Source organism: Lonchura striata, chromosome 6 (genome assembly GCF_050655825.1).
Source record: "Lonchura striata isolate lonStrDom1 chromosome 6, ASM5065582v1, whole genome shotgun sequence".
In the NCBI taxonomy this organism is placed as follows: domain Eukaryota; kingdom Metazoa; phylum Chordata; class Aves; order Passeriformes; family Estrildidae; genus Lonchura; species Lonchura striata.
In genome coordinates, this window is record NC_140708.1 from 21,028,127 (window position 1) to 21,150,022 (window position 121,896).

The following is a 121,896-nucleotide window of genomic DNA, read 5'->3' on the forward strand; positions in this document are numbered from 1 at the left end:
AGAGGAATAATCAGCATGTTGTGCATGCTGAGAGCATTTGCTTTATATTTTTATGTGAAGTATGAATCTGTATAATGTTCTGCAGTGCAGCAGTGCTCCTTCTGCTTGACAGTTTTAACAAAGCAGGAAAAAAAATGATGTAAGCATTTAATACTGGGACCCAGCAAAGGCACTGTAAACTGCTGCTCACTCTGCCTTTACTCTCTGTTTTTGTGAGTTCTTCTATACTGCTTTAATATTGTACCTTGGTGTGTTGTTAGTCTATCAAGAACCTGAGAGTTACAGTCTGTCTTGGTACATGATAATGGTGGTATAGATTAAACACAAAATACAGTGAACTAATGCTTTAATCTAGAACTATTATTTTAATACCAAATAACTGTCCTGAGCAAAGAAGGAGGGAATAAATGCTTTTATGGTACTAACAAATACGTTGTCTGGCCCCAGCTGTTTTCACAAGGGGTAGGAATTGTCTGCCCACCTCTGTGGAAGTTTTCACTAGCCAGTGTTATCAAAAGGTCTGTTATGTGCATATATTGTGGAAACTGATTTCTGCCCTGGATGTCATCTCTCCCCTTGAGCACTACTGGGAGAGAGCAGTGCATTGCAGTATTTGCCTTTGGGATTCTTAGCACATCAACAGAAAGACCTGTTTCTCCACCCAAATGCTGTCCATCTGTTTGATCACAGTTTGTTGCTACTCTGTGTGTTGCTGCCTTTGCTTAATCTTGGGTGTGTTTCCTTTGAAATCAAAAGTACTATTGGAGCCGGACTTCTTCTGTTTCCCTGTTTTCCTGCAAAATCTATTTCTTGTGTGGTTGTTACTCTGTATGGACATTATGTGTATTTCCACAATCATATCAGAAATCATTGTTTTATGAGAGAGTTTAATGAAACAGAGGGGTTTGTGGTGCTGTAATGTGAACAGCATATGATTTGGGAGTTGATTGCTACTGACTTCTGTTTTAGCAAAGAAAGGGGTGTGAAGATTGACAGGAGAACTCACAGTTATAACAAGGTAGCAGTTACAGATGAGGAAGAATTTTTGTTTGGCAGTGAAAATCTGCAAGGTCAGGAAAAGAATGGCAGCAGGATTTTAGGATTTAAACAGTTATCAATCATAAAGCCATATGCTGTTAAATACTGCTGACTACTTCTGAAATCTTTTAGGGCTCTTAAGTCATTGTTGGACTGAAATTCACGAGCCAGAGTACAAATCCCTTGTGTTTCTGGATCAGTGGTGTTATCAGTGGAAGAGAGGTGAGATCGTTTGTTAATGAAGTGCCATAAGAAAATGGGCCTTGAAAAATTTTGGCAATAGCTGATGGCTGTAAAATACAGAATTTTGCCATCACAGTGTTCGTATCTGGAGACTGAATCAAGTACTAAATTAATCTTGAAGCTCTACTTTGGAAAGCCAAGGTAAAGATTTGAAAAACTGGTAGCAAGAGGCTGGCTGAGGTCTTGCTTGACTCAAACCAGAATCTTCCATTTCACCAGAGGGTTGGCAGCTGCCTATTTGTCATGTTTTCCTGTGTTACACAGGATTGATTAGGGATATTTAACTGCTTTTGAGCAATTGCATAACATTTGAAGCTGCTGTGTTTTTCCCATTTATCCTAATTCCATAAGTTCTATGTAGAGTGGGATGAAAAGCTGGTTTCCCCCTACCCTTCTTCCTTGAAAAATGTCAGCACCAGCCTGGGGTAAGGTAGTGTTTTTTAAATATAGGCTTGGGAGAATAAATGTATTTCATATAGAAAGTAATAGAAAACTTGAGGATAAGCACTTTGGAAATCCAGGTGAGTTAAAATGTAGGCTTTTATTATCATGTACAGTGGTCTTACAGTTGAACAACTGTGAAGGGTAGATCTGAAGAGAGTGCAGATGGTTTTGAAAGGGTTTGAATTTACTTAGGACTGGACAGATTTTCTTAATTTTATATATATTCCTTGTCTCTCCAACTATCAGAGAAAAGTTGCTGTTTCAACAGGCTTGCATAACATTCCAGGCTGCTGTTTCCAAAAGATTTTGGAAGTAGGACCAGTGGGCTTGTCTGCCTCCATTCCCTGTAACCACCACAGCAAATTCATGTGCTGAAAGTACCATGATGCCTGAGATCAGTGGTTATTAATATAATGTTTTTTCTGTCAGTAGAACCATTATCTGGGGAGCAAAATGTGTTTTGGCAATAAGCCCCACAGAAGGTAAATAATGTGGCATTTGCATCTTTAGGTCTGAACTCCACTCTCTCATTGTTTGTCTTTGAACAGAAGTCCTATATTACTCAATTATTTTATACTGTACTTTTATCAATTGCAATCTTTAAGAAGGTATGCTTTACTTAGAGACTTCTAGATCATCTTACAGGTTAAGTAATTGTTGATTGAAAAGGCTGTAATGCTTGCTTTAGGTAGTGAAGAGTTGTATTTGGCGTTTAAATTTATTTTGAATTGTAATTTGCCTTTGAATAATTGTAATGTTCTACTGGAGTTCCTTACTAGATGAGTTTTATTAGCTTTTCTCATTATTTGAGAAATATTCTGAGTCTTCTTAACTGTTTTATGAATAGAAATCTGGACATAGCTACCTTACTGTCTCTATAGCTGTATAGCATAAGTGACATACTTTTCCATTATTCTGAACAAAAGTCTCTGTCATTGTCAGCACAGAACACAGGTGTTTATCAACTGATGTCCTTATTCCAGAAACGGCTGCAGAAAAGACTGCTAAGACTGTAACCCTGGAGGAGACACTTCTGCATTTCAAAGCCAATGGCTTTCTGCTGGGTTTAGGTATTTTTTGTGGTGTTTTGGTTTTTTTTTTTTTTTCTTAACTGTGAAAGATGTTCTTGAAATAGATTTGGCTGACTGTCAGGCTTAAAATCAAATGATTCAGATTAGGTAAGTGTTTGCAAGATTTCATTGCACTGCTTTAAGGGGCAGTCCATCAGAGTTTTATAAAACCTACAAGCAGTTTGGATGAGGAAGCTGGAGAATGTTTTGCTATAAAGAGTATTTTCATGTGGTATAAAGCTAAACTTGACCCCAGCAGCTTACAGAATCTCACTTTGGAGTGTTTCTGCAGAATGTGGTCTCTCCATACCTCTTGTTTGTCTGAGTAGTTAACAAGAATGTTGAGTGGGTTGGTTTTCATGTTTCATGGTTTATTCATTGTTGATTTGAAAATTTGGTATGAAAACATATTCTTTCTTCATAAAATTGTTCAGGTGTTTCCCTCCTATGACTGTAGAAGCATTATCTGTAGAAATGGCAGTATTGCCACATTGGGGAAATGCATTCCTAAAAGGTAATTGACCCACTAGTATTTTGACTACAGTTTCTTCTGTTGGTTGATAGGCTGTATAAATACGGCAATAGTGACCAAAAATAATGTATGTTATGCTAGTTTTGCTTGCTGTTCTGTCTAGTCTTTTCTGGTTTTGTTTGCATTATCTTGAGGTGATCTCTCCTAAATGGCCTCACTGTGTCTTCTGGAGAAACCTGAAGTGTTTGATCAGGCTTGCTATATCTGTACCCACTGAAAAAGTACATCCATGGATTTGGGGAAGCATGTTTTTAGTCTTCACTCCAAAATCATTTTGATGATCTTTATCAGCCGCTTTTAGCCAGACATTTGGATAATTTGCTTCTGGTAGATGGAAGGATTTCTTTAGTGTCTGAAAGAGTATCATAACGTTAGCAAACTTTATTTTCCAGAAAGGCTCTGGGAAATTAACCTAATATCTCTGGTACTCAAAGCTTTGTCTTTACAATACTGCAGGGACTGAGAATTGTGCACTAGCACATGGAAAACAAGGAAGACCAGTATGAGTCTGTTGTGGGCATCAATGACACTGTGAGGTGCTGTCAGTTCCCAGTTCCTGGTTCCACCCAGTAGGCACAAGTAGCACAGAGCCAGGTGATCATGTTGTTCATTTAAGAGGAAGACTGACAGGAGCAAGCTTGACAGCAGAAGTAATACAGACTCTTCCCTGCCCCTTTTTCCCAGCAGAGCCATCAAGGCTGAGAAATGCATGCATAACGCAGGGATTTTTTTTGCCTCTGTTGTCCCATTTGTACTGTGAAAAATTCTTGGCAACAGAGATGAATGTAAATTTACCTTTTTGTAGTTGCACTTTATTGTCTAGGTGAGCAAATAAATCTGTCTCGTATTTCTGGCTAGCTAAGAATCTCAAAAAGAAGAGACATCCTCAAGAGGAGGAAATCATCTTTTGCTTCTGTCAGGTCACTGCCCTCTTCATTCTTTCTTCATCCAGCCTCATGGTTATTTGGTGTTGGGAAGTTTTTCCACCTCTCTATTTTATTTCATTACCTTCCAGATTGAATTTAAACTGACTTGCAAAGCTGACTATCTTTTGGGATGTCTAAACTAAATGAAGACTGTAATATTGATATGTCTGCAATTAAATATAATTTAATCCATGCAGAAATTCAGAAATACTTTCATTGTTGCAGGTACATGTAGAAAGTGTGTTCTCAAGCCTCTATTTTTACAACTTCCCATCTAGCTGAGAACAGCCATGGGATTATTCTTGTGTCTCTTCACTGAAAGAATCAAACTCAGGAGCCATCTGGGTGAAAGCTTTCAACAAAATCCATTGTATCGGACAAGTCTGTCTTCTTTTTGTTATTGAAAGATCTTAATTTCAAAGCTGTTTCTCACCTCTTTAGGTTTCAGAGGTGTTGCAGCATGTGAAGGCATGATTTGCCCTCAACACCGTTAACCTACTCCCTACCATAAGAATAGGTGGTAGGATACTGGGGGAGAAGAGTCTCTTCTCTAAATCAGACACATTTTCACATTGGAGCATTTATTTTGTTTTGTGTTTTGAAAGTTTTTTTAGAAATATAAGGAATAAACACTAAATTCCAGACCTCTGCTTTTATTTAATAGTGTGATAAATACCTAATTGGTGGTTTCAGCCACACCTAGTGCTATATGGAAGCATCTTTGTTCCTAAATAGGATTGTTCTAATTCATCTACATACTTGGACTGGGGGTTCAAGCAATAGCCTAAAATGTGTGGCTACATGAGACTGCAGTGGGAGAGGGGTATTACTCTCCACACATTCCTCCTCCTCACCCCCAAAAATGAACAATGATAGTGGGACCTTGCCAGAGAATAAAGGGCCACTTGAGATGTTACATTTCTGTGTAATTGATTTAGCAAGGGGATGTGGGGATAAACAGGGTCTCAAAATCTTCTGTGGTGCATCTTGTAGAGTGTTGTGTTCTGCTGTCAAAGGACAGACTCTGGTTTCTTCAGGCCAGAATTATGTGCTGAACCATGGCCAGCTTTGCTCTGGTGTTGTGTTGCTGCCGTGATGCCCCATGCCTCTCTCATCTGTTGAGCCTGTCTCTGTGGCTGGGAGCCCCCCTACCTTCCCAAAGGAAGCTGCTACAAAGCAGCAGGAAGATCCAGAATGTTGGGTTTGCTTTTTTTATTGTATGTTCTTTATCTGTTTTTAATCTTTTATTTGCTCCTTATTAAAACATTTGTATAATGTTTATTTGATATGAGTTGTTGTATTTCACTGGCAAGTTTTTTAGAGGTTGGCACAGTGCAAAGCTGTGATCTGGAGTCTGGTTTAATTCTAACTGGCTGGTTACCAGCTGAAGTGTTTTTTGCTTTTCTTAGCTTTGCAAAGGCCATGTAGCCAAAAGAGCAAACTGAATGTGCTCCTGTGAATAGTCATGGTGGTAAGAAGTCAGTTCTGCTATGCCTGAGCAGAAGCAGTGCAGGTACTAAGATTACATGATTACGGTAAGGATTCAGGCCAGTTTGAAGTAGTCTTGCTGCAATGGCAGGTGAACTGCAAAGCCTCTAGTCCTGAATTTTGTTCCAAGACGATAAAAATAAACTAAAAAAAATTTATTCTCTTTGTCATATCTGGTGTAGCTTTGCTCAAAAACAGTTCAAAAGTTAGTTTTACTGCCCATTTTGAGAGCAGACTCTTGTTTTGAACTTGAAGTCCACTGAATAGGTGTAGCTCTCTGATGTGTGTTTTGGGCATGTTTTGGATTGTATTTTTCTTTGTTTGTAGGTGTTTTGGAAAGAAGACCAAGTGTTTGGCTCAGTGGTTTTTGTGGGGCAGCACAGAGCCTGCCTGTCTTGGTTCATTACACTCAGCACTGCTCTGTCTGTGACACACAGGCTTAGCCACTGCACCACTGCAAGTGATATTGCTTTACAGAGATCCCTAAATTGATCCCTGAATAGCTCACACAGTATGGTTGGCTCATGGTTCATTAAGGGGTTGAGCAAAGAAAGAGGGCTGAGGCTGAAATTGGTTTGAAATGACTCCTGTATAAGTTCAGCACTCAGGAATGTTGTGTGACGGGCACAGGGATGGTCTGTGCCTGCAGGCTTGCAAGCAAGTCTGAAATTTTGCATGGCACACTGGCAACCAGGAGGACTACTCATCTGTGAGAAGATATTTGCCTGCCTTACAGCAATGTTGAGACTTCATTAATATTTGTAGAATGAGTTTAACAGAAGAACAAACAAATAATTACTAGAAGGGCATGTGTTAGGCTGCATTAACACATTTGGAGGTATTTAGGAAGTTCTCTGTTTTTTGACAGGAGATGAAGAATTGATAATTGTGTGGAAGATGAAGAACATGCCTTCACAGATACCCAGGTTATCTTTGTAGGGTATTATACTCTCAGTTAATTTTTGATGAGGTACAAACCCTACATATGTCTGTTTTGTAGTGACTTCATGCTGCAGTTAATACTTTAATACATTTGGATTAATCTTATTCATACTAGCCCTAGTTGGTAATTTCAATTTTTATTATGCATATCAAAAGTGGTATAATTCTAGATGTCATTGGCAATATCCCTGGAAAATACTATGCAGGTTTCTGTAAATATAGGTGGACTACACTTGAGAGAACTTTTTAAAAAAGTGTTGTCATGAATCTTGTAGTTCCTGTTTCTAGGAATTTCTATTTTTTTTTTCCCCACGTTCTTGTAGATGAACTTGCGGTGGGAAGAGTGCTTTCTGTTGAATAATTGTTCTGGCTTCTTGAGAAGTTTCTGTGCCTTTTATAAGACATCACATATCCCATGTACCTAGATTAAGTAGTATTTTAGAGGTACACACAATTTCTGATGAAGGAAATTTGGAGACTTTTTTTTCTAGAGAGTGCAGTGGGTTGCCAAGTCAGGGATGAGCCTTGCACCTTCCATATTCAGTGCAAAATCCCAATTCTAGGGTGGAGAATATGCTAGCATGTATTCATAGAACCACAAATCCTTGTGTAGCTGAATGAATAAGATATTATTAAAAAAAAACACTACAAGATTGTAAAGGATATGTTTGACTACTGCCATGGGGTTTACTTGAATGTTGTGGTTTATTTTTTAAATCTAGTTTCCTTCTTAACCTTGCCAACATACTCCAAGCTTCCTTGCTCTTACATGCTTTTCTCAGAATCCTCTGTTCTTTTCTATATTATTTTTTTTGGGTGGAGGAGCGTTTATATTTTTTGCTTTGTCTCTGAATAGTCAGTGTATTGTGGGAGGTGAGGTAACACTGGTCTTGGCAGAACACCACAAAACCGAGAGTAATTAAATGACGCAAGCCTTTGATTATTTTTCTCTCTCAAGCTTTCTGGCACGGCTGGGCATTCTGATTGCAAAAGGAGGATCGGGAGAAGAAACTTCTAAAGATCGCATGCAGAATTAGCAGAACTGTGCCGGAGACGCCTTGCTCTTTAAAGCTTCTCGCTTGCAAGTTCTGGAGTTACTTCTTTTTCCCCTGTGAGGCTGATGTCTCTTGCATCACCCAAGATATATGTAACTGAAAGGGAGCTGCCAAGGTTGTGTTTTGGTTTCTTTGCACCCTTGCTAATTGGATTTTTCCCATGTTCTTCAGGAGGATTATAGAAGAATTACAGAAGCTGTGTTTTTGGGGATGTGGAAAGAAGTTGTTTTTCTCGTCTTGAGTCCGGGACCTCCTTGATTTGCCATTTATTCTCTGAAGTTACTGCCTGTATGGAAAAGGGAGAAGCAGCTTAACGTGAACTTGCACAACCATGGATTCCTTCCCTTTGCAAATGTTCTATGTGGGTGCTTTTAAAGAAGGTTTTTGCATGCATAAGCAGCAAATGAAGAATAGCATCCCAGGCTGGATTTAAAAGAAACAAACTCCTTGAGTCCTGGAAAAAGGATAAATACTGTTTAAAGTATAGTTTAAGGAAGAGTGGGTGTTGTTCTAGTTCTAGAGGTTTTGAAAGGAAGCATCTGATCAAGTAAAATATTCTGCCCGTCTAAACCTGTGTTTTCTACAGCTGAAACTGGAAGATGTCTTGGAAAAGAAACTACTTTTCTGTGGGTCGGGGCAATATACAGGGCATGTTTACTCCACGAAATACCACCTCGATAGCACCCAGTAAAGGTCTCAGCAATGAACCAGGGCAGAACAGTTGCTTCCTGAATAGTGCGCTGCAGGTAAGAGCACAGAATAAAGAATGTTTCTGGTTTTGCCCTCTGTCTGTTGCAGTATTTTCCTAGGCATTGTGCAACAAATATAGCCAAACTTGGGTACATAACTGTTGGTGGGCCTAGACAGAATAAAACTGCATTTGGAAAAGCAGATTGAGTTATTGAACAGCTTTTTAATTTTCAGGTTTTCCTAATGAATTCAATAGCATTTACACAGTCATCATTTACTTGGATGTCTTGTTTGTGTAAGCTTGTAGAATGTCAATCAAAGCTAAAAATACACCTAGAAAATGTATTTGAAAATAATAGGATATTGCATAGCTTGCAGAATGCATACTCCTTAAAAGTAAACTTAACTTTTTTGTTGAACCAGTCAAAGTTTGATAATAACTATACAAGAGCCATTTTATATAGTTCAGTTTTCTTTCTGGCTGCTGCTTTGTAGCTTATTTAAACGACTGAGTGTTTACCTTTTGATTTAGAAGAAAAACCTTTTCTGGTGCCAAATTCAGTGGGGTGGCATGGCTGCTATAGAGGTGTTGTAACCATTTAGATGATTTGAGCATCTGATGGTTGAGATTCAGTCATTTTGGCAGCAGGGCTTAAAACCCCTTCACGTCAAGTTTCCATCCCTTCATATGACTTGTCTGTGCAGAACAGACTGTATCACTATGGGTTTAACTTCTGCTTGGTTTCTTTTCCATGGGCCCAATCAGGTTCTCAACTAACTTCAGGCTTCCATATAACCCTAGTGCAGATAATATATATATTTGTATACCTATGACCCTCAATAGGCTTAATATGTTAGGAATGACAGGGCAGAGAGAAGTTTCCAGTGATAATCTGTATCAATTACCTTTATTAAGCTGTAAGGTGTAATGACTGGCTGCTTCCTAATATTGAGTTAGTGAACCTAGGACTGGACTAAGTAGATCCTAATACCAGCTGCATATCATACATGAAGATAAAAGCATATGACCTTGTCTTTAATCTGCTACAGAAACTCTTTTCTTCTAAAGCTGAAGAGAGATAGGATACTGAGAATACTTACAATCAGAGCTGAATTTAAAAAAAAAAAAGGCAAGATGATAATAATTTCATAAAATACCTACTCCTGGGGTTTATCCTAATTTTTTAGCACTTAGTCTGAAATGCCCTTGAATGTTTGTTGCTTCTCACTCTTACGATTTTCTGTAAACATTCAAGCTAAACTCTAAAGACAATTATATAAAAAAGTTGGACTCATTTCTAAACATAATTTTTTGTCCTTTTGTAAAGTCTGCAGTAGTTCATCAGGAATGTTTGTGTGTAATCAGATGTTTTCTAGACTTACGTTTCCTCCTAGGCCCTTAAGTACAGGGATGCTTCGAGTATAACCAAAGCCATGGCAATTATGAATTTTTGGGAAACTTACAGATTATATTTAAAAATGTGTTTACTGAATATTGCATATTACTGTGGTTTGACTAACAGATTGTTCCAGTTAAAAACACTTATTGAAATGAGCATAAATTTTGCCAGGTTGCTAAATTTTTTCTAGCCAGTTGCTCGAAGCAAATTCATCAGAAATAAGAAGTTTGGTTCCTCTGTTTGTGCTAGTGAAGCATTTAGCTAGTCACGTGTCAGCCTGGACCTTGCTGCTCTGTCCGGAACCTGGTAGGACGTGATTTAGGTCAGGGCTTCTTTCAGTGCAAACTTTGGCCTTCAGGAAGGCTGCTGATTGAGGTTTGCAGGAAAGTCCAGTTACTGTTAGTTTGAGCTGAAATAGCCAGTTTTGACCACATTTATACATAAAGCACTCACTGTAGATCACCTCAGAGATGGATATTGTTGCTAATTTACAGATACAAATTTGAATAATTTCCCAAGAGTGCACAGGTTTAGTTGTAAAACTGAAGAATAAAAAAACATGGTGCTGTTAGAGCAGATGTCACCTCTCACTGTTGCTAGCAGAACATGTAAAAGCCTGCTTGCTTTTCTGTGGTATGACCCTACCTAGGTACACACCTGGTATTACCACCTTACCTGTCCTGAGAGAAAGCTGTAGCTGCCCTAACAGGCTAGGGTCAGTAATCATGGCCTGTCAGGACACTTAGTAATGATAAAATTGGGCATAACGGATTTTAGTATTCTACTGTTTTCTCTTTCACAAACTCGTTTATGTATGTACTGTTAATTCTCTATTTCTTCATCATTTGGGCTTTCTGCTTAAGTAAGTTCTGTGGGATTGGAAGAAGGGAAAAATTTCATCCCCATCAGTCCATGCAGTGTCCTTGGCAGCTCTGCTCAGCTTCATGGTGCAGTTGCCCAGCAGCCGACCCTGGTGCCAGCACAGCAGAGCAGTCAGAGCAGGTGCTGTGTAAGCAAGCACTGCCACATGGATGAAGAAAGGAGTTTTCTAATATAAAAGCACATGGCTAGAAATTTAGAGGAAGATCATACTGTAAATTAGCATATGATGGTTACAGCTAAACAATAAAGTTGAAAATGTCAACTTGCAGTCAGATAAAAGGCATCCCTTTCATTAATGACATTGGTATACTACTTTGTTTATTCAGCATATGCAGTTTAATCAAAAGCTTATTCAATATTTTATTTTATATATTCATAAAATTGGCTGTGCCCACTTTTCTGTTTCAGGTTCTGTGGCACCTGGACATTTTTCGCCGCAGTTTCCGGCAGATCACAACACACAAATGTATGGGTGATTCTTGCATCTTCTGTGCTCTTAAGGTAAAAGTTAGAATACATTGAAAACCATCCTTTAAAAATTTGAACAGAAATATTTATGAATATTTATAATCAAACTTGCACCTGAAAATGTGTGAGAACAAGGTAAACGTGATAGCTAGTGGTCCAAGATCCAGTTTCTAAAATGTGTTCAAATGTGTTGGTAAAGTTTCAGTTACAAGGACTCTTCTTAATGGTGTGCAGGTCATTGTGAGTCTCCATTGGTTCAGGCAATAACATACAAGTTTCCTTTATTTTTTCCAATTTATCATTTGGTATACAAATATAATACCATGCACAGTCAGTGTGCTCATCAACATTTACCTTTCCCTTCAGAGCTACTTTAAATATCAGGATGGGGAGGGCCATTTGGCTAAGCCTTTCTGTTCAAAACTGTTGATTATGTAAGACTAAAAGGCTATTTTCTACTGTAAATATTGATGTCTGCATTAAATGGCTCAGCTCTTTGTAGTCTCTGTCTTAAAAAACATCAATTCTGTTTGTAGCTGCAGATTCAATGACTGACTGTCATAGAGGCTGCCTGGACAGTAAGATCTAGATGCTAGCTCTGATTTTGACTATTGCTATGTACTTGAGTCAATTGTGCAATTGTGTGTCTCTGTTTGTCGCTATCAATTAATTTGTTGCATTCTGGGGTTTGTTTGGTTTTTTTTTTTTTTTGTGACCTTCTTTCTAAATTTTGCTAGCTCAAATGCCTGGCTTTTTGTGGGAGAAATGTACATGATGCAAACATGATGAAAATATCTAGCTTTAATCTTCCTAAACAGTGATTTTCTCTTCTGAAATTGAGACTTAAATGTCTTCTTTGATCACAAGTGTGTTGTAAAATCCAACTAAATATATAAGATAGAGGGAGAATTTGTCGTGAATTCTGTGTACAATGATGAAAATGACAGAAAACATGTCTTATGAAAATGGTAAAATAGAGAGTGCAGGTTTATGTTAGGATCATCTGAGTTCCTAGACAATATTTATGGTATAGCAGCTGTCTTGCTGCTGTTAAGTAATGTCACAGGTGCTCTGGTAGAGACTGGCTTAAAATGAATTATCTAGTGAGCTTTTGGGCTGTTGTTGAGGAGTTTTCCCTGGCAAATGAACAGCAAAGGGGAGACTATTAAGGCATGAAGTAAGAGAATGTATCGTTTTTTGAAGGGAAATTTGTCTCAAGACATACCTATTGAAATGATGAAACAGGATGATATTTACAGCAGTATCATTAGAAGAGGATGTAACAGTGGGTTAGGAGCAAGGTAATGCGTCCAAGGTGAGATACAACTTTCAGACACAGAAAAGATGGAAAATTAGGTATATTCCCTTCCTTAAAGGGGAATGATAAGCTTTAGTCATGATCTGGTTTGAGTTCATTAAGTTCAGTGGGATAATTTAAGGGTATTGTTTGGATCATGCCCTCAAATAATGTCAAGTGATTGTTGATATTCTTTGTTAGCCAAGATGAGAAAAGGATATAGGAATTTACCATGAATGTAAGCTTTTGCCATTCTGGGGTTTAACTGAAAAGCATGATCAAGGAACTACCAGGAGATCAGATAAGTTTTGCCATGAATGAAAGTAGACACTCAACTCTGCATTAGAGTCCAGGTTTTAGTATGAAAAATAATAGTTAAAAGCCTTTCTGTATAAAATACTGAAAAAGAGCGGGAGGGTTGTGAAAGAATATTACAGGAAAAAGGAGAGGATGAACCTTTGTGGTACTAGTCTTGAAAGATGAACTGCAAACAAAGATGCATGTGGATTAGCAGTACCAGTATGAGAGGGAAAGCAATGCAGGAAGACTGGAAGATGACAGGATCTCTGGAATATATGTATTAAAAGCAGCAATGAGTGTTTAGTTTTATTGGTAAAATCCTTGTTTTTGATGTCTTGAAGTGTGTAGTGTGCTATTATAAACTTGGAAATGACAGGTGGTGTGGCAGAATTCACAAATTCTATGCATGCAGCCATATGTTTATTTTTTAAATCAAGCAGCTTTGGAAAAATTGACTGCTGTCTCTTTTCACTCTCAGATACCTGCAAAAATTTTGTGTATATGTGTTTTTGGTTTTGTTTGTTTTTTTTTTTACCTGAAGTTCTTAGCAATAATGTTTCTAGCTGGCAGTTGTTACAACCCTTAATTTCCAATAAAACAGTAATATTGCAGCAAATCCTCTACTTCTTTTGCACATTTTGGGAAACGTGTGTCTGGTTGTGTGCAGAATTCCTAGAGCTCACAAAAACTAAAGAACACATAAATAATTAGTTACCTAGACAAGTATTTATGAATGTGGGCAGTAACCAAAACTTGAAAAAGTAAGTAGATTCCAACTCAATTCAAAAAGTTAGCATCTACTCTATGTGCAGTCTGTTCTTCATGGGAGATTGCTGTGTGTCCTACCAAAGCCTGTCCAGAAACACTCTCTCTGGGTAATATTGTGCCAAGCTTTCTCTTCAGTTATCTTTTGTAAAATGTTCATTGTGTACATAAGTATTTGAAAGTTCCCCCCTCCCCCCTTTTATGTTGTTATCAAGTCAAATACTATTACAAAGGTGAGTTATAAGGGCTGTCACTTGACTTTTAAGTGAAATCATGGTGCAAACCTCCCCTCAATCCTCAAAAAAACCTCTGGGCACCAGAAACATATGCCATCTTGCTTAATTGCAGCTGAAAAGGTAGGGGTATTCACAAGGGACAGCTCCAAACTATGGAGATAGTCACATTCATCCTCATATTCTCCTTAAGCAGGCAGTAGAAGTGGGGAAAAGGCTGTTCAAGGTGTTTACTTGTTCTCTGCTGCCCTCTGGATCAGTGTTTTTAAATTGCTCTATTTTCTTCCTCCTGTAAAAGTCTGTCTGGTACATGTTACGTGTATACTTCTATAAGACAAGTGGGATTATGTGCTTAATGTGCACCAAACACTGCATCGCCAAGAGCATGTTTTGTGTCCTAGGGCAGCAGAGCCATCCCCTCCCTTCTGTGCTCATTTCTCCCCCTGCCCCAGCTCTCCTTTCTGCTCTGGAAGCCTTTAACTATTGTCCTGCCAGAGTAATGCTGGATTAGCCTCCAGATCTTTGACATCCTCTTTTTCTTGAATCTTGCCTTAGGCTTTGCTAAGATGAGGGAGAAGAAGTGGCTGGATCCAGTGGGAACACCAGAATTTGGAGCTCTATACCATGCGAAAATCTCCTATTAGGGTCTGGGGAGAGGTAATTAGCCTTGCATGCTGTCAGGTGGATCTGCCCAAAACACTTGTCCAGAACAAGCAAGGTGGAGGCAGGACATGTTTACCCTTCTTCAGAGCATGCTGGCATGTTCAGATTCCAGCCTGGCCTGGGAAAGGGACACTACTTGTGGGGAGGAGCCTATGTCGTGTTCCCCCACTTCACTTCAGGGTCCTTTCACAGCATATCTGACACCATCTGTGTTGTACAGAGATGGTTCATGCTCTTCTCCTGCTCTGAAAAGTTGTTCTGAGGGTGACATCCTCTCCTTTTGACTCTAGAAGAAGACAGTCTTCTCTAAGCTAAATTTAGCCATGGAATAACACTGAAGAAATTGTATTTTTTTCCATACCTTCTTGGCTTCCTGCAACTGTTTCTAGGGATTTGGATGTCATGCACAGTATGTACTGTAAATGCTCAGTTAGCTCTTTAAATATGACTTGTAATTTCAAATATGGGATCACAGGACAATGATGTCATACCTGATCACACCACATTTTATTTTTGTACCACATTGAAGACTTCCATTTCAAAAATTCTTGAAGTAATTTTAAAATTTGATATGCTACCTGTGTTAATGTAGCTAGAAAATGAACCTTGAAATCACTCCAGATATGCATTCCTTGGTTATTTGGAAGTTACCTTACATCAACAGCTATAAAAAGGGAGAGTTGCAGACTCTGTGCTGGAACCCCAAACACTGCTCCTTAAAATGTGGCATGATTTAAATATTTTTTTCAATATACAAGCTGTCCTTACCACTATGTGGTTTGCCTGCCATAACATTGGAACAGCTTTTTGATGTATTATTTATGCTGAAGTCTACTATGATTTGGTTTATTTTCTTTTTTTTTTCAGCATGACTTTGCTTTGGTGTTTATCACAGCTGGAAGAGGGTAGGAAGAGGGAAATCCGTCCACTGTACTGAGCATGCCACAGAGAGTTTGTTCTCCTTCCAGGGATTGTGCTGGGAGCTCCATAGTGCCAGGATACAGGACAGAGTGTTTTTTGTAGGTCACAAAGAAAAATGTTCTATTGATTGATACATTCGAATAGGGCTGGTCTTTTCTGTTGTTTTGTCATGTGCAACAAAAGCAGGAAGAATGTGAATTTTCTGTGTAGAAATTATGTTGTTGTGTAAGATGAAAATGGAGTATCATAGGGTTTTACAGCTTTTTACACTTTTTTAAAGTGGAATGACTGCAGTTTGTTCTCATAAGCCACTTGCTTGAAATTGAGTGATTTATTATGAAATGTTCATCATGTGGTTGAGACCATAATATGTTGATTGAAAAGATGACATCCTCTTGTTTTATGCTTTTTTTCTAGTGACAGTAGTATTTCAGGTAAAACAGTAGTCAGAATACATTAAATAATTACTTTTATTGTTGGAACGTTTTTCATCAGTTGGCACTCGCAGTTAACTGCCTGCCAAATAAACTAGCAGCAAGTACAGTTTCCTGAGTTAATAAACTGGTAATTGAAGCTTCCAAATAACAATTGGCTGTTTTGATCTTGATCAAGCAGTTAATGAATTGTTACCTAGTAGATGTGCACATTCTATGATTTTAATTTCTTTTCCTGCCACCTTCCTAAACAACACTTGTGGAAAGTATTATTTTTACTTGATTTTGGTAGTAGCCAGGAGTGCCTGACTTGATAGTCTGTACAGGGGACCTGATCTTAATAGTCAGGGTACAGTGTGAGTACAAATGGAAGATACATAAGAAGAAAGGAATAAATGGAAATCTGGGTTGATTGTTACCAGACTTGGAGGTTTGAAAAGAGATCAAAAGACACAAAACCAAATAGACCTAGAATTTTTTTCAACCTTGAAGAAAAATAAACATGAGGAAATGTGGGGAAAAATGTGAGCTAGTGGAAATACTGTGGGTGGAGGCTGATGTGTTTGGATAGGAGAAAAGTGATTTTTAGCAGCTATTTGGAACAGGTTATTGTACTGAGTAGAAGTCTTCACTGGGAGAGTGTGATGATCTGAACAAGAGATTAGGTACTACAAGCAAGAAAAAAGGTGCACTGAACAGGGTAAGAAGGGCATGCTATTGAAATGGAGAGAAAGCCTAAAAAAATCATGCAGACAAAAATCCTATCACCAAAACCCAGAAACAGTTGAAAGGGTAGGGAATACTAAGGTGAGGGGAACATGTTTTGTCCTTTGAAATACCATAGCACTAGGGCTGCAGTGATATCTCTATACAGAAGAAGCTTCTGTGTAATTCTGGAAGGGTTACTTCCCAGAAAGCTGCCAAGGACACAGCTCAAAATTACAGTACATAAACACTGTTCTGCTTCAGTAGCTGTTCCCTATTGTCTTCGCCCATCAATTTATTCTGATGTCAGCCTACTTTTGCATGCTTGATTAAAAAGTCACATGCATGTATCAAGGTTGGTTTGTTTCATCAGTATGGTTAGTTAAACACTGCAGATGTTGGTTTACCCCACATAAATGGAATACTTCTTTCCTAGGGAGCAGGTTGATTCCAAACACTATTAAAGATAATTGGGAGTAGATCTTGTAAACTATAGGAGGGAGTTCACAGTTATTGAAACTTTAAAATCTTTAAAAGAACTCAAGAATGCATGTCAATCTCATGGATTACCTAAAAGACTACTTGCTATCTTAAATCTCTAAACCAGGTGAAAAAAACTTGGTTGATGATCATGCATGTGAATTTTAGTGTTTGAAATACCTTAAAAGTATCTTGAAGAGTTGCGTGATAAATGTACCTTGTCTCAAAACTTAGGTTGTTTTTCTTTATTTGATCCTTGATCAATATACATCTAGAAAGTTCATACTGATCCCCATTCCCACACTTCCCAAAATAGAGGACATTATTTTGGAAGGCCGCTGACTGCAAGGCTTTGTTCTGATCTGTGTCAGAGGCCCTGCTGTGTAGTAGTAGAAAGGATATGAAGCTTTCAGTTAAAAAACAATGAAAAAGCCTTCTGAATAGTAAAAAATGAAGTGAGGCCCTACAATTTATAGTATGAGATGGTTAAGGAAGTTCCAGGTTTGGACCCATCTGAGAGGAAGCTGGTGAAAGGTAACAGTGTAGTTCGGAGTGGATCTTAGTATTTGGGGAAGGATTATATGCAACTAGATGGACTTAGAGAATTTATTGGTCTTGAAGAACACACTTCCTAATTTTATTCTCTGCTAGCCCTTCCAGACTTATGAAGAACCGTAGGGAAGGGGATGTGAAGGGAGATGGGCATCTTTTCTATATAGACCTCTCATAGGAATACAGTATAACCAGAATACAGACTTCCTATCTGAAAAATCCCTTGCTCACACTGTTCTGTCTTAGCTTGTAGACTGACCAACCTGCCAAGAACCATGTCCTCAGTGTAGAAATCAAAGAACTGCAATTAATACAGTATTAGTAATTCTTAGGTTTTATGTTAAGCTAATTATTTTTTTGTTCTGTCTTCTTGATTTTAGTTACTGAAAACAGGTAAAATAGAAGAAACTTTGCATTTTCATGGGGCTTTTAACAGTGTCCATTCTTACTGTTGCCACTGTTAGGGTCACACTCACTTGTGTTGGAATGTAGCTGTTGAAAGAGATCATCAGTGCAGTAAGTATGCTGATAGATTTCCACCATTTTCAGTTTCAGAAGAAGTTGGAGTTTTTGGAGGAGATTGAAGTTTGAATGTTTCATATGTGAAGTTCTCATGTTCCATAGTCCCTTGGAAGAAAGGTGCTGTGAGAGCTCCTGGGGCAGAATCAGGAGTGCTTTCCTGATTCTGAAAGCTGGCTTTCATACCTGTCTAGGGGACCAATGTTTGAATAGTTAACAGTATTGCTCACAGGCAAGACCTTAAATTAAGGAGGGAGATCTGACTTTGATAATGTGATGAAATTGCAGGAAATGCCACACCTGTCTGTCTAAGGTTGAGACACAGATAGACTTGTTCTGAAGGGGAGCAAAGAACCTATCTTGAAAAAGAAAAGGGAATCAACCCTAACAACCCATCCAAAACCCCAACCCAACCCCAGTGACTGAAACCTAAGAAAAACCAAAAAAACAAACTCCCTTGTGTTCAAAGTGCTTTTGACTCCATTTGAGGTGCTTTTGGGACTTCCTACAAGCACTGGGTTCCAACATGCTGTAAACTGCACTGTGCAATGCCATAATAAGATTTGATTTTTATTAGATTAAAATGAACAGTTACTCACTGGTTTTAAGATTTTGTTCCTCTTTTGTAATCTAAATAAGACCATATACCAGTGTGCTATGTCATTACAAATTTGAGGAAGCATTCTTCCATGTAATATTGGGATCTGTTACATCCTGATTTTTGCATTCTTTGCAGAATTGACATTGCTTAATTATTTTTTTGTTCCATGGTAAGAATACTTTTTCTTTAAAGATGGAAGTTTAAAAGAAGAGTTTCAGTTTCCTTGTTTGCTTTTCCTTTTACCTAGTTTAGAGCCTGCATTGTTTCTCACCCCCATGAGTGCAAAGCCATTTCAGGGCTCTCATTGAAGCAAACCAGGTCCTGCCCATCAGCTCATGGCAGTGAGGTCATGGACCAGTTGCTAACAAGTCTCAGATTTATGAAGTGAGATTGAATAAATAGAATAAATACATTGCTGAAGCACAGCTGTGAATATTTTGGAGTGCTCTTAAATTATTTCGTGTAAAATGTGAAGCAGGGTGGAGAAATGTTTCACTGCCTTTTTTTTAAGGATCACTGAAATGACAGAATTCACTAATGAAACATGAAAGTTGCTCAGTTATCAGAGTGACATAAATGGCAATCAAGTTTAAGTGCAGAGACTTTGTTCTTTCTCTTCAATGTATGTATATATAAAAGATAACTGAGGAGGGTATTGTCTTCAAGATGAAGTATGATACTGCCTCATGGCTGTCTCTTCATTACTCTTTTCTCATTATTCTGTGGTACTCTGATAAAGGCAGTAGCAGAAGAGCTGAGGGCTTCAGCACAATGGGCTGTTTTCCATCAGTGAGCACCTTGAGCACCACCAAAATAAAAGTTGCAGTGAAGAGAGATAGGCATATTATATCTGTTTTAGATTGTCAACACTAGAAATTGTACCATTCCTGTGGGCAGAAATGGCAGGAGCATGGAGGTTGGTTTGCTGTCTGTGCAGTGACAGTGCCTGTGCTTGGCACGTTTTCCAGCTTCCTCAAAACAGACAAGATTGTACTATTTGGCAAACCTCCCAGCTTACCTTTACTGATAAGAAACAAGTATAAATAGTTAAAGGAGAGAAAGATTTAGATTATTTCCAATTAATATGTGTGTTGGGGAGAAGGAATTAATTAAAGGAAGAAGTGCTACGTGAATTGTCAATCACTGACAATTGGTATATTTGAAAGAAAATCAAACAGACAAACCAGTTTGATTTTTTTCCTCATCTTACTAAGTTTAGAAGGCAGAAAAGAAGACTAGTGGTCCCTTTTTCCTCTCTTGCAGTATGAATTGAGCTTTTCCACAGTCTTTAGAAAAATTATGAGGACAGGTTTATAGATAAGGACAGGCAGAATTTTGAGATTGACACTGATCGAGATGGTTGGTTGTCACATGAAATGACATAGAAAGTAGAGCACAGTGGTGATGGAGAGTTGTATTGAAATAAGGACTCGAATTTTTTTACTTAGACTGAGAATCTTGCATACAGAATTATGTTCCTGTTTTTGTAGGAGGGCACAGCAAAAGTTAACTCTTCAGATGATGTTTTGGATATTTCATACAAATGTGCACAGAAGCACACAGAATAAATGGGGATGCTTAATCAGTTGGGAATTTTTACAGAACTTCTGTGCATATAACCCACACTTCAGACAATAATGTGTCTTTTTAGAACTCCTAATCCTTGCAAATGGTTGTTACCCAGGTGACGTGTGAGTTACAGTTAGGAAAATACAGGTTTATGGCAGCAAGTGAGCGGCTGGCTGTACATAGGAACTGCCTTTCCTGTTCATATTGTGCCTTTTCCCTCCTGCATGCTGATACAAAAAATCATCTAATTCTCACCCACTTGGGCTTTTGAGAGGTAAATTTCTTAAAGTGCGTAAGTATCAAGTTGTGGCTGTTTAAGGGCTAGATATGTTTGGAAAGAGTTGCTTAAAAGAGGGAACAAGGTGGCATGGGTAAGCTGGAAGCAAGAAAGTTAAACAGAGCGGGAGAGATGGAAATAAAAAGCACAATGTTTTCGAGTTCATTGCTTCAGGAATCAGATTTGGAGAAAGACAAATAGATCCAGGGGGGGATTGACACTGAGGAAAATTTCATCCTAAATTCCTAACCCTCCCTTGTATATGTGAAAGGAAGAAATACACAAAGGTGCGTATGATTTCAAAGGAGGAACTTTTAGGATTTCTTCTTGTAGTCTGTATACTGTACAAATATCTGTGTGTTGCAGGATCCAAACAAGTTAAATGTTTGCTGTTTGTTTTCAGATAAATTGATTCATGTTTTGAAATAACAGTAACTTAACTATCTTGTTTTTTTACTAGAGTATATTCAATCAGTTTCAATGTAGCAGTGAGAAGGTACTGCCTTCTGATGCCCTGCGCACTGCTCTTGCAAAGACATTTCAAGATGAGCAACGCTTCCAGCTGGGCATTATGGATGATGCTGCTGAATGTTTTGTGAGTATAACTGAAAGATGTTTGATAGGCAGAGATGTGGCTCACCACTACCAAACTTCCCTGATTTTTTTTTGCCCTTAATTTTTTCCCCCTTCATTTCTCTTTTCCCTAAATTGCAACATACTTTGCATGTCTGGTCTGGAAGAGTGCACTGAGAGTTCCCTAGACGAATGATTTGGAAATGGTAATAGCATTGGTAACCGTTCTTACAGTTTCTTTCGCATGTGTCCTGCTTGCCTGCTACAGTGTGCTTTAGATGTGAACTATGAAAAAAAATTGCACTAAAAGAATGATCTAGGATTCTAGTTTTAAGACTCTCCTCAAAAGAGTGAAGGACATTTTGTTTGCCAATTTTTATGAAATTGCATTTCCACAGGAAAAATTTTCAAGGGAACTTGTTAGAGCTGTTTTGCTAAATAATTAATCTTGACCTGTATATTGCAGGCCTATAAACTACCAGGCAGCTGGTAGTGTTAATGAGAAGTGTTCTGCTGGAAGAGTTGTCAAAAGATTTCTAGCACCCGCAGATTAATGTTGGCAACAGTGAGAGGAGAGAAAGTTGTGGGACAAAGATTTCCGGGAACTTTAAAACAGATGTAGTTGTATGAATTAGTATCTAAGAAATGTTCAGTCCTTTTGTTTCATACAGAATTTAGTCTGCCTCTTCATTTATTAGTTCTCCCCATTTTGATAGAATGTAGATGATGTGGCATATTTCGAAGCTCTCATGGAATGTAAAAGTTGATTTATTTTGTGTTGATGAGAAGTTAGTGTCAATCCAGTGATTTTAAAAACTGCATAGGTACTCGGTTACATTTGTTTATATCCATGGATGCTTGAGAACTAGACAGAAAAATCAACAGCATATTCTTCAGCAGTGCTAGTAAATAAAATAAATGGTTACCTGATCCAACATTTCAAATTAGAAGTGGAGGGTGTTTCCTTTTTCCGAGAAATACCAACTTCTTTGTTTTTGAAGCAGCTTTCACAAATTTGCAGGAGCCTTCTGTCTGTGACATTATTGCATCTGAGATGCTTTTGTGATTTATATAACTCTGGTTTGCAGTTGAAATTATCTAATGCATTTTTTCCCTTTTTTTCTTTTGGCTAGGAAAACCTGTTAATGCGAATTCACTTCCACATTGCAGATGAGACAAAGGAAGATATTTGCACTGCACCACATTGCGTTTCCCACCAGAAGTTTGCAATGACTTTATTTGAACAGGTGAGGTAATAATATGTGCTTAATGCCAAGGGCCAGTTCTCAAGTTTTATGTTTTCATGCCTAAAATATGCATTGTCACAGTAAAGAAATGTGCAGGCAGAAGTGTTGCAGTGGAAATACCTGTTTAATCTAATCAATGTGTTACATTCTCTTCAGTGTGTTTGTACCAGTTGTGGTGCCACCTCTGACCCGTTACCTTTCATCCAGATGGTACATTATATTTCCACAACCTCACTCTGGTGAGTTGAATTTTTCCACAGGTAACCTCCCCATTTTTTCCTGTTTTTTCTCCCCCCATACTGGTATTGCAGTTGGATATTTATGATCTTTATTGATTAAATGTCTAGAATATGATTTGTCAAAGTTGGCAGAGCTTTGATAACTGTGATAAAGAACGTGAGGATTTAGTGAAGCAGAAGATAGTAGTTTAGGCATGGATCAGTGTGTCTGCTTGTTTATGATTCTGAATCTTGACAACTGTAGTAGCAAGGACTTATGTACATTTTGAAAGACTTTAATGTGTGAGCAGGTGATTTAAGAAGACAGATAAGAAAAAACAATTACTTTCAAAAAGATCTTTGGACATCTACTCCATCCTTCTGTTTAAAGCAGGGCTAAATTCAAAGCTAAATCAGGCTGCTTGGGGTTGTGTGTAGCTGAGTTTTGAAAGTGCTTAAAGGACAGAAATTCCATGAATTCTCTGGACTGCCTGTTCTAGTTCTGAATTGGAACGTTTTTTCCTCCCTCATGGTGACCAGGACAGTTCTCCAGTAACTAGGGGAAGATGCAGAAAGGGAAGTTCTCACTAGAAGTCAAACATGGTTTGCCCTTGGTTAATCTGTGCTGACTGCTCTGACTCACCTTATCCTTCACATGCGTGGGGTTGATTTCCAAGGGGATTGATTTAGTCTGTCATGGCCCCAGGTGGTAGAGTGAGACTGACCAGCCTGTAGTTGCTCAAATCCTCTTTTCTTGGACGAATATATAGCTCTTGTCTAATCTGGTTACAGGGAAACTTCCCTGGTCACTGTGACCTTTCATTAAAGGTGGTGCACAGAGCATGAGCGCTAAGTCTGTAGCAGATTATTTAAACTAGTGCTGGAGAAGTCTTCTTTAAAGTTAAGAGCTTTTTAAGTATGATTGAGGCAGGAATCTGTTATTTGTTTCTGTCTTGAAATCTTTATTGTAATTAGAACTTTTCTTTGTTTTATGTCTGTCATGTGAAATATCTAGCTACAGTGATGTCTGTAGTTACAGAAAAACTGCTAGTTGCTCTTCACATGCAGATCTTTTAAAAGGTACCACTTTACCTTTGTAGCAAGAGTACTGTAAAGCATCCACCTCGTGGCTCCTGCCTGCTGTTCCATCAAGCTGCAGATTTTCACTAGGTTCCAGCAGACACTGTGTATAAGATTATAATTTATTAGAAAAAGGGCAAGATAGTTACATAAATGGTATTCAGTATTGTTTAGGAAAGATCACAATAGATCTTAAGTCATGCATTATTTTAGAAATACTAATACATACTAATATATTTATTAATCTCTGAAACCATTTTAAGCTTGAACATGCTTTGAGCACTAGTTCTCTTGTGTACATATCTTTCAGTTTGGACAGTGAAATAAATTGAGTACCGTGCTATTTTTTGGATGTAATTTTATTCAGAATTTGTCTTCCTGTGCTACTTTACTATAGTTGTGCATATTGAAAGTGGCACATTTTAGTGCAAGTATTTAATTTTGAAGCCAAGTATTTATCAAAATGTTTAAATTTTCTTTTAAGATACATTATTTAGAGTAAACAATCTATTTCTATTTTCAGTTCTACTTGTTTTCTTTAGGCAGTATTTTTATGGAAGATGTAGTAATTCACAATTAATTATGTGATTTTTTTCCTGTACTACATTATTAAATATAAAAACTATTCTGCATTTTGTTTCTTATTAAAAAAAAATAGGTGAAACATATACTAGATGAGCATGGGTTTGTGGTTTTATTTTATTACTAAAATTCTCTTTTCCGTATTTTGTCTATACTGAAGCAATCAAGCTATTTGTATGCTGGAGCGGCGGGAGAAACCAACTCCAGATATGTTTGGAGAGCTCCTGCAGAATGCCAGCACCATGGGGGACCTGCGGAACTGTCCAGTGAGTAGCCTTGGTTCTCTCGGGGTGTGAATTCAGTATCTCACAGGTACTCAGTCAAGGAAGGGAAGACTTAGTGGTAATGGGTGCTGCTTTGACTAACCACAGGTATTAAAAACAGGAATAGATGCTTACCTTTTATGTGTATTGTAAGTGATAGATTTCTAAAATAAAAGTTCAGTGTCTTGTTCTGCCTTTTAATAAATATGCAAAAAGAGTTATCAATCTTTTTTTACATATTGATTATTAGGTCAGGAAACAGCTGCAGAGTTGCTGCTTCATGTAATGCTACTGTTAGGTGCATTAGCTTTAACAGGAGGGCTTGTGTACCTGGTCCCTGGGGCCAGTGTAAATATTACATTTTATACCTGGCTCCCCTCCCAGTTTATAACTCTAAAACCTTCAGTAAAAGTCTCCATTGAAATACCTACTTTTTAATATTGGCAAATAGTGGCTTGCTTATTTAAGTAAAAAAAATTAAGATATTTTATTGTTGTGTAAAAAGTGCATATGAGTCCAGCTATTTAATAACAAAAGAATGTGAAATTTAATAGAAACACATTCTTGGTCAGGGCAAACTGCTATTTGACTGTGAAATAATCAGTTGGATAAAATGGCATACCAGCATTTGCTGTCCCTTTCTTTTTATACTCAAAAAAAAAAAAATTTCTATTGAGGTTTAGCAAAGTGTGGCCTCAAAGTTATGCTAAGGAAGCTTTTTATCAGGAACATTCAGCATGTTCCTGCTGTCATGCTGAAACAAAGAAGACAATTTGAGAGTAAGATGGGTTGGGAGGTAATAAACAGAATTGCTTGTACTTTAAATGACCCTTTCAATGTACATGTGAAAAGAGTCATCTTAATATTAAAACCTCATATCTGCATTTAAACATCAGAGTCCTCTACAGTTTTTCTTTGTTTTTAATTTTCATTTTTGTCTCTCAATGATGTTTGGGACCGAAATTCTGATTAAATTTTCTAGATTGCTGTGGGTAAGAGGTGCTTTGTGATCTCTTCCCTGGTTTTAGTGTCAGAAATTGTTATATCCACTTGTGAAACTGGACTCTGTAGACAAGAGAAACAATTCTCAGTATGAAAATGTTTTTCTCCTACCATTTTGTAGGTGTACCTTTGTGATGTGCCTTAGGGGAAAGATGAATGTTGCAAACAGACTTTGTCATAATTTTTGTCGTGTTTGTCCCCATCTCCCCACACTCCATTGCATCAACAGCACCCTCCCCTGCAAAGTGCACTAGTACTTATTTAAAAAGTAAAAAATGGGAAGAAAAATTGAATCAGGAAATAAGAATTGTAGAACTCCTTTGAGTTACTAAAACAACTCTTCCTCTCCTCATCTTTCAGTTGCTGTTCTCACATTTATACAAATACTGACCTAACTGTACTGTCTAAGATGAGATGTTTGAGGTACCATGTAGAAACACTCAAATCTAACAGCAAAGCAGGACTACCTTTGCTTCTTCAGCAAAGCAGAAAATTTTTCCTGACACTGTCATATAAGGCATTGGTCTCTGTATATTCAATTTTTAATCTGAGATTCTGATCAAAAGTGACCTTTCAGTCCAATTTCTAAGAATGTTACTGGGATCTTTCATGTATGTTTGCTTATCTTTTTTTAAATAAGCTTGGTTTTGTGCTCTATGTTTTAAACATTGTCAATAGCAGGAAGAAGAATTTGCAGTGTTCACTTCAAAGCTTGAGAATGCAGGGTAGTCTTGCCAGCACCTCTCATCTATAACATGAGAAGCTCCTATCTTGGCACTGAGCATATCTGCTGTGTCTCACCACCTCCTCTTTGGAAACTAATTCTGAGACTTATACTTGTTAGTGCCTTGCCCTAACATTATAATAAGAGAAGAATTATTTTCAGTGTCTTGTTTTATTTATATGCTCAGAGTAACTGTGGGGAAAAGATCCGTATTCGTCGTGTGCTGATGAACTCACCACAGATCATCACCATTGGCTTGGTTTGGGACTCTGACCACTCTGATCTGGCTGAGGATGTGATTCACAGTCTGGGAACTTGCCTTAAACTGGGAGATGTGAGTTTTGGTTTTTTTTTTGGCACTACTTACAAAGACTGTCTTTTTCATGGTAGTCTATCTACAGTAGCAAATGGAGAAAAATATAAAGTCTCCACCTTCACCTTTTTGGTATACATAAAAAGAGGAATAGAGAGCAGAGCCAAGGATCTGACCTGTCTCTGAAAGCCTTAGAAAAACCTTTGAACTGTATATTCTTGGGTTTCTGATATATCTGAAACTCTAAAAATACTTTCAAATGAAAGGAAATTCTGGATCAGTGTTGTGCTATTTCTATGAAAATACATATGTCCTCTTTCATTTTAAAGAACAGATGTTTATTTCTATTTCTTTTGAAGACGAAATGTAGTTCAGTGGTCTTTGGGGTAGGTTTGTTTTTTTTACCTTTAGCTTCTCTTTTTGGTGAAATGTGTGGTCTTAACACTGAAGAGTTATTTGTGACTGAACAGTCTCTTAAGAGGTGGTGACTGGCACTGTGTGATTGAATGACAGACTGAATTAAATAGGATTCCCTGGGGGATTCACTTATTCTGCACTAACTGATGCTTTAGAGCTGAATTATCAGTATACCAAACTGTAGCTGTGTCTTGTAGCATTGAGATACTACATAAAATAGTTTTTATATATATATGTATGTACACACATCAAGTTAAAAAAAAAAAAAAGCATTGTCCAGTGCACAGTGTACCAGAATGAGTGTGAGCTGATGGAAACGTGGTTATGAAATAGTGTGACCTTTGTGTAGTAAAGCAGTAATGCACTAAAACATGAGACCTGTGCGATTTAAATTAACAAAATTCAATTAAATAGAAAAGATTTTTTTGTGTGCTGAATTCTTTTGATCTACTGATGTCTTCAGTTGATCTTTTATGTGTTAGCATCATAAACGGGTCTATGCTAAATTCTTGATAGCCCTTGCTAAAGTCAGAATAAATGCTATCTGTTTACTGTCCAAACCGCTTTGTTTCTGCAAAAAGGAATGAATGTTTTAAACAGTATTTGATATAATCAGCAAGCATGACACAATACAAATTTCCAAAATAATTTCATTCAAACATTCAAATTATGTAACAGATATTTTATCATTGTTGTAAATGTCTTCTTTCAAGTATACACATAGTCCTAGTCCTACTCAGTTTATGAGTATCTGGTGAGTTGGTCAGAATCCATTTTTAGTCTGTATCTCTGGGTTTGCTTAAACATTGCATGATTGCTTATTCCCTCATTTTCTCTTACCTTTTGAAATAAAAACCTGACACGTCTCTATAATACTTCAAGGTCTTTGAACATAAAGCAGTATGTAAAATTCTGAGCACTTTATTAATTTCTCCTTCCGTTTTTCTTACCTCCCTTCTTGAAGCTCTTCTTCAGAGTAACTGATGACAGAGCAAAACACTCAGAGCTGTATTTGGTGGGAATGATCTGTTACTATGGAAAACACTATTCAACCTTCTTCTTCCAAACTAAAATCCGCAAGTGGATGTACTTTGATGATGCTCATGTCAAAGAGGTGAGAAAAAAATGTTTAGGAAAACACTCTTTTGGAAATTTGTTAGCTGCTTATGTATAAATCCATTCTGTTTCCTTCAGATTTTGAGAGGGTTTTTTGATAGTTTTCCACTCAGGATCCACAAATTTGCTACTCCTTTTTTCTCAACAAAGTGAAATGTTTTTTAAAAAAGCATACCAGGAGTCTCAGAAGCTCTATTCTTAGTTCTGTTGGCTCCCAGTCTTGTTTTTATGCTGTTGTTTGAAAAGGTACAGTTGCTTGTGCATACAGGTAACACCCATCTCTTTCCCTTGCTGACAAGCAGTATGGCTATTTAGTGCCTGTTGTTGATCTCTGCTTGAGTGTCTACCTGCCAATCTTCCCTAGTGCTTGCTGGCAGCAACAAAGTTTCTGCTCTTCTGTTAGTGCTTTTTTTTTAGCCTTTTCACCAAGCATGAGGTCCTTGACATTAAAGACTCCAGTGCTGAGATCTTGGCAGGACATTATAACCCATTAGATTGTTTGGCATTATTTCATACCACTCTCCTTTTTTCCTTCTATTCATGGAATCACAAAGGTGAGAGAGGAAATTTTCTCCTGTAGTCATGCCAAACACAGTCTCAATGGGTAAAAAACTCTGAATGCATACATGCAGTCATACTTCATAGCAGAAAAATTGGCACGGTTAGGTACTGCAGGGCTTTAGTAAAATAATCATGTATGGAGCAAATTTATTGGAGTAAATGTTCAGTCTGTCAGGTGAGACATGTATTAGTTCATGGGGAAGATTTATGGGATTGTATTACTGTGTGAATTAATTGCCTTGCCTATCAGTGCTTGCAGAGGTTCTGTCACAGCAGAAAGGTTCACACACTTGAAGTATTTTGCTTTGACTTGAATTTACTGTCCCGGTATCTTTTATTGTTCATTTTGTTTGTTAAAAATTCTTCTGCTTTTTGGTTGATGCAGTGTTAGAACATTCCAGAGGATGAAATGTTTTTTATGGAAAAAACATATGAAAGGGAATGATTATTTCTGTAGTTGTATTTTTAGCAGGAATTGTAATCAATTTAGCCATAGGATGATGAATATCTGGTTTTTAATTTGGTTTACTCAGGGGCTTTCTTGCTGGGTCCAGGTCAATTCTGGCTATAGAAAGAGTTAAAGTATGTCAGTGGAAAATCAAACTCTGAAAGAATTGTGATGGGGGGAAAAGAGAACTTATTATAGAAAATTATGACAGAAAACCTTACCTTTTTTTTTTCCTTTTCTTTTTTTTTTTTTCTGGTTGTCAATTCAGATTGGTCCAAAATGGAAAGATGTTGTGACAAAGTGCATTAAGGGTCACTATCAACCTTTGCTGCTGCTCTATGCAGATCCAAGGGGAACTCCAGTGTCAACTCAAGACTTGCCCCCTCAGGTGGATTTACAGCAATATAGCAGGACTTGCTATGACAGTGAGGACTCGGGTAAGCAATGTGGGCTCTGTGCCGTGTACCTTCATGCTGAAACACAGCATGTGAAATGTTTTCCTTCTTTGGAGTGTATTATTGTCAGCAGGGGTCCTTGGTGCTTGTTAAAGCTGATCAAAAATTTTGAAGATTTCCAATGTTTTATTTGTGAACTTCTCTTGGTCTAAGACTGTTGATTGTTTGGATAGCAGTCTTTTCCAAAAAGTTTAGAGAAAGAAATTGCAGGATGGGGGAAGTGACAGACCTGATGTAATGTGTATGTATAGACGAACACTAACTTATGACTTCAATAACTGCAATTTTTGACTTCAAAAGATCTAAAATGTCCTTAAATAGGACATTTACTGCAGGACTCATTCTCACAAGAAATGCAAAGAGCCCTCAAGGTCAGTGTTTGCAGATAAACATAAGAACTACTTCCTTCATTATTATATTTTTTCTTTAATTTCTCTACTGAGAAATGAGTATGAAACTAATATCCTGTGTATTAAGTAACGTATACATTACATGTGTAAAATTACCAGGAGTCTTCAAATTGTTCAGATTTTTTACTTTTATTTTCTGAAAGTGGAGGTAGGAGATTGCCCTTTCTACCTCTTCTAAACAGTTCAAGTATTACTTTACTGAAACTGAATCGTGATGCTTCATACTTTTCAGTAGGGGATCAATGCTGGCTTCGTGAGAAGGAGCAGGGTACTTTGCTTTAGGTAAAAGTATTTTCAGTACAGACTTTATACCAGATAGCTTTTGATTTATAATAGATGAAATCTGTTAATTATTATAACATGATGTTCTTGTTACCCTTATTAATATTTTGTACTTCAGTACTTTTTTACTTTCCCCAAAGCAGTGTTCCATATTGTAGTTGCACTCAGTGTTGAAAATGAACAATAATTTCAGTATGGTACCAATGTGTACTTTTCAGTCCAATGGATGTAGTTTAATTTTGCATATTAAAAAGATTTGATAAGCTTGGATTTACAAAAGAGGAAGAAAGAAACAGGTTTTTAGAAGGAATAACACTGTCTCCATGCCCCCAAAGGAGCAGACTTTTCCCGTAATCTCTGGTGTTCTTGAATCCGAGTTGGTATCTTTGATATTCTATTTTTCTGATAATTTCTATACAGTTGCCTTGCTCTCTTTTCTTAGAGTCTTTCTTGACTTTTATAATAGCTGAAAAAGATTGAAACTTGACATTGCTTCCTTGACATTTCTTTCTTCTCCAGGGAGAGAACCTTCCATTTCTAGTGATACCCGGACAGACTCCTCAACAGACAGCTATGCTTATAAACAGGCACACCATGAGTCTGTGGTCAGTCACTTCTCCTCTGACTCCCAGGGGACAGTCATCTACAATGTGGAGAATGATGCCACTTCACAAAGCAGCAGGGACACAGGTAGCAGACACCATTGCATCTATGTGTGATCATTGTCACTAGATAAGATGACTGCAGTGGATTCCACTTGAAAATATCTCTATATATACACACAACCTTTAATAGAAGAGCAGACAGTGTTTAACATCCAGAGTTTTTGATTTGTAAACAACAGTTGGCATTCACAGAAAAAACCCCCATGATTTAAAAGTCTTGTTGGCTTCTGTAGACCTGTGTCTAGCCAGACAAGCATTTATAGATTTGTTTTTCTGTTATCCACAATACTGCCTTCTCTGTTATATAAGTCTGTGAGTTGGAGTCTGCATGGCCCTGTTGTAGGGTTTGGTAAGTTACTTCATTTCAGGAGTTGCAGCTGTCTAAAAAAGGTGCTTTCATCACCAGAGTCCTTCATACTTGGGAACTAAGGATTTTGTGTGAGTGAGTGCTGGTAGTATTTACTGCACCAGTAAGGAACATAAGATAATTTTCTGCCTGTGCCATGGAAGCAAGTTAAGCTGTAATATCCAGTGCGAAGATAGTCTGTATTTATTTATTTATTTATTTGTTCCTTTGGGCAGCTGAACAGTCTGCCTTAACACTCCTTAGTTGAAAAGAGGTTAACTGGAAGTCTAAAGACTTGATCTCCTCAATTATTCATGGCTAGTGTCCACAGTCAGATTGTTTCTGCATGCAGTAACTTCTAACATCACTTCTAAAAAAGTAGTGCATAAGTTAAGGTCAGACTTCTGTAGCATCAGAAATAGGATCTGCTATTTCTGTTTGAAAAGTTTCTTTATTGTGCTGTAAATGGATTTTCTAAGAAGATCTAAGAGTAGAAGCAGCAGTTGTTAGGTTCCACCAGGACAAAGCTGTCAGACTACTTTGTCCTTTTTTTTTTTTTAAATTCTTCCTCTTTTGTATCATAGTGGGTTCCTTTGTAGCAATCTGTGGTACATCAAAATCTGAAAAAACCGTTTCAAGTTAATTTTATTTAATATTCTTTCATTCTTCATCAGAGGTCTGAGTAACTAATACACAGGCTAAGATAGCTTAACAATCTTCCCAGTGTTTTAGCAAATACTTAATGCTGTAGGGACCAGTTATAGTCTTAGGGTGTGAGAAAGAAAAGAAAGTTGGAGCAGAAATTAAGTGATGTGGAAACTAAATGTATATTTATCTTCGGAGTACAAAGAAGACAAAATTGAAAAAGATGGTGGTACACTTTTTAAATAGTTTGCAAAAGTGTCACAGAGTTTATTGGACTAGGTTCCTGCCTACAAAACTTGCCATGCAGAAGTTGGCAGAAAAGGAGAGTAAGGGGGATGGTCACAAACATGTGAGCATGAACTTCAGCATGTAACCTTTTGTTCTGTCATTTTTAGTGACTTTGTCCTCTTCTTTTTCTTTCTTCTCCTATTGATTCTATCCTGTGTTATTCCCCTTCAGCTTAGCCCATTTCTCCACCTAAATTCAGTTGTCCTTATCTTCCCCAATTCAGCCTTAGTGATACTCAGTCTGTCTCCTTAGCTAACCACTTGTCTGGGCATTTCCCCTCTTTTTTTACCTACCCGCTACCTTTCCAAAAAAAGTCAGTCTGCCAACTAATACAACTGCTCTGTCATCAAATGGCGATCCGTGGGGCTATAAAGAAGCCATCCACACTGAGCTGTCAACTGAATCATTCTGGGCAAGAGCAGGATTCTTCATTTAATGGCCATTTACCCAGTACTCCAGCCCAGAAAGTTATGGACCCTATCCCACGTCATCCTCCAGGGAAGCTCCACCATTGGGTTGTATGACCTCAGGCTCTTGGGGCAGAAGAGTGGCTGCATAAGCCCTCTCTTGCTCCTACCCACCAGTGCTGCTGAGAAAAATGTGCGTATTCTGGCTGCCCTATTTGTGCAACTGAGATTTCAGGGGGAGGGAGTAGAGGTTGTTCTGTCTTAACCCATTTGATTTCATTTCCTTCTCTGACATGCTCTTAGACACACACAACTCCTACAAAACCAAACTTTTCCTTTGAGTATTGCTGTTTGTTTGCCATCCCAAGTCTAGGAGATGAGGTATTGAAGAGATACCTACATCAAGAGACAACTTTTAAGCATCGTTAGGCACTCAAAAGGCCTGGATTGTTATTTTAGTGAATTTTTAAAAGTGAGTCTTAAGTGCCAGATAATATTCTTGGGATTTTAATTCCTATATTCATGCATTATGTTGGATTTAGTCTTTATTTCAGAGTGTCCAAATAAAGACAACAAAGCCTGTGTCCTACGGACTTCTGATTCTTTACATCTCCTCCATGACTATTGTCCCACTGATGACAGTGGGACAATATTTGCAGTCTTTGAAAGGAGAAGAAAATATTAATTCAAAGCTAGCAGCCCTCCTTCTAAAGGATTGAGCTGGGCATTATTCAATGCAAACCCTCAGCTAGTGCTGATAGCACTAAATACTGTCAGATAGTTTCTCTCATGGTAGTTAAGGATGCTAACCAAACAATCTTTATCAGGTTGGAATGTTTAACTAGAGAAGTTATGTATGCTGAAGTGAAATGTCACTCTTTTCTGTCTTGAGGGGAACCACTGCAAGGATAAGACTGTTCTTGGAGTTCCTGAAAGATATGTGGCAGTTGATGCTGTGAAGGGGGAAAAAATCCACCAAAGCACAGACTTATGTTCAGTTATCAAAATGCTACACATCTTTTATCTTCATTGCCAGCATTTCTCTTTTGCTTCCTTAATTTCTTTTCTTTTATGTAGTCTGCTTGTTTCTAAAAAATTTGGCCACAAAATCACTCTTTCCTATGCAAATGAAAAGTGAACCTTATATAGCTTGCTTTTTATTGTTTGGATTCCTTCCTACTCATTTATTGTAATATCTTTGTAGCAATTGTAGTTGCAGTGAATTGGTTTTTTAACTATTGCAGGTAAAATTTTATACGTAGAATCTGCTTTTAATGTTGTTGATTTTGATACTAATCTCTAGAGCAAGGAGAAGGCTATGCAGTTTTGGGGGCTGTTAGACCACTATTTGCTGTTAGGAATTTTCATTTCCTATCATCCTATGTGGGGTAAAAGTTTGTGATATGAAGGCTAGAAAAAAGTCTTTGTAGCTTATCATAAATTCCCTTCTTATCCTGCATCTCTGCTTGGGACTACTCACGTGAGTAAAGCCATACGTGTGTTTGTGCTTGCAGGTTTAGGACTGTGACTGTGTGAGAACCATAGAATTGAGCAAAGGCAATACAGAAAATTTGAGATGTCAAATAGTCTTAATTCCCGTTTCATGTGAGGAAATGGGGAGTAAATTTGGTTGAAGAGAAAATACTGGCAGTCAGACACATAAGCTGTAGAAGGGAATGTTGTGTGTCAGCTGATCCATGTTCACAGTTTGTGAGTGTGCTCTTAGCTTGTGGCAGATGTGAATTAGCTGGCTTGGCCATTGAGGGCCAAGTGAGGCTACTTCACAGTAGACTAGGCTAACTCAGGTTACTTAGTGTTTGCTACAGGCAAAGAGATGAATAGTTAGTGCAGAGCAGCTGATGATGTGCAGTATTTTATTATTAAGTGGTAACTCATTCATGTGTTTGAGTCTTTATTCAGCAGAGTAATGTCTGGCAAGCTGTCCTCAGGAGTTTCGTGTTCATAATCATTAAAACTGACAGCAAGAAAGTGGTGTCCTTAGACTGTTAAAAGACAAAGGAGAGTCAACCTTCTCCTTGGCACTTGGATAAGCTGTCATTAACTGGAGTCGTTGGAGGGGCTGTATTATTCTCTTATGACCTTAAGAATGGAACATCTTCTCCAAGACAAAACCAAAAACTTATCTAAACTTGCCAGTTAGTGTTGGAGTGTCTGTAGTTCCTAAGGAGCAAGAGTCCTGCTGCTCTTAGCATAGTGAACACTTGATCTGAAGGGTCTTGTCATCTCTGCTGTGTTCTTCCTCCTTCCAGGCCACCTGACTGACAGTGAGTGCAATCAGAGGCATGTTTCAAAGAAGGGCTCGCTGGCAGACCGCAAGAGGAGTTCTAGCCGGTCTAGGCGGAAAGGAGATGAGGCTCAGTCATCAGGATACCACAGTGAAGGCAAGAGATGTTACTTTATTTTAAATATTGGTATCTTCCTAAATGTTTTAATGTTCTCAGTGTGTATGTGCATTTCCCTCATTGTTCTGTTTTTGTCTTTATTTAATCCTCTCTTTGCTTTTTGATGTTTAGTTCTGTTTTGGTTGGATGTTTGTTTAGGGAGTGTAGGATTTTATATTATAATTTTGTTGTTTTGGATTGCACTTCTCAATGTCTGCATGAAGATGCTGCAAGTAGGGCTGCTAGTTTAATTTAAGTTATTTTTGTGGCTTTTGCTGTCTCTACAAACTGCAGGGGAAACCTTGAAGGAGAAACAAGCCCCCAGAACTGCCCCCAAACCATCCAGCAGCACCAGCAGGCTGAGGGAATTTAAAGAGACAGTGAGCAATATGATCCACAGCAGACCACAGCAGATTTCCCAGCCCATCCAGAATCCCCCTTGTGGAGGGAATAGTGTGGATCAGGCAGAAACACGACCCTCAAAAAGCCTGTCTGCACATGCCCGAGACTGGGAAGTGGAGAGTACCAGTAGCGAGTCTAAATCCAGTTCATCTAGCAGGTACCGGCCAACGTGGAGACCCAAAAGAGAGTCTCTGAATATAGACAGCATCTTCAATAAAGACAAGAGGAAACATTGTGGCTACACTCAGCTTAGCCCTTTCTCTGAAGAAGCAGGTAAGAGTTTGAAAAGATTTACTTCAGAATGTGTGGGAAGTGAAATTTTGAACATGGAATTGAGGTCAGTGGTGAGTCATGCCTGTGGAGACTATATTCTGTGTGGGTATTTGTATGGCGTGTGTGGTAATTCTGTTTGGTTTCTGTGTCCTATGTTTCCTGTCTAAGGAAAAATTAAGGGAAACAATACCATCTATCCTGCTTAAATGGTCACAAGCTATAGTACTAAGTGTCTGAAGTTCGTCTTTTGGAGTGAGCTTCTGTATTGCTCTGGTTTTTCCTCTGGCTCATCACGGTATTTTTACTTGATGGCTCAGAGTACGGTGCAGAATGTACCTTGTGTATCAGTCAGAGTTCTTGTTGTGAAGATAAGAGCCTGGAAGCCAGTGTTGATTTATCTGTGCAGCTTGTAGATGGGGACTTTGCTGGTTTTGACAATTGAAAATAATTGGGAAGCATAAAGGAGTATGTGAAGGGGAAGAGAAAACACCTCCAGAGAAGGAAGAGACGCAAACAAGAATTAAGTGGAAAGACCATGAAATGTATAAGGGAGTATTTAAAAAAAAATAAGTTTTCCTGTCCTCTGTATAAACCACAACAAATCATAAATAGCAAAATAAGGAGTGTGAAAAATGAGAGCATCTGAAAGAGATATGACAGAGTATTGGAAATGCAATTGGATATACTGTAAAATTATCTTGTGCAAATAAAAACTATTATGGGGAAAAAAGGATTTTCATTGCAGACCTAATTGTTATCTCAGGGGGGATATGGTAAGTTATACTAAAGGGGAGAGATTCAAAGATAAATTTGTAAACAGGTTATTAAAATTGCTAGGAAAGCTATAAAAGTATTTCATTTTTCTTAATTTATATTGCAGGTTTTGCACAAAACTAAGGATAGTGCTTCTGGTGTAAACATAGTTGAGAAGCTAACATATATGGATATTTTGCTGGTATTGAAGCTTAGGTTTTCTACCAAGCTGTATTATTTATCTTGACAGGTAAAGAACTTGCTGAGAATGAGGAAAAGGAACACGCTGTTCACACAACAAGGTCAAGCCAGTCAAATGTCAGATACAAGCGTGGTGTGCTGGGCCGGGGCACCCAGCACCATGTGGTGGATCAACATCCTCATCTAATACAGAGGATGGAGTCTGGCTACGAAAGCAGCGAGCGCAACAGCAACAGCCCAGTTAGTCTGGACATGCCCTTGTCTGAAAGCTCAAGCACCCACAGGTAGATTTCACCAAAATTCATGCTTGGAATGATTAAAGTCTTGATTTCTTTTTTGTAGTGAAATAATGGTGTGGAACATTTTGCAAAACAGTGGTCCTAGTTTTAAATACATCTTTATTGGGTGGGACAGGGGAGAAATACTAGGGAAATGGGAGCCTATTCTTCTCAGCATATTGATAACTTACTGCTGGTGAGCAGAGAAAAAGAGGCTTGAATGTTTGGGAAATATGGTCTAAAGTGATGCATATGAAATAATTGTGCCCTTTGTCTGTGATTTAAAAGCTTGTACTTTAAGTAGCATAGTCCTTTTTGTTTCTATTAAACCATTGATTCATAGACACCTTGTAGAAAATGAGAAATCAGTAGCCTTGTATAGAAATCTTTGTTTTCAGACATACTTGAAATATTTGCATGTAAAAATAAATAGACAGCACAATGTGTCTCTTTCCTTGACTTAGAAAGCTTCAGGTAACCACAAACTGGCACAGTTTATGGCCAATATATAATGTGTAACAATCTGTTCTGAATAACTCCTGGACCACAGTTTTAATTGCATCACCTTATGGAGGAGAATAGAATTACTGTCCTCCTTTTTAACTTTCTCTTCCTGTGTTTCTCCCAAGATTTTATTATTTTCTTCTTAGACTTCTTTTAAAATTACATTAAAATGGAAGTACATGTTTGTGTGGGTACAAAAAAGGTAGATACTATTTCTCCTGGAGAAATTAGTCAAATGGTAAACTATAATTTCTCTCTTCTTGGAGGGATGTTCATATGAAGAGAGCAGGTGGATTTGTTCCTGCTTGGCGTAACATTCCAAAGTCTCACAGTAGTAGCATCTTGGAAGTGGAGTCGGCTTCATCAATTGGGAGCTGGACAAACAGTCCACACACCATGGGAAATGGTAAGATACACTTTGTAGGGGTGGTTATGTACGGTAAAATGTATCAAGTTGTTCTTTACTTTCTGGATGTTTATGTTCACAGAGCAAATATAAGGGAAAAACAACATCTAAGAACATGACAGTTTTACAATAAATAATTATAAGATTTACCAAAGGGGATTGCAAAAGCCTTTGTTGAAATATTCCTTTGATCATGTTGCTCTGGCATGTCTTTCATGTATTCACTTAAATGATAAAATAAAGCTATTTTTCTTATTCTTTCTTATAACTCAATATTCTGCCATCAGTCAAAGAAACCTTCTCAAGCATAGCTCATAACTTAGTAGAGTCCTGAAAACCAGCTTGTAATTCTATACGAAATTCAAAACTCTTAGAACTGCGAATGTACTGTTACAAGCTGTTTGGGCTGAGGCTAAGCTTTTCTGCTTATATATCATTCTGAGCAAATACTTTATTCCAGAGAGGGAAGGGAAAGGCAGCAGGGGAGACACTTTCTGAATACCAGTAATAGTTGTACTGATAATGAGAACTGATGAATTTCTGTTGTGTAGAATATTGAGGTGCTTTATTTTCCTCCGATTTTCATCCACTTCATGCAGTCAGGTGAAAAACAACTCAATGGAATCCATTTAACTTCTATGAGCTAGTGATCTGGCTAATTTGACATAGCTTTATTTAAAAGTTATAAACACAGCAAGAAGCCTCAAGATTTCATCATCAGCTTAGGGTTATTTCTTCCAATGATTCTTTCTGTTGTATATGCTGTTTTCATGAGTCAGTGAATCCATGGGCTGTGCCGCAGGGGAGCTTGAAACACTAGTATATTTTTATAAGTAAAACTTAACAAAACAAAATTTATGTTTTACAGTTCTGTGGTCTCTTAGACTGTTATTACCTAATGTTAATTTTATTCTCCTTGTCTTTTAAGGGATACTTTAAGAGATAGAGATATCAAAGATGTTTGTTTGTTTTGAAGGTGGAGACATCTTTGTTCCTCTAAAGAGTGAGCTGGATGAATTGCAGGAAGAGGTGGCAAGGAGAGCACATGAGCAAGAACTACGCAGAAAAAAAGAAAAGGAAATGGAGGCCGCAATGGGCTTTAATCCCCGTCCCAGCAGGTTCATGGATCTAGATGAACTGCAGAATCAGGGTAACCTTTGAATACAGCACATTTTGCAAGATGGTGGTGCTGAAGTTTTTTTAACCTTTGAATGTAATTTCCTGACTTAATGTGTGTGTGTCTCTCATCACATCCACCCCCCATTACAGTTTTGTACCTTCAGGAGGTGAAATACTATCCATTTCAAACCTATAGAAAGTTAAAAAGCTGTTCGGTATTTTGATCAAATTTCTTCTTAAATGAAAAAGCAAAGTAATGTAGAGATATTCTGAATATATCTGCATTTTTCCATTTTTTCAGTGATATACACTGTTGATAGTATTGATACCTTGATTTAGCTGTAAGCCTTTAACCAGCATCTTGGAATGAGCAAGACTGCTGTTTTTCCCTTTCAGACACCTCAGCTCCACTTGCAGCAGAAGTAGTTAATATAAACTATCGTTCTGTTTCTGCTTGATTTTAGTACCTTTGCAGCCCTTAGCAGTTATGTTTGTTCCTGCCCTTTTACTTTGCAGTCTTTCTCCCTGCCTGGCTGTGCACCAACAGTACAGGTGTTGGGACAAGTACTCTGGCTGGATCTAAGCTGAACTGGATTTAGGTTGCCTATCTTTTTCTAAGGAAAAAGAATTTTAAAATAATTAAAAACCAAAACCTAAGTTTGATTGACTTTTCCATGACACCCCATCTTTCTGGCAGGAGATGGCAGCAAAACAGTTTTAATTGGAAGGATGCAACTGGAGCAGAGGGAACATGACATGATTCACACGTAATACTTTGTATTAGCCCTGAATATCAGCCAGTAAAAGGATTCAGGAGAAAGGTGGGATAAAGTGCACTGATCCAGTCAAGAGTGAGCCTTGAAACCTGCTGGAACAGTTAACTGGGGAGTGTTGGAGGGTGAGCATAGCCAGTGAACACCTGGGCTTTGTCCAACAAAAGTATGTATGATCAGGGCAGTCCTGCTGTGGTATCCTGTGTTGCCAGGCTTCCTGGCATCTCCTCGCTACATCCTCCAACCTGCTGTAGAAAAGAGTTGAGGTTGTTGGTTTGCTGCTCGAGGAGAGGAAGGAGAGGTGCAAGCCCACAGCAGTGCCAGTTTTGGCCACAATCCCAACTGTGGTTTGCAACATACAGCCATGCCAACTGCTCAGCAGGCAGAATGATGCTGTGCCAGTGGCAGCTGAACAATATGATCTCCATGAGCATGTCTGACTGGGAATGTTTCTCTAATTTTTGCTGACCATCAGTAATCCTTTACAGTCCTACTGTGGCCTGCTGGTTACCAGGTGAAAAATTCTGATGTACCAGAGTAGATGGATATATTTTTCTATTAATATAGTGTTTACTTTTGTAGTATGAATGCCAGTGATTTTAAAATTGGAAAGTAAACCTCTATTGCTGAGCATGTTGTCTTGCCTGCTTCTCCTGCATGAAAGAAAACAGCGTGTTCTCTAGTATTTTACCCTTCTTTTTGATCTATTCTATTAGTTGATGGAAGCAAGGATTGCTTAGAAAGAAAGTAAACTAGGCTAATGCTTAATCAAAAAAGAATTTGGTAGAATGCTTGAGGAGTTCAGATGCATTGACCTGAGATCTAGGGATGGCTTTGTTTATTTTTTTTAAGTTTTTCCCCCTCCCAATCAGAGATGTAATAGCTTAACAGACTGCTGGACTGCCTGGAGGACTTGCTTGTATGCAGAACTCCAGAACACTTCTGACTCATTTTCCCCTCAAGTAAACTGCTAAATTCATGCAAATAAAGCTAACTTTAGAATTCGGTCCTTGATTACAAGCCTCAGATGCCTTGATTTTGAAACTGATGGTTCTGCTTGATTAACTTACTGCTCTAACAACTCTCATTCTCTCTCCAATACTAGCTTTTAATGCAGGTTCTTTGGGATTTATGGTAAAAGAGTTTGTATTTACATCTGTGCACAGCAGTGCTAGGGAGCAGGTCAGACCACAGCATGTGTTATGCAGATTGAGAGAATGTAATTTACTGTTGGCTGATAAAGGTACTCACCCTCTCTGCCACGATGACACACATGTTCCATTAAAAAAGACCTACCCCTGAACAAAGTAAAAGTCAAGTTTTATTTTCTTTTTTCCCTGCCTCATTTGAATGTTTACATTTTAGTGCATAATTTGCATAATGCCTAATAGGTGACACAAAATAGTTTGAGCATTTCTTCTTCTCAGAAATTGATGTTATGATACCAGGATGCAGTTTCTTTTTGTGTCCAGAATGATTTCTCCTTCTCTTCTCCAACACTGTTTCGTAAATCATTGCAAAAGAAATTCTTGATAGTTGTCCCTTTCTTCTCAGCTTCCACCACCTTGTTCTTCAGGTTGCAAGACTGTTGGGTTTTTATATTCTGACTTACAGCAGTTAAGTGTATGCACTAGACTTGTTTATAGAAGTATTTCATGTAGGCATTTATGTTCACACTCAACTCCGAGTTTCATTCCCCAGACGTGTTAGTTGTTTCAGTTTGTTTCCATTTTAATGAAGAAGAGACAAATGGATTTTGTCAAGAAACTTAACGTACAATGAAAAAAACCTAATCTGCTATATTTCTTTTACTGATACATTTTATTTGGTTCTAAATTTAGTTTTAATTCCTTCTTGACTGAAGTAATTTGAACTGACTCTGTTCTATGTCTGTACCATCTTTTATGCTGACTTAAAACACTGAAAATAGTAGAATAAGCCAGTACAACTTTTTCAACTAAAGAAAACTTGAGGGAAAAAAATCCACTTCAGGTAGTTTTACTGTGTGGATGTCAAGCATATCAGGGTGCTCAAGATGTACTTCTGCTTAGGGAAGTTTAGGTGGTGCAGTCTGGGATATGCACAGCCTCTGCAAGAATCCGTGTGTGGAAGGATTTGGTGATCACAAATGGGATGAGGGTAAGTGAGGGTTCTGCAATAATGAAACCAAAATGAAGGGTGCTGCCCATTTACAGGGAGGAGTGATGGCTTTGAGAAGTCGATGCAGGAGGCAGACTCAATCTTTGAAGAGTCGCTGAATCAGGAGCAGAAGGGGGATTGTGCTGCAGCTTTGGCTCTCTGTAACGAAGCTATATGTAAGTAACCTTAACCGCCTGAGCTACTGCGCTTTGACTGTTTACTAATACAGAATAGAGTCTGAAATGCCACATCACAGTAAGTGGTCAGGTTGTGATATGGGGTCCAGCTGCTCTTTAGGAATATGCAGCTAGACAGAATTTTTCATTCTTATAAACATTCCCATTTGGGAGTTTTAGTCCTATTCCTCTTCATCTCTGTTTTTTCATGTTTGCATTCATTTTGTTGTTCTCTCCAGTGCTAAGGTAATAATAGCACTGGGGTGCTGATGTGCCCTTTTTGCTGCTGTTACGTTTCTGCAAGCACCTGATAGGTGGTTCCCCTTGCCACTCAATTTTTCTACATCATCAGGCCAAATTGCAAAGGCCATTAAGCTCCCCTGTTTTTCATGGAGGGTATAGCATAGGAAGAAAATGGTAGCCCACTTTAGAGTCTTTTGGATTAGCAGAAGTGAACTATGCTGTACATTAACTTTCATGAAGAAAAAAGCATTAGGACATTGAAGTGCTTAAATGCATTGTGACCTTTGAGAATGTGTGCTATGTGATTTCATTTTATTTTTGGTGTTTTTCCATTATGACTGGCTGGCTGTCTCACCCCATGCTCCCCTCTGTCTGTGTAGAATGGCTGCAGACAGGGTGAGTAGCTCCTGTGCTGTTTTCATTTAGAAATTGGCTTTTATGGACTGCAGAATAAAGGGTGCGGCATACAGCTGTAGTTACAGCTCTATTAGCTTTCTTTCCAGCAAGGAATCTCAAATCCCAGCTGGGTATTCCTGCACACAAAGGGAGTCCCAGGTATGGAGAATGCAGGAGAAGAGTACATGACAGAATGAAGCATCATTGTAGTAGGGCTGGAAAGAGCCTGTATGAAGGGATGAGAATTGGGCTAAAGAAAGGATATTATTTTTATTTTATTTTGGTTTAGTTTCAGTTAATATGTTTGTACTCCTGGCTTAGCTGAATGTGCATTAATGGAAACAGTAGCATCCTTGTGAATTCTTTTGTGGCAGTATTTGCATGGTCCATGTTTTTTGTTCCTGCTGCATCTTTTTTCCTTTTTTTTTTTTCTTTTTCAATTTTATTCCTTTTTTCTGTTTGTTTTCTGCTATGTTTTCTTTTGCATTTTAGCTAAACTAAGACTTGCCATGCATGATGCCAGCGCTAGCACTCACAGCAGAGCCCTAGTCGATAAGAAGCTGCAAATCAGTATCCGAAAAGCCCGGAGCCTCCAGGATCGCATGCAGCACCAACAGCCACCGCAGCCGCTGCCTCCGCCAGCCTGCCACCCACCCCAGGGCGGCACCATGGCCCAGTCTACAAGGTAGTGCGAGTACCTCGCCTAGGCACGGACCTGGGCTGCGTCTGTGAGCAGCGCGGTCTGGAAAGAAGTAGCAAACTATGTATATTCCCCAGAGAGTCCAAGTCCTACTGTGTTACACCTGTTTTTTTCTTCTCTAGGTTAAATCTATTACAAAACAGTCAACTACCCCATTTTCCCCCTCCCCACCACCCTTTCTCCCAGTCTTTATAGAATAGTCCAATGTGCATGTGTTCAGAATGTGATCTGTGACACAGAATTGTAGCAGTCAGTGCCTGGCAGTATTGATGTCTCATGCACCAAAAGAAAAAATACAATAGACAATAATCTGGCTAAAAAAAGTGGGGATAAATTAGGATGAAATGTGACTGTTTATAATCAGGAGCAGTTTCAGGACTCAGTCAGTAAAAGACTGTACTACAGTCAAAATTTTGATATAGTTGCTTTTTTTCTGGGAACATCAGCCAGTGTGTTTAGTGCTTTGTACTTTGAAAACTGTCGAGTACACTGATCTTTTCTTTCTAGTCCACTTCTCTTGGTGGTGCACTGGTACAACTCTTGAATCCAGATCCTGATCCTGTCACCTTGACTACTCCATCATTCTTCATTTTCTTTCTGTGCTTCCTAGCATCCTGTAGCCTGGCTTACCAGCCCTCCTCAGTGTCTCTTCATGATCCTTTCTTCCATTCTGACTTTAACTACAGCATAATTAACTCTCTGCTATAACTGATCCTTTCTTCCTACTGTCTTTAGCATGCACCTTAATCCTTCTTTCTTCCCATGCCATTCCCTCCTAGCACTAGACCGTCCCTATCCAATTTCTAGGCTATTTCTTGAACTGTTACTTTTTTTTCCCCCCTCTCCCCTTTTTTACATGTTGTATTACCAGAAGCTTAGATAAAATCTTGGATGAGAATATTTTTTCTGTTCCTTTCTGTAAAATGCCGGCTACAGCTATATACAAACCCAGATAATTTGCACACCTGCCAGGCTGTAGTTCATAACACTCTTTTATTCTCCTGCAGTACCTGAATTACATGTAATGAAAGCTGATCTTGTTGTCAATCAGGGGTCCATTATATTCTCTCTTACAGGAGAAATGCAGAGCTCAAAATTAGGCATTTTGGCAGATTCTAAGAGAATGAAAGGCACTTTCTTAACTAGTTTTGCTAATGCTAAATGCACTCATGGCTGCTCCATGAAAAGAGCGGGTTTTTTTGCAAAATGTTTTATCCACCTGAATGTTAATATTTCAGCCAAGGAAAAAGAAACCCTGTTCATAGTCAGAGTTCTGCACTCCAGCTTTGATTTAAATAACATTGTAGACAGTACAAAGTTTGCTCTGTTACTACACACATCAACTAGGACTTCATGATAACTTACATTCCATGCATCTCAAGGAGGAAACAAAGCAGTAATTTTATAGTTGCCTTAAGTTTACTGCTGAAGCTGATGTAGCCTGCCATTTTCTCATAGGACTTAGTAGTGTTTGTTCTGTCTGTATATTAAAATGCTAACTAAATGCAGAAAATTGCCAGGGACTTGTATGACTCAAGAATATAACTGTCTTGCATTGATACTTAATGAACATTATATTCTAGAAGTATGCTTAAGATACAAATTATTGCAGAGTAATAGTTACGTATTTAGCTTGAGCTTTATTTAATGTTTTGGATAAATATCTCAAAAAATGAGACTATAAAAATGATATGAGAAAAAGTTCAACCTGTTCTTCCATTTGTCAGATCATTCTTCATTAAGTTCCCCTGCAGAGAGGGGATCTTACGGAAATATTGTCAGCTCATGTTCAGATCACAAACATGCCCAAAGTATTTTAAAATATGTTTAAGATGTTACTGTTGGAAACAGTTATTTTATATAAATGCTATTCTTACTCTTCTTAGTTGTTCCTTCTCACATACTCAATGTACTGGTTGAAATGCCTCTGGTGCTGTACAAGAATACTTCATATAGAGCCTAATTGTAGCAAAGTACTCTTAAAAATATGAAATTCATTCAGTTAGATTGTTAGAGTAGGAAAACAAAGTTAGAAGCAAAGGACTAACACAAATGTGTCTAGTGAATTAATGCAAAGTCTTCATCAGAGTACAGTGAGCAATGTATGTTGAGCTGTATGTCAGGTAGTGCAAGGTCTGTACCCTAGGAATAAACATAAGCAATGACTACTGCTAATCAATTACTCTTCTGTGTGTTTTAGTGAACAGACTGGCCCGCTCCAAGTACTGCTGAGCCAGGAGGTACCACTGGAACCCAACAAAGAAGTGGAATTTGGGTCCAGTTCTTTCTTCCACCCACCTGCTTCCTGCCATGAATTGCACTCATCATTATATCCAGAGTCTTCCTCCTTGCCCCCTTCTGAAAGCAATCCATCCAACAGGACCTCTCCAAACTTCCAGTCTGCTTCTGCTGATTTTCATGATCAAGTTCCCTCTTTTCCCTATAGGCAAGGGTTGGCAGAGAGGTCTGCAAGAACTGAGAATGAAGCCCACAAGAGTGGGGAATTTGCTGACACAACAGCCACAGGGCTAAAAGACTATAGGGATTGCTGCAGTAGCAGCAAGTTAGAAGAGGTTCATAACATAGTGCCTGTTCTCACACCTCAGTACCAATCCAAGGCTAACACAGTAAACTCTGGGTCTTTGCCTACGCTGTTTCCCTGTCCACATCCACCACAAGCAGCATCTCCTGAAAAGGACAGCCAGCACAGTCCTTGTTCCAAACTTGCAAGCTCTCCAGTGCGGCCCAGCATTGATCTTTTAGGGGCCTACCATGCAGTGGCCCCTGCAACTTCATCCCCTACACAGCAGTGCTCCTCGGATCCTTTGCAGAAACATAAGTCCTACAGAACAAACAGCCAGGAGATTTTATTTCCCTCACAGGGTGAATATGGCACAGCAGATGGTTGTAAAGCTGAGGCTTTTAGTACAAAGGGACACGTTCGCTCCTTGGCAGAGCAGTTTCAGAAAATGCATACAGTCTCCCAGAGAAAAGGTACTCATGAAAAAGACTGGATTACTGCAGTGTGTCAGGATGAGAAGTCTCCAAAGTTAACAAAAAAATCTTTCATCAACCATTCATCTTCTGGTTACAGACAGCTAATCCATCAAAACCAAGAAAACAAAAACCAGTCTTCTGAAAAATTACACTCAACTATGGATATTAGGGATGGGGTAGTTTCTTTGAGGGGTTTTAGCGCCCAACATGTTGCTTCTATGAATTTTTGTTCTCACAGTGAAGAACTGTGTAGAAGAGGTGGACAGAACATAGCAGACTCTGTACCCTACGTGGAAAGGCACTGTCATGATGGAGGAATGAAAGAGGTGGATGATGGAGCTGCTAGTAGCATGGTTGCCTCTATGCCTGTGGACCGTTGGGTGAATAATGTTACTAGGTATTACAGTTCTCAGAAGGCTAATAAGAATACTGAATGGCTTCCTGTACCTGGGAGGAGTCCACTCCTTTCTAATCAGAGAGCAGTTGGAGATGACTTGAGCAGGATCCCAGTACACCTGCATCCACAGTGGAATCAAGACACAGAACAGGAGCTCTCAGAACTGGAATCCCTCTATCAGACTAGTCTGCAGGCATCTCAGGCCACTAGGCCTTTCTTGGGAAGACAGGACAGTGCTAGGTATCCATTTGACCAATCAGGTAAGAATGATGCAGTTGTTTTTCTTGGTTGACTTGCCTATGTACTGCAGTGTAGGTGAAGATGCATTTTCTAGTCGATTTAATTAAACGGGTATTAATTTGTGCAAAGATGCAGAAAAATTCAGGTTGTAGACTCTGGAAACTTTCCAGCTAACTGGAGAAAGCAATGTGATAGCACTGCCTGGGGTGGCTGCAGAGTAGCTGTTGATCATGACAAACATCTGTTAAGAGTAACATAGAAAAAATAGATCCTGCTTTCAAGTAGAGAGCTAGCTGCTCATGTCAGGCTAAGGAATTTTGTTGTTTGAAAGTCCTGCATCCCCCCTGGAATTTATTAAAACTGTTTCTATACCTTATGTTAATATTCTCCACATTGGTGAATTTTAATTGATTGTGTTGTAATTGAGAATTTGGTCTGTATTCGGTTGAGGGAAATAACTTCTAAAAGTTTATCAAAATCTGAGAGTTGAACCTGTGTTTTGCTAGGGGCTGTCTGCTTTAAGTTCTGGAAGGTTACTTGTGAAAGCAGCACTGAGGGTACATGAGGATCCATGACACCTTGTGGAGTAGTTGGTGCTGAAAGAAAATGAACAGATTCCATCAGTGAGAATATCCAGCTGTTGCTGGAGACATTCAGTTAGAGTCTGATGACAGCAGTCAGGTTCCATTTAAGCTGATCTAATCTGCCTGAGATAGGGCAACCTTGTTTCTCTATGCCACAAGGGAAGCAAATTTCTTTGTAATCTGTGTCACAGTATTAAAGCTGTGAATTTTCTGGTTAAATACAAGGCACCCTGAAATGGAATGGGTACCAAAGTGACACAGATCTAGCTGTACACATATGATGTATATTGCAGTGCATACGCAGGGCAGGTTTTCCCCTGCCCTGCAGCCATGGCGATGGAGCCCCCATCATTCCTGACAATGTCAGACCTGGCTGTGACCAGAGTGAGTACTGCAGTAAAGTCTAGAGCAGGTTTTTTTTTTAACACCTTGAGTTTTCTCTGGAACTCTTGTGTCTTGCAGTCCACTCACAGACCGGTTAAGACATCAAAATGTGGCCATTTATCTTTTGTTGTCCTTTTGGTTTACTTTCAGACTTAGGCAGGATCTGACTTCACAACTTTGCAGATACTGTCTTGCATGGGCTTGAATCAAAAGTTCTTGTATATTCCTACTTAACTGACTGATTTTGGAAGCTCTTTCTGGAAATCTACCAGCATAAAGCCCAGTTGCTTTAGTGGTAGCTGGAGTTGCAGAGTTCTGTCATCAAATGACCCATTTCTTATGCTGACTTTTTCTTGCCTATTTTCCCACCACATATATGATATGAGATAGGGTTATTCTTCTAAAGTGAAGTATGTATTTGAGATCTTCTGGTTTGCTGTAACTTTCAGTTAGCTTTTCCTAAGTTCTGCAAATTCTGTATAAAACTGAAAAGTTTGAACGAGTGCATCTACTGTGATGAACTGGATGAAAATCACCTGATTGTTTTCAACCTAATCCTAGGTCTAGGACTGCTCTTTCTTTCTCTTAACTTGGATTACATATTCATTTTCAAATGCTGTTGAAACTTTGACCCCTATCCACTGGTTTTGTCAGACCTTTGCATTCAGAATCATGGTGAAATGCCTCTGTTTCATGAGAAGGGCTTTACAGCATAGTTAAAGCCAAGCCAAATGCAACCACCTCAATGCAGAAAATGTGGCATTATCAGCATATCACCTTTCTTCCTTTTTAGAGGAACTAACTCCCTGTGACTGGTTTAAATTAGGCCACTGATCTGTCTATTCCATGAGAAATTTTAGGATTGTAACTGGTTGATGGGGATTGCACTTAAGTGGATTGTAGCAATCCTAATTAAAAATAACACTTTCAACTAATTAACCAGTACAGCAAGTGGCTGAGAAACTGTAGCATTGAATGGGAAGGAGCAGGTAAATGTGTGGGGAGGGAACCTGGGGCTGACTTTTTTATCCCAAATAACTTTGGGTAACTTCCTTCTGGAAGCTTATTTTTTGTCTTTTTGGGCCCTCTAAACAATCTCACCTCTGTATCAGGCAAGTGTTGGTGTGCAGTTAAATAATTTAAATTTTAAGTAGTTCAATTAACTGCTCCCCTGAAGCCTGCAGAAGGGCCAGGGAAGTAGGCATAGTATCCTGATAGGTTGTCTCCCCTTGAAATGTTGGGTGTTAGCTGATGTATTCATGTTCCAAGGATCTGTGACTTCTTGTTCTGTGTGTATAGTCCCTCTGTCTTTGCTGGAGTCAGACCTAAGGTAGTCAGAAATGTGCCATAACATGCAGTCAGGTGTTGAATTTAATCAGTGTTTTCTTTCCCAGTCTCTGTGAACCTGAGTGTGAAGAAGCTGCCTGCTACAGCTGGCATGGGTCTGTCGAAAACCCCAACAGCGGAGATCGAGCGCAGTCTGTGTGGATCCACTGTCTCTTCTGCCTCCAAGGTGACATTTTGGTACTTAAGATGTACTAGAGGGGGAAGGGCTTGCCCTGTGCAAGAAAGAAATTACAGTGGGATAAGTTAAGTTGGATATGAAAAAGGTACTGTGGTTATTGATATTAATCTTTGAATTTTAAATGCAGTCTAGCTCATTATTAACTAGCTAAAATATGAGTGATTCATGCTGCATGCAATCAAATGATCTAAATTCTGGCATGGAGGAACACACTCCTGAAAAGATTAAGATCTAGTCTCTTTCAGCTTAGTGACATGGATTCCCTTGCATCACAACATGATAACTGCTTCTTAATTTTACCACTTGCAAGGGCTCAGGCTCTTTTATTTTTAAAGTGGGTGATAATGTGGTATTTGCTACAGTTAGTGGTTAGTCACCTCAGAGTGGGAGAAGATTCTCATTTTTTTTCTGGGAAGAAACTGTTTAAATAACCAGCAGTTACATATAACTGCCTGTATAGGAAGACATGGAAGTATTTTCAAGGGGAAATGAAATTTCATGTAATATCTCTGTTAAAGGGAGCTCAGATTTTATTCTTCTGTAGAACAAAAGAGAGGAAAGATAGAATAAACATTTCCCTTGCTAGCATAAAGTTAACAAGCTTCCAGCATTCATCAAATACTCCTAGGTTTTTTTTTTTTTAAGATGAGAAGACTGTAGTATTTTATCATAAGATGACTGTCAGCTGCAGCCATGATTGTCTCTCCAGGGGCAGTGATGGCTGTAGCAGCAGTCAGTCCTTTAGGTAGATTCATCCCACTAAAGACATTTCATGCTGACTTTAGATACTTATAAAAGAACCTATCTCATTTAGACAAATCAATCTGTGTATATTTACTAAGGGAAGAAATACTATAAGGAATAATTCTTTTAATCAGCAGATCCAAACAGACCCATTTATCTTAAGTTTTCAAAGTAGTACCTGAATGAAGGATTTCAGAAAAGGTCATTAAATATCATTGAAGTATGCTCCATTATATTTCTATTCATCCATTGCCTGTAATTACTGTATAAAATTGATGTTATGAAAACCTTGTCTGAAATGTGTGATATTGTCTGCAGGTCACATATACCAGAGAACATAGCAGGGAGCCAGAAGAGGAGGAAATATACAGTGCAGAGAATTTCCGTCGCATTGCTCGCAGTCTCAGTGGGACAGTTATGTCAAACAGAGAAGAGACCTTGGTCTCTTCTCACAGTTTTGTAAGTAGAATGATGTGCAGCTTTCCAAAGAACTATCATTTGTGTGTAGGGTTGCTGTTTCTCTGTCTTCATTTATTGGTTAACAAACAAGACAGAAGACAACTAAATAATAAGCCATGTTAAAAGCCTGTCTTTTCTGTTCTGTATTTGGAAGAAGAATGAACTTTTATATAAGTAGCAAAGCTGTCTTCTTCAGGTATCATTGCAGAGTGCTGGCTGCTGCAGCTGATTGACATGTCATTACTTGCCAGTATGCAGAAACAACTACTATAAACATTTTTTTCAGTTGACTTAAAGTATTTTCAGGAAAGCTTCTCATACACCTATAATTTTAAAAAACCTACCAGTATCAAAAGGAAAGTTTCTGCTCTCTTGTGAGTTTATTAAGCAAATAGCATTTTTAGAGAGTAAAAGTAAACATTAGAGGGGAGACAATTCAAGATTCGGTGTAGGCAGTTACATACAGAAAATGACTAAAAGTAAGGGGATTGATCTTTCCTTTGTCCTCTTTGTTAAGCAGTCTTAGATGCAATTTAAAAGTGTCAGAAAAATAGTAATAGTGTTTAGCAATATAGCTAGATAAAATGTCAGCTTTTGGCTTGGACTGAATTTTTTGCAAACTCTACACAAGCTTTTATTTGAAACCAACTCTGTAACAGTTATAGAAGAGTCTCAGTTGCAAAATCAGTTAGACAGGTTGGTCCAATTGTACCTCTGTGCTGTGTAACATAAACTAAGTATATGTCAACTTTGATGAGTTTACTCCTCAGCACGTTTTAGTTAAGGGCTCTCATATACCTGGAAATGCTGGCAGAAACCATTACAAACCTCTAGCTGTCCAAGACCTGCTCTTTCTGCTAAGGTTTCTATCCCCACAACACAAGCAGCCACTAGGATATTTGTTTGTTCCAAGTATGGCACTGCACTCAGGTCTGTGATGGTTTGTTGTTGTGCCATTCAGCCATCCCTGCTTTTGGGGGTAGGTATCTCCTAATAGAGGCAAATGGTACAGCACAGGTAAATCTGTTCAGAGTTTGTTATCGGAGCTTTCAGTGAAGCCTGGTAGAAAATAGAAAGGAAGCATCAGCAATACTCTTATTTCATGGCTTGTGTAGCATACCATTTACAATTCTGACTGGCCTGAAATTCTTTTGTGTATTCAGTTTGTCAGCCAAATCCCCAAGAGTGGTTTGTTTTTGTTCTGGCTTTTTTTTTTTTTTTTTTTTTTTGTTGTTGTTGTTGTTGTTGCAATTCCAGTCTAATGATCCTATATAGCCCATTACTTCAGTAAGAGCCTCACTGGATTGATGCAATTTTTGTCTGTCTTTTTCACATAGAGATGCATGTTTTTGTTCCAGTGACTCATCCCTTTCTTCCTTGGATCAGCACCACCTTTGCTTGTTTCAACCCAACTCTGTGTTTACTCATCATTTTATGTTCTGTTCTTCTCCTTTCTCATTTTACAAAAGGAAGCACCAAATATGAGGAAAATGCCAGTGGACACCAGCCACCGTTCTTCCAGCTCCACTTCCCTTCCTTTCCCCCATGATCCTCCTGTATTTCCCTTTGATCCCCAGCACAACCCAAACCAGGTGCAGCACCCACCCCATGATGTACTGATGCCCAGCATGGTGGGCAAGGCACGTAAACTGTCAGGTAATAATCACAGGACTTTTCATCCTTCTTCATGATCAGAAATATTGCTGAAATACAGCTCCTCAGTTCTTGTCTTTCATAATGGATTTTCACTATCTGCCTGAATCCCTCCAGAAATCTAGAAGGACAAATCATGTTTCTTCTTCTCTGTCCTTCAGTATTTTTCTATGGTTCTGTGCTAAATGTGCATAACCGAGGCCAATAACCTTTATGGAAACATTATGATGCCTTTATACAAAGTCATATCAATATTTTTATGAGTTATTTTCTTTAATGTTAAAGTAGTAGTAAGACCCACCACCTTGTTGTCATGTATAAGAGTAATTCCACAAGTTACTCATTGCCACAAATCACACATGTAGATGCAGTAGAAATTACTACTTCCTGCATGAGAATTATTTTCCTGTGACAGCATCAAAACCAGTTTGATCTGCCAGCCTTGGAATGCTTTGTTGGGCTCCTCTATGATGAAACAAAGGGCTAGTAAAGAAATATGTGACAGCAGCTGCAGTAGGATAAGGAGAGGAAATGCAGTGAGGAAAATGAATGCTGGAAAAGGTACAGCTAGCTTTTATTCAGAATTGCATGTCAGCCAGTAACTGGATATTCTAGTGATTTCATTGTTCTGTCACCTGCTGGCCACAGCTGATAGTTCAGAGAGGATGAAACAAAAATTACAACTAAGCAAACCTTTTTTAAAAAAATTTTATTTCAGGAGATCAGAAGAACATCATCCAGAAACTTCTGGTTGTGCCTGACAGGGGTGAAGCTTTCCAAGGTGAAGACTACCCAGGTGTGGCACTGAGCTGTGGGAGTCTCCCTTGTGTACCCAAAGGCACCCTTTCCCAGGGGCAAAAGCCTCTTCTTAATTTGCATTTAGGAGGTGGAGCATCAAGTGTCTCTGGCCGTTTGAACACAAGTTATCCTGCCGCACAAACAGCCACCTTACCAGATAAGCGAACAATGCTCTGGGGGAAACATGCTGGCCAGCCAGGCAAGAGTTTACAGGAAGGCTTCCACCAGCAGCCTTCACAGCGTCACATGCATGAATCTCATGCCATCAGTTGCAGACTACCAGCCAGCACAGACTACAGCACTTTAAGAATACCACTTGAGCCTTCTTGGGATCCCGGTGCTTCTCAAGGTTGCCCTGTGCCCCCCTCTTGTGTGAAGGCCCCGGGTCCAAGGAGAGTAGATATGCCTCCAGAAGAAGACTGGCGAGAGAACAGCTACACCCCTCAGCCTGGCAGGAGGCGAATGCTGCCAGTGCATGTGATGGATGGGACTTTTTCTTCTGCTTCTGAGGCACACAGAAATATGCTGGCTCGAGCAGCAGCAGCTACTGGCACCGTGCAAAATAATGGCTGGTGAGATCCCGTTCACTCTATGTGCCCCAGTACACCACTCTGTGGACTATGGTTGTTGCCAGAGTGTGGATTGCATGGAGACAGGAAACTCTTCCAATCAGTATCTGTGCCAGTTTTGTCTTAAAATGTAGCTATACAGGATGTGAAAACTAATTGCACTGTATTTCATTTCTGACACTACTGAACTGCTGTCTGGATGGGGAATCATAACTATTCTAGTCCTGGCCTCTCCTAGCAAACAAGTGCTGTAGGAATGGTAATTTGCTTACAGGTGAGTTCAGAAGTGTGCACATGTTTTGAAGGAAGATGGCAATTAACAAAAGGACATTTTTAAGAACTCTTTTTCATGAAATGTAGCTTTGGTAAATTCTTCACAAAAAGAAACCAATCCTTTTATTTTCTTCTCCTTCCTCTCTCCTGTTCCTTCCTAGGAAAAAAAAAACTGACCCACCTTCCAGGTTCCAGTAAATCTGCACTTGGCAGGTGGTAGTAAAGCAAGCACGATTTTCAATGTTCTGAGATCTCATATAGAGATCACAGCCGTAGTTGCTGCAGAGGAAGTGACAGGGAGACATTGTTCACAGCAAACCCCAATTTTCTCCACTTCTTTAAAGCAAACTAATGATGCTTCAAACAGAAAGACTGTTAATGCTGCACGCTTAACTACACCAATGTAAACACAGAATAAGTTTAACTATTTTAGTGTCAAGCATACTTGCTTTTGTAAGTATTTTTCAAATAAATCTATGAAAATAGTTCTATTTACCCGTCTGTGTTTGAGCTTTCTTTTCTGTTTAGCTTTATTCTTCAGTTGGCTGGAAACTTCTGATTCATTTTCTTACACATGAACAAACATAAGTTGTTTATTCTAGTTAATTAACAAAGTTTATGTAATAAGGACTTAGATTGGAGGACATGCCTGATTTTGAGTCAGGACTTGATGTGTTTCATACTACTCAGTACTTAAATTTCTCCTCATAATGGACAATAATTAAGCGTCCTTCAGAAAGTATTTTGAGAGTGACTACTTGTTTTAAGGAAAACTACAACATCTATGCAAGATGGTAGTGTATACAGATATACAGAAAAATCATTAGAAATTATTGGTGTGGAGAGAAGTGTTATTTTAATCACGCTTGCACTTGTGCTCCTGCAGATGCTTTCAGGTGTGGTGGTCACAAGGTGTTCGGAAGCAAGGGGGGATTTTCTGTTCCATGCTTGTCCTGGTGCATGGTTCTGTTGGGAGCAGGGCTGGAGCTGTGTGCCAGTGCTGGTGGAAGGGCTGCTCTGCCCTGCCCTATTGCTGCCCTGTGAGTGATAGGGCTCCTGCTCCATGACCCAAGGGGCTTTGCTCTCACTTCATGCTTGGCTTGATGGAATCCCATCAGTTGTTGCTGTTTAGCCTGAGATTAAGCCTCATTCGTTTCAGTCATTGTAATGTGTCAGTTTCTTGTTTCTAAATAATCACTATTGCTTCTATTATTGTTGTAGTCTCCTGTACCTACATTTTACATTTGGGATTATGTTGTACACTTCTTTGTGTACAAAAAAAGCACTCTTGTCTTCCCACTCCTCTATTCCAAAAATACCCTCATTACTTTTGGCTTTTTAACATAATGGTTTTGCAGACTTCACAGTATGTCTCTCGATCTGAAAAAGCAGGTGTCTGCTAAGGAGGGCAGGAGCCGCTCTTGAAATGGAAAATGTAAATGCCATCCCTCCAAATTATTATAATTTTGAAATTAAAGACTCTCACGCAAAGATATAGGAGTAGGAATGTCAGTTCATTATTAGAAAAAATAAAATAAAAATGCAGTAATACAAAACAACACTGACAGAGTCAGAATATGACCTGACACCCTGTGGGTCAGGCTATTGGTAGCAGTTCCATTAAATGGTGGATGCAGTCCTCCTGCAGTGGCAGCTATGGTTCTGTTGGAGCAGGGATCCTGTAGAAGGGTGTTTTCCTCTGAAGGTCCAGTGGTGGTGTAGATGGGCCTAGTCTTCCTCTGGGAATCCAGTGGAAAAGAAAGCTGCTCTTCTGGGAATCCAGTGGAAAAAGGCTGCCTGTGGTGTTCTAAATCTCAGATTATATCCAGGTAGGAATGCTTGACTCCTCCCCCTGGGTGGAGAATCTCCCAATGGGATGATGTTATTTTATCAGTCATGCAGTGACACTCAATGACCCATTAACAGAAGATATTTCCTGGAGGGTGGATTGGTTGTGGAAGAGATGAAGAAAACTGTTTTTAACAGGTGGCCCAATTAACAGAACTGCCCCACCTTTAACAGATAGCAATAGAATACACTAGAATACACACCCCTAGCTACATCTTGCATTTGCAGATTAAGACAATATGAAACTTCAGTAGTACTAATTTTCTAAATATGAACAAATGGAATTTATATTTTACTGTAAACAACTGTTTGATTCAGGTTTCCCAACAGATACAGAATTGTTAGTCTCTCATGGCATAGCAACGTCTGTTTTTAGTTTTTTGATACCTTCAGCAGTTGGTGAAAGCTGCAGTAGCCCCAGGTGGAAATGAGGACTTGGTAAGTATTTGACACTTTGCTTGACTACAACTGTAAAAAATTCAGTCTGGATAATCTAAGAAAACAAGCTGCCAAAGTAAAGTACAAAGTCGTCACTTAAAAGAATTAATATAAAGTGAAACTTCTGCAACTGAAGACAACGTGCATACTTAGGTTTCTTATGTCCTTGTGTCCAGGAATGAATGGAAGTATACTTACATAAAGCTCTGCAGAATAATTCTGAATTTATGCAATTTATTAAAAGAATAAGTAACCAAGTGGGTTTTTTCAAGGGAGCTGTTGTGTTTATTCCATTACAGTTCTATCTACCAGGTTTCAAAACTCTTTGTAAATGTCCTTTGTATATCAGTTGCTTTGTATGAAGTTAACCAGAGGCCTAAAAAGGAAAAACTGGGTCCATACCAAGCAGTATATTAGTACATCTGAAGGGAGACAAACTGAAGTACATTCAGCAATATATTTAACATGGGAAGAAACGTGAGACTGGAAAAATACTCTTACTTCAGCTTCTGCTTGTGCCTGCAAATTTTAGTAAGGTCAGTAAGATAAGATTTACTTTGTAATTCGACTAACTTGTCTTTTCAGTGATATTCATACCATACAAAAATCAATTTTGTAGTAATTTAATAGCTTGTTAAAGTTCACTGTTGCCTATAGGAAGGGTGAGGAGGGAGTTCCCACAGGAATTCAGCAGCTGTATAGAACTCCTAAGAGTTAACAGTTTGTAAGCTTTGATGCAATATAACCTTTTTTTTGTCCCTGGCTGAAGAGTATGTTATTGGATGGAATTAAATGAAATGAATGCCATACATCCTTAAATTCACCTTTTTAAAATAAGTGAATGTCAGTTCTCCTAAATATTTCTATGATCACTCATTGTCTTTGTAATATGCATTTACACCTTGTGTAGGGAGCAAAAGAAGGCAATAATAAAATGGAAAGTCCTAGCAGTAGCGAAATTATGTAAGTATGATCCTTCTGTGTTTGGAAAAGGAACTACCTAGCACAGTTCCTTCTCTCAAAGGCAACTGAGTTTGTACCTGCTGTTTGTGGAAATCATACTTAGACCTGCTGAGCAGCACGTGCTGAAATGGAGCACGCAGCACTTGGGAGTTAACCAGAATGTGCTCTGCTTTAGAGAAGGAAGTGCCTGGTTCTTTGTAACAAAGGCTACTGCACCCAAAATAAGATGGGGGAATTTGAGAAGAGGGAAGGAACTGTCCTACTGATAATTTCCCCTGACCATTAACATTGCTGGAATGGACTTACCAGTGATGGTTGGGTAGGACATAGAAAGCACAGACAAGATTCCAGAATATTGGAATTCATTAAGGATTTGGATCTAATGTTATGTAGGGAGAGGGGCAGGGCAGAGGTGTAGGGAGAAGGAGGAAAGAAAAAGAAACGGTGGATTGGAATAGGAAGGAACAGATGGATAGGTGAAAAAGGCAGAATGAAAGGAAATGTGTGCATATCTTCGCTCACATGTGTCTCTTTTTAAGGAACACTCAGTAATCAGTCTAAATTTTCCTTCCTTCTTTCAGTGGATAGATTGCTGTACAGAGATGGTCCTCAGCAGCAATGGGGTGCTGAAGCTTTTGAGAAGGGAAGATTGATGGAGAGAGTAGGCAATGTTCTTTGTAGCAGTCTTTGGTTATGTTCCTGCTGTGGTAAATGAAACTGTGCAGAAGCACTTATGTACTGCTGTTATACTTATAAAGAGACATTGGACAAGCGGTGTAGGTTAAGTCAGTGTTTCTGCAAGCTTGGACAAAGATAAAAACGTACTTGGAGTTTACAAACACCTCACTGAAGTTAGATGTGTTCTGGAGTCTCCTACCACTGTGCTGTCTCTTGTTGTGCGCTGTGGCTGGTAAAAAGCAAAAGAATATTTTCATCTATCTGTGCTTGCTGCCTCTAGCATTTTATCAGTGCCTAGTCCAGAATCTTTTAAGTCTAGTTACGTATCTGGGCTTTTTAAAGGCTAATTCTTCACCATTACTACCACTGATGGAATTACCTTTAAAGTTTCAGAAAATGTTTTAGAAAAAGCATGATCAGTTATTTTTTAATTCTCTTGCTATCTGCATCATTCTTCTAGTTAATTGAATAATTTTTTTTTTCCTTTAAAACCAAAGCAATGTAACTTGGAAAGGTTTTTAAGATTGCTTTTTCATTGATGGAAAAATGCTAAGACTAGCTATAGAGTCACTTGAGAGCACTGGTGTTTTCACTAGCATGTTTGTGGAAGCAGATACAAATGGAAGAGTTCTGCTGAAGAAACACAAACTTCCTCATTGGCATCAATAGAATTGTTTTAATATTACTTCTTGAGTGAGTAAACACTGAATGTACTCATGCATAAAAAGGTCAAGTGTATGTTTGTAAACTAATTTACATTCGATTTGTTGAAAGAGGATTATCATAAGTTTTGGCTGGCCCAGTCCCAGATGATTCAGCAGTTAATCATAGACTTGAGAAGTTTTATGTGTGTGTATATAACTAATCAAAATAATTTAAAATAGGAACACATGAGAAAAGTGAATACAGTAAGCTGTACTTCAGTAATAACTATTAAATGTTGCTAAATTTTAACTTCTTCCCCACTCAGGCAAAATTATTTTGATGGCAGTCTAGGGTTAGCTGTCCTTCCAGGGTTTTACTCAAAATTTATACCAGTTAATTATTATATGACTGTCAATTGAGGGAGCTCCAAGCATAGAACTTTTGCTGCTTGCAAAAAAAGAAACAAAACTGTTCCAGATCGTTTTAAATTACTGAAAGCACCTTAAAGTGTGAGCATGTTAACAGACCGTATATCTGTGAAGGTTCAGACTGACTTTTGTTTAAGATCTAAAATACGCCAATCAAATGGAAGTTAATCTTATATTACTATTAACTCAGCTACAACTTTTCAGAAATCAGGTATGTATTTAAAAGTACATTTAAGAAGAAATAAGCAGTTGTTCATGGCACTAGGTATTAATTGTTCCTAATAGGATGAAATAATGCATACATTCCCTTTTTTTTGAAATTCAATTTGTTTCTCCAGATAGACTAAAAAAATCTCACTTGACATTAAACAATCATTTCAATGTTGTAGACTGGTTCTGGATAACTGCCCTTAGAGGCGTAAAACAAGTTATTTAATGTAGCAGATGAATCAAGCCAGGTTTTTGACACCATACGCATCTGAAGAGAGAGAAGAAGGTATGTGTGTGGGAGTCTTGACTGATCAGTAAGCTACTGATTTGAAGACAAGGTTGTAATTCATGGGAAAAGCTCTGTTGTACAGATGAGAAAATAAAATTATTCCTCATGGAATGACATCTCATGGTGGGTTGGGGGGAAATCCACATCTCCAGTGGTTTCAGCTGATGAATTTATGGGAACAAAATACATAGTAGAAGAGCTTTTAAATGTTTATGTGGATTATTTAGATATATCCTTGAGATGTCCTTTTCTGCATTCATTTCTTGTGACCTCAGGGTTGCCCAGTTGTGAAGGTCATTTTTGTTAAACCCTTTCTTCAACCCTATCCAATCCTCATATAACAGTTAATTCTTATTAGTACTTAATGGTGTTTGGTCTCAAAGATGCAGAGAGGTAAGCTGAAAGCATACTTGCACTTTCACCTCTTAGTCGCAATGATCAGATGCATTTGTGAGAAGAGTGCGTGAACTCTTCAGCAACTGAGTTGTCATATCTGCTTTTTGTGTTTTTTTGCCCCAACACTTTCCTTTAAAATTGATTAATGGGATTTCTCTGATCTGTAGGACATCATGTTCATGGATCAACAAAGTTAAAAAAAATAGTAAAACCTATCTCACACTCTTTGCTATCATAGTTCCTGTTACAGGGCAGTAGTAAGTTTGGGGGGTTTTTGCAAGATCCTATACACAGATCTGCTTACCTTGAGTACTTTGTCAGTTAAGTCTCTTGCTTGTGGAGGCACTGAGGAAATGAGAGAACACAAAGGAGGGCAGCAAAAAGCAGAGTGAACTCAATTTCTAGAGTGAGTAGAGGTGACTATTAATAGTCTATTAATATCATTAAGGTAGTAAGATAAATGAAGAGAGGGAATTGGTTGGTCTCAGATGGTAGGAGAAAGAGCAATTGCTTAAGGCTAAGGAAGGGAAAGTTTGAACTAGATAATAAGGGCAGGATAAGGAATGCTTTAAGCAGAGAAAGTGATGTTTTGAGGAACCTAAGGAAGGGTTTGAGGTACCATCACTCTAGAGGTGTGAAATTTAAATCAGATACGTGCCTGGTAGGGTTTGGTATGTGAAAGTTACCTAAAATTCAATTCTGGAGTTGGGTTGCTTTAGCCTGTTTTTTACAGTTCTGGTATGATGCAAGTAATGCTTGTGGCCTTGACTAGCTTTTTTAATACTGTAAAATACACTGTAATAGTGAAGTAGCTTGTCATTTTATACCAGCATTATCTAATATATATATATATATATATATATATATATATATATATATATATATACTATCTAATAATTTGGTTTTGTTTTTTCTCTTTCTTTCGAAGTCAGCTTCTCAGTGCTGGATGACATTAGGAGTTGGAGTATTGCAGTGATAATTACTTTGTAATGCTGGAGAAAATGGCTTAAGACAATGCTTTCAGCCTTTCTGAAAAATGCCTCTCTGTTACAGATAGTAAGATTTGTTATAAAATAGCTGACTTGGGCCAGCAGGGAAACCTTGTGCCCTCTTAAAAGAAAACTTTCAATATTGAAATTCAGTGCAGCAGTATGTCAAGATATATTTAAAATAATAAGTGCCTTGTTTTGAGGCAGTCTTGCAGTTCATACCAACCTCAGTATCGTTTCTGGCGTTTAAGAAAGGACAGCTTCAAACAGTCACTAGTGAGAGTCAATGAAATGGAACTTCTTAAAAGTTTTTTCTTCATCTTACTCTCTTGCTCATATCACGTCTTCCTGTCTCAGACCTGGTTTATCTTTGCAAGATTTGTTCTGTGCATCTTTCTCTTGGGATCTGGAATATATCTCTCTCTCCTGTGAATCAATTTCCTTCTTAGTTTTCAAAAAGTTCTTGTTGGGTAATTAGATGATTCTGGGACATTGTGCCAGTTTTTAAGGTATGTCGCTGTTAGAGGCAGAAGATGCTGTTCTGATATCTGCCCTGCTGCATGCGATGGCTACAAAACTTCACATAATATTTTTTATGTCTGACTTCTTTCTGCTTAAAATTCAATAAACAGCACTTGTCTGGGGCAATGATTAAAATGTAGGTGCTACTATACTTTGCAGTTCTCCATCAGGGGAGGTGTCAGAAAAGTCAAGGTTTTAAGATTGCACCTTTTTGTTTAAACAGCTCTTGCATGCTGCTTCAGTGGGTACTGCTTTGAGATGGAGCAGAAGGAAATCAGGTATCATCTGCATCCCAAATGGTCCCGTTCCCCATGGTACGGAAGAAGATGGGTTGGTTTGGCTGTTATGTGTTTCTCCTGCTGAACTGTTTTTTTCACTATGAAAGCAGTTCTTCAGAAAGCAGTCCAGTGCTAGCAGCTTGGTAATGGTTTGGAATTTCTCAGATTCTTATTCTCTTTTCTCCCTTCTCTTTCCTCATACCTATCCCTTTCCTTCCCATTCCATTCCTTGGAACGGAATGGCCACTTGGTGGCAAAGCTGAACAGGAAGTAAAACATGACTGCTTTTCAGATTTATCTGGCACTTGTGAGAAACTACCAGGATTATAAAGGCATATTGCCTTCTTCCTGGAAGGTTGTATTTCTGTTTGTAATTGTGTTCCTAAGTTCCTACAAAAATATTGCTACTTGTGGTGCTGCTGGAAGATGTTTGATTCCCTGAACACAGGTGTATCAAATCAATCATGTTTGCCTTTGCCATGAGGTAAATTGGGACCATCTGAATGTCCCTTCCAGAGTCAGTAGCAGATTTAGAGACCACATGGAAAAACTTCAATAAAGGGCTTAGGGAGAGAGGCAACTACATATTTCTGCCTAATTAAGATTTTTATATTGTCCTAATGAGAATCACACATGCTCAGCATTTTAATGAGGTAATATAGAATATGTCAGGAAAACAACAATAAAATGCCAAGGTAACTGTGCTAGCCTGTTTCTGTTTCTAGCTGTTTTTATCAATGAAAATGGTAAGATAATTATTTTAATGTTTTTAGGATGTGTGATTTGTAGGGAGAGATAATACCTTTTTTCATATCAACCTGATGTATTGGGGGAGAAAACCCAGCAAGATTTCATCTGTATGAGCCTTTTCTTAGGTAATGCCTGGATATAACTGGAAGTGTTTCGGCCTGCAGGGCACTAGATATGCTGACTAGAGGCTGATAATGTCCCCTTCTGGCACAGCATCATAAGAAAAAAATACTATGCTGTGCTTTTTCCTCAATGAGCATTCTGACTGCATCAGCCCCTTTCATTTCATGCCCCAGGGAATATGGCTGCATGCTCCTGGGAGGAGAGAACAAGTCAAGTAAGTAAGGCATCTCTTGCAACTGCACTTCAGGTGAGGTGAAAAGGAGATTGTTGACAACACTCAGCAAGGTCCCTGGCTCCTTGTGTGTTTGGAAATGAATGGACAAATTAATTTTTTTATAGTATGGGACTCTGCTGCTTAATGCTGTCAGAATTTCAAACTGCATTTATTACTGGACTCTTCTTGGTTTTAAATACAAGACTGAATTCAATCTCTCTGCTTCTTGTTTCAGCAGATCTACTTTAAGCTAATGTTAAAATCAGAAGGAGTGACATTTACTTACTGCCCTTCCTGTCCTGTGCTCTCCCTGCGTACACTGAATTGATACACATCCTTGCTATTGAAGGAAATGAGCTTTTGTCCTATTTAAAAAACAGGTCCTTTAAATTGATTGTACAATGGCAGACATTTGCAGAACATGTGGTATAAAGTAGTAATTCCTGCTGCTGGAAAGCTTAGCAGTTAAAGCCAAAATACTCATCCAGGATTTTTTTTCCATGGTACTCTAATGTATCCCAGCTCTCTTTTTGCATGCATGCACACGTTTTACTGGTGGGCATGGAGTTACTAGAATTCTGTTTTTCCAAAACTTTGGAGTCTTGCAAGTGTCCTAATAAATACCCCAAGGGTTTATAATTCTTATTCCCTTAAAATTTTCATTTTCTTCCTAGAATGTTTTTATGTAATGTTTCATTCAAAGTTTCGTGCCTGTACTGTCTTGACTGTAAAATAAAAAAAGTAAGTTAACCCAAGCACTCGTGTAACGTGTCAGTTTCTATGTCTTTTTGCTTCAGCCAAAGGGCTTTTCAAGCTCAGCATGGCAGATCCTCATCCTCATCCTTTTCCCTTGGACCTGAATGTGGCAAGAACCAAGACCTCGCTGGAAACCAGTACTTCTGAATGGCTTTTCTTTCTTGAATTCCTGGTTTATTGTGTGGGATAGATTGCACAGCTCGGTTTAAATAATGCATATGAGCTTCGCTGTCGGTTTGTACAGAACATAAGGGCTGCGACGGAAGGGAGACTGCCCCCGTCAGCCTGCGCAGCTTTGCGCCGCCGTACCCAGGGCCATCCGTGCTCTTCGGCCCCTCTTGTTCAGCTCCCGGGAGCAGGCAGAGACGTTTGGCTGAATTATTTGTCACTGGGAGTTTGCCCTAAGCTGTGCCCCGTGTCTCACTGAGGGAGAACTCATTCCTCCCGCCTCTCCTGCCAGGTGCGGCTCTGGGCCCCTTTCTGCCGTTCTGGCGCCCGCTAAGGGCACGGGAGCGGCCCCTCGCTCTGCGCTGGTTCCCGGTGGGAAGTGAGGGCTTCGCCAGCCCCAGCCCCGCTCCGCGGGGTGTGCCGGCCCGGGGCGGCCCCGCGGAGCTCTCCATGGTGGCCGCCGGCCCCGGCCCGCGCGGGGTCGCTGGGGGCCGGGCCATCCGCCGCACCTCCCCCTCAGCCCCGGCCCGGCGCCCGCCCGTCCCGGAGCGGGGGCGTTCCGGCCGCCCCGCCCGCCTCCCCCTGCTGTCCGGGGCGAGCCGGGAGGCGTCGGGCCGCTCTGCCCGCCCCGCCCCGCGCCGCCGCCCCGGCTCGGGCGGGAGACTCGCCGCGGTCCCGGTCGGGGCCGGGAGCTCCGCGCGCTCCCGCGGTGCCCGGCGGGCGGCGGCGCGGTGCATGCCGGGCCCGGGGCGGACCGTCCCCGCGCTGCGCCAGGAGCCGCGAGCCGCGCCCGCCGCCATGTTCCGCCGGGCCGCCGCCGCCCGGCGCCTGTAGCCGCCCCCGCCCGCCCCGCCGCGCCCCACCAGCCGCCGGCGGAGGGGCGGACGAAGGCGCTGCCGCGCCCAGCAGCCGCCGCCGGAGCTCGGCAGCGCCCAGCGATGTCCGCCAAGGAGGGGAGCAAGGTGCTGCTGCTGACGCCCCACGCCACCAGCGAACGCGCCGTCAAGGGTGAGCGTCGCGCTGTCCCGCAGGGGAACATGGCCGCGCGGCGGGGCCGCGACCCCCACCCGAGTGCCGGGGCCCGCCGGGGCGCCGAGACGCGGCCTGGCCGATCGGTGCCCCCCGCGCGCGGGCCGGGCTGCCCCACCCGCAGGTGGGGACGGGAGGGCAGCCCGGCACCCTGCGGAGGCGTGGGATGCCCGCACGGGCGTGGGAGTACCCGGGGCCGGCACCGCCGGATCGAGCCGGGCGCGGGCGGGCCCGCCAGGGCGGCGGGGCTGCGGTGGAAGCGCTGGCCGGGCCTGCGGGCCTGGCGCGTCCCGCCCGGACGCGCTGCCCGGAGCGTGTGCGGGGCTGCCCGGGGGCACCGCCGCGCCCCGGCCCCGCGCCCCGGCTCTGTGCGGGGGGAGCCCTGTAAATGCAGAGCCTGACAGCGCCGGGGAAAGGGGATGGGAGGGTGCTGCCGCCCGCTCGATTGGCTGCTGTTCTCAGGTTCCAGTTCTGATGGAGAAAATTCACCTTGATCTATTTCTTTGTGGCCTTCTTCGGTAATCTCGTGGGGAGCCGCGGAAAGTCAAACGTTTTACTTCTTAGTCGAAAAAGTAAAGCATTTTATATTAGATATATCCATCTAAATCTAGGATGGTCTAGCGACCAAAATGGTATCAAATAGTTCTTTTCTCTGAAGCCTGTGAAGTGTGTCATTTTAGTTTTTGTGAGGAGAATAATCCTTTGTAGCCAGAGCATCCTGAAATACGTATGTTAGACCTAAATTCATAGTTAAGGGTAGAGCATAGGTAGTGCTAGAGAATTCCTAGGTTGTGTTTACTCAGGTTACACATAATTTTATTTTGAACCCAGTGGTTTTCATATTACACTGTATTTGGTGGTGTCAGTGTGGACAATTGTTATGGCAGGTCTGGTTGGAAATCACAGGTGTATACAAGCAGTTTGCTTTTAAGATTGACATTCCTAGGAACTGACTGAATTGGAAGGGGTGCAAATCTGGTTGTTTAACTTTTTATGTTACAGGGGGCCTTGAGAAATGAAAAGGATGCATTTGTCCTCAGCAGTTGTTAATTAAAGTCTTGGAATCCCATTGGCTGTTTTGGACATCGTTGTGTTTTCTAGTTAACTGGAAAGCTTTACTTCAAATAAATTGTTACTCATTTTGAATTGCTTAACCTGTTGATTTGTTTGAACAAATTGCAAGATTAAAAGTAGAGAATGTTAAAACCAGTCTATTGGAAACTCCTTAGTGCTACTTCAACGTGTGGTTTTTAGACCTGCTGAATTTTTGTACCTTTGCTGCAAATAGTGGTAAGAAGTTAAGTTCTCCAAACAATGCAAAAGAATTAATAGTAAGCAATCAGATGCTTTAGAATGCAGTGGAAAGCCTGCTGATTTCCAAGCACTTCATAATTCAGCTTGTTAAATGTGACCTATGCATCTCATTGTTTAAAGTTGTCGTTAAGACTTGCTTCATTCTAAGCAGAATTATAGCCTGAGTTTGCAGTATTTCTTTGAACCTGGGTGTTAGGATGTAGAACTATTGTATAGATAATTTGTATAGGCAATGGGTGTACCTATTTGTATGGGTAATATTGTATAGGTAATCAGTCTTTGATGGCTTCATCTGACATAATTACTGCCAGTTCATATAGCAGCATTTTCCTGTACCTTCTGTAGACCTGTCCTATCCACCCCATCATGCTGAATCACTGGCTTCTGGAGAAAGCCTGGCCAGTTGTGCCAAGCTGTCTGTGTTATTGATACGAAGGACAGGGTGGTTTGGTTTCTCCTCCCCCATTAGATGCAGTGCAGTTGGAAATACTTTTTTTAGACGGTGACCCCAGAAGTGCAAGATTGCAGGTTATGTCAGTCCTAAGTGGGAGTATCTGTGCAATTTGTTGAAACTGTGCTAAGATATGACAACTGTGTCACATCCCTCTTCACAAACAGATGCATTGCCTCTTGCATACCAAGAAACATTCACCATCCTCTCTCTTATTATACAATGAATAGATCTTTTATAATGTCTCAGAAAAGCCACAGAGAAAATGTAGCAATATTGTCTGGTGGATCTGTGTATTGGTCATTATTTCAGCTTTCATGCTTTCTATATACAGTGTAGTTTGGGGAGAAAATTTGAATTCAGGACCTAAAGCTTGCTGTTATTTGCATTGTTCATCTTGATTTTATTTAAGTTTTATTTCCTTACTCTGTATCACTGGAAGAGGGGGATGAAGAACAGAATCCATTGAATTTCAGAGGCTGTGAGAAATTGAATTCTTTACCACTATACTGTATGTTGGCAGAAATTGGCAAGAGATGCTCACCCAAGAAGAAATTGTTGAATTACTGTATTATCAGTAACTATTTTTTTCTAATAAGGTAGGATAATGATTAAGATGTGTTGCCCTTCATATTTTGACTTGCATATTTAGCAATTGATGGGAAGTGCAGATATGTAGAGAGGTATCTGAAGGGCCATCAGATGTATTATGTCATGGCAGATAGATATATATAAAATAAATATAAAAATAGATTTAAATACGCAATCTAGCTGTGCTGTCTAACATATCTTTCCAATTAATGAGTGTTCTCATCAAAGGTCATTGATTGCTTTTGAAGTGTATAAAAAGCTGAAACTTTATTTTGCCTGGCTTAGTTAAATTGCCTAAGTAATTTGTACTTACAGAATTTCCTATAAATTAATGGTTAGCTATGGAACTGAAAAGCTGTCTAAAGTCAGCTTTTGGCATTTGGTTCCCAAAGGGGGTCTTGAGATGAGGCTTTTGTTACTGCTTTTTTCTTTTGCTTTTGCCTTTTTTTCTTTCCCCCAAAGAGATGAGAAAATGTACCTGTTCTGATTCACTGTTTTCTAAGGCACCCTGTCCATCTTTGAAGGATACTTAGTGTTTTACTGTCTTGTGGAACAAATCAGACTGTCTTTGTTATGTTCTGTCAAAATCTTTTTTCTGTAAATTGTTCTTGATACTTAAATGCTGTATCTGATTCTTTGGGTTTGCCCTTTTTTTGGATGACAACTGACTGACTTCAGTCGGTTCACCTCACCTTTCAGCGCCTGTGACTTTCAAACTTTATCTTTTGTCCCGAAACAACTGTTTCACTGCTTTGTAGTAAGGTACTTTTCCCTGGTAGGGATGAAGTGCTTGGAAGCTCACACTGATAGGGTGGTCCTGAGCTTGACAGGGATGAGCCTTCATTGCCTCCTTTTGAGAGCCAAGCAGCAGGGTTTCCCTGGCTCACCTGTGGGTAGTTACACCCCGGAGCTGTACTGGAAGTTCCCATCCTCCAGCATGACACTGTGTGCACTGTGGGTGTTGCTAGGCTTGGGACGCAATCCACGGGACCTTGTCATGCTGACCTAATGCTAAATTTGGAGATAATGTCTATTCTTCTGGAAATTGAAAGATTTCAGTATTCCTTTGTTTTGGATAAAAGTCATGGTACAGTCTGATTGGCAGACAATAATTTTAGATATTAAATGGAAGCTTATTGAAACAACTCTTTAGTGAAACCCAAGGAAATGTAACTTATATCCATGAGCAAGCAGGCTCTGAAATAAAGGCTCTAATATCTAATTTTGAACAATTATGCCTATGTAAGGAGAAAAAGAAATCATTGCAGTATTCAAATTTATAATTCAGAGTTTGGCTTTTAAAAAAGGTAAAAGGTTAAAAGTTGACAGGCAGCATGAAGCCTGTTTTAAAATTTTGTAGGGTACTTATGCTGCTGGCCAGAAATTATTTTAAGATGATCCAAAAAAGCAGCAGTGTGAAGAGGGTATTCAAGGATCATATTAAAAATAAAATTAAAATCACAGGTTTGTTTTGGGGGAGATACAATGGAATGGAATTGAATTTTGACAAGTAAGTGTTTGGTCTTTTTTTTTGTTTCAGGGGTTGTTTAGAGTGGATGAATCTTGAAATAACAGCAACAAAACCGAAGAAAACCCACCCAAAAATGGAAGCCTGTTTCAATTTCAGTAGGGCAAATTGGCAGTTGAGGGCTGGGAAGGTAAAGCCAGAGCACAAAAATCTGACAACTGCTCACATGTGTGTTTATTGTTTAAGGAACTAAGGATTCTTTCACACGTGAGTCAGTTCTTATTGCTGAATGGATTAAAGAATTCTCTCATTGAAATGTAAGTGGCTTCAAAATGTATCAATGAAAGAAATGTTGCCAAAAAGTATCCCAAGATCAGAAGGTATTTGTCTGGTGGTTCTGAAGGAATTCCTTGGGGGTTTTGAATACAAAATTGTGGGTTTATTTTCCATAGCCTGTGCCATAACTCATCTTCTGAGTCTGAGAGATGGAGCATGGCAACATTTTTTAAAAAAAATCTGGACTTAACTGGATAACTGTAGATCAATAAGTTTAATTTAAACAGATTCATAGTGCTTGTAAGAAAGAGTGGCCTAGCTATATCCCTGGGAAATACAGTGTGAAAGAGGAGATGGTACAGGTTTCATAGATGAAAATCAAGAGAAATAGAGTATTTTGAAGAAGCCAGTGAGCTTCTTGATTCAGGCAAATCTATCCTTTATGTTTCTTCACTGAAGTCTTTCAAGTAAGCAGAAGAGGAAGTATTCTCTTTAGGATCAAAGTTAGTTAGGAGAGAAAGGATGTTAATAGGTGATAAACTCCCATGGTGGAGGGAGGTTAACACCTGTCATGTATGCTCTTTATATGTCTTGACAAGTTCTTTAGAAAACAGAGTGAATGGCAAATACTAACACTTATTTGAGACAGCAAACTTCCAGAGATGCTCCAGTAAGCTCTTGTTAGGCTGAGTGCCTCATAAAGAAGTTGTAGGAGATGGTATTAAGAGAAAGAGCAGACTGTACAAAGGACAGAACAATTCTCTCTTAAACGTAGAAGGCAGTCAGCTTGGGAAGGAAATATTAGGATCTATATGGATAACATTCTGAAAGTGTTAATGCAGTGGCAGTCAACTGGTCTGATAAGAATTCAGGGAGTATTAGATGACCACTTTAGAAAAAAGAGATTGCACCATCATGCCATTATATGTATGTTCTGTGATATGTGCATCTTGAACAACAGCATCTGATTTTGTTCCATCTTCCTGATTTTTTACTTCATCTAAACATATGTTCAGAGGCGGAGAGTGGCTTTTGGGCGAGGTGGAATTACAAAGATGACAAGTCTCTGACTTGGAAAAGGAGTGGTTGAATAGGGGATAGAGTTAGATATTTCTTACCTTATGAATGGTGTTTAATGGGAGAGTTGAATAGGAAGCTATTGTGATTTTTGTCTCCCTGTGAAAAGGAGTAATGCTGCACCAAACAAAATAGAAAAGGTGGAATACCTTTTCATGTAACATGTGCGGAATTAGTAGCAATAAGATGCAGTGGAGGCAAAAACTATGGAAGTGTCTATTTGGAATCTGGACAAAATAGTGGAAAACAGTTGTCATAAACATGGTGATCTGGAGGAAACTCTAGAGAAAATCCATAAACCACCCTGTTTCAAAAACAGAGTGGAAAGGGAAAGATCTATGCAGCTGTCATTGCCAGAAGTGCATTTAATCACTAAGTAATCTTTTAGCATAACACAATGTAGCTATTTTATCTTTAAATATTTTTCAAACAAATAATTATCTTTTTCCTGTGAGGAACTTCCAAAAACTTCAACCAAGTTAACTGCAAAACTACGCAGTATAAAAGATGAATGAACGCACCATGGCATACAAAATATATCCACAGTTTCATTTGAGATTTAAAATTCTATAAAACTTTTGAGACTGCAAGTACATGATAAGTGAGGATGAGATAAATAGTACCTTCAGTGCTGTTGTAGGGTTTCAAGGTTTGCAGGGCCATTTTTTCTTGCTTTTCGGATGCTGATTAATGTAGCAGGAACATTGCATTCCGAGAAACTTTGGGATAGTTTTGGTAATTTGCAAGAAATTGACTTTGCTGGATCTGTGCTTTCTTGCTTGAGGTGAATAGGGTAACTTGTGGGTTTTGTCAGCTTTTGACTGTAGCTTTCTGATTCCAGTAGATGCGGCTGTGTACTTGTGCTTATCTAGTATTTTCAAAGTTGCTGGTCCACAGACCATCTGTGATGCCTTTATGCTATTTCTTTTCAAATCTGTTCTGCCAGTGCAGAAGAATAACTGGGTATATTCTGTCCTCATAGCAGTTATGGATGCCGCATCTTCTCCTTCTGTAGAGATGTAGAGATGCTGGCAGAGGTGTGAAAACTCCAGGCTCAAACTGAAGGATGTAAATAGGTGTTAGGCTTTGTGATTCTTTTGAGTGACAATACATAGACAGCAATGCATTTATAAAACCAAAAGACCACAAAATGTGACTAAATGACAGAAAAACCACAGACCATGTTGCTATCATGGCAGTAAATCTGCTGAGAAAATGAAGGATGCTGGCCTTTCTTTTCACAGAACACCATACTCATGCTAGGTGATACACTTGGTGGAGACAAGCATTATATATACTGTTTCATGTATACCTATCACCAAAGCAATAAATACTTTGCAAACAGAATGTCTGTGTTTAGTAACCTTAGTAATGTGAGGTGAGACAGATTTTATCTATGAAATCAAAAACATTATTGAAACAGAAAATGCAGTCTGGGATATTGAGCAGGTTTTTAACACCCAAAATTAAATTAATGCAACATTCCATGGGCTCCTGATAAGAGAGGAAAAATAGCTAATTTTCTTCACTGTGGGAGAAAAAGAATTATTTAAGTTTTACAGTCATAGGAACAGAAACAATTTTGCTTGTGAAAGTACAGTACCTTCTGTGCTTGATCCCTGATGCTTTTTCTTACATTAGTCTAGGGGCTTTGATCTCATCTTGCTTTATGAGGCTGTTCCAACAGGGTGTCTCTTGATACAAGCCAGATTTAACTGAGGTTGTTACAATGGGCATACGTATCAGTGTGGTTTAAATTTATGGTATCTACATGTAAAACTTTATTAGCAGCTACTGTTGTATTTAGTTACTAGGCAGTGTGAGATCTGTTTTGGGTCTGGAAGTGGTGTGTTTGTGTTAGTTGCCATATTGCACCTTTCAGCAGGGATTATTATACAAGTGCTACACTAATGGTGTTTTTCTCCTTCGAACTTTGTGCTTTGTCATGGGAATTCATCCCTTCGGATTGCTGCTAACCTTTGAATCTCCACAGCATGCTTTATTGTAAGGTATCAGTGTACCCAGTACATTGATACCTTACAATAAAGGCTAGTAGAAAGTCAGTGTAGAAATAAGTTTTGAGGTTTTGCTTTCTGTATCTCATACTAGTACTGCAGTATAAAGGAGAGGTGATTTTTTTTCTTGGTTAATGCATTTTCAATTAAAAATAAAAAAACATCAAAATATTTTCATTAACAAGTCCCAAAAGCTATTCACTGTTTTTTTTTCTCAGCGCTAATGGTTACATTTTTTGATCAATATATTAAAATGGTATCATTTGTATGTATTTTTAAAATGAAATTGATTAATTGTGACTAGTAAGCAATAGTTTGTTTTAGAAAATCTTGTCTGTGGTTGTAAATCATGGTGTGTTACACTTGGTATTAACATCTATACTGTTACTAATAAGATATTGCAGTGTGTATTAGAGATTCATCTCTAGATACTTTTCTATTGTTTAGCTTGGCTGGGAATGGAAGAAGAGAATCCTTTAATGCCCAACACCATGTTATTTCCTTAGGGTAATTCCTCTTAATTACCATTCTGTTACAGTCCCGAGAGCACAGGTTGTGCACAAAGACATTGAAACGTGGATTATATTTGTGTCTTGGAACACATCATGCTGCAATTCTTTTTCCTTCAGCTATAACATTCTGTGACTACTTCATCAAAGCTTTAATTAAACCCATTAGTTTGCAGAAATTGTCTGCATTTTTCAAAAATCCTCATCCTTAACCTATTAAAAGCAGTTGTAATATTTTTCAAAGGTATGCACAGTTTTTCTAAAAAGTGTTACTTTTTGTTTACTGGTGATGCAGATCATGGCTAAAATCTTTAACCATATTTTATTCTGCCTTCTCTGAAAATTATTCTTAAGAAATCTTTCTCGAGCAATGGGAAAATACATGTTATTTTGTGAAAAGGATTTTGTTAAACTCTGAGGAACTAGTTTTTAAGACTTCATTTTTTCATGAGGCAAATACAACTTCAGAGATCCTTAATTACTTCTCATACCACAGTTGTGGGTTTTGGGCATTATGGATAACAAACTCACGGATACAGAGTTTTAAATCTGAGTCTTTATAAGTATATTAATTCAAATAATTTGAGACAGATCTTGATACTGGAGTAAAAACAGCTGGGTTTTTAGCCTCCCAGAGAGTATAATTTTATAGACAAACCCAAAGCTTTATTTTGTTAGTAGATATAAGAACTTTATTAAGAGAAGAAAATTTCATTTGCCACAGACTTAAAACCCCTGAAATATCTGAACTGGCGTAAGGAAGAGGTCTTCTTGAATTCTGCAGCCACTGGTAGTTGTAGTAAGTTAGTAATGATTTGCACTTAAGAGAATGAAGAACGGGTGTTCACCTCAACAGAACATTCTCTACCACACACACCCTGCATCTACCAAAAAAAGCTTCCAAAAAGAACAAAACAGTCATCTTTCACCTAAGTAGATCTGAATAATAGTAGGATTAATGGAGCACAGTTCCTACAAAACTGTGTCTTGGAGGTGACTGACTTAGTTTCTAGGAAGGTGTGTGAGATCTCTAATGCTTTTGAAGGAATTAAAGCAGGAGAAATCTTTTTAGTTGTCTGGTCTCTCCCAAAGAGATGAGCTCAACTTTGAATTGTTGAAGGCAGTTGTGGGCCCACAAATAATGTATTAAAAAAAGTGGGGCAAGACAAAGCCTAAAACTAATTCATGGATAGATTGATATAAACTTCCAAACAATGTAAAAAATAACATTAAGATAATCTGAAGGTTGGAAAGGTAAGCTCAGAAATGCAGTGAATATTAGAATGGATGCTTTTCTGGTCATAATTAAGTGCTTCTAAAAATTAGATAAATTTATTTTGTCAGAATAATTAATTTCTATTCTCTGAGCCAGATTTATGTTTCTAAACAATTGTGCATGGAACAGAAGTGATGGTTTTTTGATATCTTAAATAAGTTTATTTACATTTGGACTACATGGAATTTTAGCATTTCTGAGAAAAACTTGAATTGCTGATAGAGGAGGCTGAAGGAAAGGCATAAAATTTTCTTTTAATTAATCAAACACTTTATGTCAACAGGAAAGCGGTGAATTCGTTCTACAATATGTAGGAGTACACTTTGCAGCTTTTTCCTACCTAGAAACTTTTTTAAGAGGAATAGTAGACATGTCTCTAGTTTAATTTCTAGGAAAAAATTAATTTCAGTGAATATACGTATGATTTGTTCATCAGGTGCTTTATTTTTACTACTCCATAAAACAGAAGGGTAGCAATGTGTTACTAGTAATCTAGAATCGACTTAAATGAAGTCAGGGAATGTTTCAGTATCTAAGCATTGATTTTTGGAATGTAAAGTTCAACCTCAGAGAGTATGAAAATAAATATTAATACTTTATCTACAAGTGTATTCATGGTACTCGTTCTTATCTTTGAATAGATTGTGCTCCTCCTATTTTTCTTTTTTAACATACAGAATTTAAATGGTGAGAAACAGAATGGTTTTGCTTCTGTTGTAGTTCATTCTTTCAACAGTGGTATGCTTGAGGAGAGAACAGGGTCAGATTAATTTTATTTCCTGTGACATCCTGAGTGCCATGGCATTTCTTAGTGGCAGTTTTGAAGTGTCTTTTTCCATGGCTCACGCCCGTATTTCACTTGTGCAGTAATTGAACTGATACAGATTGCCAAATGTGCTGTCTGGGCACTTGCTGAGCCTGCTTTGGTCGCCAGCCACTGCTTACTGACTCCTTTCATTCCTAGTCTTTTGAACAGTATGGGATCCTTTTCTTGCTAGCTTTACATTTGTTTTGGTGGTTCTTTTAATTTGGTTGTGGTTTTTTGGTGGGTGTTTTCCCCCCAAGACTTTGATGATGGGATAAATTTTAATTTTGAAAGTCTAAATGGCTATTAAATGGATAATCCTGCATCACCAGTACTTCATGCGTCGTTCAGGGAATGGTGGTATAATGGAGAGAGATTATTTCCCTTTGCAATGTCAGTTTTGACTTTTCCAGATGTTATACATATTACTATGCCTTCTAACTCTGTTTTATTGTTTCTACAACCTTGCATAGTATAGATGTTTATTTTTTTTAGTATATATACAGCACTATTCTGTCCAGGTTTTAATGATGTTGTAAAATTCCTTGGTGAAAAGACAAGTTTGCTACTTGGGATAGCAGCTATTCCATGATAGTCCCCCATTCCTAGATGGACTCAATTTTTCAAATTGAGTGTCATGACTATTTTTCTTCTATTTAAATTTTAGCTGTCCCTTTTCCACCAACACATCGCTTGACATCTGAAGAAGTGTTTGACACAGATGGAAGACCTAGGGTTGACATTTTGAAGAACCACTTGATAAAGGAAGGTCGAGTGGATGAAGAAATTGCACTTAGAATCATCAATGAGGGTGCTGCAATATTACGGAGGGAAAAAACTATGATAGAAGTTGAAGCTCCAATCACAGGTAATATTTCTAGGTCATTTCATCCATAATTAAATTTGAAAAGGACAGATTTTTTCAGTAGTAAAATTTGTCTTCAAATTGCTTAACCAGAATTTCTCTGTTAGTTCTACTGAATTATCCCTCACAACTGCATTTATTTAACAAATGCAGGCATTAAACCTATTGGAAAAGCTAGTAGGATTGGTGTTAAAATTGGTACAAAAGAAGGAAGTAGTTAAATATTGTTGAAATACTAATTTCTACTTCCTTCAATATTATAAGTAAGAATAAAGGCATCTTCCTGAACTCAGGATAATTCTGAAATCTAAAGATGTAAAGAGAAGCTCATTATTGTAGTTTGAAACAGATACTGTGAACTGGGATTCATAGTGAAAAATACACCTTTATACTGTTCTGTGAGACTGGTGACTGCACATGCAACCATGTTCTTATGAGAGCAGTAGTACTGATAAAGGTTGTTTTAGTATCTTTGACACTAGGGCCAGAGCCACTGGGATACAAAACTGACTTTTAGGGTTTTCTTGAGTACTTTCATAGTTGAAACAGTTCTGTTTCTGTTTGATCTGGTGAAAGGTGGAATTGGTGTCCTTTAATACTTATATTTATAAACAGCCTAGACTCCTAGAAAGTAGCTATGTTGCATGTCTGTTATTCATGATAATGAAAGTAGATTTGCTTTTTATGTTTAAATGACATTTTCTTTAATCTGAATGTATTTTCTTCTAAATGTACTTATATAAAATTACTGTCTGAAAGCTTTTTTTAGGGCATCAGCTTGTTATTTTTTAGTATTGGGTAAATGAAAATTTTACATCAATACATCATTATTATTGTTGACATTTTTAAAAACATGAATGATTGAAATGGTGGAAACTACTAAGTGGCTGACTGAACTCAGAGTCCTTTGGAGTTCCAGATAAACTCAGAATTAAAGTTTGGTTAGCATTTTTATATTTTTGTATATACAGGTAATTGGTATATTGGCAATTTAAAAAGGAGGGAAGTTCTTTCAGTGCTTGAATAGAAATCTTAAGGGAAAAGACATAAAAGAGTGCACATTCTATTTAGTCACATACTTTATAGGTTGTGATGACGAATGCTCTAAGGGAATAACAACCTTTAAAATGTGGTGTGCCATATCCAGTATTTCTTTCCAAAATTAGGACAACTTTTTTTCCCCAAAGATTTTACTGATAAACTCTAAGAAGTCAGGAGATGCTGTTTGTCAGTTGACCAGTGACATTTTGCATCAATGAAAGGCATAGTCTCTCAAATTCCTGTTAATTGTTACCAGTGACACCTTATGCAGAAGGGAGAAGGCAGCTACTGACTTCCATTGAACTAAGAACTCCTGTGGGAAAGAGGAGATAAGAGCAATTGACTCTTCAAGCATTTTTTAATTACTTTTTTAAAGCTGTGAGATGACCTGGTTTTGCTGTATGCTCCCTAAAGACTTCCCATCTACTGCTGTCTTTGGCACTTCTGCCTTTGGTAGCTGACCACTGGTCTTGTCCCTTCTCATATTCTAAAAACACAGGAAAAATCCACTGTTGAAATACTGAACATGATTTTTTGAAGGAGAAAAGTAACTGAGCAAGAAGAAGATAGGATTTTATTAAAAAGTATGTTAGTCTGACTCAGAAATAAAAGTACACTCCCTGCTTTTTTTGATTTCACATGGACTCAGCAAATTGTTGTGAAGCGGCAGGCATTTTCAAGTACACATACCAAGGAAAATTTGCAAAGATGCCTAAGGAGTTGGGGAGGACATTAAAGCTTGAGCTTTCAAGACGTCAATGCTCAGTGCATTGTGTTGGAAAAATACCCCCCAGTCTCCTGGACTCAGAGCTATATCATCAGTATTGTCACAGGTAGTGAAGACAGCATCTTAATGAAAAGCAGAGGGGGAACCTTCAAAAATTTCTGTTATTCCTGCTTTATACCTGTCTTTCTTCTTAATTAGAAGTACTTTGTGGCTGTTAGCTATAACTTGGTAACTTTTCCATTAGATTTTTTTAAAATTAATTTGAACAAAATTTTTGCTTGCAGTGTGTGGTGATATTCATGGCCAGTTCTTTGATCTAATGAAGCTGTTTGAAGTGGGAGGATCACCTGCTAACACAAGATACCTCTTCCTCGGTGACTATGTAGACAGAGGTTATTTTAGTATAGAGGTAACTGAATATATTAATCTGTTTTGTCCTAATTTTTTTATAAGCACACTTTCACTTAGGTTTTCAAATGAAGTTTTAGGTCTGCTTTAACATTTGAATGCATTCTTCCTTGCTGTGCCTTCTCCTGTGATAAAGGCCTGTTTACAGAAGGATGTTGACCAGTTGATTGGACTGTCCTGCTGAAATCACCATACTTACTCGTTTTTTCTCCTCTTTCTTTAGCTGGTTTTCTAAAAGTTGAATTCTGTTACATTATTATACATACTGCTGCTTGTCTGGTAATATGTTTGTATGTTTGTGGAGAACAGGTGAGTCATGACTGCAAAGTCTTTCAATTATTCATAATATTATTATCTGTTTAATATTATTATCTCTTTATTTTTATAGAAGAAGCTAATTATATTTAGCTAATCAATTGTTTTTTAATAATTATTAATATTTTTCCTTACAAAAATTCTTAGCGCAAATACAGATATTCCCTAAGGATGACATGTGTTTCTACCATTAATTTTTCAGTTACTTTGAATTCAAATAATTTTTTTTATTTTCAGCATGTTTCTTAAGTGTGCCACATGTCAAAGATATTCACTTATTCACATAGATTAGTTTCAGAGCATAGTTTTTAAGTTAAGTGTTCTTCTGTAACCAGCCTGGGAAGTGCCTCAGCTTGGGATCTCTTCATAGATACTAAATCTAATGGAATAGCATGCCATTTGAAATAGTATCTTGTAAGTCACAGTGTATTCCTTCGTTTCTGTATTAAAATGTTGCAGTTCTGATAATGTGTGGGTATGTGCTCTGAAAGGCACCCACAATGCATTTTGAGGCTGCTAGAGATGGCAGACAGGAGATGCAGCAAGAGACGTTGCCTCAAAGTCATCTTTAAAGAAAAATTTCAGTAGACGTTCTCTGTTTATTAAGTTGATCTTTGCCTGTTCTTGATGATTACAAATAATATAATTGTCCTTGAAAAAGGCATTTACAAATCAGCTCTATATGTTAATGTATCAAAACCTGATATGAAAGCTTTTCAATCACTGCACTTAAAAAAACTTCTGAACAAAGATTAGTTTTCCATGTTTTAACTAAGAAGATAAAAATTCAGTAATTAGTTTAACTGAACATCACAATAAAAGTCTTTGTGTTCCTCAATATTTGCAGTGTATTTTTAGAGTGTCCATTTGTTTTCTTTCTTCCTTTTTCATGTACTCTGCTATTCTATGGAAAATAACTTTGAGTAATGGTAGCTTCAGGGTACTGGTATTGATTAAGAACAATGATAATAACAGCTTGCAGGTGACTTCAGTGAAGTCCAAAACTCGTGGGGTTTTGAGGTTTCTGTGCTCAGTAAAAAACACAAGAATTAGATTGGAAATTTATGAAATATGTTTTGGGCATTCAAGACTGCTGGGTGGTAACAGACTCTAAACTGAAATAATTGTGCATGTTCTTAGCTCTTATCTTTTTGAGGGTTTGCTGCTGATGTTGCAGTAAATAATGATAGATGGAAAATTACCGTAATTCTTTGACTTTGCTGCTTTTACACTGAAAAAGCAATCAGCTTCCCCAGTGTTTGAGGAAAGGATGATTTACTCTGTCCATTTGTAGTTTAAAAATTATATCCAAATGATGTATCTAACCTTAAGGGAAATTATTTTGTCAGGATTTTTTTTTCCAGTCTCTCTTAATAAATGTCTGCTTTTCTTCTTTGCCAGTGTTTAGAATAATATATTATACCAGATTTTAGGCAGAAACACGTACAATGTTTGTCTAGATTAAAGTGTCCTACAGTTTAATTCTGCTGAGTTTATTTTATTATTGAATATCCAGCAAATGTATTTTTTTTTCAGCATTCTATGTGGCTGTTATTAGGAAAAGTAATAAGCAATTTGCATAACTCATGTCCAGAACTGGATTTGGGGAAGTAGTGCTATTTTAAAATGGCACATTAAGCAGTATCTGCCTTTTGAAACTGTTAACATTCTTTTTCAGTATTTCTCAGTAATAATAAGGTTCATATACACTAGTATATTTTACTGCTTATCCTGTTTTCTCAACAGTGTGTGCTGTACTTGTGGGTCCTGAAAATTCTTTACCCAAGCACATTATTTCTTTTGAGGGGCAACCATGAATGCAGACACCTAACAGAGTATTTTACCTTTAAGCAAGAATGTAAGTACTGTCTAAGAATATAAAATTAGCTACTTCCACCCTGCTGATCTATAGTCTGTCGTAGTGCTTTAGAGATGTTTGTCTCTTAGTTTAATTAAGGCTTTGCAAACATCTGGAGGCCCCACTGACTTCTGCAGAATTGCTTGCCTTGGAGTGGCCTTGGAGTGAAAGCAGAGAGCTGGCTTCAAATATAAATGATGACATAAATTTTGATATAACAGTCTTGATTTTAAAGTCCTGGAGGGGTAGATAATTTTGCTGCAGTCAGGAGTGCAGAGTAATATGCTGAGCAGTCTTATGAAGCTAGCAAAAACTCCCTACAGTGGGATAATTTTTTCATTTCGAGGATTGATTTCAGCTGTACTAGTAGGATAACTCTTTAGTGATACCTCTCCATTTGAAGGCTTGTATAAGTATAGATCCTGTGATAAATGGATAATTTGGTCTGGTGAAACCCTCTTTGATGTAGGTAAAAATTATATAATCTATAATCAGTTCTTAGCTTTTCACTGTAAATGAGAATTCACAAATTTCTTAGTAGTATTTTACACTGAAGGATGCTGTATAATTGTATAAAAATATTAAATAATTCAGTGATTTTTTTTTAAACAAAAGTAGCTTCTTCACACTTGAGATAACAGAAGTGAAAACAGTTTATAGTTCTGGAAGAAAATAGGTCTTAGAAACATGTTTGCTGTTAAGGTGTTTGGAAATGCTCATTTAAACCCTCATTTAAAATACTCTTTGTTTTGGGGTTTTTTAAGCATTCATTTTGATAGATATTCTTATAACCATGATCCACCAGAATGCTTCATCCATAAATTATGGATTTTTTAATGATTTCTTTTTTTTTTTCCTGCAGGTAAAATAAAGTATTCTGAAAGAGTCTATGATGCTTGTATGGAAGCTTTTGATTGTCTCCCTCTTGCTGCTCTCTTGAATCAACAGTTTCTTTGTGTTCATGGTGGACTTTCACCAGAAATTAATACACTAGATGACATTAGGAGAGTGAGTATTTTGTGTATTTGAAAATAAGTGGAAATAGAGATATTTATATGATGCCATACAAAGTCATCTTTATGAATTTGTCAGTATATTTTCTGTTCTTGTCTCTTGTTGAAGTGTAAATCAGGAGCTGAAATGTAGGCTAAGCAGTATCATAATTAAAATCTCATGGATTATCTAGTGCATTTTCCATTAGTAGACTTCATTTGGACAGCTGGGACTGTTACAAAACACATAGAAGAAACCTCAAAATCCCCACATAGTTTTTTGAGACAGGTAGTACATGTGAAGAGTTTCATATCTAATCAAAATAATACATTGTATTTCTTTTTAGATAAGAGCTAATGATCTCATGGCTTCCAGGAGAAAACCTGTTGAAATTAATTGTAGTCTTAAAATTGTTTGCTGTATCTAATGTCACGTTTCAGATATTCTCAAATTTCTTTGAAATTTTTTTACTGTCTTAAATATGTGGATTTTAGCTTTGACAAAGTTAGATATTGCAGTATTTAATAGAAATTCAGATTGCTATCTAAATTAAAAATTTGGTAGGCATTTGAGTAACAGTTGAGGAGTACATCTCACTGTGGTGAATGTGCGGAGTATATTAATGAGAAGAATTTAAAAGATTTTTTAAAATTGCACAATAGAAACACTAAATCATAGTATGCAATTTAAAGGGCAGAAGATTGTGATGACATGAGGTATCTTTTTCTAATAACATGATTTCTACTTTCATGGATAGCTTGTCAGGTGGAGATTATATCAGATGGGAATTTTCAATCAAAATGGAATTTTCCATTGCCTTAATTTTTGCATACTGCTTTTGGACTTCTTTAGGTTAACTTAGCTGGCATCTTGACTGCTGCACTTGGAAATCAAAACCATTCCTGTTATGATTAGGAACAGCTAAAATATAGATGATTTCAGCTTAAAATACATGTAGGTGGTTCTAAGAAAGCTTTGGGATTATAGGTAAGGGTGGAAGAAAAAATGTGGTTTATCCACATACGGAAGGAAGTATACAGGGGCCTGTTTGTAAAAAGATCTAAATGTTAGAGAGAAAGTAAAAGTATGCACCTAAATTGCTTTTGTAGTATGTAAAAATATATATTGTAGCCTATTTTGTCTTTTTGTCTTGATTAATTACATTTCTTATTTTCTTAGCATTTTCTCCTTTATTTGTGCTTTATTTTTCTTTTTTACCTCTCCCTTTCCTCAAAATTATAGGCTGTCCAGTTGAATCTAATTTTTTAATTTACTGTATTTATTTGTTAGTGATCTTTTGTAATGGTTGGACCATTTCACCTCAAATGTCAGTTTATTTCACTTACAGATATTACACTGCCAAGCAGAGTGATGTGAGAGGAGAAGAAAATGGTAGAAAGAGAGGAAGTGTATTTACAAGATCAGTGGTGAAAGTGGGAAAATGTACTGGGGCACATTGCATTGTCAAAGCAAATACTAATGTGTACAGAAATCCAAATGCATTCTGCAGAGGAAGGGAAGTAAGAAAGCAAAGAGACTAAAAAGTACCATCCTCACAAAGCCTTAACACTTCTTACTATATAGATGAAAAGAAGCATGGTCAAGGCTTTTTGGAAAGTAATCTAAAGAAAACATTCTGAAAAAACACTTTGGAAATCCACTGTCATAACAGGATTGTGATTAATTTTTCTGTTAGTCTCAGTCTTGCAGCTGATCAGGTTTCAAAGTGTCAAGTAGATTTAACTAAAAGGTAGCTCTCTTGTCTTGGCTTGTGCTTTCAGATGTGCTTCTGTAATGTTCTAGGCTACATTAGGCTGAAATGTTTATATGCATATATGAAAATCTGCATTGTATTTAGTTTTGATGAAAAACACATTTATAAATGTAAGGCAGTATTAATAGAACTGATCCTTGGGCCTTCATTGTTTTTAAATAATCATCTGGTAACTTGAAAAAGGCACTAGTCATGGATTTGCAGTGGCTTCAATAGCTGCATTAGAGCTTGGCATGTACTGATATTTTAAATGTATTTAAATTATATGGGTGATGTGAAATACTCATTTTATATCTAGGAAAAATCATATACTTGGGGGTACAAGTCTGGTGTGTGAAGTTACTTCTGTAAGCAATCAAGACAACTGTGTAAATATTGCAGACTTTCTGGTTTATTAGCAGAAGATCTTACTAAGGAGAGGTCTTAGCTGCAAGGGCATAATTGTCTGGCATGAAAGGGAAATCACAGCTCTATAAATAGTGCAGGAATCACCTAAGAAAAGAAGAAAAATTTTATGCAGGGTGCAGTTTCTTCTGGATGAAGTCTTTCATCAATATTGATATGAAGGAAGGCGATTCAACTACACAATTTAAATTACTATTTTTGCCATCATAAATTTACTTCCAGAAGAGGACTGCTATCACACTAGGCATGACAATGAATCCTACTTGGAAACGTTGTTCTAGGTACTTCATATTTCTGCCAAAATGGAACTTTGCCAAACTTGCAGTAATCTGATTTTTATTTTCTGGATATCCATCCCATGAATACTTTGATTGTCTTGGTAAAGAGTGTCTCTTTCAGACACGTCCATCAGCTTAGAGATGATGTTTAATTGATTTCATTTACACTGCCAATACTTCTACTGGAACAAAATGCCAGGAATTGTCATTTTTAAACCTAGCATTTTAGAAAGACGGAAATATCCAGGTAAGATTATGGGGACTTTAAAAAAGAAAGAGAATTTTTTTTTCTTTCCCCCATTTACAGCAGATGCTCAGTCTTTTGTTTAGCTTTTGGTGATACCAAGACTTGGTAAAATTGCCTTGAAATATATGGCAGCACAAGTGGGAATCTATCTTCGTGATACCTTGCTTCCCTTCTGTGGCCTGCTGCAATTTTCTTTTGTTCAGTAATATGTAAGATGACTGCCACTTTTCACTGGCTTTCACATTGTTCTTTAGGCTTTATTAGGTGATAGTTCTCAAGAAAATTAGGACAGATTAATTAAACTAGTGTCTGGGTGTGAAACTTCTGTGAAGGTCCTTTGCCTCAAAAGTAAAACTGTTTTAATTTGCTGTACCTTAATCTGCCTCTCAGGTTTTGGTGCTTCTGAATTGGAACATCCATGTGGAGGTATAATGCATGTCACTTTAGTTGTCCTGACTGCATAGTACCTAGAAAATAATTTAGATTTAAATGTCTTACAGTATATTAAAAAACATACTGCCTAGTTCTATTTCAACACCAGGTATATTAATTCTTATTCTTGAAAATTGTCTTTCTTGGTTACTTTAATCATATTTAGAAAAATGTTAAGCCGGTTTGTATTGAGTTTCTGTTTTGCTACAGTCAAAGCACATTCAGAAATAGTTAAATCAGTAAACAGGTGTTTTGAATTTACTCATGTCCTTTAACTTACTTGCTGTGCCAATAGTAGAGAAGCCCTTAAATTGATTACTCTGATTTGATATATGTAGTCTGGGTTGAGTAGCTTGAAGTGACGTTTCCTTAAAATTTGAGATATCCTGAGAACTTTGCTAGTTAGTAGACTGTCTAGTGAAGAAGTAACTGATTTGGTGTCTATGTAAGTATATATAGTATATGTTTAAGTGTATGTAAGTGTATTTATTTTTTACAAACTGACCTTACTTCAGGAAATAGCTGCATTATTGTTTCAATGCTATAAGAAATTAGTTTGGGAGAGAGATGTGTTAATTGCAGGCAGCCAGAACTTTTATTTATAATGCCTCTATCGATTTGGCCAAAGTCATAAGGAAAATCCCTGAAGACTAAAGAAAAATTCTTAGAAATGTTTTCTAGACTTTCAGCCTTCTGTATTGCAGGAAACATCAATCAGCAAACAGTTGAAACTTCCTTGTGTGAATGCCTCTGTTAGCTTCTGGACCCATATTTATTGCTGGAGGTTTAGAAACTTGATGGTTTAATCTACAGAAATTCAGGTACTTGCAGAAGTTGATGGACTGACTTCTTCAATCTGGAAGAAATACTCCATACCAGGTTTATCATCCAGTGTGGGAAATGTTAAACCACAGGATTTTAATATTGAATAAATTCCAACAACAACTTCAGTTAATACCTGCCTTACCATTATCTGGCAGGAATTTGTAAAGATCTGGACCTCTCCACTTATGTTACAGGTGGCAGCCTCGGGAGCTCTGATTTTCCAGGGCATGAGAGAGCTTGGCACTACTGCTGGTTCCATATTTGAATGGATTCCTATGGACCGTTAGACTCAAATTCACCAGGTGCTCACCAAACCTCCCTTCGAGCCTGTCATGAAGAGTTAAGTGTTCTCTAGTACCATCAAAGTCATCTTCTTTGGTATGGGAAGTGAAGTGAGATAAATGCACTGTCCATCAAAGAACTGTTCCTACATTTCTTGGATAAAATCATCTTGTGAACAAACTCCAGCTACATAAAGACCAAATAAACTTTACATTGAGCCTGGGATATCTACTTTCATTTCTGGGACATGAGAGATTGATTGCCTGTAACTTAATTAAGCAGGGCTTTTTCCTTTTATGTTAACAAATTCACTTTGCTTCTTAACTTCTGCCCTTTTTGACTGTGGTTACTAGGAAAGTTGCAGGCTGGTAAAATAGGTGTTTCGAGTGAAAATCGGTAAAGAAGCAGCAAGAGAGAAACTGAGAGAAAATCTGCCAAAATTCTTATGGCCCATTACATCAGGGATAGAGCTGAAAAATAAAGCTTGTGTGAAAAACCTTAGCTGGGCCAGTCACATCTTCATTACATTATTAAATGATCCATTGTGGAGATGGGTGTTTCAGGGTGGTTTTTTTTTCTTTTGTTGGTTTGGATTTTTAGGGTTGTTTCATAATATATATTTAGTCTCTTCTAGTTGGTGCTAATTATTCATGCTTTTCATAATTCCTGTTTTCTGTACTGTTTCTCTTTTCTAATTTCTGGTAGTATCTCCAGATTGGTAGATGTGGCATGTGCATGAAAAAGGACCATTTTGTTCCTTGTCTGTATCTTGACCTTGTAGTACACATATCCATCAGTCTGGAAGTTATCTCCCTTCTTTTTACAACTAATAAATCTTATTGCTCTTAACAGGTTTGGTTCTTTTTGGCATGCCTGTGCCTTATTTCATGAGGAGGAGAGGAAAAACTATACAGAAACTACTTCTCTGATATGGTTGGGATTTATTCTAAAAATGCTTTGTATTGATGGATATGTAGGTTAACAAATGTGTAAAATGTAATAATTTAATATTTAAAGAGTATTTGTGCTGTTGCCTTTTTTTTTTCCAAAACAGTTAGATAGATTCAAAGAGCCTCCAGCATTTGGACCAATGTGCGACTTATTGTGGTCAGATCCTTCAGAAGATTTTGGAAATGAAAATTCACCAGAGCATTTCAGTCATAACACAGTCAGAGGATGCTCCTACTTTTATAGGTGAGAGTATGCTGTGATCTAGTTGGGTGTTTTAGTACTGACTCTTCCTGAATATTTTAAGAGGATACCTTTTACTCATAATTGTTTTCATTTCACAGCTATCCAGCAGTTTGTGAATTTTTGCAAAATAATAATTTGTTGTCAATCATTAGAGCACATGAAGCACAAGATGCAGGGTGAGTACTTTGTATCTTTCAAGGAAATAGTCACAATGAAAAATAAAAATTAATTGCTTATTTGCTGTAAGATGTAATATAATTTGTTTGGTTTTACAGTTATAGAATGTACAGGAAAAGTCAAACTACAGGGTTCCCATCTTTAATAACAATTTTTTCAGCACCTAATTACCTGGATGTCTACAATAATAAAGGTAAGAACTTGTTATTAGCAATTATATGTTATAATAAAATGAAATGGTCTAACTAGATAATCTAATATCAACTGCTTTTTGCCAATTAAGAAACTAAAGGACAAAGAAAATGTATTAATCAAGAAGAGCCATAAATGACAACATCCTGTAAGAGGAGTACCTTGAAGCATAAGTGTGGTCAGAGGTTTCCTTTGTGAAAGTTGTTGCTATTTAGTACTTAGGATTAAATCTACTGGTGTTATCCAGTCAGGCAAGGTTTCCCTGTGGTTTGCATTGTGGATTGTGGCATCTGAGCATCTTAATTGTGATTATAATTCCCATAATGGCCACATATGGGAAATCAAGGAATAGCAAGTAGATATCAAAATACTGATCACCATTGGAAATACTAAGATGGAAGTATAGAACAAGGAATCCATTTTTGTTCATCCTTTGCTAAAATAGAGTTGAACAGGAGAAGCATGTTTAATAGTGTGGAGAAAGATTTACAAGTCAGAAGAGCAGAGAAGAGCTTAGCTGTGAATTAGTATTACTCATTGATGAGAATAAAGTTCAACAACAGAATTTAAAAATAAAGCCTGCTGAAATTCAAATATGATATTAAAGTAAGGCATTTCAAGTATGTGATGAATGAATGATCTCCAAATGTTCAGTCGTGTTCCTTTGAAACCAACACCTTTTTTCTATTATATACATTGCATTTTCTTCCACCCACCTATAAAGAACCACCCCCAGCCCTTACCACTTCTGTAGGGTTCATAACTGTACACAGGAAAAGATGAACTGTTGTTACTTTCACTGATTGCAGAGTAAAGGGGAAGTAAAAATATCTTCAACTGGCTTTTTAAGTTTTTTCGCTATCTCTATGGATACTGTGTTCATAGAACCCTTTTTCACATGAGCTATTTCCAGTCTGATGAAAGTGTAAGTATAGAAAAATGTGGTCAACTGCTTGTTTAGCTTTAGAATGCTTCTGGTTTTTTGTCTTTTTTCTTCATGCTTTCTCTTTTCCCATATTTTCAAGATGTCTGTGGTTTTACTCAAGGCTTATAGCATGAGAAGACACATAGGAAGAATAAAATCTGAATTTGCATATAGTGAATATACTGCTGTTCTGAGTTAGTTTCATTAAAGTTACAGAGATGATACCTTTTCAGGATTTTTAAAAATCTTTGTTGACTGTAGACCTAAAATAGGATAGTACAGACCTGTATTGACATTTAACAGTACCTTAAAAAAATTAAACATGCACAGTAAAAATCCAAAGAGCTCCATTAGTTTCTTGTCTGTAAATACTGTGAAAGAAAGCTAATGGAATACCTTTGGGATTATTTAGTCTAAAGTATAAATAAACCTTAGCCAAGCCTGTGACTTTACATTTGTAGTACTCAAAAGTTTTAAACATTCTTTTCAAAATGTCTGAATTTCATTTTAGCTGCTGTATTAAAATATGAAAACAATGTGATGAATATTCGTCAGTTCAATTGTTCTCCTCATCCTTACTGGCTACCAAATTTTATGGATGTTTTCACATGGTCTTTGCCTTTTGTTGGAGAAAAAGGTTAGTAGATGTTATGCATCAACTAATATCTATTTCTCCTAGATTAATGTTGAGACAATTTTTGTTTTTTGAAATATATTTGCTAATGACAGGTGAATTGCATTTTTTTGTGTTGTTTTCTTAAGTTTAAGTCAAGGTAGTTAGAACTGCATCTAATATAGCTAAGATGTTAACAGAAATTATAATTTCCATTGAGGGTGTACGTCTCCATTGTTAAGTAGTATCTTTGAACTGCATTTGAAGTTAGTATTTACATTGTTCTTACTCTACAGAATGCTAAGTTATATGCATTATTAATCCTGTGTAATTATAGGTATAAATTTATATTGAGATGTTCATGTAAAATTTCGTTCACTTTCCTATATGGATATAACAGATTGACCTTCACTGAAGATAAGTTTTTCAGTTATACTTTTTCTTGTAAAAAAGATAATTTAGCACAGATCCTCCTTTTTTTCCTTTTCTCTCTAGAGATGATAACTCTGAATCTAGGACACTGGGGCCCCAAGTAGTCCTCAGTTGACAAGCAACGAGGTTAGAGGCTATTTGGGTCTGTTTAAAATTCTTCTATGACAGAAACTGCTCTTTTCATAAAAAGAGATCTGGAGAGCTCTTTAGGTTTCTTTGAAATTTTCTTTTTAATTTAGTTTAAATTTAATTCAAATAAAATAAATTTAAATAAATGTTAGGTTTCCTGCAGTTATGTATTTAAGGACATAAAAACCTAGGCGTCTAGATTTGCTGATGTTGTTTTTAGTGAGCAGTTAAATGCAAATAGTTTGGACACTTCTTACTGTGGTTAATTCACTCAATAATTTATTTTATGTTTAAATGAAGGGACCTGACATTTGAAAGAAGATTTGGTTTATATCTCTTTTGCCTGATTATGCAGTAGATAATGTTTTCAACAGCAAAGAGTTGATACTGTGTATTTTGCTTTTGTTGTGTTGCTGGTAATGACATTATTTAACAGTGTTTGAGTGTTCATTGTCCTGCTCAGTCCTTCAGACTTCTGGAGTCATGGCCCTTGTAGGTAGCCTTGCCTTTTGACAAATGCATGTTTCCACTTTTGATGAAGGATTTAATGTCAGTATTGTCTGGTCTGTGTTGACCAGATCAAAATCATAATTGCAGCTTTTTACAGTAGAGAGTAACTCTTTCCCAAGAATGAAGAATACAACCATAGAAGATAACACTGGGGTTGTATGAATTAATAATTAATAAATGCAGGCAGCAATTTACAGGGGTTTTAACCAACTGCCTTTTGGATAGGTTTTCTGAATACTCCATGTAGAGGAGGGTTTGAATATTTTAAGAAAGAGTCTGAAAAGCATCAGAAAGATTGAGTGGCAGAATAAGAATATACCTGGAGAAGAAAAATACACAAACTCTTCTCAAAAAGCCTGTATCCACTTGTTGATATATTCAAGGGGAGTTTGAAAAGACAAACAAGATATTTATATAAATATGTTATATATATTTATATATAACATTTTTCTATTCTAGTATCTTTCTGCTTGAGTACTTCTGCTACATGCCTGCAGTTGTCAGGAATAGAATAACTTCTTCAATTCAAGCCTGAATTTGAGCAATCAAAATTTTTCATATTTAGGTGAAGTTTGCATAAAAACTTGTTCAAATACTTGACTTTTAATGTAAAACTACTAATTTACAGGAAAAGTCTTCTTATATAAAAGAACTCCTTGTAAGAGGAATGTTCATGTTGTTTGATTGTTTAGTGTTTAGTATAATGTATAGCTGCTTATTTTTCTGAGCTTTTTAAATTCTGTTACAGCTCACATCAAGAATTATTTTGAAATGAGGTTACTGAGTGATGGCTGTGGTGTGAGAAGTTCATTCACTAGAGTTGCTGGTGACTAGCTGTATCTTGTGTACATGGAAATATTTTAAATTCTACACAGAATGAATTAAGATTTATTTTTTCCTATACAGTAACAGAAATGTTGGTGAATGTTTTGAGCATTTGCTCTGATGATGAGCTGATGACAGAGGGAGAAGATCAATTTGACGGTAGGGTTTACTTTAAGATTCGCAAATCTTCCTAATGGTAATAACTTGTACAAAATATTTAACTTAGACTGGTGTAATATTGCCTGGCATTTGAACAAAATTGCCTTAAAATTTTTCTGTAGAAAACAAAGCTTTTGGTGGGGCAGAGAAGGGAATTGCATTTGTACCTGTGATCAAGAAGCAGTAATAGTAACTTTTGCAAATCCTTATATGTGATTTTTATTTAAAACAAACTTTTGGTGGTAAATTCTCCAAATGTCTTGGCACTTATAATTTGAAACATACTAACTTACTTTACTACTATTTAGAATAAATGTATTATAATACACTGAGTTTCTTAATTATTGCCCTTCAATAACAGTTGATGTAGGAGAACATCAGATACAATATTTTTATGGCAAAGTACTATAAATAAAGTCTGAAATGCTAGTTTAAGTCTGCATTTGAGTTTAAAGGACAACTTGTGTATGTACATTGTATTACGAGTATTCATGTAATGAATTACCACATCTTTTTGTCTTTTAAACTGTGATACAGTAGATTGTTAAGAGAGGTTTGTAGCATGATGATTAGGAAGCAACATTAACATGAAGACCTAGCATATCACACTTAGTTCTGTTGGGCTTTTTACAGAAGTGCTTAATGTCACATCTAAACATTTTTCAGACTTGCTTCATTTCATGCATTAACAGAATTGATATGGTGAATTGTTGTTGATGGGGGAGGAGGAAGAAAACATTCAGCAGCCTTTGAGGAACATGAAAAGATCATTTATAAAGACATTAGAGACACAACCCCTTTCTTAGCATTACTGTGTTCAAATTTGCTAGCAGAATAGTGTTGTGCTAAGCAGCTCTGTGTTTTCTTTTGGAGTGCATTGGTTCTGAGCCACTTCAGCTTTGCTGCTATTTAGATGATTGCCAAAAATGTGAAAATGTGGAAGAAATCTCAAAAGTGATCCTGCCAACAGTCAATTCCTGTTTTTTATGCAAGTAAATCTACTGAATTGAACATAAAGCAGTTTGCACCAAGCAGGGTGTAATGGTATTCTGAGGCATTAGGATTTATGTTTGCCAGAGTAGTTGCAGTTGTCAGTTGATTGTATATGCCCTGTCTGTAGTTTCTTAATTTTAATTATTTTAATATTCTGTCTCCTTTAACTGTTTCTTTGCTTGATGCATCTCTTATGCCACCTAGGTACTGCCTATGCTTTATCTTTCTATGTGGTTGGATTTTTTTTTTAACTGTTGACTTTCAAGCATTCACTTGTTATTCGTCAAATTTTAAATATTCTCAACAATTCCACTTCTTGTTTGATTTTCAAGTATTGCAATTTTCTGTTTTATTTTTTTCATATTTCCTCTCCATTCCTTCTTTATTATCACTACCAGGTTATATATCTTTTTTTTTTGTCTCACTCACCTTTTTCTCCATCGTTCACTTCCTTTTTTTCTGGACTCTCCATCTGAAGACCGACTCATATATGGCAATAAAAAAGGTACAGACCAGACAGAGTAGGAATGTTTTGAAATACGACTTCACAGAACCTGATAGTATAAAGTATTAATGAGAAAATATCTTTCTATTGAGAGTTATTATGTAGTATTTTATGATTATTAACCATTTTAATAGGAATTTTAAAAAGACTTGTGTATTTTGTTATGAGAAGTCATACTTCAAGACATCTGTCTTTCTGTGCATGAATTTTTTTCCTCCTTTTTTCATTCTTTTTTTTTTTTTTAGAATTTCATTATTTTATCTACTTCTAAAGTTTCATCTTTGGTCCTGCATGTGTAGGGAGCTTTCAGTTGTTTGTCTTGCTCTTTAATACTTTCCTCATGAGCCGTTTTCTTTAAGATTGTGCATGGAATGTGTTTATAAAATGTTCCAAAATATGGTTTGTGTAGTATATTTCATCTTCTTAACTGAGATGTCAAAAAATGTACTTTTTGATTCTTTGTGAATTTTGAAGATGGCTGGATGCAAAATGTAAAAAGAAGCCTAGTTACCAACTTAAATTCATGGTCTGTCACTTGTTTTTCAGAAATCACAGGATAGATAGTTTTGTACAGAGATATGCTTCTGGCTACTACTTGCCTAATAATATTTTTTCTCTCTGTATTAATTTGTTGGTCCCAGAGAATATTTCTAATACTTTGGAATGCGTTAGATTTTAGACATGTTTCCAAAAGTTATATCTGGGACATAACATGTCAGAATATCAGAATTTGTTTCTTATGCAGGCATTGGGAATGGGAAATGGGGAAGTTCTTTGTTGTATCTCCTATAATTTAGGATGTAATCAAGACATTCTTTTACAAGCAAATGCCATTATCCAGCCAGAATTCAATGGCCACATTAGTGCAGTGCTGCAGCCTGGAGTAATGCCTTTGGCTTTTTGCCTTGGCTGTGTTGCTTCTGGAGGGCCAGGGCAATGAGAAATCATCTTAAAGAAAAATCCCAACAAACAAACAAAACCCCCTCAAACAAACCAAACACCCTAAAGCAACCTTTCTCATTTTAAAGCACAGGGACTAGCACTACCTGAAGTCTTTCCAGTTGGCACATTACAGCTTGGTATCAGTGAAGCCTGCAAATTGGTGTAGGTAGAAGGAAAATTGAGGAACTTAAAGAGAAATATTTGATGTTCCCCTTAGCTTTGAGCTTTTCAAATTCTAAAAGAGTCTCCTTCTCATTCCAGATTCTCAAGTGGTTATTCAGTAGTGTTCAAAGAGAGAAAGCAAAAATGTCTAGAACTTTCAAAATTAAAAGTTAAGATTTCAAGGAAATTATTTTCAGTAAAATATGAATGTTTCATACTATCCTGTTCCAAGTTTTTCCTGGGCTCTTTTGTCACTTTTTTAGTTTGATGTCTGTTAAAACTGTAAGTTTGTCTAGAAAAACCCCTTTACTCAGCAGTTTGTGGCTTTTTTGCTTTGTTTATATGGACTGGCAGGTATTTGTCATATCCCAGGGTTGTCTCCTGTCCCTGTTTTTAATTTGTCATTACACCTTTTCTGTCTTATGTGGTTTTGTTGTTGTTTGCCCTTTCATGCTTTATCTTATGTATTTTATTTGGTTTGGTGTTCAGGGTGGAAAGTCTACCCACTCTTGTGCCACAAAAGGGCTGTGTCCTTGCAGCTGTGGTCTGAGAAGTGTGACTGCTGTGCCTGAGTGTCTGTATCCTCACAGGGAAGCCCATGCTAGTGAGCAGGGATAGAAAACAGCTTCTTCCACAGCTCCCTTTTTGAATGCAAGTCAGCGAATTTTGGACATGTGGTTCTTCCTCTGCCCACTTCTGTGGTCCTCTCTTCTACATTCTTGCAATTTAGTTGGCAACTTCTTGTTGTGTACCTTTCTTCCAAAACTGAACAACGCTGTACATGGAGCTCTAGAATACCCAACAGACCTGTCTGAGCTTGTTCACTCTTGGTCCCCTGTGGTTCAATTCACAGTTTGAGTTACTATTACCTTGTTGTGATTAATGTGCTCCTTCTCCAGTGGCTGAGGAGAAGTAAGGACTTTGGTTTTGATATCTCCTCATCTGCCTCTACTGTTTCAATAAAATTGAAGAGTTGGCAAAGGGAAAGTAAGATGAGGGGAAGGATGACTTTTATGCATTGAAACAAACCAGAGAAAGGAGAAAGGTGTTTCCATTATCATGTCAGGGCAGGCAATGGCGGCTCTCCTTCCTAATCACAAGCCTCCTTTCAAAGTTTTCTCTTCACTTTTGTCTGTCACAAGTGGTATCATTCTGCCCTGTGGTATGTGTAGTATTTACTCCAGATCTTTGGTATTTGTAATTTCTGCAAATGATGCAAACCTAAGATGATTTGGAACACAGACTTAAGTGGTAAGAAAGGTACCACTGCAATTTTTTGCTTGTTTATTTTATGAGAAGTTTTCATGGAGTTGTGTTTTGGGTAGCTGACATAAAAACAAGGAAACCACTGTTTTATCTTGAACAGCTGTGTAACAATTAGAAAATCCTTATTTTTTGTGGCTTTAGTATCTTTGGTTTCTTTATTGGATTACTTGCTTACATGTTGATATACACACATATACACGTTCTTAGTACATATCAGTACTAAGAATTTAAAGTGTAAACTTTAGGCAAAGGAGTTAATATAGTTACTGCACTGTAGTGGTGGTAGTTCAGATACTTACTAGGTTTAGAAAATCACTGTGAACAATCTAAACTTCTTTTTGTGTGCATTTTATGGACACAGAGGTGATGGTGGTTTTGTTGGCATTCTGAAGCTATAATTTGATAACATTGTGCCCTTAAGTGTTTGGGTACTGACCTCCTATGAAGTGTACTGAACTTAAACAGTTGTGTTGAATTTGATGCACTTTAAAACAATGACCTTCTAAATAATCATGAACTTGAGACTCTTTATTCTTCTATTGAAAGTAGGTACAGCTGCTGCACGGAAGGAAATAATCAGAAACAAAATTCGTGCAATTGGCAAGATGGCAAGAGTCTTCTCTGTTCTCAGGTACTTACATGATTTCTGCATTCCTTAACCCCTCTTACATATGGAAGGTAAACATCTCTGTTTCAGGATAATGAATGCCAAAGATTTTTCAGGGAGATCACTGTGCATCAGAATCTTGTTTGGCACATTGGAGCACACAGTTGATGGAATTTTTGGTTAAAGAATATTTTTTAGTTATTTTTGAGACATGTTTCAAGAAAGTAGAGAACATGATCTTCAGTGTACATGTTATTTGTCCAGCTGTTAACTAAGGGTCTTGGAAAGGCAATACCAGATAGAAAGACTGAATTCATGGGTGTAATGAATGAGGTCAGAACTGACTCTGAAAATTTCTGACATACCAGGAACTTGAGGAGTAGAGTGGTTTTGTTTCCAGTTTTGGTTTGATTATTTTCACCTATTTAAAAAATACTCCATCTTTTTTAAATGTAGGGATTTCATCACCCTATTTACCCAAAATACCTGTTTTTCCACAGAACATAATTGCTCAAATAGGGGTAATTTTTTAAAGGTCTTATTTCCCAAGGTAGAGACATTTTAAAGAGAATTGGGGATTGTTTTATGGTTGTGAGATACATTCTGTACCTCATGAAGCATTCAGTGCTCATTTCAAAGTTCATGAACCTGTATGTGAATAACTGCTCAGAATTTGGTTCAAAAGCAGCCACATTTATAACTCCTAGGTGGAGGGAACACTGGTATGGAATACAGTTCTTTTCAGCTTTTAAATTGTTGGAATTTGAATTTACATTCAGTCTTGATATGCCTAAAACACAACAAAACCAGGCTTTCCCTTTCCCCATCCATTATTTTACTTCAATGCAAGTTCTTATGTGGAGATATTTAGGGTTTTGTTACTCTTTTTCTCATACAGGGAGGAGAGTGAAAGTGTGCTGACACTCAAGGGTTTGACTCCCACTGGAATGTTACCTAGTGGAGTGTTGGCTGGAGGACGACAGACCCTGCAAAGTGGTAATGATGTTATGCAACTTGCTGTGCCTCAGATGGACTGGGGCACATCTCACTCTTTTGCTAACACCACACATAATGCATGCAGGGAATTTCTTATGCTTTTCAGTTCTTGTCTTAGCGGCTGATACAAGCATAGTGTTATGTGTTATTCAGGCAATGTGAAATGGATACTTAACCAGGGTATAAAACTAAAAGCCACCTAGTTCAGCAGTGTCAAGCTATGGTTTTCAGACTCTGAGCTTCCTTAGTTTACAATTTTTCAGGTGGGGTGTCTTTACATATCTTGTATTGAAGCATTTAATTATTACAGATACAAAAATGGCAGTGTAATTTTGCATCATTACTTGTGTGCTCTCCATTAAAATAGTTTTATTATAGCTGTGTTAGTATTTTCATTGACAATGACAAATACTTGTTGATATTAATATTAACAAACAGCTACAGACTGCATAGTTCCATATTACACTCCATTGACAGATTGGAATGTGCTATGTTTTGTACCCTGGTAATTAATGCCAAAGTTTGTTCTCTATGTTGTTTGTCAAATGTTCTATGTATAATTGACCTCCCTGAATTGTCCTTGTAACATGCTGTTTCCTTCCTCTGCAGATGTAGCTGCTTTCTTAGATCTGTCTGTCTCTCTCTAGGTATAGATGTATGTCTGTATAAGTGTTAAAATTAAACCACTATCCCAGACACTTGTCTGTCTTTTGATGTAGAAGCAATGTTGTAGCACCTTTTTTTTGAGGTTTGCTGCATTTGCTGCTGCACACTGTCTGTGCTTTTTCAACAACAATGTACTTGAAAAATATTCAATCATTTGTTATAAAATCAGTTGAGAATAAAGGGGTTGAATTTAAAACTTGTAAATAAATCAAAATAAAAGGGTGTTATTAAGTGTGCATATATTTTTTTTTGCATGAAAATAAAAGAACTCTATACAAAATATACCTGTAATCTGGCTCATTGAATATTTTGTAAAAGGTTTTTATTCTTTTTTTAGTTTGTTGAATCATTGGATCATATTTTTCACAAGGCCCATAATGATTAACTAGGATTAGGGAGGATGCTATGAGCTTGTACCAAGTGTATTAAAAAAATGAAGTCCATGTTTTCTGTTCACAGTAGTGAATAACTAAGAAACACCAGTCTGAAACTGGACTTCATATCAGCAGCACTCTTAACATATTCAAAGACTTTTTATTGGCTACCTTCAGGCTTTACTAAGAAGTATAAAACTTTAGTATGGAAACACTGAATTTTATAACTATTGAAAGATTGTGATAAGCGAATACCGCTTTTTACACAATCTATTTTCCAAGAGTGGCTGCTTTTTAAATTTAAATATTCAGACTGTTTATTTGAATTCCTTATATTTTCTATGTAGTTTTTTTGAAAGCCTTTCACTACATTTTCTACTAAATTATCAAAGCTGATTTTTAATAGCTTTGAAACACAAATGTCACATTTTAAATAATTTTTCAGTGGGCATATAATGTCTACAAGTAAGTTTATATGTCCAGTGTATGTATGTAATTGTTTTGTGAATGTCTATAACAAGAAATGGTGTATGTTTCCTAATCCATTTGACTATTCCAAAAGCATATGTTCTAGCTTTAATTTTCATTGTTTAAGAAGATATTTTATTATACTAAAAAATGAGTCTGCATTCCTCTCACTCATTTAACAAATTTTTATCCATGTTGCATTACAAATACCAGAGAGGATCAAACTGACTAGAAAATTTTTTTTACATAAAGCATCTGACTTTCTACCATTACTGAAAATGTGGGACATTTGGAAAGTATGCAAAATCCATTCTGGATTTTTGTGGGTGTGGGTTTTCTCTTGACTAGAACTTTTGATGGCCAATATTCCCTGATGCGCTACATTAATATTCCTCATTTGTTTTAGTCATGTTGATTACTCAAAATAAATAATGCCAACTTAGTTCTTAAACTGAAGTAACTTCTTTTTACTGAAAAGCATGTTACTTTTTCAGTCTTAAAAGAGTAGTTTTCAAATTACAGTTAATGCTTAATTGCAAAGGTAGCAGTAAACCAAAAATGAAATAAATCTTCATTAACTGACCATTTCTAAACCTCTGTAGTATCAGAGAATTTATATTTTTGACAAAAATATGGTCACTGATAGTATAGTATATATTTCTTGCTACAAATATTTAATTTAAAGTATTTTGTACTTTGTTGATCAGTATATTATCAATAATTTAAACTAGTCTAGGCTTGCAAAAATAAAAGAACATAATATTAATTTAAGTAATTTTTTATTCTGTTCTTTTGTTGGCTTTAAAAATATACAGAATTGACCAGTATGCCCTAGGTTTTCCTGGTGTCAGGCTTACAAATGCTCATTGTTCAATGGCACATTGGTTGCTGTTAAATTGATAAGCAGCTTTGAAAGTTCTAACAAATTGGAGTGTGTTATATTTACATTTCCCTAGAGAGCGGGGCTGAAATTTTTTAGTCAGGGCAAATAGATAAACACATACATGCAATTTTTGCATATATACCTATTATAGTTCTTAATGTCAGTAAGATTTTCTTTAGTGGGTCTTGGCAAACACCACTGTTCTGTCAGGACTTTGTTGAGCCCAGCTGCTGTGTTTGTGAGCTGCTGGCCCTTCTCCTCCTGCTTGGGGCAGCAGTGCCCGGTGGCTTTGCCCGGTGGCTTTGCCCGGTGGCTTTGCCCGGTGGCTTTGTCCAGTGGCTTTGCCCGGTGGCTTTGCCCGGTGGCTTTGTCCAGTGGCTTTGCCCAGTGACTTTGCCCGGTGGCTTTGCCCGGTGGCTTTGTCCGGTGGCTTTGTCCAGTGGCTTTGCCCAGTGACTTTGCCCGGTGGCTTTGCCCGGTGACTTTGCCCGGTGGCTTTGTCCAGTGGCTTTGTCCGGTGGCTTTGTCCAGTGGCTTTGCCCAGTGACTTTGCCCGGTGGCTTTGCCCGGTGGCTTTGTCCGGTGGCTTTGTCCGGTGGCTTTGTCCGGTGACTTTGCCCGGTGGCTTTGCCCAGTGACTTTGCCCAGTGGCTTTGTCCAGTGGCTTTGCCCGGTGGCTTTGCCCGGTGACTTTGCCCGGTGGCTTTGCCCGGTGGCTTTGCCCGGTGACTTTGCCCGGTGACTTTGCCCGGTGGCTTTGTCCGGTGAGTTTGCCCGGTGAGTTTGCCCGGTGAGTTTGCCCGGTGACTTTGCCCGGTGGCTTTGCCCGGTGGCTTTGCCCGGTGAGTTTGCCCGGTGGCTTTGCCATCCTGCCAGGCAGCACCAGGACAGATCCTCACTGCAGCATAGACCAGCCCAGGGGGGAATGGCAAATGCAGACTGCAGTGAAGGGCTTCAACAAAGACACCTCAGTTCAAAATCATAATTCTGGAAGAAAATGCAAGCCTACATCCTATGGGAGACATCAATGTATGATTTCTTTTTTCATTAATATATGGATGTATTTTTTTTAAATGAATCATAGCTTACTTTTTGATAGCTTTAATGTGTTAGGATAAAAACAGACTTTGGGAAATCATGGCCTTTGTATATATCTAATTTTCTTTAATGTTCATTTATTTTTTATTACTTTTTGTTGCTTACATTATAGTAGCTGAAATAATAAAGATAACATTAAATACTGTTATTTAAAATAACATTTCCTAGTGACTAATTTTGTGAATTGAATTCAATAAAATTAGCTTCCAAACTGAGCTAACATTGCTAAAAACTGTCAAAACACATAGAGCTTTATTCAGCAACATACTAAACAGAAATTTAACAATTGTTAGTACTTCCATGGATATCAGTTGAACTACTGCCCCTGCTATTAGTCAGAAAGCAGTTAGGATGGTTTTCTGTGTTTATATTGCAAATTGGTAAGGATTTCCTATCACATCCATCCATTAAGTAAAACAAGAGGAGAGCTGAAATTAAGGATAGAAATGCCATTGAAACCTGTTGCTTAAAATCAGCTTTCAATTGAAAATTTTCAGGGCAAAGACTTCAGAATTACCTGTTAATACGATCCAGTATTAATTTGAGGTTTATCAAAGTCTACAAAGAATAAAGTTTTAATTTAGTTAAACCTGCACAGGAGAATCCAACAAAATGATTTTCCAAATTGAATCTCTACAGGTTTTTTAAGTGCTTGTATTTTCCAGTCAGTTTGTTCTTTTATGTCAAGTTGAAAATTATCTTTTTCCTAACTGTGATAAATATTCCAAGGTCTTTTTGGAATAGTAGTAGTATAAATAGCGTGAACTAGGAGTAAATTTTGATATTTATATTTATGACCAAGCTACATAATTTGCAGACATAAATCAGTATTCGTGATCTTTTCAGGAAAAGATTGAAAACAAAGACTCCACAGGTAACAGACAATGGTGAAAAGAGGTGTTTTTTTTACATAGTTTTATATTTGTATGGCAAATTGATTATAGTTTGCAAGTATGTATTTGGTGACTTTCTAAAACAATTCTTAAAGTAGTTTTTTTTTTAGAAATAGAGAAAGTTTCTTTCCCTTAAGGTAAAAATAAATTAGCATCCATTCAAGTGGCTTTTTGATTTAATTCTGGAATTGCCCTTGTCTCTGTAGATTTAAGTGCACAACTGTTTTAACATTTTTTCATTTTTTGTTCCATGGAAATTGCAGTATATGAAATTCAAAATGCTGCATTTTCCTTAAGTATTTAATATTATTTTATGAAATAAAATAGTATTTATTGGATACTTACATAATGCAAGTATCCAATTTTTTCAGACTATCTCAGTGAAAATTAGAATCTTATGCAACAGTGAGCTTAAAACGTAGTGTAGGCAATTCATATATAACATAGTGTAGGCACAGTGTAGGTGATTGGTTTTGTTGGATAGGAAATGAGAAGTAATAAATCTCTTTAAAGAATTCTATTCTCATCTAATGCCCTATTTTCTTATAGAGTTATTTTCCCCAGTGCTCGCTTGAATAATCTGCCATGAGTTTTGTTGTTAACAGTATGTATGAAGCACTACACAAGTAGATTTACCACTATGTAAGCTACTTTTTGTCAATAATTCTGAAATTATGGTATTAGAGGCATAGCAAATAGTGGAGGAGGTAAAAAGTTGTTACCATTATTGACTTAGCTGCAGTTCAGGTTGTAAAAGCTTATGTTAAAGCTTTGCAATCTAGAGCTAAAATTATCAGGAAATAACTTGCACATAAGAAATCAAAGCAGTTGTCATAGTTAGTTAGAAAAATAGTTAGTGAGCTAGATGTTCTTTGTATTCACATTAATTCACCCACTAAGACTCTGTTTGTTGTTGATTCAACTAAACAATTTACAAGACTTTGCAAATATGCAGATTTAACTAACTTTCTGATCTGTCTTCTTTGGCTTAAATTTCACAATTCAGTTCTCAGAGATACCCATTTTAGCTTAAAATATTGTGAGAAATTTAAGTATTAATTAAACTTAAGGGAGTTAAAGATAAAGAGAAAGGTAATTTTTTATTATTAGTAGAATGCTGGTAGTGTTATTTTTATAGTGTCCTTCCTGGTAATTTAATGAAGCTCACTAATGCATTTTTGTCTTCAGCAATAGTCTCAAATATATTTTTAGTATTTTTTTAAACCATACCACAACTTTAACATCAGTTGAAGTTTTCTGTTGCTGTCTTAAAAAACAAAACCAAAAAAAAACCAAAAAAACCAACAACAACAAAAATCACAACCAAAAGTTACAGAAATGTATAGTTAATAACATCTGTTCATTAGTGTTACTTAGACAGACTTTTAGTTGACAAACTCTGTTAATTAAAATTCAGGAAAAGTTTAACTTAGACTTAAAAACAGTCCCCCAAAAACTTAATTGTCATTTTAACTAATTGTTATCTAATCTGGCGTAGCATACTATATTAAATTGATCATTGCCTTTTCTGCTATGCGATATTACACTCTTCATCTTTCTCATTCATTTTGCATGCATCTGCTCACTTCTGTACAGCCACTGTAGAGGCAATTGAGGCTGAAAAAGGTATGATCAGAGTCTTTGCCCTTGGCAGAGATCTGTGGTGTCTGGGAGGGAATTCAAAAGTACTCTGTGTGGGCGTGTTTTATTTTCAACTTGCACAAGCAGAGATGAATCAACTGCATTGATTCATCTATTTTACATGTAACATTCATTTCTGGCTTTAGAATGATGGTTATCTTTAATATTTTAGGGAAGTTCTTGGGGTTTTTTGGTCTCCTTTTGTTTTTTCTTTTTTTTACAGAATATGCTGTAGGTTTTTGTATAATAGCATGTTGTGATATGTGATGTTGTCTTGAAGTTCTTATAAATAGAAGTGTTTAGTGGTTTTTTTCTGCATTCAACTGAAGGTTTTGTTTGATTGCGGGGAGGGGACATTATATGTGGAAGGAGGGTTTTTCATGCATGCCTTTTCTCATAAAATATATTTAATGGCTTTCAACACTTTTTTTAACTTTCTGTGATATCTGGTAGTGCAAGACATATAGCTTTTTTTCTATAGATTTTGAATATAATTTACTGTTCAAAATTATTTCTAGTATTTATGAGACATTTTAAATTAAATGGATTGTTACTGCTTCTGTGCTAAATAAGTTGTACATATGCCCTCTATTAGTGGTATTGAGCAAAATACCATCAAATTATTTGGTTCAGAGTATTCAACTACAGATTGTTTCTTTTCAGAGAGACTTTAGTTTCTTCTTGCTCAGAATTCAATTAAGTGAATGACAAACAGCACAGCCATTGAGAGAGTTACCTTTGGGGTTTTTCAGATTTAGTTGCAAAGCACCATTTAATGACTGTATTCTTTGTTTTTTTAATTAAGGAAGTCAGATCTCCAAATATATAAACAAGTGCCATATTCTGTTCTCACACACACCTGCAAGAGGTCCTGTTGTTGTGAGTGGAAAGCTGTACTTAGATCTCCAAAGAATTATTTCATCCCAAAGGCTTCAGTCTTATTATGTGGTCAGCCATTTGCAGGTGTAAATTCAACTACAGACCTCATTCATCAAAATAATCAGTAACAAAATAATATCTATTTTCTATACTTACTTTAAATACATCTGTATTTAAATGATACCATTGTTGAACCGCAGTGCAAATTTGGTGATTGTGGTTGTGTCCATTTCCATCATCCACATGATTAGCACAGTGTGAACCACATCCTGCAGTTTTGTACCTGCATGAAAACTGCAGGATCAGCCCATTGGTGTGTGTGCAGGATGTAAATCTGCCACTACTTTTGTAACCCTCTGCTGCTTTGCCTCCACTGCACTTGCTGTGCTGCTTAGATCTTGCTGACATTGCCCTGAAGAGAAGGGGGATGTTAAGATTAGCCCAATAAGCTGAGCAGCAAAAGCACAGTAGTGATAGCTGACCCCACCAGGGACACACAGAAGCAATCAAGTGGGTTTAAACCCCTTGATTCCTGCTTGCAGAATATTTGCCATACTTTGTTCTTTTTGTAACAAACTGAAATAATGATTGCTGTGGACATTTCAGGAAAGCAAGTTAGAGAATCTTTTAGCAATACAGTTGCAAGGCCATAAGTTTCTTTGGCTGATTTTTAATATTTTTTAAACATCATTTGTTAGAAAAAATATATGCTTTCAACTTATTTTTCCATTACTGACATATCAAATTTGCATTTTGTTAAGCAATACGAGGATTCTCTCCGCAACATAAAATCTGCAGTTTTGAAGAAGCAAAAGGTTTGGATAGGATCAATGAGAGAATGCCACCAAGAAAAGATACTCTTCAGCAAGATGGTATTAATACTGTAAACACAGCAAATGCCAATGGAAACAATGGAACTGGCAACAACAATGCACAGTGACCACATCAGCTTCTGGTTTACTCACTCATGTCCTGTCTGAGAATTCCTAGATTACTGCTTTTTCATGTGACAACAAATGAACTAGAGGGATCACTTGAAGTGACTACTTAACACAAGGTAGAAAACCATCTGACTTGATCCCACTGAAGAGAGACCATCATGCTTTTGAGACAACAGCCCCTCTCTTACACGGTGACCTCCTGGGAGCCTGTGCCTCACCCTTTCACACAAACATCCATCACTGGCTGCTGCAGCTTCGGAAGAGATCAGGGGAAAGGATCGGACTGTTCTCACTAAAGCACACCTAGACTAGCATCTTATGCTTATGTTGTCAACACTTTTAAGTTTACAAATGGGATTTTTCTTTCAGTAGAGGTAGTTTGTTTGTTTGTTCATTTGTTTGTTTAAATCAGACTTTCAAATACAACCCTAAGAGCTAACTATTTATTAATGGACATTGGTTTCATGATATGTCTTTAAAATTATAGATTAGAATGGTCTTAAAATATCTGAGGCTGCAAAAACTGTATTTTAAATAACAGAAAAAATGCCAAAACATTTCAGTTGGCCATTGTGTAAAATGCTGACCTCAGGTTTACTCCTTTAGATGTTGCTAATTCTATATTGTATTCACTGTATTTTTTAGTTACAGCTTATCAGAAGATTTCTATGTAGGAATGTTTATTACTTGAACACAGATTTAAAAAAAAAATATTTAATTTAGAAGCTTTTTTGCTCAGCTTTTTCAAGACTTTTCCCCACCTTGAATTTAAAATATATATATATACTAATTTTAAAAGTATGAAAAATATAAATGTCAATTTTAAGGTACTTTTAATTGAACTTTGTACATTGTTTAAGTAAATTTTGATTCATATCAAGTGTGTAAAACTTGGCATTGTATTTTGTGTATGCATGTTTTCATTTTGCAAATATTTAATATATAGACCTATGATGTACATCTATAGGTTACCTAGATGTTATAGGTACTTTTAGTTTATTGTGAGTATTACAGTTGCATAAATAGCTAACAATCACTGGGCTGAATAGCTGCAAGCTTTTTTATTATTTTTAAATCTGTAAAGGAAACTGAACCTGTATTGGACATACTTTTTGTTTAAGCAAAGCAGCGCGTGAGCAATTGCTATGTTCAACTGCTAAGGCATTAGTGAAAGTGTAAACTTGAGACTGCATGTATTTTGGTATCTACAGGACTGCTTGGTTAAAATAAAAATTGAAGCCCTGTGCTAATTTGTTCACAAATAATGAACTGTACTGATTGCCAGTGTACTTTGTTATATATTTTGACATTTGCTACATGTCCTTCTCATCCCCTGGAACACAACTTGAAACTTATGTCACTAGAGTTCATCTCTTTTTTTTTTTTTTCTTTGCCATAAACTACAATCTGTACGTACCCCTAAGTTGGAAATTTTATGCATGTTCCAAACTATTCAAGTATTTTATAAACAGTAGCACACAATAAATTTTGTGCATGGGCTGCGGCTCCTATTACTGTGTATTGGTTTTATTTGCCATACAATACATAGGTCTAATCTGACCTTGCAAATTGTTTAGAAATAGTCTTCCATATTTAAACCATTAAAAAAATATCATAAAAGGTCAGATTTAGCTTGCAGAGAACTAGGTGAATGTAAACACGCACTGTGTAATTTAAATTTTATTCATGCTGCTATTTTTTGCTTTTGAGTTATCTCTCAGGAATATTTTGTGTGTGGTAAACCAGACATCCATTTTTGGTATGTACAGGCTTGTCATAGCACGGTTAGTGGACTCTAGAAAAGATTCTTAGGCATAGCTGTGTTTCATATGTTGGTTTGAACTAAACATTTGTCTAGTGTTTTGGGGCTGCTTTTTGGGCAAAGGGAGAAAATTGTTTTGGCCCTCTGTACAGATACATAAGTAAGCCTTTTTTAAACTAAGGACAGGATGCTGAAAAGGATGATAATAAGATGAGAATTAAGACACACTGTCAGTAAGGGGAGTTTTAATATTAAATTTTACTTTATTGCAGATGCATTCTAATTGGAAATTCTTCTCAGAGTTTGAGTCCAGAAGATCAAGTTAAAAACGGTAAGTTTTTTGGCTATTTTATGAAGCACTCCTATCCCTGTGAGCTGTACAGTCTGCATATGGTGTCATAGTAGAGCAGAACAAAAACCTGTTATAAAGTACAGCTGAAATTTTATGATGAACATGGTGATGATGCCTTTCTCCTTGTAAGTGCTAGTGGAAAATGTCACAACCTCACAAGAAAGTATTTGTCCTGATTTGATACTCAGATCTTGGTTGTGATTAGGATTTCAAGTAGCTGGAATTGTGTATATAAAGAAAATACAGATACAATCCTTGTGTAGAAAGACCTCACTGTAACTGGGGAGAACTGGTTCTGATACTTGCACGGCAGTAAGTACCCAGCAGCAATGATGTTCACTTCCTTAAGGATCCCCTTGCAGTATCTGTTTTACTGCTGTAAGGATTCCCCTGCAGTATCCATTGTCTGCAGTAGTTTTTGCCAGATACAAAGGCAGATCTGCAGTAAAGGAAAATACACTGAGTAGTTGTTGGCCTGATTTCTCATGTTGTGTTTCTCCTTTCACCTTTTAGGCAAGTAGTCAGGTAACAGAGTTGTGTCTGGGGGTGTTCCTGTTTGTAAAGTAGGCACTCATTTTCTGTGTTTCTGTAAGGTGGAGTCTGGAGTCATCTCTAATTCTTATATTGTTTGGGAGAAGAAATTGTTTCCTTAATTCCAGAAAACTGTAAGTAGTTTGCATTATTTGTTTAATGCTTTCAGCATTTTAAGGAGGGGAAGAAAAAAAAAACAAATCACCTATATGTCCTTAGTCTGTTCTTGGATAAGGAGGGGAGAAGGCTTGGCTTTTATAGCCAAAGGAGACAGGCAGTGAAAGCTGTGAGAGGCACGGTAGGTTCCTGATTTGAACTGGAGTGTTCAGTGCCTCCTTGCCCTGCCCTGGGCTCAGCAGACACGTGTGGGTTACTTCTTCCCTGAGCTGAGGGGGGTGGGACCATCATCTGTGGTGTGCTTACCTGGAGGGCAACATCAGCGAAGATTCAGAGGTGGGCTGGGGTCTGTGACTGGCCCAAGGAGTGTAGTTGTGTTGGTGGAACTGAGAAGCAGAAGTACAGACCGAGCTGGGTCAGGTTTTGGGGGTGATTTTCCATCAGGGCCTTGTGCTGTCACGGAATGTGCTGCCATTTGCTGAGCCAAATGGGGAAGAGCAGCCGAGTTCACAACCTACCTATATCCAGTTCAATGGCAAACAAACACCTTCACCTCCAAAAATTATAGTATGAAACAGGTTTCTTTTCAAAGCTTATTAAATTAAATTGTGAAATGGAGAAGTTCCTCTAGTCTTATTTCCTGAATTGTGAAGATTGGTCCCCTTTCAAAAAGCCAGATGGTTGGGATTGAGGCTGTTTTTCTCTTAGAAAGGTAGGTCTCTTCAGGTGCGAGTCTGAATGCTTTTGGAGGCAGACCCTCTAACAGCTTGCTTTTTTTCTAATGTTTAATCTGAAAGCACTATTACGTAAGTTAGGTAGAAAATTAAGGCTTTTTCAGAGGCAGGATAGACAGTATCTGTTCAATCTTTCCTTGCCTATTTTTTGCTAAAATTTTATTGTCAATCATTCAATTCTTGCTACCCATTTAACAATCCTTTGTTGTTAGCATGTAATGCAAATATTTTTTGCCATAAAACAGGTAAATATTTTACATTCACACAGAATAGACCATAGAAGCCTATTCATCTGTTCATTTTCTTGTGGTAGTATGTATGAGCCAGATTTAATCAGTATTCTGCTTTGAATGACAAGTGAATTGGTAGGGATTTCCAGTCACATTAAAAGACACATATGCAATAATATGCTTTAATTATTAAGTGTTAAGGTGCTTCATATGTAAGGAAGTTTGTTCAGCAAGAAAAAGAAATGAATGAGAACCAAAGCTTTTAAGACTCTTGGTCAAGCTTAGGAAGCTATTGACAGATAGCTATCTGTATACACACATGTAAATCTATCTCAGTAGATACTTGCACTAAGGATGAACAAAGTAGTGCAGAGTAGAATGTCTTCTAGTCTCTCCAAATCACATTCCATCCAATTTGTATTTGAAATAATTAATTTGACCCAGCAGAACTGTATTTCTCAGTCAGTGTCAGAAAAAGTTTATAGTCTAAAATCAGATTTAGGTTGCAGACCACTGATATAAGTAAAATACATAAGGTTTTTTTGTATGATACACTTGATAATCTGTTGTTGCTGTGCAAAAACCTCTATGTTCATGCTGTGCAGAGTGAAAGGTTTGTCATCTTGGAACCAGCTCTACCAGCCCTAGTGGCTTTTGTCTGATGATACTAGAACTAGGTTTGTGCTGTTTGTGTGAGGGTGTCCTATAATACAATTGTTACTTGTTAAAGCATTGCTGAAGGAACACACTGCTTATTACCACTGGGGAGTTACGGTTGGGGACAGATTCATTGCAGCTTTCTAAAAAAAACAAATGTGCTGTTCAAAGTTTTTCTCTGTAAATCCTTTGAAAACATCCACAAAGCCATTTATATTGCATAGGTCACAACTGCTTTGGGTTGGATTTACAGGTTAGCATTAAATAAATGCTTTTTTACTGTTTGATCAGCTGCTGTATAACCCACTCCTTTACAAGGAGAGACTTCAGAATCATATCCAAGATTATTTCTCCTTTTCATTGCTGCCTTAGATACCATTACACTTAACTACTAATTTAAAGAATTTAATAGGTGTTTACAGTCAGATTCTGCCAAGGCCCCTAAACTGTCAGTGTGTTGTGACTTAAACTGTGCACTTGCATGTTTTTCAACATTATGATGGAAACACATTAAAAGGGGACGGAGTGTAAAATGCTTGACATCACAGCCTCAGGCTTTGTCTTCTACAGTATGTTCAGCAGTTTAGGTATTTCAGGAAACTTGTTGAGTGCTGGAGATTAATTTGGCTGAAACAGCTGACTCCCACAGAGATGCATGTAGGAATCCAGTAGAGAGAAAGTGGTTTTGTCTGGGTCAAAAAGACTAAGGCTTAGGGTCTAATAGACAAGATATATCTTTTATTATACAATAAAGAATATTATGTGCTGTAAATTAAGGCATTGTTAAGTGCAAAAAGATTACTGAATAATCTAGAAGGCATATTTGATTAGGCAACCTTTAAAATTATTCTTTTACAGGGATAGTTAGTATCTACTTAAAGCATGTTTCATGTCCTTCAGTTTGTTTAAAAAAAAAAACAAACCAAAAAACCAGATAATCCTCTTCTATTGCCCAACAATTGCCAGCAGCAACTGCCGGTAATCACCGCTTGTATCACTTGCTATCATTGTAGCCAGTGTCTTCTGATACATCTGTGTGAACATCTGTTTAATTTGCACAAGGTCAATCTATGCAAAGACAAAAAAAAAGTAGAAAACTCAACCATGGTGTATGATTTAAACCCTAGACAGTCACCCCGCACCTCCTCTCTTGTGAACTAGAGAACACATGCCAAGGGTGAGATGTGCAGTGATTAACCCTGTGCAGTGGACAAGCCAGCTGGTCCCTCCAAGGATAGAGGGTCAGCTCCCAAAGCAGAGTGCAGCAGTTGTTCCATGCTTTGTTAAGATTGTGCTGTCCTAACTCTGAACAGGTGAACTTCTCACCTGGAGGTTCTCACTTGCTACGTAGATGGGCAACAACAGTTAAAAAGGGAAACAAGCAGTTACTGCAATCTAGGCAGAGTTAAATAAATTATTATTTAATTAAGCCAGTGATAACTATTATTTAAAGCCAGTGAAAACTGGCTTTAAAACTAACTAACGTGCATCTAAATGTGAACCCCATAAAAGCTTCATGCAGTACATGATTTTACACCTGTGAAAGGAGGACTAAGTGACAGGCTGGTTTGGGTAGATGTTTTTTTGCTGCACGTGACTGGTGCACAGGAGAGAATTTCTTACCTCACTGCGAGTGACTACAATTCTGATGAGGGTAGAATCATCTGTGCCAGCTCCTTTCATAGAATAATAAAGTCTTTCTGCAAAAAAGGCTGGGCGATTTAAAGCACATTGCACTGCAATAAAGTATATTGTTAGGATTAGTTCCAGTAATGTAGTCTATATAGTGATACTTGGCAGGATCAACTTGTCAGGATTTTTGCTGTAGACAGCTAGAGGTCATTCTTAGTGAAGATCCAGTTACTTTGAATAATGGGACTTATTTATAGAGCTAAACTTATTTTCAAGTTGATCAAATGAGTTATCCTTTCACACAAAAACTTAAAAGTTAGTAGCAGTTAACTCCTCTGGAAGTGCTTTTCAGAACTCTCTGAAATCTTAAATCTCAAATAGGTAATTCAAAAACAGTTCTCCTTGGATAGCTGGTATTGGGACACAAGCTATTTTACTCATGTTCCACTGCTAGAATCTCACTAGGAAAAGTACAAATGTAGAAGGTTCTCTAGTAGTTCTACAACTCTTGTAGTTACAGAATAGACCTTGTTTCAGGTCAAGTGCTCACACTCGGAGACAAGCCACTATTCTTCTACCCGATTCTCAGACCTGAATTTTTCCTATTAAACTCTTGAGTAGAATAAATTCTAGGAAGTTTTTGCTGATCCATTATGGCTACAGAATTGCTGTCATTTGGGTAAGCACTTACATGACTGGTGTCTCCAGATTTATTACTAAATATTACTGATTTTCACCATCAGTTAATTGTGCTGAACTGCTTTCAGTAGGAAAAAAATGAACTGAAAACAACGTCTTCTATTTTGTGAAGCTTGTCCTTAACCACAGCTGACCTTTTTTGGGTAGATGGTGGTGGGGAAGGGGATGGAAAAGGAACTGTGCCTTCAGTAGGTTCATGTTGGCTCTGAGGTTATCAGTGTGGGTGGCTCAGATGTCTTTGCTAAGGAGCTGCACACCCAGTCATGGCTCTGTGACACTGGTACCCCCTTTTGCAGAACTCTGAATTACACAGCTACAAGCACTAACCACTGACCCTTGGTTCTGAGCACTTGCCTGCCTTCCCAGAGAAGTGACAAATAGTTTCTATGTGGCCTTTCTTATTTGAAACTGACTTCATGACGGTTGCTTATTTTCTTTACTTAACTGCAAGATGAATCATTTAAATAGTTGAAGCTTCTCCTGTTCTAGCAGAGTCTCTGATTATGTGATCATTTGCCATATGGCCAGTGCTGAACTGGATTTTTTCTTTGGTTACATTTAGGTTTAATTCCTAAAGGATAATGGGGGAGGGAAGAACACATAACTTACCAATAGTCTTCAAACCACGTTCCACATTTCCAGAAAATTCTCTATCAATGCTGCTTAATAAATCACGATTAGCAATCTGCAAATAAATGAGATTAATATGTGGATCATGAAATACAGTAGCAACTGGAACCTTAATTTAAAATGCATTGACCAAGCTTATTTGAAATCAGTGAAGACCTCCTACCCTGGAGTATGCCTCAACTGTTGCTTTCAGCTGGGGAAAACTTCTGCTTGCCAGAACCATATTAAAGCAAGATTCATCAGTCCCAAGTCTTCCTTCACCCGCTTGGTACAGACGCTGAGCATCTTCTTGAGCTTTTTGATAATCCACAGTTTGATTCTCATCACGATTACCCTTAATGCAAAGACCAGAGATCTCAAATGAAATTTCATAGAGAAACCTGTGCTTTAACTGCTTGCAGTGTACATAGACTGAAGCATATGTCTTGAAGCATATATTTCAAAGCTTGAAGCAGAAAGAGTAGTTTGAAATACATTACATTGCTTTACAACTTCTCTTTGGTTTAATATTCTTTACAGGATGTAAATACAAAAGTGGCTCAGAACCCTATCTCTAGGACATGCTTTAAACTGCAGATACACTGACTCAGATAACTTCACCTCTACCAACCATCTCATACTTCTAATTAAGTATTGTACTTAATTCTGTATTTTACTTAATAATGCAAGCTTTCTTTTGATTTGTTTCTAGGCTTCAAGTTGCAAAGACTCTTCCCAAACCAGCTAATGAATTATTTTACTGAATATGCACACCTGAAATATCTCAGGTTTCCCTCCTATTTTATTTAGAAGTTGCTTATTTTAAGTAAAAATGCCTTTAGAAAGCACTTAATACATTTGTGTCAATAAGGCTTATATGACATTTTATGTGCTTTGGTGGTTGTTTTGGCATTTTGCTGCCCAATGCATGGATGGATACTGCTAAACATACTGGCTGAGTAGGCTGAATACATTCTCTCCAATACTGTTGTATCTATAGAGATTAATATACTATTTAAATGATTTGGTTGTCAGTTATTGTAAACAACTGGATTTATCAAAATAAAAATTAGCAGCATGAGCTTCTCCAGGTTTGCTTTCTTGTGGATTTTGACTTCTAACCAAATATCTAGAGCATAGCTGAACTCTCACAAAGGAAGAAGCCAATGAGATAGAGAAATGTCATAGAAATTTTAACAGAAATAGGCAAATTGATCAGAGAAATGTGGGAAGTTGCATTAGTTACATATTTCTTCCTAAATATGAGCAATTGCAAGTTACTATTCTTCAACACAAAATGAGCCCTAGTAAATGATATGGGATAACAAAGCTCCAGTGGCCATTGAGTTCAACAGCAGCACCTCCCTAACTCTGGTGATGTAAAGGGAAGGCAGGTTATGGAGTAACTTGGTGGGGGAGGTTTTGCCCTGTGGCATGTCTTATCTTGTTTGCAGGGATTCTCACAGGCATTCTGCATACCACAGAGGTTATCCAATCAGCTTCACCCAGATTACTTTGTTAACATATGGAAAAAATAAAAACTATCTTGCTCTAACAGCTGTGTAGAGCACAGTTTTAGGGAACCACTTGGTTGCATCTGCACAATATTTTCACGTAAGTTCTGATACTAATTGAGGGTGCTAAATTAAGTCACAGAATTCATAATGGATTTTTAGATAAGAAGTATCTCTTGAGGAGGGACTGAAGTGTCATATCATAAGGAAAAAATTAATTACCATGGGCTTATTTCTTAAAAACTGCCTCTTACTAAGCACACACAGGCTATTTGTGGAGCCATTATGACTAAACACATCAGATGTTATCTTATTTAAAAAAAAATAAATTAAAGCTCACTTGGCACATAGATATAAGTAATCGTTCAAAGTGTCCTGAAGTGTCTGATCTGATGTCTTGTTCAATGTCCCTTCCAAATTCTGATTTATAGCAGTTCACTATTTCACGAATCTCCTGGTTTGTCCTTGTGCAAAGGATCTCAATCAACACACTCTCCTGAGTGCCTGCTCCCTGTAGGCAGAGAAAACAAAGGCATAACTACAGAGCACTATCTATGCAGTTTCCTTCAACTGTGAAATAAAGCAGTCATCTGGTAGTTCAAAATTTAATACTATCCAGATTGTAAGAACAGTATCCCCACAGTGTGAAAGCACCAAGTCAACTGTATACTTAAAATGGAATGAACATTCCTCAAACATGCCACTCTGTATCAGTTCAGAGAAAAACCCCAAAACTATACATCCACATCTGTGACACTGGCCAAAGTTAAATGGAAAGTGGTTTAGGAAGGAAATTCTTTGGCAGCCTTAATCTGGAAATTTACCAAAGGAAGGTAAAGCCTTATAATAATCATTAAAGTCAAAGGTACACATGTAAATTCTGTTTTGGTCTGTACACACGTGTATTTCCTATCCAAATATGGCTGCTTCCACAATGTGGAACTTTTAATAGATGCTTCCCTCTCCCCACAATAAAAGTTAATTGTGATTTCTGTGTACAGAGGGAACTTACTGGAATGAGCATCTCAATACAGGGAAGGATTAGATAGGAGACGAGATGTATGAGACTTCTAGGTAATCTTATATTATGAATTTTTGAAAATGGTTGAGTGGCTATTCCCCATTAAAGGCAGATTTTCATTTAAGCTCCATGTTCTCTAGAACATGGATTGAGTTACACACTGCTGCAGCTCAAGCAAGACATTGCAGTAAACTGGATGTACCAGTTTACCCGAGTTAAAAGTTTAAACCAACTAGGTCACCTAATATCTAAATGGTGTCTTTATATTTCAATAGATACATCTATCATCTGACTTTAAGAAATTATTTTTTCATTGTCTCCTTGGGGAAAAAAAAGGGATAATCCAAAAACACCTTTCAGTAACAAAGGTTTGCTCCTAGTAAGGAAAGGCATATAGTTTAAAGAGTGGTTATGGTTTTAACAGCACCCTGGCCTTTCTAGGTTCTAGCAAAAAATATGCCCAAGTGGTAGAGAACAAGGTTCTGTGCTGCAGCACCTCCTCCTCTACTTAATGGACATCTGCCTTGGCTAACTGGCTAATCCTGCAGAAACTGACTGGAAATGGGGACAGCAGAAAATAATTTTAAGCCCAGCAATACCAGGATTTGTTTGACACTAGTGGATTTTTCAACAATGCTGGGACCAGGTATTCTTAGATGAGCATTTTAAGATAGTTTAAAACTGTTTCCTTCCACAGGAATACCATACCTTCATTGCATGACGTAAACTCCAGGCATCATAGTAGGTACTAGGCATGAAGAGGGCTAGAATCAATTCTTCCACATTACCACTTAACTCAGACTTCAGATCTTTAATTAAATCCTGTTCAATTATAAGCACAGAAAGGGCTTTGCAGAGTATTAGGCATATATAGATCGTATACTGAAGAAAGATCAAATTAGAACTTACTTCTATGGCTTATTTCTACCTTTCTACCTTTGTGCTGTTTTTCCTGTGAAGCTTTGTTTTATTAAGAACTTCCCTCTGTCCAAATCTCTGACAACTCAACTCTTTTCCATTATCTCCTCACTAATGCCACAACTACAAAATTTCACTTTAGTTTGCAAAAATGACAGGGAAGAAATTAAATTAACCTGGAATTTTTTTTTTTATTATTATTTTTATTTTATTCTTGGGAAAAAGATTTCAGTGCTGGTTTGTATGCATAAAAAACTCAGTAGTTTCAGACACTACTACAAGGGCAATTTAAGCTTGATTATTTTCTGTCAAGCATTAGAAAAGCTTCTTGTGTGGTCAGGGACAGAGACAGCCTCCAGCCTTCCCCCACCCCTCCTTCTGTGAGGTATCCAGACAAACCTGTATCAAATACCACATTTCTCCCAATACATAAGGAATATAACCAAAAGAAGTGCATTTTAAAAATGCTCAAATCATTCCCCAGGACTAAAATACAACCAGGCAGTTAAAGCAGCAGCTGAATGTTTTGATTTTTTTCCGTAATTCAAAGAACCAGTGAACATACCTTGCCATACATAGTCTTGAAAGCTGTCTTGATTTTTTGCCTTTGATCATTGGAGCGGTTAGCAACAACATTTATGATAGCCTGCTCATCAGTTCCTTGGAAACAGAAGGGCAATGTCATGTTAGAATGCAATATAGTCCATTTATAGTGCACTTTATACTGTTGCATTTGGGCATAATTACTTAATAATAAGATTTTTAAGTCCACCAAATTTTCTGTGTAACTCCATCTACTAAATAGCCCCAGCCATTTTGAAAAGCTTGCTGCGGGGAAGTATAATTAAATAAACACTGAAGAAAACAACAAAATGGCATTAAGAAGTTACATCAATAGGAACTAAAGCTTCTACTTCTTACTTACCAAAACCTTTCATAGCTTTGCGTAGGATTTCTGCATCCCTTCCAGCATCAAAGTTTGGCGCAGCTTGAATTGTACCCTGGGTACACTGAACCACTGCAGCAGGCTGAAAATAAGAGTCACATGTAACTAGATATCTACACAATAAAGATCAAATTAAAATCACAACTCTGCAATCAGTACTTCAGAAGTTGTTCTCCATTAGTTCTCCATTTTTTCCTCTAACACAGAATCAGGGCAACATTACTCTGAGGTTAGAAGGAAAATCCTGATGCAGAACAAAATTGAAACCTTTGGAAATCAGCTGTAAAAGCATTAAAACTACAGAAGCCACATAAGATTAATTATAGAAAAGAAAACAGCACATACCATACCAGGCATTGGAGATGGTACTTGTCCACCAGGAAATCCTAGTGAAAATAAGGAACAAGGTAGGAGAAATTAATTAGGTCTCCTCTTATGAAATGCCATCTAATCTGAATATGAAGTCAGACCTACCACTGCAGACAACCTCTTTCCTAATGGTACCTACCATAATCAGTAACTGAATTTTCTTCCCTTGGGGATAATGGGAAGAACCAATCACAGATGCATTTTGGTACATTAACTAGCAAGGCAATTCTAAAAATACTAAACTTAGTGGTGCTGTGGGAACTGGAAGCATCTCTCCTTACGAAATTCTGCTATTTTTGACAGAAGCCAAGATAGTCCAAAGAAATGAAGAATGTGTGTTCCATTCTCTCTTTAAAAGCTGTTATGTACATTTTAAAATGCTTAGCATGTAAACAATAAATATTCAGAATTCATTGCTGCAAAAAGAATTGAAGAAATCTCATTTTGTGATCAAAAGCACCAGTAATACAAAAGCTAAAACTATTTTATTGTACTGGAATTTTATTTTTATTCATAATATGTATGCACATCCCTTATCATTTTAATAGCAATTTAGTACCAGAGTTAACAGAGCAATCATAAAACAAAAAGGTTTTGCTGCTTAGAATTTCTTTAAAACACAACTGATACATTCCAGGACATTATCTCTAAAGTAACTGAATCATCTCTAAAGTAACAGAAAATAATCTCTATAGTCTCTATATATCTCTGGATATGAGTTTCTGAAGGCAAATCATCTCTATATCAACTGACCACTCAAAGCATTACAAACACTGCACTGCTTTTAAGCAAATATGTGCATCTCCTTTATTCTTTCTACAGTGGGTCAGGAATCACTGTGAGCACACTGATCTAAAAAATGCAACTGAGATTAACAGAACAGCTAGATACTTACTGAATGTGGATCACAGTTCTCATTAGATACTTGCAATTTGAAAAAGGGTAAGCACCTAAACCACTACATCATGACCCCTATTCAGGAACAGCCATCCCCTTTGGATTTAGCACCTACAGAGATGGCTCTCATCAGCCCTTCAGCAGCCTGGTCAAGAAAGGTGGCAGGAGATGCACAGCATACAAACCTCAACAGTTACAAGTAACAAAGGTAAGGGCTTAATTTCTTACTGCCTATCCTGGAGTCTCTTGGTTTAACCATAGATGCTTGAAGTTTCTTATATATGACATACCTGGAATTTGTGCTGGTCCACCTCCAGCATAGCTTTGGGCAGGAGGCTGCTGTGGATAGCCACCAAAGCCAGGCCCAGTGGGAGGTACAGCAAAGCCAGGGCCTGGAGGACCCAGGGACAAAAAAAAAAAACAGACTTCAGCACACTTAGTATTTTGTACTTGACTTCTTGACACAACAGGAGCCAGTTTATTAAACAAAACTATGTAAGAGACCGGTTTTTCCATGTGTGTGCAGTGACCCAGAACCACCAAGGCTCTGCCATCAGCAATGCAGGTATTTACTGCTGGATGGCAGCCTGGCTGGCTGCCTGAAGCCATCACTGAACAAAGCTGCTTTTCTTTACTGTTTCTAACGAGCACAGGGAATGGTTACACTGGAAATCACTCCTGACTGGTTCTCTAACAATGGATCTTACCTCCAGGATAAGGTGGCATTCCTCCAGCCTGGGGAGCTCCAGGGAAGCCCCCTGAAGTGGGGTAGCCCCCCGGGGCAGGATACCCTGCTGCCCCTGGAAACCCAGCATTCGGTGGTGCTGCAGGATAGGTCCCTCCTCCTGCTGCAGGGAATCCTCCAGGAACAGCAGGATAAGCATACTGACCAGCTGGTGGATAGACAGACTCCTGTCCTGTTGGCTGGAACATAAAAATGGGATGTCTGTATGCCTGTTAACAGCACATTAGAGTAAAAACTCCCAAGCTGCCAAAATGTCCATGTGTATAACAACAACATGAATGATACATTTAGCTGTAGGGCTTGAAGCAGAATTCTTGAAGCCTGGATGGGGTCTTCCTGGTTGGGTGTTCTGATGCATCTCCTGTGTTGACATGGAATCAGAGAGTGCTCCAGGGTGGAAGTCACCTCTCTATGGCCTATGATCCCATCCACCCTCAGAGCAGGGCCAGCTTTGGAGTTGGGTGAGCTCTTGCAAGGCCTGATATTCAAGTTTTCAGTATATACAAGGAATGACAAATTCACAGCCTCTCTCGGCCCCTGTTCCAGGGTTTGACCACTCTCCTAGAGAAAAATGTTCTCCTCAAACCATTGCAATTGCAACCTGTATTTGCTAGCTGCCCTTTCACTGAGTCTCTATTGCTACTTCTCACTCAGCAGAAAACTGAACAGATCAGTACTTAGCCTGCTCTTCTCCAGGCAAGCAGCCTTCCCTATACATGCTCCTCTTTGTCTATGTCTTTGTTGCACTGGGAGGCCACAACCAGACACAGAATTGCAGAGGTGCTCTTGCTAAAGCCTGGTATATCATTAGCCTTCCTCCCTGAGGACTCGCAGTGCTGAGCCACATTCGACTTGGCAGCCACTGGGACTCCTGGTCCTTTACTGAAAAGCTGCTCTTTCTATTCCACACAGGGAGGAGGTGAGCTCAGCTCAGCTTGCTCTCTATGAAGAATTAGGAGCTCACCCCCTGTTAAAAGACATTTAAGAGCATAGTGGCTTTGAAACTTCTGCCTCTCTTGCACAAACATTTTTAAATGTTACGGGATAAGAAGTTTTAGGGTTTTTTTTCCATTTCCTTTGGAATCCAGGTTATAAAGCATGGATATTCAATGACTAAATGTGGATCACTGAGTCAGACTGAGCACATATTACGGGTTTTAAATAAAAAGAACAAGTCCAACGGCTAAATATTTGTTTTGCTACATGTATGATTTACCAGCCGTACCACAAAGATTGCTATTAGCATTAAGATACATTAGAAATATTGAATGATCTGGATCTCTAAGGGAAAGCCCTGTAAGGTGAAAATCATTATAACATGACCTTAGAAATCAGGATTCAAAATCAGCTTCATAATGAAGCACAATGGATGGACCCATTACTCACTTGCTGAGAATCACCTTTACTGACTAGCTTTAGAAATACAAGTCACACATTACGTATCGTACACATTCATTCTTGACTCCAGAAAACAGGAATAAAGTGCAGAGCAGAAAAGCCTAGCTCAAATGTTCTTGGGTTTGACTGCCCCCAGATTTCTACCCCCAAATTACTATGCCCAGGCTATATAATATTCTTTTCCCCAGAGGTACAGTCTAACATTTCTCTGCCTGACTCAACAAAAAGACTTTACTGGAATTTAGATTCAATAATCCAAATTTAGGATGTAAAGCCCTGCTCAGATTACTACCAGTGCTGCAGAAAACAACAATTTCACATGTGCTTTTTAAATTGGTTATCACATTGGGCATCATCAATGAGACTAGGAATGAGACTTGATAACAAGTCTAAAAGGTATTTTAAATTAATTCATTGAAGCTATTTTTTAGATCCTAGCTAAGAAAAAAATATTTTTTCAGATGTAGTTGAAAATAAACTACAGCTAAAATCATGAGGGTTCAGCAGAACCTTAAGGGAAGAAAAGAAATTCTAGAGTTAATCATCTTGTTTCTAACATGTTTGTCTTTCATTTGACTGACTTTAATCTTTTAGACGAAGTAAGGGTAGGGTGTAAAGCAAAATCATCAGAGAATTTATTGCATGTACTTATATGTGTATATTTATATTTTGCCATATTTGTATCTTTTCAGTATCTTAAAGGCTTTCGGGCTGAGATCCGTGCCTAAGTCTGCTTCTGTACAAGTACCATGAAAGTGCCGTGAGTGCCATGATCAGTGCCATAAAAACATAGAGATCAATCTAGCTTTGGAAAATATTGCAGGCATATCAAAAAGACTGCAGTATCAGCCATACCTGATACATTTCAGCCTTCCATTAAGTTTCCTTCAAATTTTTAGTCCATTCAATTGTGACATGAAGGTGGAACAGTCCTGTGGATAGGGTAGTCAAGACACAGTGTCCTCTATCCTCAGAAAAATAATTACTTGATGTTATATGAAAGCTGGGCTACTTGAGTGAAGTGTTCCAAGTTCTTCCTGATGGCTGTGACCACTGAAGCTTTTTTAACATCTCTGTAAATCCTGGGATATGGCTATGTGAGTATTTTGTACAGATTGGTTCAGAGATTGCTTCTAACCCTACATGTAAAAGGCCTTCTGTTTGCAGAAGAAACTTTTAAAATAAAAAAAAAAGAGAGAATTGTTGAGATGAGACAGCTGTATTTAAAAAAACAGGCTCACAAGATAAAATAAAACAAAACCAATGACCTTTCTGGAACAATGGGCATCACTAAAAAAACTAAATGTCTTTTTCGGAATTCTTGTGTGACAGCTGTAGTCATCCCCAGAGATATACAGAGGAAAACAAAGACCATAATCACTAGAGAACAGGGTACATGAACTGACTACTACTATTCACTACTAGCTACTACTTACAGACACATGGAGCACAGTCAGAAGGGATATTCACAGAATAGAAATGCATTAGGAATGCAACACATCCAAGTGCCATACTTACAGGATAACCTGGGAAAGCAGGGTAGCCATCAGAAGGGGGATAACCTGGGTATGACATTCTGGGGAAGTAAAAATAAAAAAGGTATTTTCATTGTGAAGCACTACCTCTGAGTTTGTAGTAGGTATTTGCTTACTAATTATCTATTACTTGAATAATCTGCAATTTATCCACAGAACTTTTCCTCTTTTTCTCTCCTACATCTGACCATAGCAATCAGAATTCAGAAGGGAAGCATTTTCAACTTATAGTAATTATAGTCAATTTACTATCACCCTTATTTAAAGTCAGAGAGACATTTACGCATAGTAAGAAGCTCAAACTTCCAGAAAGCTTTGAAATACAAGATATACTCTGAGGTGCCAGCAGGAGGGAGTTTGGACCCTTTGGCAGGACAGAAACCATGCAGGTTTCTGGACTGCAACCAAGCACCTGTATGTGTCATCCTGCACTGCTCTGCTCACAGGGGTAGTTCCTGGGAGAAGAGCAGTACCCGAGCTATCCCATGTAAAATGGCAATTGGAGAAGAACAGGTCCCTGTTCTTGAACATCCCTCAGCATAACTTCATTTGTGGAGGAAATTTCTATTTCCTGACAAGTGACTGTTTCTTTTAGTCACATTTTTAACAGAGGATCTTGGGGAGTGGGGATAGAGATCACCCCATCCTGCATGTTGCAGGGAGATTCGACACCATTAGCCAGGTTATGAAACTTTTAACGACAGGGGGAAGAAAAATGGACTTTAAATTTGGCACAAGCATCCTCAAGTTGAACAGTGGCTCGACGTAACTAATTTTAGAACGAAAACAACAACAGATTTTTTTTTTTTTTTCCGTCAGACTCTCGTTTCCCCCCGCTGTCCTGGATGGGCGCGGGGCGGGTTAAAGCGGGGGCCGAGTGTGAGTCAGCTGCGGCACCGGCCCGCGGTGAAACATCAGCGGCGCGCTCCGTGCCTTGGGCGGCAGCGCAGCCGCTGAGCACGGAGACGCTTCCCCGGCGCTCCGCCGGCAGCACGGGCCCGCTCCCGCCGCCTTGAAGGGCCCCGCCTGGCGCTGCCCCGCTCCGCTCCGGGCAGTCACGCATCGCCCCAGGCTCCTCCCGCTCCCTCAGCCACGGCCCGGCACGGCGAATCCTTCGGCGAGCTGCGGACGGAGGCAAGTACCCCGGTGTCCCGGTACCTGCCTCTCCCGAGGCCACCGGACCGCGTCCCCGCTCCACAGCGCCAGGGCAGCCCCCGCCGGGAGTGCGGCTCCCTGGGACAGGCGGCACCTCCCTCGGCCGGACACCTGCCGAGCCCCGAGCGGCCGCGGCTCCGGGAGCGCCGCCCGGGGCTGGGGCCGGGGCCGGGGCGAGCCCCCGGGCGGTGCGAAAGCAGAGCCGGGGCCGCGGCCGAGCCCCCGGGCGATGTGCCGGCAGAGCCGGGGCCGAGCCCCCGGGCGGTGCGAAAGCAGAGCCGGGGCCGCGGCCGAGCCCCCGGGCGGTGCGGGCGGGGCCGGGCCGGGCGCTGGGGCCAGGGGCACGCGAGCGGCGGGCGGCCGTTCCTCCCTCCCCCCAGTCACCTCACCTGAGGGAACCTGCGGAGCCTCCGGCCTCTCTCCGCAGCCACACCGCAAAATGGAGCCCGTGCGGCCGGCGATGCCCGCCCCGCCCCCGGCACCGAGCCCGCCCCGCCCGGCCCGCGGCGGGGGCACCGCACCCGGTGCCGATGGTGAGGGCCCTGTCAGCGCAGAACCCTTTGCTGCCCGTGCAGGCTCGCCTCGGCTCGCTCAAGGAAAGCTGCGAGGTGCCCGAGGTGCTGTCTCGGGACGGACGGGAGGTAAGGTCGCAGCACAAGTGCCACAATCGCAGAGCCACTGGCCAGTGGAGCTGTGACAGGGGAAGCGGGCACGCAGGAAGCGCC

At 38.1% G+C, this 121,896-nt stretch overlaps 3 protein-coding genes across 21 annotated transcripts in view; 2 read left to right on the forward strand and 1 right to left on the reverse strand.

The window, feature by feature from the left end:
* The window catches only part of USP54 (ubiquitin specific peptidase 54), a 93,711-nt gene extending 39,294 nt beyond the window's left edge, over positions 1 to 54,417 (forward strand). For 4 of the 11 annotated variants that reach the window (XM_021548725.4, XM_085583575.1, XM_077784584.2 and 1 more), the window contains exons 2-23: positions 7,642 to 8,484; positions 11,119 to 11,211; positions 20,955 to 21,089; positions 22,201 to 22,314; positions 22,471 to 22,553; positions 24,355 to 24,460; positions 26,371 to 26,517; positions 27,878 to 28,027; positions 29,307 to 29,475; positions 30,705 to 30,875; positions 34,807 to 34,938; positions 35,233 to 35,613; positions 36,617 to 36,851; positions 37,616 to 37,755; positions 38,732 to 38,905; positions 41,843 to 41,962; positions 43,094 to 43,286; positions 45,502 to 46,955; positions 49,298 to 49,416; positions 50,491 to 50,631; positions 52,101 to 52,287; positions 53,003 to 54,417. In XM_021548725.4, the coding sequence (XP_021404400.3) occupies positions 8,338 to 8,484; positions 11,119 to 11,211; positions 20,955 to 21,089; positions 22,201 to 22,314; positions 22,471 to 22,553; positions 24,355 to 24,460; positions 26,371 to 26,517; positions 27,878 to 28,027; positions 29,307 to 29,475; positions 30,705 to 30,875; positions 34,807 to 34,938; positions 35,233 to 35,613; positions 36,617 to 36,851; positions 37,616 to 37,755; positions 38,732 to 38,905; positions 41,843 to 41,962; positions 43,094 to 43,286; positions 45,502 to 46,955; positions 49,298 to 49,416; positions 50,491 to 50,631; positions 52,101 to 52,287; positions 53,003 to 53,658 (5,247 nt within the window). In that variant the 5' untranslated portion in view covers positions 7,642 to 8,337 and the 3' untranslated portion in view covers positions 53,659 to 54,417. Of the gene's footprint in view, positions 1 to 6,688; positions 8,485 to 11,118; positions 11,212 to 14,328; positions 14,431 to 14,452; positions 15,456 to 20,954; positions 21,090 to 22,200; positions 22,315 to 22,470; positions 22,554 to 24,354; positions 24,461 to 26,370; positions 26,518 to 27,877; positions 28,028 to 29,306; positions 29,476 to 30,704; positions 30,876 to 34,806; positions 34,939 to 35,232; positions 35,614 to 36,616; positions 36,852 to 37,615; positions 37,756 to 38,731; positions 38,906 to 41,842; positions 41,963 to 43,093; positions 43,287 to 45,501; positions 46,956 to 49,297; positions 49,417 to 50,490; positions 50,632 to 52,100; positions 52,288 to 53,002 lie in introns of those variants that run through there. The other 7 variants (XM_085583576.1, XM_077784585.2, XM_085583574.1 and 4 more) reach the window with 5 other exon arrangements.
* Positions 54,418 to 64,388: 9,971 nt separating this feature from the next.
* On the forward strand, positions 64,389 to 111,759 carry PPP3CB (protein phosphatase 3 catalytic subunit beta). 9 transcript variants are annotated; one of them, XR_014956303.1, is made up of 16 exons: positions 64,431 to 64,627; positions 75,098 to 75,298; positions 77,348 to 77,472; positions 79,533 to 79,644; positions 80,507 to 80,652; positions 85,935 to 86,074; positions 86,173 to 86,250; positions 86,350 to 86,444; positions 87,880 to 88,005; positions 89,959 to 90,036; positions 91,508 to 91,534; positions 94,451 to 94,535; positions 95,410 to 95,507; positions 105,385 to 105,443; positions 106,058 to 106,129; positions 111,386 to 111,759. XR_014956303.1 is itself a non-coding variant. In XM_085583601.1 (15 exons), exons 1-15 carry the CDS (start codon positions 64,558 to 64,560, stop codon positions 103,347 to 103,349), a joined length of 1,590 nt encoding a protein of 529 aa, XP_085439727.1. In that variant the 5' UTR covers positions 64,430 to 64,557; the 3' UTR covers positions 103,350 to 104,861. The 9 variants fall into 9 exon arrangements, 8 of the variants coding, with proteins under 8 accessions (XP_021404325.1, XP_085439727.1, XP_085439728.1 ...); XM_085583601.1 differs by lacking the exons at positions 105,385 to 105,443; positions 106,058 to 106,129; positions 111,386 to 111,759 and adding exons at positions 101,486 to 101,515; positions 103,171 to 104,861 and having other exon boundaries at positions 64,430 to 64,627; XM_085583602.1 differs by lacking the exons at positions 105,385 to 105,443; positions 106,058 to 106,129; positions 111,386 to 111,759 and adding exons at positions 101,486 to 101,515; positions 103,171 to 104,861 and having other exon boundaries at positions 64,430 to 64,627; positions 94,454 to 94,535.
* ANXA7 (annexin A7) lies at positions 108,450 to 121,607 on the reverse strand. The gene is made up of 13 exons (XM_021548676.4): positions 121,561 to 121,607; positions 120,000 to 120,057; positions 117,046 to 117,262; positions 116,629 to 116,730; positions 115,418 to 115,458; positions 115,052 to 115,154; positions 114,692 to 114,786; positions 113,917 to 114,030; positions 112,528 to 112,698; positions 110,858 to 111,028; positions 110,674 to 110,749; positions 109,357 to 109,469; positions 108,450 to 108,801 (listed from the first exon to the last, which is right to left on the reverse strand). Exons 2-13 carry the CDS (start codon positions 120,054 to 120,056, stop codon positions 108,679 to 108,681), a joined length of 1,383 nt encoding a protein of 460 aa, XP_021404351.2. The 5' UTR covers position 120,057; positions 121,561 to 121,607; the 3' UTR covers positions 108,450 to 108,678.
* Between the last annotated feature and the right edge of the window lie 289 nt (positions 121,608 to 121,896).

What these genes read in the sequence shown, in the direction of transcription:
- ANXA7 (XM_021548676.4), bottom strand. Translation starts at nt 120,056, where the DNA reads ATGTCATACCCAGGTTATCCCCCTTCTGATGGCTACCCTGCTTTCCCA. An exon ending in CATCTCCAATGCCTGGTATG is followed by an intron (nt 115,155 to 115,417) that starts GTATGTGCTGTT and finishes TCTTATTTTCAG; the next exon opens with CCTGCTGCAGTGGTTCAGTG. An exon ending in TTGTAGTCACTCGCAGTGAG is followed by an intron (nt 108,802 to 109,356) that starts GTAAGAAATTCT and finishes GTCTTTGCATAG; the next exon opens with ATTGACCTTGTGCAAATTAA.
- PPP3CB (XM_085583601.1), top strand. Translation starts at nt 64,558, where the DNA reads ATGTCCGCCAAGGAGGGGAGCAAGGTGCTGCTGCTGACGCCCCACGCC. An exon ending in CACTAGATGACATTAGGAGA is followed by an intron (nt 80,653 to 85,934) that starts GTGAGTATTTTG and finishes TTTCCAAAACAG; the next exon opens with TTAGATAGATTCAAAGAGCC. An exon ending in GGCAATTGAGGCTGAAAAAG is followed by an intron (nt 101,516 to 103,170) that starts GTATGATCAGAG and finishes CATTTTGTTAAG; the next exon opens with CAATACGAGGATTCTCTCCG.